The 143,837-nt window shown below is 44.9% G+C and overlaps 3 protein-coding genes and 1 long non-coding RNA gene across 8 annotated transcripts in view; 3 read left to right on the top strand and 1 right to left on the bottom strand.

The window, feature by feature from the left end:
* HEPACAM (hepatic and glial cell adhesion molecule) overlaps positions 1-23,552 on the bottom strand; it is a 38,674-nt gene extending 15,122 nt beyond the window's left edge. The window contains exon 1 of the mRNA XM_081171767.1: positions 23,347-23,552. Within this exon, the coding sequence (XP_081027893.1) occupies positions 23,347-23,434 (88 nt within the window). The 5' untranslated portion in view covers positions 23,435-23,552. The remainder of the gene's footprint in view (positions 1-23,346) is intronic.
* A 6,291-nt stretch (positions 23,553-29,843) lies between these two features.
* CCDC15 (coiled-coil domain containing 15) lies at positions 29,844-48,498 on the top strand. Of its 2 annotated transcripts, none has more exons than XM_081171708.1 (11): positions 29,844-29,964; positions 31,642-31,870; positions 32,786-32,935; positions 33,956-34,162; positions 37,775-37,891; positions 39,263-39,418; positions 41,016-41,120; positions 43,143-43,246; positions 45,101-45,367; positions 46,187-46,335; positions 47,780-48,498. In XM_081171708.1, the coding sequence occupies exons 2-11, from the start codon at positions 31,688-31,690 to the stop codon at positions 47,896-47,898; spliced, it is 1,557 nt and encodes a 518-aa protein (XP_081027834.1). In that variant the 5' UTR covers positions 29,844-29,964; positions 31,642-31,687; the 3' UTR covers positions 47,899-48,498. The 2 variants fall into 2 exon arrangements, with proteins under 2 accessions (XP_081027834.1, XP_081027833.1); XM_081171707.1 differs by lacking the exon at positions 29,844-29,964 and adding an exon at positions 29,971-30,090.
* A 29,511-nt stretch (positions 48,499-78,009) lies between these two features.
* Positions 78,010-143,401, top strand: SLC37A2 (solute carrier family 37 member 2). 4 transcript variants are annotated; one of them, XR_014002358.1, is made up of 20 exons: positions 78,010-78,233; positions 99,458-99,539; positions 102,098-102,185; positions 110,882-110,960; positions 113,008-113,143; positions 117,787-117,863; positions 119,213-119,379; positions 120,931-120,968; positions 123,214-123,381; positions 124,493-124,583; positions 125,357-125,419; positions 126,561-126,646; positions 127,466-127,514; positions 130,178-130,251; positions 131,734-131,812; positions 134,134-134,231; positions 135,412-135,476; positions 137,407-137,460; positions 140,798-140,844; positions 143,008-143,401. XR_014002358.1 is itself a non-coding variant. In XM_081171710.1 (19 exons), exons 1-18 carry the CDS (start codon positions 78,175-78,177, stop codon positions 140,817-140,819), a joined length of 1,521 nt encoding a protein of 506 aa, XP_081027836.1. In that variant the 5' UTR covers positions 78,010-78,174; the 3' UTR covers positions 140,820-140,844; positions 143,008-143,401. The 4 variants fall into 4 exon arrangements, 3 of the variants coding, with proteins under 3 accessions (XP_081027836.1, XP_081027835.1, XP_081027837.1); XM_081171710.1 differs by lacking the exon at positions 137,407-137,460; XM_081171709.1 differs by lacking the exon at positions 140,798-140,844.
* On the top strand, positions 135,483-136,595 carry LOC308574291. Its single transcript, XR_014002449.1, has 2 exons — positions 135,483-135,659; positions 135,715-136,595. It is a non-coding gene; the product is annotated as an uncharacterized lncRNA (long non-coding RNA).
* Positions 143,402-143,837: the final 436 nt, after the last annotated feature.

Genomic DNA, 143,837 nt, shown 5'->3' with positions numbered 1-143,837 from the left:
TTTCCCCTGGCTGGAATGTGTCCTTGAATGCTCTCAGTGACTCCTGCTTTGCCGGGAAGAAGGGTAGAGAAGGGTGAGTGAATCTTTACAGACACTAGCCTAATGCGCCTGTTTAAAAGGCTGTGCACCACCCCCAATCTCTGCTGAGCAGCAGTAAGTTTCCAGGGGGTTCCAGGCACTCCCTATGTTTTCTGCTGGGCATTAAGGCATAGCAGAGATTAGTGTCTTCAAAAATATATGGTTTATTGTGCATATATTTACACCCAGGTCTTGTGCAGAAAGAGTTCAGAGCATTACATCTCCAGAGGGGCTTGTACCCCAAACCAGTGCAGCATTGGAGTCTAAGACATCCTACATGCCATTTTTATGATTCTGCCCCGGCCTGCCAAGGTGGTTCTGGCCTTCATGGCTGCTCATGGAGTTCTGCCCACTTCCTTTCTGCTTCACAAAAAAGCCCTGCTCCAGGTAACTCCTTTCCATCTATCTGCTCATTCCTCTTATCCAGACCTCTGTTTTCCTAAAGGACATATTTTTCCTGTGTGATATCACGCTTCCCCATCACCTTGGCAGCCTCCTCCCAGCACCAACACAGCCTCCTGCCTGGTTGATGGTTAATGACTTGCTTCCAGCACCTTCTGTCATTCTTAGTGACTTCTATCTCAGGTGAGGCCCTGGCCTGGAGGAAGAAAAGCTTAGCTGTATCTTTCACTTGCTTGGCACCTTCCCTTCAACACTCCAAGTATTACCTGAATAGAAATCTTTATGGATTTCTAACAATCACTCCCAGATGACCCCAGAACTGTAACAGTACAAAGGTAAAATTTACACTTAGGTAGAATTTAGTTTTTCCACCCACTTCTGCCTCTAGCCCTACATGTCACTGACATGAATGTGGCCCTTGGAAACCTGCCCAGGCCCTTGGGTGCCTTCCTTCTTCTTCGTTTCAACATTGGATGGAAACCAAATTAGTTGACTCTTCCTGCCATTGCTTCTGGCTCCACCGATGGTTAGCCTCCCTGCCTTACCTGCCCTACCTGGCAAAGTGGGCACCAGCCACCACTGAGGTTCAGTGAATGCAGTCAGGGGCAAAAGAGGACACAGCAGACGCTCAGTATCAGACGAGCTGCTTCCAAAATGGCTTCAGCCTGCAGCCTGGGTGCTGAGGTCAAAACAAAACCAGTATTGATATGCAGTGGAGGGGAACATGAATCATCTGGGTGACAATTAACTGCTAGATTAGGAGCTGCAAGCAGAAGCACAAGAAAGGGCTTAAACAAGTCCCGAAGTCATGAGATCTATTAGTATGCAAACCTCTCTCTCGCTCTCTCTTTCCCTTTGCCTGATGCAAACAGAAGGGGAAACCCAGGGCTTTTCACCAGCCAGAACTTGCCAAAACTCAGTTCCGGCACCTCCTACAGTTAAAAGGATTGGGAAGCAGGAGATGGTAGCAGGTCAGCCCTACTATTAGGCAGAGGGAGGTGGTTAACTCAGGTGGCATATGCTGGTTGGCATGGCAGCCATTCCTCTTGAGTCTCCTAAGATAGCATATCCTGCACCCTCAAAGCTAGCCTGCTGTCGTTGGATGTGGTGGAAGGGCTTCCTGTTCCCAGTATTGAAGTAAGGTCCCATCCGCACTATACATTTAAACCAATATCATACCACTTTAACGCTTACGGCTTCCTCCAAAGCATCCAATATCATACCACTTTAACGCTTATGGCTTCCTCCAAAGCATCCTGAGGACTGCAGTTAATTAAGGGTGTGGTTAGAGTTGTATGGAGACCTCTGTTCCCTACACAGAGCTGCAATTTTCAAAGCAATTTAACAGTCCACCTGTCTTTCTCAGGGAACTCTGGGAATTGTAGCTCAGTGAGAGTGGGCAGTGTTAAAAACTCAGATATATAAGTTAGGCACCAAATGGCTCCTTAAACCAGGGTGACAGTCACCGAAGCAGAATGCCTAGTTGCTATTTTGGGGCCAAGCAGCTCAAAAGTCATTTTTTTCAACACGGCTTTTGGGTTCCCGGAATTCATTCTGATTGGGCAGATAAAATATAATGGACAGAACTCTACAGGATGTGTTGCTAGCTGAGGGGTTTTCAGCCAGAGGGAGGGAGGTGTTCATTGTCAGTTCTGGCACCCTTTTTTCTACAAAAATAGCACTGGTTACTAGTTTGTGAAAACATGCACCTCCAGATGATGCAGACATCAAGCGCCATCCTGGTGCCTGGGCAACTTCTTCTCTTGGTCGCAAATGGCCAATAGCCAAGTGCAAAATGTGCCTGGCACCTGGCTAATTTTGAACGCTGAGCAGGGGTGAAGGCTGCTTAAACCTTCCTGCCATTTCTTTGCTCCCCACCCCCCAGTGAGTTGGAATGCAATTGGCAGAGACATTTGTGCTATACAATTAATGCAGTATCCTATTGCTTTAAACAGTTTCTCTGCTACCAAGCTCAGCCTTCCAGGGCTGCTTTTCCTTAAAAAGATATAAATCACTGGGTTAAAGAGACACTGAACTCTCCATTCCCTGTCTAATTTGTAGCTAGGCAAACACTGACCCTGTATTCACCTCCCAGCACCATGTACAAAGAAAGTGTGAGAACAGAAGCAAAGCCAAGGGAATGCGGTATACTGGGCATCAGGATGTTCTGTAAGGAGGGCTGCCAGGGAATGTCTGCCAAGCAACCATTGTGATCTCTGATCACCTGCAGAGAGTGCATCTTTGTTTTGCTTTTGGAGGATGTAGAGATACACCATCAACATGCAGAGCCAGGCAGATTCAGCCAGCCACACACGGTGCTCACATGCCACTGAACTGTTCCACCTCCAATGACATGTAGTTGGACTAGTTATGGTTGCTTTTGCAGTATCACAGCTGGAGAAAATCACCCACATATGTCTTCTACAACATGGTGCCAGAGGGCTGATTTGCTTCTTTTTGCCATCATCATGTATTTCAGCCCATTCTTCCATAACCAATTTTTGATGCTTTATGGTAAAGCCGGGCTGGTTTGCCAGGAGAAATCCCCACCCCAGAATACAGGGAGACAGCACACTGGTAGTAGAACAAACCAGAGGTGTGCAATGGATTCAGAAGAATCTCAAGTCAAACTGGGCTGATTTGGAGAGATTCGGGAAGTGGGCTCCATGAGAATTGCTCCAAATTGAATCCAGGGCTTCTTGTGAGTGAAATGGAAATTTAGAGTCAAACAGAACTGCAGACGGCATGTCTGCAAAAACTCCAATCTCTCCCCCACCCCTCAAGTTGCATATAAGGAAAACACCAGGATGGGAAGGGAGCCCTTTGTGGCTGACAGATCCTGTTTATAATAAGAAGGAATCACTTGGGCTTTTGGGAAGAGATGTTCAAGGAATGCAGGGTTGGAGACCCTCTGGCTGGCAGGCCAATCTTGGCCTACAAGGCCATTTCCCCAAAACCACAACAACCCACCTATCAGGTGACATCACAGATGACATCGTCTGATGGGCAAGACGACTCCACCTTGAATTTTTTTTTAAAAGATATTTATTGAAGTTTTACAAATTATATCAAACAAAACAATACACACAAACACAAACAAAAAAAGAACAAGTATAATTTCATAACCTTATCTTCTTAAAACATATTTTACTGACCTCCTCATACCTCCCCTTTCTGCATTCCCATTTCAAAAATTTAGTTCAGCAAATCCTCACCCTTAATTTTATCTAATTATCATCTTTACTTTCCTTTCACTTAATCTTTACAGCTGTACTCCATTTGATTTTAAAAGCCACATTATTCTAAAATTCATAAATTTTACAATATTTCTTAAGGTAGTTCTTAAATTTCTTCCAATCTTCTTCCGCCGTCTCTTTTCCCTGGTCTCGGATTCTGCCAGTCATTTCCGCCCGACTCCACCTTGAATTTAAAAGCTTGGCGGGAGAGGTGCCCCAGCTGTTGGGACATCTTCGTAGCTTCCATTTGGCTATTAATCTTTTCCTTCACTCATGGGATTCTTGACTTCTGGAACTTGTGCTTGCTATTAACCTGAATAAATATCTTGTCCTTACTTTCAAACAAGTGCTGCTGGCGTTGTTTTTTTGGATGGAAGTACAACAGAGTCTCTGGGTGACTTTGGGCCGGTCATCACTCTCAGCCTAAATAAGCTCACAGTGTTGCTGCAAGGATTAAACAGGAAGAACAATTTCCATTGTCTCGAGCTCCTTGGCAGAAAGGTGGGATATAAATGTAATAAATAAGTTAAGGACATAAGAAGAGCCCTGCTTCATCAAAAGAAAGGTTGATCTTTTCCAGAATCACGTTTCCACATTGGCCAATCAGCTGCGGAATCAGGGTTTGAAGGCTCTCTACTCTTATTGCCTGGTAAGGCCTTTCAAAGGCAGGCCTATTGAAATCAATGGAAGAACTCTGTCCTTCTTTTATTGTCACATGAGATGTTACAGCAAATGTATCCATTTACTTCTGCAAAAGGTCAGAGGATCTATAGACTCTAATGCAATTACCTCTCAATCTTCTTTTTAGCTGTGAATTCACCCCCTTCACACTCTGCATTAATGCAGCTTGCACTCTGAGGAGTCCCTTAGTCTCAGGCACTGGGTTTGTTTTTGTTTTTTTAAAGCTCTTCCCACCCCTATTATGGAAGTGTTGGCAGTGGCTATTAAGAAACTGCATTCAGTTTCCCCAGTAGAGCAGGCACAGAGTGTCTGTGGCCAGATCTAATTTATCAGAGTGGACATGATATTTAAACAATGCCATGCATTGGTTTCAGTTGTAAATTCTAGCTTTTACTTCCTGGGAAAAAACAGTTTCCAAGTTCTACCAGCTGCATATGTGAGGTAAAAACAACAAACTTGAGGGGAGGGATGGTGTCATGAACCTTAAATTAATTACTTAAAATATATTGACTTGGGCCCCAAGGTAACTTAAAGAAGTTCATGGAAGGAATGTTTCCTGTCCTCTTTCCCTACCAGTGCCCAAAGGGCTTCTCTGAAGGGTCAGGGTCCTTCCTGAACAATGGTGGCTATTGGGAGATGGGGGAATTGCCTAAAACTGGGCCTTCCCCCAACAGCATCCCCAGAGTTAGTTCTCTGCTGAGACAATATATCTTCATTATGTGTAATAGCTGGGAGAACAAAAGTCCACAAGGTTGACTGAGAGCTTTCCATGGTCCTGATTTCTGTCCATTAGCAGAACAGGATATACAGAATATCATATTGGGATATAGAAATGCTTCAGAGAAGAGTAAAAATACTTTCCTGACCATGAACAACTCAGTGAACTGGAAGATCTAATAACAACAGGGAAGTTTATTGTTGTACCACAGTCCATGAGGATGGAAATCCAAGACTGTATCCACCAAGAACATGAAGTTCAAATGAAATCCAGCAAATAAGCCAAGCAGACACTCTTGAGTTATATCAAATTAACTTCTATTCAGAGCGAACACATTGAAATTAATGGACCTGAGCAGCATTGGAAATGACATAAGGAGCAAACTCTTATACTGTGACAACAGCAGAAGAAACAGATCAACTGAATGGGTTATCTTCAACAAAGTGATACACAGACTAAACCAATTGAAATAAATGGTATTAAGATTTTAATGGGTCTGGTCTGAGTATGACTGATATAGGGCATTGCCAATTGGAAGACCCCTCTAACCGCTACATCTTTACCCAACAGATCAGGAGTTGCGGACACTTTGGGGGCATTTGGAATTTTTAGAACATGTCATGGCTGCCAGTCACAAAATGGCTGCTATGGAGGTGTGACTGAACACTAAATGACTGCTAAGTCTTAGAGAGGGGAAAAAGGAGACAGGACCACAGATTGGTATAGCTATGCCCCCTCTGCAGTTGGGAGGGGAGAAATCACCTACATTAGCTATGACTATTGCTCACAGACAGAAGCTCTTTGCACATCTCATCTGTTCTGAATGGATGGGAGATGGGTGGCCAGTCCTGACATCCAATGAAATATGGGCATATGGAAAGGGAAGTGTTAAATGCAGGAGAGACTGAGCCAGTGTAAGCAAACGAATATACAGATATCCTTCTTGCCTGATATTGCCTATTGCATTTGCTCAACTGAAGAATAAATTTGTTTGCATTCCAGATGAACATTCACATTCCATTTCACATTTCACATTCCAGAAGAATGACAATGAACCTAATTTAGGGTCACAGAATCCTAGTCATTCCATATATCTTACAGCTGTCCCCACATGACCACATCGCTGCCCCCAAGCAATCAGGGAAGCTAAAAGAGAAGGATACCGTGCTAAGAAAATACTGAGGCAGAATAACCCATATAGCACACTTTTAAATAACATATCAACACCACTGATAGCTACTGAATATAGCCAAGAGGACAAAGCAGAACATGCATTCCAACCCTAGAAAAAAAACATTCATTTCAAAGTGGCCTGGTCTGGAAAACGTGCTGTCTCAGATTACCAAAAGGTTATGAACACTTCTGTAATCTGTATCTGAAGAAATGTGCGTGCACAATAAAGCTTATACTAAGAAATAACTTAAAAAGGTAAAGGTACCCCTGCCTGTACGGGCCAGTCGTGTCCGACTCTAGGGTTGTGCGCCCATCTCACTTAAGAGGCCGGGGGCCAGCGCTGTCCGGAGACACTTCCAGGTCACGTGGCCAGCGTGTGCTGGTCCCGGGGGTAAGGTACCGTGAGTGTAGCAGAGTCCACACGAAGCGGGGCGAGGTCCGATGCAGGAAGGCGGGCGGGGAACAGGAACGCTGGAACAGAAGGCTGAGCAGGTAACAGGAACACCGGATGGTCGGGAACAGGAGGCCGAGCAGGGAACAGGAGCACTGGATAGTCAGGAACAGGAAGCCGAGCAGGGAACAGGAGTACCGGTTAGGCAGGAACAGGAGGCCGAGCAGGGATCAGGATCACAGGAAGGTCCGAAGCCAACAACGACGTTGCTCCCGCAACCTGGGGCCGGGATGAGTGGGCTTTTATCCTCTTCTAAGGTCAGGGGCGGTCCCGACCTCCAGGAGCCCCGCCTACTCTGGCCTTAAGGCGAGCACTCCTCCTGGGGGCAACTAGTTCCCTTCGCCTCTCTGCCCTAAGCCTCTGCAGATCAGGAGAGGCCGAAGGGTTACTGGGCCCTGGAGGAGGCTCACCTGTGGCCACTGAGTCTTCCAGCACCTCTGGGGCCAGAATGGCTTCACCTGGTGCCTGCTCTTGAGTTTCCTCAGCATCTAGGCCTTGCCCCAGTTCAGCCGGCCCTGGAGGCGGGGACTCCTGTGCTGGCTGGGATTCCTCCGGATCGCTCTCAGACTCGGAATCCCAGGCCATCACACAGCGTGACGAAGCTGCTCTGGCGAGCCAGCACCAGCGCAGCACACGGAAACGCCGTTTACCTTCCCGCTATAAAGCAGTACCTATTTATCTACTTGCACTTAGGGGTGCTTTCGAAGTGCTAGGTGGGCAGGAGCTGGGACCGAACGACGGGAGCTCACCCCGCCGCGGGGATTTGAACCGCCAACCATGCGATCGGCAAGCCCTAGGCACTGAGGTTTTACCCACAGTGCCACCCGCGTCCCAAGAAATTAGAGACTTAGTTGGTCTCTAAAGGGCTACTGGACAATTTTTTATATATATTTCAACTGTGCCAGACCAACACAGCTACCTACCTGAATCTGTAATCTGTGCAGTTTGCATTCAGAACTACCCAACTAACACATTCAGAACTAACACTTGATGGAGAAAAGACACGATGGAAACCAGCTACTGTACAATGAAAACAAATGAAACACCCAGTTCATATTCGTTAGAGCAGTGTTTCCCAACCTTTTTTGGGCAAAGGCACACTTGTTTCATGAAAAAAAATCTCGAGGCACACCACCATGCCAGATGGGGAAAGGTCACTTTTTACTTATGTAAAAAAAAATAAAAAAATAGTAACAGCATAGAAGGTAATGGTTAGGCTAGCATCCCTCTTCCAAATATGCTAGGTTTTTATTTGCAGGGACTGTTCTACATGGGAAAGCATTCAGCACTGTCATTCTCCCATCTGCCATCTGAATTGGTACTATTCTGGGTCAACTTACTCTGCTGCATGTGTAGATGAAAATGGCACCAAGTGTGGGGGAGGGGCAGAACAGGTTTCAGATACAGGATATTAAGCATACACGTACTTCAGATTGAACTGGTTGCTTGCTTTGCAAGTTTTCATTTCCCAAATGACTGCCTTGGCAAGCGCAATACCTACCAGGCTCAACGCCGGTCTCGCGCTGCCGCTTCCCGCGCTCAAGGACCCGGGAGGAGGAAGGCGTGAAGGGAATCCCGAAGGCGCGAAAACCTCACGCATGCGCAGGCCTTCCGCCTGCGACAGCCCAGTAGGCCGGCCGAAGCGAGCGGCGATGGGATGTGGGAGGGAGCTCGCTCACCGCCCCGCGTGTGCCTATGTGGGGCACGTTACAGCCCCGTGACGTCAGCGCCACGCAGGCAGCCAGGCAGGCAGACGGCGAGAGCCCCGCGCTGGGCGGCCTCTCCTCGCCGCCGCCGCCCCGCCTCTCGCCGCCCGACTCGCCCGCCTCCCTCCCACGGCACACCAGGCAACGTCTCGCACCGGTTGGGAAACACTGGTTTATCTCTTTGATGTCTGATGGGAGGGCATTCCACAGGGCGGGCGCCACTACCGAGAAGGCCCTCTGCCTGGTTCCCTGTAACCTCACTTTTCACAGTGAGGGAATTGCCAGAAGGCCCTTGGCACTGGATCTCAGTGTCTGGGCTGAACGATGGTGGCGGAGACGCTACTTCAGGTATACTGGACCGAAACCGCTTAGGGCTTTAAAGGTCAGCACCAACACTTTGAATTGTGCTCGGAAAGGTACTGGGAGCCAATGTAGGTCTTTCAAGACTGTCGTTACGTGGTCTCGGCGGCAGGTAGCAGCGCCCACAGCTTACGGACTGCACCGTGTAACAGGTGTCTGGCCCAGCAGCCTAAGGCGGACAAGCCACTGAAACAGGCATTCAGAATCCATTCATTTCATAAAACCTGCAGGGCTCAATTTCTGTGTATGTGTGTGTTTCTGTTTTGCCCAAGGGTCTGGGGGTGGGAGAGAGCTCTTTAGCATGATGCTTTTAAAACAATTAAATTATCAACAAACAAACCTGATGATACGAATAGCAACGTCAGGTGCTACCGGGGGGGGGGGAGAAGGGGGCCTACTCGGAAGTAAATACTGCGTCCAGGCACAATTAGCGCTGATTTAAGGTGCACCAAGACTGCCTAAAAACCTCACCAAAGATATGCAACAAAGCGCTTCGTTGCAGAGGGGAGAGTTTGTGCACCGTGGAGGCTGGAGGGCTTCTATTCTACATGCGGGGGTTGGGGGGCGAGGAAAATGTGCTCCGTGGGGGGGCGGGGAAGGCAAGAAAAGGAGCTGAGCTCTAACTATAGGCTCCCACGCTTGAGCAGGCCCGACTCGGTGGGGCAGACCACCCTCTCTCCTGGAGGAGGAGGAGGAAGAGGAGGAGGAGATTCCCATCCACGGCGTGGCCTCCCGCGCTCCTGAACGGGAAATCTCTGCAGCCCAAGACTCTCCGCAAGGCAGCTCCTCCCTTTCTGCCTTGAGCCGCCGCCAGCCGCGCCCCCCTCCCCAGTTATCTGCTGCCTGCCAAGCCCCGCCCCTCTTCATTGTCCTCCCCTTCTGTTTATACACAAAGACCCCCATCTTCTTCCCCCTTCCCCTTCCTCCATCCCTCGCTTTTTCCCCTCTCTTTCCTTTTTTTAAAAAAAATATTTTCTCTTCCCCTTCTTTTTTTCCACCCTTTCTTTTTTCTCTTTCTCCCCCCCCCCCACCCTCCTGCCTTCCTGAGTTAAAGGATTTGAGCAATGGGTCTGGAGGTGGAGCTCGTCGGAGGATTAGCCCGACTCGCCCGCCTCCCTCCCACGGCACACCAGGCGACGTCCGGCGGCACACTACTGTGCCGCGGAACACCGGTTGGGAAACACTGCGTTAGAGACTAAACATGGAACGCTTAGCAGAACTGATATTTTCTTCCTATTCCAGAGAAGCTACCTTTGCTAAACGCAAAAATAATATCTGCACACCCAGATCCATTTACAGTCATACCTCAGGTTACAGACGCTCCAGGTTGTTACGGTAAAATCCGGGTGCGTGAGGGCACAGCCACCCAGCTCGTCGGACAAAGTCCGCGGGTCCTAGCGGAGAAGAAAGGAGCTCAGCCGGACACAGGAGCAAAGTACGAAGATCCGAGTTTATTGCGCAACAGGTTCAAAATGGCATTGAACCCCGAGTATGGGGTGACATAGACTTTTAAAAGTTCCCTCCATAACCCAGAATACAGTGCAGGAAACGTCATGAATACATTATGGGAAGGTCATGTTTCGTGGATTACATCATGAATACATTTCACACGTCATGAATAGATTATGGAAGGGGTGGGATCACATTCATTAACATTTCAGATGAGGGAGGGGGAATATGCGGAGGGAGAAATATGCATAGATAAACATTTATCAAGTACCGGTGGTGGCAAGACAATGGGTCAGAGATATGCATCGTCTGCCACTTAATATTGCCTAGAGGAAGGGTTTGGCGAAACGATCTGACAGGATTAGGAAGTTCCTGCGTACGTGACCCGCCGCTTTGGGGATTATGGAAGTAGGAACAACATCATGGAGTCCAGGGAGAGCTGAGTTGAATGACACCAAGAGTGAGGAAATCGGAGCTACGGTCGATTTTATATCAATTTTTAGAGATTTCAAAGGTTTCCAGGCTATTCCGTACTGTAGAGTGAAAGGTAGAACAGAATGGATACATTTTGGCAGGCGGAAGCAGAATGGATACATTGTAACTAGATTTTGACAGGTTTACGAGGTCCCTGGTTTCGGATCCATTGTTCTCACAGCGGGGGGCCGTCCGCAGCTTGTTAGGAGTGAAATGAGGCGTGCAGGAGCTCCTGGAGCTAGCTCTTTGCAGGACGAATGCATGGCTGTGATTGGCTAAAGCGCGGCCATAGGAATAAGTGGAGAAGAGAAACACTCGGTCTACTCGTTCTAAGTATGGGGCGCAGATAGGCATAGGAAAGATAGAGAATATATTTATAGATATTCGAGCTTATTTCGCTCGGGAAAGGGTCTGGGAAAAGTGTGGTGCTTGTGCAACGGTGAAGGGGTTTTGAGGGTGGGTGTGCGGTGGCACCCTCGAGGTCATCGCCTCGGTCAGTCAGGAAGAGGGGGAAAAAGGCACCCCCCCCCTCCTCAGTCCGTATCAAGGTTGTGCGTTTTCGGGTTGTGCACCGCACTGAACCTGGAAGTACTGGAATGGGTTACTTCCGGGTTTCGGCACTCGCGCATGCGCAGAAGCACCGAATCACTTCCCGCATGTGTGCAGACGGGTTGTGAACACTGCGAGTTGCAAATGTGCCTCCCACACGGATCACATTCGCAACTCGAGCGTCCACTGTAATGATCTTCCAGAATGCCGGTGTTTTTGCGTGGTGTCAAATCACATACCAGTAAATTCAGGTTGCACAACTAGAGCTGATTAGGCATCATGCAACAAACCCACTTCCTCAAAATATCAGACTTTTTTGAGATACGGAAAGTGAAGGGGACATGTAATAGAAAATGCATCAGTCACAGCAGCTGCCCAAAGGCGCCAGATGCTGGTGCGAATCCTGCTTCGACCCCTTATGATGGTGATGAGGTGGGTGGTCTTGCCTCACACAGCAGGTGGGTTAGACTAGATGTTCCTTTTGGGGAACTCTTCCACTGCTTGGATACTGAGAAGAGAATCCGATGTATTATTTCCTTTAAACCGAGGGAGTGAGGGAATAAGTGTTGGCAAAGTGTTTAGGATGACTGTTTTGGAAGGCTGGCTTCTTCTTTCAGTACATTTTGTATCCTGAGCCTAGTAACTCCCTGCAGGAAGAGGGGAGGTGGGGGCAGGCTGGTCTCCTAGGCACCAGCTCCAGCTTATGGGGGGCAGAAATGAGACTGCCAGGAGCCGAGGACAAAGCTTGCGGTTGTTGGGCTTTAGTTCCTTCCTGGCCCAAGTTTAAAAGCCTGCAGTGTAAGGAAGATCAGCATTTGTGATTCACTAGGCTGCCTCAAGGACCTGGCAAATGTAATAATCAGCAGCTGGACAAAGGCAGCGGAGACAGCTGAGTCTCCCAGACCCCCGATAGCGGCACTTCTTGCCTGGCACAGCCTGAGCAAACCCCAGAAGAGACCTTCATTATGGCCTTCTTCTTAGAAACGCACCTGATTTGCTCTGCTTTTTTCTTTTATCCCCCATTCTCAGCAAGGGAGGCAATTGTACGAGTTCAAAGCACTTTTGGACTCTCGGGGCCACTTAAAGCACCGTCTCGGACCCTCAAGTTGATATCACCCTTCGGATGTGGTGCCAGAGGGGAGTGAGGGGGCAAAAAGCCCTCTGGACAAGGAGGGATAGAGGATCAGTTCTGGTTTCTTTTCCTTTCTCATGTTGCCCAGCTTAAATTCAGCGCTCCACATTGCCACGTCACTCTGTGATTTTCTTTTTAAGCCCTCCTGAAAATTTGCCAGGGTTTCAACGCACATTTCTCCTAATGCACTCGTTTTTGTAGGCAGTTTTGCCTAGCCTTGCCATGCCCAGGGGTGCCAAGTTGAATAAAATATGGGGGGGAGCCCCACCCCACATAATCGATCACATGATGCGGTGCACGCACACAATTTGAATGGCAATGCCTGAATTCAATGGTGAGGATCCACCCTCCAGGTTGATACCTGATGAAGAACTCTGTGAGGAGGAAGGGGCGGACCCACCCTACCTAGGGTCCCTTGCACCCTTGGCAAGGAAGTGTAATAATAATAATAATAATAATAATAATAATAATAATAATAATAATAATAATAATAATAGTAGTAATTTATTGATACCCCGCCCATCTGGCTGGGTTTCCCCAGCCACTCTGGGCGGCTTCCAATCGAATATTAAAATACAAAAACCTATTAAACATTAAAAGCTTCCCTGAACAGGGCTGCCTTCAGATGCCTTCTTAAAGTCTGGTAGTTGTTTTTCTCTTTGACAGCTAGCCTATGAGCCTGTACAATTTGCTGGATAATAGTATAATAATAATAATAATAATAATAATAATAATAATAATAATAATAATAATAATAAATTTATACCCCACCCATCTGGCTGGGTTTCCCCAGCCACTCTGGGCGGCTTCCAACCGAATATTAAAATATAATAGTCCATGAAACATTAAAAGCTTCCCTAAACAAGGCTGCCTTCAGATGTCTTCTAAAAGTCTGGTAGTTGTTTTTCTCTTTGACATCTAGTAGGAGGGTGTTCCACAGGGCAGATGCCACTACCGAGAAGGCCCTCTGCCTGGTTCCCTGTAACTTGGCTTCTTGCAGTGAGGGAACTGCCAGAAGGCCCTCGGCACTAGACCTCAGTGTCCGGGCAGAACGATGGGGGTGGTGACGCTCCCTCAGGTATACTGGACTGAGGCTGTTTAAGGCTTTAAATGCCAGCACCAACACTCTGAATTGTGCTCGGAAATGTACTGGGAGCTAGTGTAGATCTTTCAAGATCGGTGTTATATAGTCTCGGCGGCCGCTCCCAGTCACCAGTCCAGCTGCCGTATTCTGGATTAGTTGTAGTTTCTGGATCACCTTCAAAGGTAGCCCCACATAGAGCACATTGCAGTAGTCCAAGCAGGAGATAACTAGAGCATGCACCACTCTGGCGAGACAGTCTACAGGCCAGTAGGTTCTCAGCCTGTGTACCAGATGGAGCTGGTAGACAGCTGCCCTGGACACAGAATTAACTTGCACCTCCATGGACAGCTGTGAGTCCAAAATGACTCCCAGGCTGCACACCTGGTCCTTCAGGGGCACAGTTACCCCATTCAGGACCAGGGAGTCCTCAACACCCGCCCGCCTCCTGTCCCCCCAAAACAGTACTTCTGTCTTGTCAGGATTCAGTCTCAATCTGTTAGCCACCATGTATCAGTATATTCACAGAACAGCAGCTGGATAAACTACCCAGATACAGTATTAACAACCTACAAATGCCTAGGTGAACTAATGAGTCTTTGGCAAACATAGAAAGCACATCAGTGTTGGTGCTTGCCTTATTTTGGAAAAGGCAGTTCCATATGCTGGACACCACAAGGGAAAGGCCCTCATCTTGCTTGTTGTGAGCAGGTGCCTCATCCTCTGGGGCCTCATCCAAGGATCTTGGCATCCAGAAGGAGGAGTTCCTTCAGGTATTGAAAACTAACTAACTAACAAAATCAGTAGGACTTACTCCCCAAAAACTAATGTTTATAAAATATTTTTTTACCAAAAAATATTTTTTATTTTTATTTTTACAAAAATGCATATATTAGGGGAAAGTGTGCATAACATTCAATATGTAAGTGGAAATAACACAAAATGCATTATAGCATGACAAATTGCTTGCAAAAAATCTGAACATTAGTCAACTGCACACAAAACAGTGTTTATTCAGAGAAACGTGTACTAAAATGCTGCAGAATCTTCAGGAGATTTTTTTTAAAAATTCAAAAATTGCTGAAGACATGTGGAGAACTGAATTAAGAACTGGGAAAAATAATCTGTAAAGACACCTAGGCACTCTGAAAGCAAATCAGGATGAATGCTCAGACTCATACAAGTGCCCCATAAGCAAAGACTGGGCAAAAGCTAGCCCATGGGTAGGCAAACAAAGGCCCGGGGGCCAGATACATCCCAATCGCCTTCTAAATCCGGACAGCGGAGGCTCCGGGAATCAGTGTGTTTTTACATGAGTAGAATGTGTCCTTTTATTTAAAATGCATCTCTGGGTTATTTGTGGGGCCTGCCTGGTGTTTTTACATGAGTAGAATGTGTCCTTTTATTTAAAATGTATCTCTGGGTTATTTGTGGGACATAGGAATTCGTTCATTATTATTTTTTCAAAATATAGTCCGCCCCGCCCACAAGGTCTGAGGGACACTAGACCGGCCCCCTGCTGAAAAAGTTTGCTGACCCCTCAATTCTAGCCACTGAGTAAGCTTTGTGCAAGCAAATTAGGATGAACGCTTTAAACAGTGTCCCTCCAAAGTTTGCCGTAGCGGACGACCCGTTTCTGCGGAGCTCCCCTTCACAGCGCGAAGAGGACCGCCATTGCTGTTTTGCGCCGCCTCCGGAAGTCCTATTTCTCCAGTTATGAGTGCATTTTAAAGTCCCAGATATATCAACCTCTGGGTGCCTTTGTAGGCATCAGGCAAGCTTTCCAAGAAAGAGAGTTCTGTAAGGTAGGGTTGCAACCACTAAAAAGTCTCTCTCCAGTCACCACCTAAGGTGTATTAAGATTGACTTGTTTTGCTGTATTCCTTTTCTTGCCTGGACTTAATGACTGTCAATCATCATGAAACACCCTGGAAGCCATCTGGCTGAAGGCCAGAATTTGTTTTCTAGGCTGATTAAATAATTGCACCAGAAGCACAGCCCCACAGTTCTTAAAATGCATGTGCAGTCAAATTGGAGTCTTGCCTTATCATTTCCCAGCCTTAACTCTTCCACCAAATGCCCTCCATAAATATAATCCATGAGCTGCAAATTAGATGATGGCAAATGTCTGTTTTCCAAATCTGTGTGCAACGAACTGCCACCCCAGTGGATGAATGGCTCTATTCAGCAAGGAGGCATTCCATTGCATATGTCTTTACCGCGGGTCCAAGGGTTCTTAATACTGAGTGGCAGCCATAACGCATCCAGCCGCACCTATTCATGACTTCATGGGAACGAACAAGCAAGGCTAGCACCTTGAATAGCAAATGGCCAGGCGTTACCTAGGTAACAATAAGCTCTGGAAGGCAGAACATGTCATAAACTGGTTTTGGAAAACAGCATATAGCAGAGCTTAGAAAAGGGAAATGATTGACTGATTGACAAGTCCTGAAACAAAGGCGTCCATCTGCAGTTATCAAACAAGTTTGAAAGGAATATTGAAGTGGGGACTATTGAGCGTGAGTTGAAATCTGCAATATGTTTGCGAATCAAATTAGGAAAAATAAGTTGCAATTATGAATTAATTCACACTGGGTTGAATGGCATGACTTAGCCTATTACGATTTAACATTTATATAGCACCTAAAAGTTCTAAGTGGGACACGGGTGGCGCTGTGGATTAAACCACAGAGCCTAGGACTTGCCGATCAGAAAGTTGGTGGTTCGAATCCCCGCAACGGGGTGAGCTCCCATTGCTCGGTCCCTGCTCCTACCAACCTAGCAGTTTGAAAGCACATCAAAGTGCAAGTAGATAAATAGGTACCACTCAGGCAGGAAGGTAAACGACGTTTCCGTGCGCTGCTCTGGTTCACCAGAAGCGGCTTAGTCATGCACATGACCCAGAAGCTATATGCTGGCTCCCTTGGCCAATAAAGCGAGATGAGCACCGCAACCCCACAACCCCACAACTGGACCTAATGGTCAGGGGTCCCTTTACCTTTAAAAATTCTAAGTACTGCACATATTTAAAAGCTATGACAGTCTCTGTCTGCCAGCTTGCAATATGATAGGCAAGAGAGGGAGGGATGAAATGAGGAGAGAATGGGAAAACAAATATTAGAGAAGCTGGTCCTTCAGCAGCTAATGAATGGGGTCAAGTTGGTCTCCTCTGTGTCCTGACGATCTTCCTGCAAAGTAAGGGATGCAACCTCTCAGTGTCCTGCCTGGTGGCAGAGGTCAGGTTACACCTCCCTTTGATTCTAGAAGAAAAAGGATTCCTGACAACTAGGGAACCAGCACAGTAGACAGAGTTCAACCAGATTATTTTATTATGGGAAAGAGGGTGGTTTTTTAAAGAGAGCGGATTAAAATGGTATGTACTCTATGCCAGCTGGGACTGATGGGAATTGGAGTTCAACAAGATTTGTAAGGTTGAAGGTTCGTCACTCATTTCAGATTGCCCAAGGCCAAACAATGGGTAATGGTATTATTCAGGTGTGTGTGTTTTCAGGGGGAACTCACAGGAACTCAGTTCCAGCACCTCTCTGGTGGGTGCCACTGCCATTCTAAGAGGACGAGGGAGGTGTTCATAGTGAGTTCTGGTACCTCTAGAAAAATAGGACTGGTAGGACTTGAACCCACATCTCCCAGTCTCAAGTCAAACTTGCTAGTCCCTGCATGGATAAAAGTAATAGCAGAACCAGCTCTCAGATGCTGTTTGGTATTCACAGGAAGAGCTGCGAAGGAAAGTTGTTGTTGTTGTTGTTGTTGTTGTTGTTGTTGTTGTTGTATTGCATAGGCTGCTTGACATACTACAAAATTCCTGCACAAATCGCACTTCGGTGTAAAAACGAACATGATACCAGCTTTCAGATCAGGATGTATATGATGACTGCATTTTATACTGCATACATGCTAGCAAACTGCCTCGCCCATGTCGCAACACCGCACAACATGTAAATGGACACACCACCACAATGTGATGGTTATGTTGCAATCAACCTGCAGATTTCTCAACTGTTCTGTACAGAAGCGCCATCTGCTTAGGGATTCTGAACGATGTAACACGGCCCCCTGAGTAAGTGTGCATTTAGAGCCACTTTCAGATCAAAGCAGGCATGAAAGTCTTGCGTGCTCTAGAGAAACACTTCTTCATTCAGCTTTGTCCAGCTTCAAAGCCAGGGACACAGTGTTCCAAGTATGCTTGCAGCACAACTGATGAAGGTCGGGGGGGGGGATGCATACAGTCTTAAGCAGCGAGGGGGGCAAATAGCACAAGTGTTACATAGTTCTAAGAGGAGCACCTTCAAAGGTAAATTAAATGAGTGGGTGGAAAATGGGGACATTTTCCCAGGCTCTGAGCAATATGTGGATTTCATCATACTCTCTCTGTTTCCCTGGATAATATATTCCCTTATAATATATTTATTATAAGGCCACAATTGTAGCACTCAATCTCATCTTACTGGTATAATGAGGAACTATGGTGGGAGCCGGGATGGCAGGGGTAGTGAATTAATTCCCCAACTCCCCATGGGCCACCTTTGACAGGTGGGCAGACCTACACACCTGACATTGTTCAAAAGGGCTTTCTGTAACTGCCAATATGCTGTAACTGGTACAACAAGGTGTTTTGAATTCTGTTTCCATGTGCACCTTGAATCCAAGGAAAGAATAGCTTTGAAGGTGACCAGTGCTGATTAAAAACCCCTGCAGCCGTCACTGCTGCAGGTGACCCAAGTAGGGCTTGTTGACAGGTGGTATCAGCGAGCCCCGCTAGCAAAGGAACAATTAGGAGCTCATTTGAAGCTGCCAGTGGGTCCTTTATAGCCACTTCCTTATCTGTTCCACACCTGACATCATATATGATGTCCGTCATGTGGCAGGTGGCCGTGGTATGAGGAAAATGGCCTTGTTGGGCCAAACCGGGGCTTCTGCTGGGGGGGGGGTGGTCCCCACTTATGTGGCAGGCTTCCTCAACCTTGGCCCCCCAGATGATCATCCCTGACCACCGGTCCTGCTAGCTAGGGATCATGGGAGTTGTAGGCCAAAAGCATCTGGAGGGCCAAGGTTGAGGAAGCCTGTTCTATGGTTTATATAAGAGGGAGGTGTTTTTGGCACTGAAGGCCAAAGCCCAAATTGTGGAGTGGAGGGAAAATAAATCTGATTTTGGCATGCATCATCTGCATGAGGGAATTCTCCTTCATCCAACCAATGCTGGCAAAATGCTCCCAGAGCAAGGTATGCCCTCACTGCCCAGGGCACGCCTTATTCGGGAGCAGTCCAGAGGTTTGAGCAGCAATTTCAGTGTAACCTCTAATTTAGCAGTGATTTCAATGGAATCCACTTCTGAGCAAGGCACCCCCTCTCCAGTTGATGGGTGGTGAGAGGGCACCTTGCTCCAAGCAAAGGAGCAACTGAGTGCTCACTTTAAGCTTCCATTTGTTGCTTTGAAGCCACGGCTGTACCCATCCCTATACCTGTGGGACAGGTGGGCATGGTTTGGAGAGAACTGCCTCTCCGGCACAGTTTGGCCCATGAGTCAGAGGTTCTCCACTTCTGGCTCGTAGTCTGAAAATGGTCCAACAGACTGATTTGATGCAAGTTGGACCAGGTGACCCTTGGGATCCCTTCCAACCGTACAAAATTCTATGGAACTTGGCTTTGTAAAAGAGTTAGGTTTGAGCACGCTCAATGCCGAATTTGGATAGAATGGAAAGGAAAGTATATTTGAATGAGTTAGGTGACTTCTGAAAGTTGACAGATGATGTGTGTTTTTCTTTCATAGTCTTCACTAGGGTGGTTTTTTAGGAAATATCTTTGTTTATATTGCATATTTTAGGAAACTGTTTGTTGTGTTAGCTCAAGAGGGGCATCTAATATGTGCCATTGCTCAAGTGTTGTGTAACATCTTTGTAGCCAGTGTTAGCTAGTGGGATTTCAAATGGATGTAGGTTGGAAAAATCACAGTGGGGCTATGGTAGGAATAAAAAAAAGGACCTTATCGGATGAGGAGATGAGAGGGATATGAAAATGATCACAAATCAGGCCTAAGTTTTAAAGGGTTTACAGTCCTGGTAGCCCAAGATGTTTAGAAGTAATGTGTGAAAGGAGATGGTGGAAAATAATCACAGGAGATGATTAAAAATCATTTGATTGGAATGAGGGAAGGGAAACTAATTTCTGATGGGCAGCTTTTGAATACACGAAAGACTTTGGGGAGGGGATGGGGAAAGGATATTTATGGAGCTTGAAATACATAGTAGCTTCATTTGTATAGACTCTATATATCTATTCCAGTGAACAGACAAATCTGGAACTTAGGTCCACACCTCTACCACTAAGAGACATCCACCTCCAAGCGGGTAGTGAAACTGGGACTAATCACAGGTTAACAATATTGCCTGCATAACACATCTGTTATCACCCTTAACTGTTGCAATGCCTTAACATTTTGAGTGAATATGGAAAGCCCTTAAAAGAACAAGTTAAACCACAAGGTGTTTTTTTTGTAAAATGAATACATTACCATTTATATCACTCCAATTACCACATTTTTCGCTCTATAAGATGCACCCAACCATAAGATACACCTAGTTTTAGAGGAGGAAAACAAGAAAAAAAAAATATTCTGAATCTGTGCAGCGGCTCTCCAGCAAAGCGGGAGGAGAAATGGAAGGGGCTCCGTTTCTCCTCCCGCTTCGCTGAAGGGGCGCTGCACAGCTCTCCCTCTCTGCGTAGTGCCTCTCCAGCGAAGTGAAGTCAGAACAGCAAGAGGGATCGCTGCGCAGCAAAAGCAGCGATCCCTCTTGCTGTTCTGGCTTCTGGGATAACCGTGATAGCTGTGCAGCCTGCATTCGCTCCATAAGACGCACACACATTTCCCCTTACTTTTTAGGAGTGAAAAAGTGTGTCTTATAGAGTGAAAAATACGGTATATTAAGACATAGGTTCATAACAACATTTTGTGGGGAAAGCAGATATTTGTAAAGAAGATAAGATGGGGAAAGCCATGTTGCATGGGAAGTTTCAAGCTACGTCACTGCAAACTCCGGTGCACATTCATTTGGAAGGAAGTTGCACTGTGTCCAATGAGCATTCCTGCCCAGGCTGCCTATAGCTACAAGATTAAATGCATTTACTAGGTCAGGTATGGATGGGAAACCTGTGGCCCTCCAGATATTGTGGGACTCCAACTCTCTTCAGTCCCATCCAGAATGGCCAATGATCATGTATTATGGGATTTGTAGTCCAACAACATCTGGAGGGCCATAGGTTGCTCATCCCTGTTAGAGAGTGAACCCTGCTGAATATACCACAATTTGCTGCTGAGTAGAATTGCAGTGGTGGTTTTGTAGGTGGTTGTTGTTTGTTGTTTTACGTAACTGCAAAATGAGTCATTCCCTACCTCTTAAGTGACATATGCTTCTGGTATCACAGATCTGGTTGTTGTTGTTTTTGCATTGTTTCAAGTCACTTTCTCTCTGTTTTTTGCACTCAAGCCATGCTAGCTGAAGAATTACAAAGTTCTATGTATAATAGGAACATTGATCCAGTAACAAAACAAGAAGGCTAGTGTTTCACTAGTCACAAAACATACAATTAGACAATCTGTGTGAGAATTAGGGACAAAATTCAAAACCCATCAGCACCTCATACACGCATTTAGATCTGGCTCCCATTCAAGCAGATATAATGGGAGGATACAGTCCACATGAAGTACAGTATGCATTAACCAATGGTCTAGTACAAGAGCCCATGGCACAAGCAGCAGTGAAAACAACAGGACAGCTTCCTAAATCATAATCATGGCAATGGCAACCTGAGAGGAACCTCCCTAACTCTACTGGAGGTGTGCAATAGATTTTATGTAGTCGTTTAGGGATGTGCAATCCCTATCTACATGTAAGCTTCATATACATTCAAGTTCTGAGCACATCACTTGGAAGAAACACGGCTTCATTCAGTTCCATACAGCTGAAATGTGTATTTCAACCACTGCACAACAGGAAGGCATGCAGGCACCCCATCACTTAACAGTGTGAACAGGACATATTACATTCTGGGCGTAAGCTAGCAAGAGGTCACAACTAACAATATAATACTATACATGCTGAGTCAGAAGCAGATCTAAAGGAGTTCAATAAGCCTTACACTCAAGTACAATGGTATAGGATTGCAGCTGAAGTCACAGTGGAATAAATGGAAACTAAGGTTCCATTTCTGTGTGCCCCTTAAAGGTAAAGGTAAAGGGACCCCTGACCATTAGGTCCAGTCGTGGCCGACTCTGGGGTTGCGGCGCTCATCTCGCTTTATTGGATGAGGGAGCCAGCGTACAGCTTCTGGGTCATGTGGCCAGCATGACTAAGCCGCTTCTGGCGAACCAGAGCAGCGCATGAAACTCTGTTTACCTTCCCGCTGGAGCGGTACCTATTTATCTATTTGCACTTTGACGTGCTTTCGAACTGCTAGGTTGGCAGGAGAAGGGACCGAGCAACGGGAGCTCACCCCGTCACGGGGATTCGAACCACCGACCTTCTGATTGGCAAGTCCTAACCCGCAGCGCCACCCGTGCCCCTTACTTGAATGTAAACATGCATAGGCTTGCATTGTTACGACAGTAACACAGCTAAGTCCCACTCCATGGTTTTCAATGGTAACAACAACAGAACTAACTTAATGAAATGGTCAAAAGATTCCTGCATTGCAGGGGGTTGGACTAAAGGACCCCCATGGTTCCTTCCAACTCTCCAATTCTATGATATCAGAACTAACTTATTGAAATAGGCCCCGTATGTTTAGGATCAGGCTAATGGAAATTAACACATTATCAAGGCATTTATTTACTGATTGAGAGGTTGTAAAACAATTGACACATATTTCCTTCCAATAACCTCAAAAGGCAAGTCAGTTATTTCCCCTGAATTGCAGATATGGGGGAGAGGAGTAAAACTGAGCGAATCACCTGCTGAGTTCATAGCAGTGCTGAATTTCGAACTGAGGACTTCCTAGTTTGAAGCTACAGTCTCTTTGTCACTACGGCAAGATCCACACCATACATTTAAAGTATGCACATTTAAAATACATGACTTCCTTCAAAGAATGCTGGAATTGTAGCTGGCTAAGGGTACTGGGAATTGTTGCTCGGTAGGGGGGAAAGTACAGTTCCCAAGATTATTTGGAAGTCATGTGCTTGAAATATGCATTTAAATGTATGGCATGGATCCTCCATACATCACACCAGTTCTGCTGATTTTGTTGTTGTTGTTTTTACATAAATGGAAGTTAAATAAGGTCCACAGCATATCTGGAAAAACATTTTTAAAAAACCACAAAGACACAATTTGCTTTCTGAGCCCACACAATATATTTAGCCTAAGCTAAAATTGAGGATGGAGAGTTCAAAGAATAGGCTCTCTATGACATTTTGTCTGAGCATTACAGTATTTTTCAGAGAAGAACTGTTGGAACAGGGTTCTCTCTGCCACAAACATGCCACAGCAAAGTTATTGTTGTTGTTTAAAAAAATAAAAGTCATCCAATTCAGAGGGCACATGGTTCAAAGTGCTGCCCCAATTTTAGAGATGCACAGTTCAGTAATCTCCTCTGTAAAGAATGCTTTGATGAAGTCTTTTCTCACGACACTGAAATGCAAGGGAAGAAATAGTTCCCCCAGTGCCAGAGACCCTGTTATGTGAGGCAACAAAAAGGTGTTCAGGGCTGTCACTTGACTGACTCTCACCTCTGTGCCTGGGCATTCAGCACCTCTGAACCAAACCCTCATCCCCTCACAAGAGCATCCGCCAAACCGCACAGCCCTTTCCCCCAAAGGATTTCAAGAGTGCTGCTCTCCTACCTGTGTAGTTGATTATAAGAAGGAAAGCTACGTGCACAAAACCCGACACGCTGAGAACTCTGGACAAGACTTCTCTTTCTCTCTTCATTTTGGGTTTGGTTTTAGGTCCTTCTCGCACACAATTAGCATGATTTGTCCACTCTGGGCACGTCCCTTAGTACCGCTTGGAGTTGTTCTGCCACCACTGAACTCTGCCAAGTCCTCTTTCAATAGACAGAGCCTCTGTGTGTTGTTGTGGGGTGTTGGTTCCCCCCCTCCCCCTTTTCTTCTCTTTTGGTCAGACCTGATGTTTTCCAGTTTTGTGAGCCTTACATCCTCGGTTTCAAGGGATTAGCTGACCATGCCTTAAAAAACAACAACACATGACCAATATTCCCAAATTTGCGAAGATAATATCGCAGCAAAAGCCTGATTTGTTTTCAGAGTTTCTTAGAACAAGGAGGTGGCTCAGAATTCCAGATCACTGTCTACAGCCTCACTCCCACAGTTCCTTGGGAGCCTGACACATGCCACGCTGTACCCACAACTCTCTGAAATGCACGTTCTGGCAGGCGACAGAGGGGAATGCTGGGAGCCATTTGCATGCCCTGGCCTTGAAAAGGTACTCTGTGAGATTGTGCTCCTTGTGGCAGCAGTTCTATGTAGCTTCCTGGGCTTTGGCTATTAGCTGGCAAATCTGCCCCAAGGAGTCGCATCAGTTGGCAGGCTGGAGGGAAGATTTCTGGAGAGGCTGTGACATTTGCAGGCAGGATAGCTTCCCAACAATGGATCCAGCAATTTGTGGTACGACAAGGTTAAAGCTCATAAAGCTTTCAAGAACCATATTGTCAGGAAGGCAGTGTTTAATGTCTGGACAAGATATAAGGATTTACTAGAAAGTAAGACCCCAAGGTGGCTGTCACCAATGGAAGCTAAGGCTCAGAAAAGACTCAATATGGAGGCCAACTGGCCAAAATATTGGGAAATAGTAGAAAAGGATGGAGACACATGGAGATTGCAGAGTTTTGAGAAATTAAAGGATAAAGTGCGAGACTGGTTACATTATGCTCAGATCAGGGAGGCCTTTAATATGGACAAAAAAACAGGCTTCCAGGTGGAAAAATCGAGGCTAGAAACAGAGCTGTTAGAACCAAAAACTAAGGTACTTTCAAAAATGTATAACTTGCAGTTAAAATGGAACACTCAGGATGAAACGGTTAAATCAGCTATGATAAAATGGGCACAGGACATTGGCTACAATATTATGTTTGCTGACTGGGAACGGTTATGGACCACCGGTGTGAAATTCACAGCATGCAATGCCTTGAAAGAAAATATTATGAAAATGATATACAGGTGGTACATGACCCCAGTCAAGCTTGCAAAAAAAAACCATTTGCCAGACAATAAGTTTTGGAAATGTAAAGAGACTGAAGGAACATTCTTTCACCTTTGGTGGACGTGCCCAAAAGTTAAGGCCTTCTGGGAAATGATCTATAATGAACTAAAAAAGGTATTTAAATATACCTTCCTTAAGAAACCAGAGGCTTTCCTTTTGGGCATTGTCGGCCAAATGGTGCCAAAGAAGGATAGAACTTTCTTTATGTATGCGACAACAGCAGCAAGAATACTTATCGCAAAGCACTGGAAGACAGAAGATTTGCCCACTCTGGAAGAATGGCAGACGCAACTGATAGACTACATGGAATTGGCAGAAATGACTGGCAGAATCCGAGACCTGGGAGAAGAGATAGTGGAAGAGGACTGGAAGAAATTTAAGGACTATCTGCAAAAGTATTGTAAATTGTATGAATGTTAGAATGATGCAGGATATAAAGACAATGTGGCATTAGTGACATATTTGAAAGGAATTTGCAAAATTGGTTTATAAGAACAGAGGTAAAACTTGAACAATATTATGTCAAGCTTAAAGAACTGATAAAAAAGGGGAAAAATTGGAGACATAATAGCTGAAATATATAATATATAATAAGATTTGAAAGAAGGTGAAGTATTGCTGAATAAGGATTTCTAAATGGGAACACAGAAAAGGGAGATGTGAGGGAGTCAAGAAAGAGGGTTATGGAAATAGCATCTGAGAAATTGAATCTTTTTGTATGTCTTTTTTATGCTTTATTTTTTCTTTCTTTTTGCTTGTTTGTATGTTTTGTATGCTTTTTTATTTTCTTTTTGGTTTATTGATTGGAATGGTGTTTGTTGAATTGTTGTACTGTTTAAAACCTTTAATAAATATTTATAAAAAAACAACAACAATGGATCCAGCAAAGGCTTGTTAGACCAATAGTCTTTGCCCTGTTCAAATTAGGAAGCCCCTCTTAGTTCAAAAACACTGATTTTTCTTTAATGGTAAGACATACATTCCACCTTTCAACAATGATCTTCATGGTGGCTGAGATTGTAATAAAACACACATGCCAAAAATACAAAAACATCACATACCCCAAACTGAAACCCACACAGCCTAGCAACCCTTAACCCTGGCCAATGGATGTATTTATTCTGAAGATTTCTACTCCACCTTTCAGTCAAATGATTTGCAAGAGGATGGGCCATAGTACAATGATAGAGCACAAGGCTGTCAGAAAATTATACCGGAAACAAAAATGGGAGCAGAAATTCCCACAATCTGCATGTTCATCCAACATACCAGGAACAGAAATCACACAAGTGAATACGAGTTGTGTTTGCGAGTGTTGCTGTTTTAGTCTGCAAAGTTATTTTCTGCATTTTTTTTTAAAAAAAACATTTCTCTTCTACTGAAATGCATTGCAATGAATTAGGTAACTGATTACATAAGTTTCAGCCATAGAGTATAGCGAGACAAGTAAGATAGGTTTTTAGCAGAAACCAAACTGTAGGGGAACAGAAACAATACGGAATGTGACCATGTTAAGCTTCCACAGTTACTGAGTCAAAACTCTACTTTGAGCTTCAGCATTGGCTCTGCTGTCCTCCCTACACCCTCCTAACTAGGACAGCATTCCAGGCTTGAAGTCCCAATTAGTCTCCTTTTGTCATCCCAAATCTTCTGAACAAGGCTGTGTACACATTCCCCTTTACTCAGTATCCTGTGCTAGCTTGTTAAGGGGTGCACACACAGTCTTAGCCACAATCTATACCTACACAATGTTGGTCACAATGTGTCTATCCTATCATTTATTATGAAATACTGTACTGTGCCCCCTCCCTTCCAGACAACACTCGATCCAAACTGAGAAAAATACCAACCTAGCTGTGTTTTAAGCTGGTAATGTGTACAGAGCCTCAGACACAGTCACCAGGCACAGCCAATAGCAGAAATTAACTAAACACTCTTATTCCAGCTCTGTTGTCGTTGATAAATTCATTATTTACTATCAAGTGGAACATGCCAATTGTTCCAAAAAGGCTGATTAAAGTAAGAAGCGGTGGTCCCCGAAGTGCTCATTTGATCCTGTTTATTGTCTGTGTCTTCCAAATGCTAGCAATTAAAACCCTTTGCTTTGAATCTATCCACAGGGCCAGGGACCTCGGAGGCTGGTGAGTGCATTTCAGTGTGTTTTGAGCTATTCCTGTGAAATATTTCTTTTCCAAGGAGGGGGTGGGGTTTTTCCCTCCTCCCATAAGTATTCCCGTTCTGTTTTTAAATTGAAACAGCTAATCTCTCCACACTCTTTTCTGCCACTGGAGTTCTTGGCCTCCACACAGTGCAAAGTCACAAACAAAAGCTTTGTTTTCAGCAAGGCAAGCCAATATATTGCTGAATGCTGCAGGCCTTTGTTCCAGCTGGCCTGTCTACCCTTTTGGTGAATATAGTCAGATAAAACCCTCATGACACCCAGCCTACTAGCAGAGATGAGAAGGACCTCCAGAAATACTGTACAGTAACTGTAATGCATCCTTGTAGCAAAGGTGTAGTGGTAAATATTGACATGAAGGCATCCATTCTGACAGCCCCCAAAGGAGAGCCCAAAAATTCAGGCAGCTGTGTTGATCCATTATCACACACCCACACAAAAGAATAGTAGTAAATAGCACAATACCCAGTTTATTAGGATCAGCATGACTGCAACCTTATGCATAGTTTCCTGGGACTAGCAGGCTCCATAGAACTTAATGGTGACTAGATAGCTTTTGCTTGTAAAACACATTGAGCCTTAACAAAAGAACTTTAGCCAGCTGAAATTCAGCCTTTAGCTTTTAATTAAAAATGCAGGCGATTCATAGCAAAACTCAAATCTTTCAGAGCCTGTCTACCTTTTCAACGACGTGTTGGTGATATGGCCATACGAGTTTGGATGATTATTTTGGAGCCTTTTATAGATACATCAAGACATCTTAATGCATGGAGAATAGCAGCTAATCCCAAACCTAATAAGAGCAAATGTGCCTGCTGGCCACACCTCTCTGGAAGCATTAATGTTCACCTGCACACCTGTAGGATATTTTTCCATTAAGCATAGCCACTGGACATCAGTATTGGGAAGCGTTGCCAGTAGCCACAGTCCTGGTCCCTCCCCTATAGGGAAGTCCCTGCACCTGTCATGTCTAACATCTTTTTGCTGAATTGTTGTGAGCTGTTTCGACGGCAAAGCTTGGCTGAAAAGCAAGATATACATAAAATGGAATAAGCAAATAAATGGAGGATAGAACCAATCATCCAGCCCTACCCTCCATGCATTGATTCTGTTGTTGTTGTTGTTTAGTCGTGTCCGACTCTTCATGACCCCATGAGCCAGAGCACGCCAGGCACTCCTGTCTTCCACTGCCTCCCTCACTTTGGTCAAACTCATGTTTGTAGTTTTGAGAACACTGTCCAACCATCTCGTCCTCTGTCATCCCCTTCTCCTTCTGCCCTCCATCTTTCCCAACATCAGGGTCTTTTCCAGGGAGTCTTCTCTTCTCATGAGGTGGCCAAAGTATTGGAGCCTCAGCTTCACGATCTGTCCTTCCAGTGAGCTCTCAGGGCTGATTTCCTTCAGAATGGATAGGTTTGATCTTCTTGCAGTCCATGGGACTCTCAAGAGTCTCCTCCAGCACCATAATTCAAAAGCATCAATTCTTCGGCGATCAGCCTTCTTTATGGTCCAGCTCTCACTTCCATACATCACTACTGGGAAAACCATAGATTTAACTATACGGACCTTTGTTGGCAAGGTGATGTCTCTGCTTTTTAAGATGCTGTAATTTGAACCAGAGCCAAGACCCAGAACACTCTTTTCAAGTGTTAGGAGAGCAATGTGGTGTAGTGTAGCAAGGGACTAGGAGTGGGGAAACCAAAGTTCAAACTCTCCCTCTTCCATAAAGTTCACTCTTGGGCTTTAGCAATGGCAGTCTCAACCTGATGAAGCCCACAAGGTTGTTGTGAAAACAGAATGGGTGGAGGGGAAGCCAGCATGCCACCTGGAGCCTGCTGGAGAAAGCCTGAGCTCTAGTAAGTGCAGCAGAGGTGAGTCTGGAACCTTTGTCACACAGCTTTTAGCAAACGCCGAAGACGCACCTCTTTGTCCTGGCCTTTGGCACTTGGGATGTATTTTTCTACAACCCACCTTATTTCTGTGACTGCAAGTTGCTTTAAATTCTTTTTAATATTGTGTTTTAACGGTTCTGCAAGCTGCCCTTCAACCTTTGGGTAAAGAGCAGGTAATAATAATAAATGTAACACATAAAGCTCTGCTCCAATAACAAAAGTGCCTCTGAGCACGTGCAAACTTCTTTTCTGCCAGGCTCCTAAAATTTATTATTATTATTTATTAAATTTGTATACCGCCCTATACCCATCGATCTCAGGGCAGTTCACAACATGTCCACCACTAGATAGCAGGCCCCTTCCTGGCAGAGTCCAGCAATTCAAAAGTGCCAAGGTATCTTAACATCTCTTTTATATGCATTCGACTGATAAAATTTCCAATTAGGTACCCTGTTAACCGAGGGATTCCATATTCCTTAATTTAGTATGCCAGCCCTTGGGCCGTAATAATATTCCTTCAATATTCCTTAATTTGGAATTTCCACACAAACCCTTGGGGAGTGGTTGAGATTGAAGAAAGAAGTCCTGGAGTTTACGCAAACCATGTATTGGCTATTTAATATTTTTTTCATTTCTAGGTTCCTCTTATTTCCACCCCAACCCAGTTTTATTATTCTGTGAACCGCCCTGAGACCTGTGGGAAAAGGGCGGCAAATAAATTAAATTAAAAATTTAAAATAAAATAAAATAAAAATAAGATGTGTTGGTATGGTAAGCCGTCCTGAAAACGGAACAGCCCGTGCCAACTTCCCTCCACCAAGCAACAAGCAAAGCTCCTTAAGGGGCGTGGCCAATTCTAAAGAGGCGCGTCGACATTCCAAAGTTCTAAAAGGGGGCGCGTCGCAACCATGACGTTAGAGCCGCTTCTGCTACCGGATTGGTTGCCTGTAAAAGGACAGGCGGGGCCAGAACTCTGCCGGGACGGAAGCGGCGTTTTTAAAAAAGGACGGTTTCGGAGGGGAAGGGGAAGAAGAAGGCACGGAGTTCTGGCAGCCCGCTTCCGGTTGGGGAAGAGTTTTGCTCGGGGCCGGCCGGAAGGAGAGGCGAGGCCTGAAGCGGTTGCCATGGCGACAGCCGCCGCCCGTCGCGGCGGGCGTCCCTGAGGGCAGGTACGCGGGTGAGGACGGAGGGAGTTGCTATGACAACGGCGGAAGCAGTTTTCCGGGATGCTGTGGGGAGAAGCGGAGGGGCGCAAAACGTCCCGCAAGGAGCCTCGGTCCCCGGGCGAAGTTCTGGTAACGCGATTTCCTTGGAGATGGGAAATGCTTAAAACTACTTTTCTTCTTTCTTTATTTTTTTTAAAAGAAAATTTAAAGCAGTTTTGTATATCAAGATGCTGAAAGCATAGGCTTAACCCTGGTAGACATAAGGACCCTGTTTTAAGTTCCGTTCTGTTGAAAAGCTCCTAGTGTTGAAGCCTCCGCCAAAGGAAGCAGGAGTAAGCTAACGTGCCTTTTCCCCTCCCATTTTCGTCTTTTCCCTTTTGTGATCTAGCTAGTTGGCAACCCCTAGCAGCAGGTCAGCCTTACCTCTAAAGGTTGCCCTGTCGTCATGAAAAACTCTTAGGAACTTTTTGCAGAAGAAGAAATCAACTCCTTTTTTTTTGAGTTTTGATATTTTACAGAGGGAGGAGGCCAAACATGTAAAAAGCAGGGTTCTATATAAGAGGGTTTAAGCATAAGTGTGCACGAATTGAGGTTATTAAAAAGGTTTTTTTTTTTAATTTAAGGTAGCAAAATTACCTTGTCTCTTAGGGAGAGTTGTCCACTTCTTGTGCTTGCTTGTATAAGCTCTTCCTTTAACAGCAGTTTGATCAGTTAGGATCAGGTGATCTCAACCCCACATTGCTTAGTGATTGTAGTTAACTTGTTTATAAACTTATACTTTGTTCATAAACAATTGCATATAAGTTGCTTAAATGAAAATCTGGAGAAGCTTCACCAGTTTATTTTTTGAAGATCAAAACTCTGTTAAAGAAACACAAGCTGGGCTAGGCTGGGGGTTTTTTTCTTCATGCCAGTTGGTGACCCCAGTTGAGGGATGAAGAATGCATGACCTTCTAGACCATTTTAGGTACAGTGGTGCCCTGCAAGACGGAAAACCCGCTAGACGAAAGGGTTTTCCGTTTTTGAGCTGCTTCACAAGACGATTTTTCCTATGGGCTTGCTTTGCAAGACGAAAACGTCTTGCAAGTGTTCCGATTTTTTTCCGCTTTCCCCCCTTTTTCTAAGCCGCTAAACCGCTAATAGCCTTTTAGCCGCTAAGCCGCTAAGCCTTTAATAGCCGCTAATAGCCTTTTAGCCGCTAATCCGCTAAGCCTTTAATAGCCGCTAAACCGCTAATAGCGCTAATCCGCTAAGCCGCTAATAGGGTTGCTTCGCAAGACAAAAAAACCGGTAGACGAAGAGGCTCGCGGAACGGATTAATTTCGTCTTGCGAGGCACCACTGTACGTCCAATATAGGCACGACTGCACACTCACGCATTGCTCCAAAGATGGAAGTGACCTGAAAACGTCACAAAAGGGGCAGGGCAGGGATGGAACGGGGTGTTTGCAGGCTTTTTCAATGGGTGACCCGGGACGTGACCCCCCTTCCATGCAAATGGGGAGTTGCGTATATAAAACTGCCATGGTCTCTGGGTTTGGTGGTAGTTGAAAGTCCAACAACATATGGAGGGCCACAGGTCTATCTCCCCTGCCCCATTTGAACATCTTAAGTTTGACTTGGTAGTGGCGTGTTAGTGCAACTTAAAGCTTATCTTGAGCCCAATCTTGTATTTCAACAGAGACTCCTTCCAGATGTCCCTGATTTGAAGTTACTCTGTTGCTGAGATGCTACCTTCCAAGAAGCAGCAGCAGCAGCATCCCTGGAGATCTGCTGAGGAAAAAGTGAGGCCTCAGTCAGCAGCAGTGAACTGGAACGTATTAGCAGAAAGGACGCAGTGTGTGGTAGCTGTTGGGGCTTGGGTGGAGAGTGCCCAAGATGATGCAGAGCAAGAAGAGAACACAGTTTTTGTAAGTACTAAGAAAGGAAACCCCATATGCAACAGTATTTTTGAACTTTCCAAAGCATCATTTTCTGAAAGACGATATTTTCTACTGAGCAGGATCAGTGGTCCATCTAGCCCAATGCTATCTTCTCCAGCTGGCAAACTCTCTAGAGCTGCTGCTGGTGGGGGTGTTGAATGAGGAACTACAGATTGTCAGGATTGTATTTGCTATCTGAGAATGTTAACAAAGCCTCATATTTGTAATATAATTTGTAATGTCTGTGTTTGTTTGTTTTTAAAAAAAACAACTTTTCTTGAAATCTAGGTTATATAATTATGTTACAAATCCAGCTTCTATTCTTTCATAACTTGTGTATCCTATGTTGTTGGTGATATGCCATTCCCTTTCTGAATAACTTTCATAAACAAGAGGCAGGCATATTTGAGTCTCGGGTGATCTTGGTCTCCCTTTAATACACACACGCACAAACCACAAACACACAAATCCTACTGTCTGCCAGTGGCCTGGTTTACATGCAATGCTAAGCCAAACCATTGCTTAGTATAAACAAGCAAGAGCAAAAATTGTGACTTCTTCACTCTTTCCCTGGCCATGCTACCTGCAGCTAAGCCATAGATTGCCTTAGCATTAAGATGGGATCTGGTCCAGTATATTAAAAGTTCCAAGCAAGACTGAATACTTGGGATCTAGTGACATTTAAGGAATACCTAATCTGTGCAAGGTGATGCTAAGACTCCATTTTTTGTTAAAACCGTAAGAAGTGCATTGTGGGATCAGACCAATTTCTATCTAGTTCAGCATTATTTGCAAGAATCCCACCAGCTAGGTGCTCTGTGCAAAATTGGCTAGTGGTTCACGGATGAACTTTAGTTTACCTTCCACCCACTCTTGGTTTCAACAATCTTCAATCTTCTTTAGGCAGCAGCAGCTCAAATTGAAGAAGCATACAAAGAACAAAGAAAAGAAAAAGAGAGGCTTCTGAAACGCTTTCAAGAGGAGGTGAAGCACAGGGTGAACCAGCACATTAAGATGAGGAGAAAACACCAGCTTCAGAAGTCCTATGAAGCAGTAAGACAGTGTCTCCTTATACAGTATCTGTTTCTTTTGTTAACTACACATGTAGGTTCTTTCCTTGCAAGTAACATTGTTTTATAAGTAGAAGCCCATGTCCAATGGAAAAGAGTATGAATTTGGTTTTAGGATTTGTGGTGATAACTTGCATCATGATGTTCCAAGCTGTGGCATTCCATTAATCTAGGACCCATAGCCCCTGACATCAGGGGAGTGCAACCTTTTTTACTGTCAAGGACCACGTTCCCTCAGGTGTCATCTATCGAGGGCTGTATGGCATTGCTGATGAGAGGAGTCAGAGGCAAAAGTGTTCTGGATTAAATAATCCAGAATAAAGACTACCCTGAATGGAATCATTCATAAATGAGCACAAGGAGGATTTTTATAAAAGTACAGCAAACTAATGCACCTACTGGTCAGAAAAGCGAGTAGAAGTAATTTCTTTCTGGCTTCCAGACAACTTTTTCTCCAAGCCATGTAGTCAGTACAAAGTTAAATATAAATAACTTATAGAAAATAAATAAAATAAAGTGCTGTCCTTCCAAATTGTTTCAAAACAACATAGGAAGAGGTGGAAAACATTTTTAAAGGTCGATAAATATAAGGCGCAAACAGGAAGGGACTTTTATGGCATGAAATAATGGGACAGCTTCAGGGGGTATTGGAGACCACATAAAAAGAGTTTGGGGGCACAGGTTGACCCTGTGCTGACCTGCTCAGCTTCAGCAATTTTGGCCTCATTTGCCTTCAGACCACACCTTGGAACATCTCTCAAGTATGCTCACTTCTGCTTTCCCATATTACTTTATCACCAGATAGGAAAATGACAAGTTGATATCAGTCTTAGAATCACTAGAATCCACTGTAAATAAAAAAGATAAAGATGTATGACCTCTGAGGTCAGTTTTATCACTTCAAACCCTTTAAATGACTATCATTCCCCGTAACAGCAGTAAGCTAGGATGTGTCTACCATCTTCTTATTACTCTGTTGTTTTTTTTCCTTTTTCTTCTGCAGGCTCTTAAAGAAAGCTCTGTTGTGATAGGATTTTCAGATTCTGCATTACAATTGACCCCCAAGAAAAGCACGTGTCTGTACAGACATAACACCGATTCTGCTATCTGTAGTACTGGTAATAAAATCAACTCTATTCAGAGGCCTGATTACGAGGGGGACTTGGAAGAAAAGGTCCTAAATGTTCAGTTTTCAGAGCATGCTAAAACTGTGAGTGTTTTCTCGCCATATCAACCATTCGCTCTGTTGAGTTTTGTGGGCATTTTAACCTTAAGTCTCATTGGTCTATGATGCCTCAGATCTTAAGTATCTGATAAATAGTCAGCAAATGTATTTTACTGATGCAAAACTGATATATACACAACTTTTATTTGCACCTGAATAATAATAATAATAAATAATAATAATAAAAAATTAATTTTATTATTTATACAATGCTCCTCTGGCTGGATTTCCCCAGCCACTCTGGGCGGCTTACAACATATCTAAAAACATAATAAAAACAGCAGTCCTTTAAAATATCATGTTTGTTCTGATTTTTGCCCAGAATGTGAGATATATGCAGAAATACTTTTATTGCTCAGGGAAGACAATTCATACTTGCTACAGACACATGAAGTACAGGATCTTGGCTTTTGTGGCTACAGGATACATGATTGAAAACATTCAAAATGATATGAAAGTTCTGGTAGAGATAACCCTAAGCAGAGATTCACATACGTACGTACTATGCTACTTACTCACCCACTGATGAGCACATTTACATGAGTCAATACATATTGTGTAGCACTGATAATGCACCATGAGAAGAAAGCCTTATCAGTGCTTTCATAGTATGTTATTGGGGTTCTGCAGTTCATTGCAAGACAAAGATCCATTAGGGAGTAGAACATGGGGTCCTTGGTTGCGGACTTTAATACTTGTAGCATGCTGCTCAGAGACGCCTGCTTGAGTCTGTTCCAGAATTATTTTAATGCTTTGTCGCCCAGACACCATTTTTTACACAGACCTTCCAAGCTGCACTGCAAGCTCAAATCTGCAAGTACATATTTTCTATCAAGCTCTTCTTGACTTAACAAAACAAAATACTAAATCTTCATTAGGCTGTTGAAAAAACAAAAAGCACTTCCAAAAATCAATACTTTCTATTATTAGGCCATCTGTTTTTGAATAAGATAAAAATAAAAGAGCATTCTAGTAGCAGCCTGCTTATAATTCTCAATTATGTGAGTAGTATTTTTAATAATAATAACAACTTATTTATTTATTTATTTATTCTTCCCCCCCCCCCATCTGGGCGGCTTCCAACTGAATATTTAAAACAATACAGCATCAGGCATTAAAAACATCCCTAAACAGGGCCACCTTCAGTTGTCTTTTAAAAGTCAAATACCGTATTTTTCGCACTATAGGACGCACTTTTTCCCCTCCAAAAATGAAGGGGAAATGTGTGTGCGTCCTATGGTGCGAATGCAGGCTTTTGCTGAAGCCTGGAGAGCGAGAGGGGTCCGTGCGCACCGACCCCTCTCGCTCTCCAGGCTTCAGGAAGCTATCCCAAGTCTTGCAAGCCCGGCGGGATGTCCCGCGGGCTCGCAAGGCTTGCGGGCAGCAGCCTGCACCCAAAAGCTGGGGACAGCGGGGAGGCGCAGAGCCGCCACCCCGCTATTCCCCGACCTGATCTGGAGGCTGGCGGGGGGAGAAGCAAGCCTGCTTCTCCCCCCCACCATCCCCACAACCTCCAGATCAGGTCGGGGGAAAGCGGGATGGCGGCGCTCCGCTATCCCGCTTTTCCCCGACCTGATCCGGAGGCTGGGGGAGGGAGAAGCAAGCCTGCTTCTCCCCCCCACCATCCCCACAACCTCCAGATCAGGTCGTGGAAAAGCGGGATGGCGGCGCTCCGCTATCCCGCTTTTCCCCGACCTGATCGGGAGGCTGGCGGGGGGAGAAGCAAGCCTGCTTCTCCCCCCCACCAGCCCCACAACCTCCAGATCAGGTCGTGGAAAAGCGGGATGGCGGCGCTCCGCTATCCCGCTTTTCCCCGACCTGATCGGGAGGCTGGGGGAGGGAGAAGCAAGCCTGCTTCTCCCCCCCACCAGCCCCACAACCTCCAGATCAGGTCGGGGGAAAGCGGGATGGCGGCGCTCCGCTATCCCGCTTTTCCCCGACCTGATCGGGAGGCTGGGGGAGGGAGAAGCAAGCCTGCTTCTCCCCCCCACCAGCCCCACAACCTCCAGATCAGGTCGGGGGAAAGCGGGATGGCGGCGCTCCGCTATCCCGCTTTTCCCCGACCTGATCGGGAGGCTGGGGGAGGGAGAAGCAAGCCTGCTTCTCCCCCCCACCAGCCCCACAACCTCCAGATCAGGTCGGGGGAAAGCGGGATGGCGGCGCTCCGCTATCCCGCTTTTCCCCGACCTGATCGGGAGGCTGGGGGAGGGAGAAGCAAGCCTGCTTCTCCCCCCCACCAGCCCCACAACCTCCAGATCAGGTCGGGGGAAAGCGGGATGGCGGCGCTCCGCTATCCCGCTTTTCCCCGACCTGATCGGGAGGCTGGGGGAGGGAGAAGCAAGCCTGCTTCTCCCCCCCCCCCCACATCCCCACAACCTCCAGATCAGGTCGGGGGAAAGCGGGATGGCGGCGCTCCGCTATCCCGCTTTTCCCCAACCTGATCGGGAGGCTGGGGGAGGGAGAAGCAAGCCTGCTTCTCCCCCCCACCAGCCCCACAACCTCCAGATCAGGTCGTGGAAAAGCGGGATGGCGGCGCTCCGCTATCCCGCTTTTCCCCGACCTGATCGGGAGGCTGGGGGAGGGAGAAGCAAGCCTGCTTCTCCCCCCCACCAGCCCCACAACCTCCAGATCAGGTCGTGGAAAAGCGGGATGGCGGCGCTCCGCTATCCCGCTTTTCCCCGACCTGATCGGGAGGCTGGGGGAGGGAGAAGCAAGCCTGCTTCTCCCCCCCCACCATCCCCACGACCTCCCGGCTTCAGGAGAGCCCCACCGCCAGCCCCACAAGCTCGGGGGACAGCGGGAGAGGCGCAGCGCGCCATCCCGCTGTCTCCCGACATGGTTTGGAGGTTGGCGGAAGGCTTCCTCCTCCCCCAGCCCCGCAAGTTCCCAGAGCGATGCCAAAGCATGGCTCTGGGTCCCGTTCTGGGGGAGGGGGAAGCTCGGGCTTCCCCGCCCCAGCCCCGCGCCTGGGGGGGGGGATAAATTTTTTTTGCCTTTATTTCCCCCCCCCCCCAATCTAGGTGCGTCCTATGGACCGGTGCGTCCAATAGTCCGAAAAATACGGTAGTTGCTTATTGCCTTGACATCTGATGGGAGGGCGTTCCACAGGACAGGTACCACTACCGAGAAGGCCCTCTGCCTGGTTCCCTGTAACCTCACTTCTTGCAATGAGGGAACCACCATAAGGCCTCGGCGCTGGACCTCAGTGTTTGGGCTGGACAATGGGGGTGGAGACGCTCCTTAGGTATACAGGACCGAGGCCGTTTAGGGCTTTAAAGGTCAGCACCAACACTTTGAATTGTGCTCAGAAGCGTACTGGGAGCCAATGAAGATCTTTCAGGTTATATGGTCTCGATGGCCACTCCCAGTCACCAGTCTAGCTGCTGCATTCTGAATTAATTGCAGTTTCCGAGTCACCTTCAAAGGTAGCCCCACGTAGAGCGCATTGCAGTAGTCCAAGCGGGAGATATCTAGAGCATTCACCACTCTGGCGAGACAGTCTGTGGGCAGGTAGGGTCTCAGCCTGCGTCCCAGATGGAGCTGGTAGACAGCTGCCCTGGACACAGAATTAACCTGCGCCTATTTTCTGTTTCATAGGTAAGAAAAACTGTGCAACAGGTCCGTCGCAGGCTGGCTTCCCGGAAATCTGTGTCAGAAAGTGATCCTGCTCCAGAACTTCCAGGAGGTGCTTGGGAGAGCCGTCTGAGCGTACAGGTGACAACAAGAGAAAATACTCTCTATTTTGGTACATTCTGCAATATCGTCTTTACCTGCTTGGCTAGCTGTGAAGCATGATTGAGGCTGCAATTACCTGGGAGTAATTGTAAATAGACAAGTATAGGTAATCTCTGAATTTCAACTTACCAGTTTTATTTTTCAGTTCCTGCTCTATGCTTCTGGGTTCTCTGCCATGCTAATCTTCTCCAATGCCCTCAGACATACCAACAGAGGAAGCTGATTTTGTGATAAATGAAGAATGAGTTGGATTCTACCACTTCTGAATCTTTAGCATAACTATGCATTAAGATCATAGGGCCAGTATTTCTAAAGCCTTATGTAGCTTTCCTAACACTAATAAACTTTCTGTTTAAAAACATAATTGTTCATAATCTCAAAGTAATACCAGCCCAGAGGACAAGGAGTGCAGGTTTTCATTCAGACCAAGAGATGTATTTAAAGTGTGCTATTGGGTGACTTTAGCTAGGTGAGTTCACATAGTCCACTTAATGTGATACCAAATGTGTGTTTAGCCTTATCTTCTATTAGGTAATTGCCTGAAGTGATGAGAACATGATCTTATGATAGCTTATCTAGCTGTTTACAACATCAAGCAATCAGGTGAAAGTTGTAGCTCTTATGTGGGCAACTTGCCCTGTTAAGAGTGATGTTTTGCCATTTTGTGAAAATGTGTGGCAGTGGCATGACCCAACTTAGGCAATGCCAAATCCCTATGAATCAGAAGGGAAATTCATTTGTGATTTAAGGCACAGCATGGGCGAAAAAGGTGAACTAAACCCTTCCTCCAACCATATTTTTTACCAGCAAGCAGGTTTTTTAATGGCAGATTTCTCCTGTAGCATTATTTCCCCTTCAGAGTTCAGCTGGGGTGGGGTTGGAGGTGGGGCAAATGATTTACGTGTCCCTGACAGATGGATCTGCCAATATTCCGGTCCAGTTCACATACCACATTAAACAAAACAAGCCAGTCTGGCTTGTTGGGTCATCTGAATTGGAATTAGTGGTTGATTTCCTTGGACTGTGGCTCGCTTCGTCTGTGGCACAGCAGGAGCAGGGGAGAGTACTGTAGGAACGTTTTGAGCATGCTGCTCGCTCACTACACTATGGTTTAATGTGACATGTGAACCAAGCTGTGTCTCAAGACTGGGGCAGGATTTCTGAAGAGTAAACCATCTCCCCTGTTTGGTTTGTGTATTTATTTTGAATATTACATGTACCAATTTTCAAATAAAAACTCTCTTAAGTGGCTAATGCAGTGCAAAATGACGTACACGTTTCAGTAAAGCTATTCAGTCTCGGCAGGCTCATGTAACAGGCTTTTGAAATTAGGTCTTCAACTTTGTTTAGAAGCCAGCATCTCCCAAGACAATTCCAGGCAATGCAGAAGAGGGTGACAGAGGCGAGTTTCTTCTTGTGGGGCACCACGACCTTCCAGCTGAACTTCAAGGGCAGGAACAAGGACAGCGGAACAAAGACTCATACTATACAGTGCAGTTTCAGAAAGTAAGATTTCTCCAATGCCAGTCTTGCAGCTGATGTTAGCTGTACTAGTTCTGTGCTCAGAAGAGACACTTGCTTTAGGAGAATATCGCCCTTGCTGTTCTCCTATTTCCTTGTGTGAGAGGCTGTGACATTGAAGGAGAGGAAGACAATTGAACTCGTTCTCATGGCATGCATGAGACTTCCTATGTCTTCCTAGCTGCTTGCTTTCCTATAGTTTGCTAAACTAATTTTGAACCGCTCTTTATCGCAGGGATGAGGAACCTGTGGCCATCCTGGTGTAGCATGATTCCAACTCCCATCAGCCCCAGCCAGCATGGCTCATAGACAGGGATGCTGGGGGCTGGAGTCCCAACATCTGGAGGACACAAGTTTCTCACCCCTGCTTTATAGGACAGTGTAAGAATAAAAACCCTGGAATATTGGGTTAGGTATATACTGTGGGATGTATTATTACTAGAGCAGTCAACTACAACATTTTCTTGCTGCCTAGAATGGACACACAGGGGAATGTGGCTCCAGACAGGGAGGACATCCTATCATACCTGCTCTGGAGCTTCTTCCCCCTGTGTGTGACCAGGTAGATAGACGTGACCCTAGCTGACCAGATAAAAGGGTTGGCCATGCAACCATCTCTCTCTTGGACTCTTATTCTCTTACTCTTGGACTCTCAGCCAGCGCATGGCTCAACCTTCACATAGGACGGAGCCCACAAGCCAAAAGTCTGAGATGTAGCTCAGACTTCTTTTCACTGTAACCACAAGAAAAAACCTGTCTTCAGATTACTACTGTGAACTAAATGTAAGAAAAACTTTATTCTTATTTTTAAAAAAGACTGTGTTGTATTGTTATTATTTTAAGAGGAAAATAAAGGGGAAACTTACCAGGAACAATCCAGATTGGACAAGCCAGACTGAATTGCTTAATTAAAGGATTCTAACGAATCATCAACTTGCTTCCAATAAGTTGCAAAGGGAATATGCTCTGCTGCTTACTCACTAGCATGAGTGAGGAGGGATAATATCAAAACAATATATCTTCTCCCACCTTCCTTAACATTCCCACATATACTTGATACATTGCAATGGTTCTTTAAACATTTACAGTCTACTAAACTATGTTTATTATATTAATGCCCCATTCTTTTATGGGTTGCTCATAAAATGGACCAATAAGATTCATGCCTTCTTCCTGACTACTTACTGGACTCAAAAAAACAACCTAAAATACTGCACCAGAAATTTAGAATGTTACATCAAACATGGGATATGTTTTTTCCCAAAGCTGAACAGTTTAAAGTCCCATTGACATCCATGAGAAAATTAAGCAGATGCATGAACCTTTCCAGTGAACACCAGTGAAACAAAAAATTGCTTTGCTGTGGCTGGATCGTGTCCATTGCTGGGTTTTATATCAATATCTATCTATATAAATACAAAGTCTAAAAGAGGAGAAGGGCTATATGTTAAAACTTCAGAGGAAGCCTTTTATGTATTTTAATATTTTGTTGTTATAAACAAATTATTATTATTATTATTATTATTTATTGTATGTGTGTCAAAAGGTGAGAAGTTAGCTACTTGCTCTGATTTCCTTGTAGGTTAATAGTGAGATACTGAAAAGTACCTATCCCACAGCTGGCAATGAACCTCTAGATGCCAGGATACTCTGGTCTGGAACAGAGAAAGAAGAATCAAAGAAGCAGGTATATAGTCTTGTATTACTTCACCTTGCAAATGAATTTTCATGAGGAAACAATGCAAGGCTGTGGTGACGCCAGTTGTGATCCTCTGCCTCTCTGCTTACGTTTTAAGGGATGTGGGATATTTTAATGCTGAGAGTCAATTGTGTGCATGTGCACACACACACATGCCATCATTATAAAAATATGACTGCCACTGGTTATAGCTGGGCAGAGAAATCCAGCCCCCCAATTTACTGTACTGGGAGGAGATGGAGGTATCCCTCTGCTTGCCTTCTTCGGCAGGGGAGTTCTATTGATGGCAGGGGAGAGTCCCATTGTGCCCCCGGCCCAAAGGCAAAAGCTTGTTGCTGTGGTAGCAAGCGGAAACCACTGAAATAGGGTGTTTTGGAGGAGGTGAGGGAGCAGATCTGGGCCAACACACATTCTGTTGGATTCAGAAATGTTCCAGCTGCTCTCAGGTGATGGTACACAGCCCAATCTGTGCCTCTTTGCTGCACCAGCCTAAGAGCTGGCTTAGCAAAGAGACATTCCCCCCCCTTTCCTCTCCCTCCCCCAGCCTTCCTATCGGTGGGCTTTGGGTGGTGATGTGGCTATGCTGCTTCAATAAGCCCTGCTGCCACATCCTAAATTACTGGGACTTAGGCCTAGAATGGTGCTAAAGAGGTGTAAGTAGGGGAAAAGGGAGGGGCAAGAACAGTTCACACTTCTGTTGTTTTCTAGCAGCTGGTTAGCGGACAAATGGTAAGATTTCCTAGCTGGATTCACTATAATAAATCTCTAGTGTTGCCAGAATTCAAACATGGAGTTGCTTAAGTGCTGCCTCCTGTACTTAATGTACCAAAACCTTTTAAAAGGCAGTTTTGGTACTACCTCTTTTATAAAACATCTCCAGAGCAGGCAATATAAATAAATAGAGACACATTTCTGGTTTGGGACTTCAAGTGAGATATGAGCAACTGGCAGAGTGTGAGTTCTTTAAAACCCAAGGGTAAAATTGAGAATAAGCCAGGCATTAGAATGTTACACTTTCATAAATGGGGAGTCACAGCAAAATACGGAGTTGTGATTTAAATGCTGGCCAGCAGAGGGAAACCTGGTTCAGGAGGTCTTTGTGTCTTGTAACTGAACCACTTCAATAAATTGTAATACCTTGACTGTAGTTGCAGAATGCTGCCACTTTATTGAGCTCTGTAAATACACTTGTGGGGACAAGCACCAAAAAATTCTTATTAAACAATAAGAGTACATAGTATGATAGATCTTGTACAGGAAGAGTCCTGGCAGCTGCTTCTATAGATTGGCATTTTGCACTTTTAAGATCCTGGGGTATTCGCAACATGTACTCCTAAATTCTAGATTATTTAATCCAGAAAAAGTGAATCCCTGCTTTCTGGAATCTCGGTTTTGTTTGTTAAAGTAATGATAAAGTACCCGGTGCTTCCATGTCACTGCAAAAATGAAGGAACAAACACAGTTCCCGCTAGCAGATGGGCAATCTAGTACAGTGGTACCTCGGGTTAAGTACTTAATTCCTTCCAGAGGTCCGTTCTTAACCTGAAACTGTTCTTAACCTGAAGCACCACTTTAGCTAATGGGGCCTCCTGCTGCACCACGCAGCCGGAGCACGATTTCTGTTCTCATCCTGAAGCAAAGTTCTTAACCCAAGGTACTATTTCTGGGTTAGCAGAGTCTGTAACCTGAAGCATGTGTAACCTGCAGCGTATGTAACCCGAGGTACCACTGTAGATGTGACTCGAAAGCACAAAGAGAAAGGGAGGACACTGTGAAAATAAGTGCATTAAAAAGAATGAATTCTTTACTGATGTAAACGTTCTGTAAGTAGACGGAATAGCTACTGACGGAGAGAATTCAGGCAGAGAGGGAGCTAAATAGCAGTGAGGCCAAGCCTCTCTCTTGGTTGCAGCCAGGTGGAATGGTTACTAATAGTTCTCTGTATAGCAGCTGGAGCATGGTAAGTGTGCCATGTCCACTACTGCTCTGAAATGCATCTTTTTTCTGTAGCGCCAAGGCCAGTACCTGAGATACAGGCGCCTCTTCATGGATATTGAAAGAGAACAAGTAAAGGAGCAGCAAAGGCAAAAGGAGTGGCAGAGAAAAATGGAGAAGTACGTGTTCTACACATGACCATCTTTTTGCTCTCAGTTTATTAGGGCCATATCGCGGCAGCCGTGAAGTCACTGGAAACCATAAACCTATTTTTGCTGTTAAGATAAAAAGGGTGAAAGTGCCAAAAGATAAAATAATTTTTATAATTAATTGGGGCCTCTTCAAATGCATCCAGGTGGATTCCTTCAGTCTCCTCATAGTATAGAGATCACTCAAGGAAAATGCACCTTGAGGCAGCTGTGTTTTCGATAACACGTGAAGAATCTTGTATTTCCACGACAGAGTTATGTTTATTTGTTTCAGTTTGCTAACTGGGTGGGGAGGAGTTAGTTATCTTGTTTATAATTATTTAGGATAAGGTTGGCCTGCCGTTACTCCCATGGCTTTTATAGATGAAAATTTTACTATGATGCAGTAAAGTTCATTCAAATATTGAATATTAAGGAAATTGCTGCAGTGGGGAGAGAAGTGTCAAATGAGATTATTTTCCTTCAGCAGCATGGCTTTGTTAAGTAAATGTTTTTACTTTCTTGTGCCTTTCCTCTCTTATTTGAATAGCTTTGATTTAGCGAGTTGGCAGCGGAGGGACCCTGCTCATTCAGACAAAGGTCCATATAGTTCAGTCTGCTGTTTTCAGTCACCATCCAGGTGTCTCTGGGAAGTCCACAAGCGGGGCATTAGGCCTCATCCACTTGTCCCCAGCATACTGCTTCTGAATGTGGAAGTTCCATTTAGCACTTATGGATAATAACTGCTTTGATGGAGCTTTTAAAGCTGTTTATAATTTAAAGTGAATAAAGAAGTAGCAGCTCCTATGCAGAACACCCTGCTATGGGAGATTACATTGGCTCCCTGTTTGCAAGTAATCCAGCTTGCTTGAAAATGTTTGTTTTTCAGTCACCTTTTGGGGGTTTTTGGCATAGGTTTTTTGAGGGTTATTTGTCACTGGTGATTTATTGAAGATATGCATAATATAAATGTTATTTATGAATTAAACAAATAATTAGTTCAAAAATCGACTTGTGCAGATTTATTAATATTACTTGCATATTGCTCTTTCTCAAGATTCAAAAACATCACAGTCGACCTTAAACCAGTCCTGTAAAGGTTAGACCAGAATTTCCCAAACTTGGGTCTCTAGCTGTTTTTGGACTACAACTCACATCATCCATAGCTGGCAGGACCAGTGGCCAGGGGCTGATGGGAATTGTAGTCTAAAAACAACTAGAGACCCAAGTTTGGGAAACCCTGGGTTAGACCAATAGTCTTCCTAATTTGCAGATATTAGGTGCTCTGTGTGTGTCTTTCCTTAGACCACCTAGTGAGTTCATAGCTAAGTTTTGAAGCAAGGACTTGGTCACTCCTGGATGCTACCATACATGGCCCGTGTTTTTGCTCTGGAGTACACCTGGTAGAGGTTGAATGTAGACAGGCAAAGTAAGAAGGTGGTAGTAACATGCAATGTGTCATGCAGCTCACAGTACAGAAACACATTAGGGACAGTTAATTTTGTTAGAGTTTACCAAGCCTGGACCATGCTGGAGCCAAAGGAAAGTCTGATTGAATTTTAACCAGTGTTTACCATCTTAGAATTATTCCACACAGGAATGTAACAGCAGAACTGAGAATGTTGTTCTAATTCAGGCATCCCCAAACTCAGCCCTCCAGATGTTTTGGGACTACAACTCCCATCATCCTTAGCTAACAGGACCAGTGGTCAGAGGTGATGGGAATTGTAGTCCCAAAACATCTGGAGGGCCGAGTTTGGGGGTGCCTGTTCTAATTCTTATGCCTGCACTATATAGCGTGTGATCTTGTGAAAGAATAAATAGAATTACACTTCTTGCCCATAGAATAAAGAAGGAAAAGGAGCTTCGACGCCATGCAGAGGAACAGAGGATGCAGGAGAGACAGAGAGTACAAGAGAGGCACTATGACAATGAACCGAGGATACAGGAGACATACCAGGCAGGGGAACTGAAGATACAAGAGAGGGCCTCCCAAGGAGATGTTAATGCCAAAGGGAAAGCTTATGAAAAACTGGAACATCTTAAACTAGGGGATATGCTGGAGAAGAAAAAGGTAGCGGAAAGGCAACAGCGAAATAAAGAATATTCAAGGTGAGCTGAAATATTTGAGGGGGGCTTTGTTTCTCTTCCTAAAATCCCAGCTGCAGCAACTGAGAGCACATTCTACAGACCAAATGCCCATCTAATTCAGCATCTTTTCCCCCACAATGGCAAACCAGTACACTGTGCTGACAAGAACCCTTCCCTCCCTTGTTTGTCCCCAGCAGCTATATTCAGAGGGAGGCTGTACTGACAAGGACCACTACCAGCAAAGATAGTTGAACTCCAGTAGACTCCAGGTGTTCCTGAGAGCTAGGGACTATGTGGTCAGTCACACTGCAACATCAGCCAACATCCCTGCAAGTCATCAGAGCAATTGCAGCAGCTCTTGGCAGCCTGCAAAGCCACTGCAATGACTGCAGCCAATCGCAGCCAACCACCAAAGTTAGTGGTGGTTACAGGGTCATGTGGCCATGTGAGTCATTGCAGTGCTCAAGGACTGCAATGAACCCAGGTGCCTGCTCCCCATATTCATTTGGGCAACCTAATTGCAATGCCTAGTAATTGGCCAGTCCATAAGGGATTCACATGCCATCAGTTACCAACACACATACAAAACACCCATTAGGGAGGTTAGGCTGCCCTCATCCCTGAATACCCTTAGGCAGGCAGTGAAAGAATTTTTATTACAGTTCTTCATTAAAGATTGAGTGTTTTGACTCGGCTCTTTTTCTTTAATGCATCAATCCTGTTACTGTTTAAACTGGCTTTGCTTTGTGTTGGTAAACCACTTTGGGGGCCATTTTCAGGGCCAAAAGTCTGTTTTTAATAGACGAAAGTAAGGGTGTTTTTGTGTGCGTTTTGTTTCAGATATGTAGAAGCATTACGAGCCCAGATGCGAGAGAAGATCAAAATGTATAATATCAGCTTGCCTCTGCTGTGCTTCTGTGGGACAGATTTCTGGGACTCTCATCCTGATAGCTGCGCCAACAATTGTGTGTTCTACAAAAATCACAAAGGTACAAGGTTTTCTGACATTCTTTATCACTGGCATCTGTTGCTCCTCCCGGCAGCTGTTTAGCATTGCTCATGTGGAAGAGGATACCAGCGTATTTTGAAACACCTAGTGCCTAGCAGAATAGGTTGCAGTCTCATGAAAGACAGAAATGGGGGTGGATTTTTAATCAGATACCAGCTGGAATTTATTCTGAAGGACTCTGCTTAAGCATCCATCCCATGGCATTTTCTTTTCAACTATCCTTTTCTCTTTGTAGTTTCCATATAGGGAATACTTTGGGGTGTTCCATTAGCCCTGCTCAAGCTGCAGAACATCTTAGTTCTGTGAGTAGAAGGGCTTTGAGACTAGGCTGCAGCAGCTGGTAAGCAACTAATGTTGCCATTCACATTGTTTTTACTAGTAAGCCTGTGGTTGGACATATACAGTGGTACCTCGGTTTTCAAACATCTCCATTTACAAACATTTTGGTTTTTGAACGCCGTAAACCCGGAAGTAAATGCTTCGGTTTTCAAACAATTTTTGGAAGTCGAATATGCCACATGGCATCCATATTGAGTTTTTTTGTAAATAAATGCTTCAGTTTTCGAACGTTTTGGAGCTCAAACGGTCTTCTGGAACGGATTACGTTCAAAAATCGAGATACCACTGTACCAGATCCACAAATATGCATTCTAAGCCAAGACTCTTCTACCAAGGTTGCAATGTAGCAGTGCTTGCGTATGCCTATTAGCTTGTTCTGAAACTTTAAACTATTTCCCCAAGCTGTTGTCTTCCTAGCAACTGCATCTCTGAGCAGTCATGCTAAAAACTTGCCTGCTGCTCAGTGGCGCTGTGGCAGTTCCTATGGATCCTGTGAATGTTCTTCACGTTGGGAGAGACATCTTGGTCAAAAGCAAAGGGTTGTCTTCTTTGCTCAATTCCTGATTCAGCAAGTAGCTGTAGAACAATACCAATGCTGAGTTAACTGTATCCAAGTTAACAACATTTACATAAGAGCAGCCCTGGAGAATTAGAGCAAAGGTCCCTTTAGCATCCTGTAATTTGCAGTGCCTGACAGCTGCATCTGTTTAACCACAAGCAGGATATGAAGGCCACAACACTTCTCCACAGTTGCCTGCTAGCGACTAGTATCTTATCTAGTGGCATTTAGTATAGCCATTTTTTCCAGACCTACCCTCCATGAACCTACCTAAAGCCCTTGATAAACCAGTGTTCACATCTTGTGGCAATGAACTCCTCAAATCATGGATTGCATGAAAAAATATTTCTGTAGGTACTGAATCCATGTCCTATATTGTGGGAGAGGGTATAGAAGTTATCTATCATCACACTACGTATAATTTTAGAAACCTCTTCTCGTGCTTTCTCCATCACCTCCTCCCCACCTCTTCTTTCTTTTTCCCAAGCTTATACCAAAAGCTAATTTTCTTCCATTATTTTTTCAGCTTATGCTCAGGCTCTGCAATCTGTCATCTCATCTTGCAATGTTATTGATGGGGGTTCAAACACAAGACTTACTGCTCATACATTTGCTACCGTACATGCTCGTGCTAAGAATCCCTGAAAGAGGACTTCGGAATTGGTTCTACCCAACACCCTGACAGTTCAGTCAAGTTGCCTGCAAGTAGGTGATTGGCATGCAAGTCTCGCCACCTCCTGGAGTGTGCCCAGGTCCTAATAAAAATAAATTGGAATGGAGTTCTGCCCCAAGGTACTTCCTTTCCATTCTCGTGCCAATACTGTGTGTTTATCTCGTCCTATAAGTTACTAATATGTCAAACACTAAAACCTCATGCATGGAACCTATGATGCGTGGAAAGAGGACTTGGCTCAGCCAAACCCAGACCTGCGTACTTCTGCATACAGGCATATGCAAGAGTAACTTATTGTACTCCATGGTTCAAGCTTTGCTTTTGATGCTGAGTGAGAGGCTCTGAGGAGAAGCTGTATCTATTTTCTGTCCATTTTACAAGGCTTGCCTCTTCTTTCTTGCTTTTTTCTTAAAAAAGAAAAACTCCAGGCTTTCAGAATGCATATTGTGAAACTGCAATATGCAGAAAGTTTCTAAGAGAGGGTGATCATTCCAAAAGGATAGTTGGTGCTGATAACGATGATGCTTAGCAATGTTTAGATCTGATGAATAAAGAATTTCTGCAAATGTGAATTTTGTGAAAGTATGTGATTCAACATGTTTCTGAAGGTGCTGTTATACCAGAATTTCTATTTGAGTCCATGATTTAGAAACTAAGAGGACAGGCAAGAGTCTTGAAATAGTACAACTTCCTTTCCCTTTTTGATAGGTTGAATCCCTGTTTCGGACAGGAACAATTCTGGACACATTCTGCTTCTCAAACTGTTCTACAAAGTGAAACTTTAAAGTCAAGCCTATAATTGTTGTTTGCAAAAAAAAAAAAATGTTATGAGATGCCAGGTTGTTTTAATTCATTACCTTCCCAACTGTAAATATTAGTATTTGTAACAAGGAGCATTCTTTACCTTTCAGGATGATAGTACTCTGGTGCTGACCCATTCCAATAAAAATATTTCCATTTTTTCCCCTTGATGTCTACTCTCAGCTTGTCCCTTTTGGTCCCTTCTCTGCTGTGACACAACAACCACATATGCAGTGATATGTGAGGAGTACAGTGTGATTGACCTCTGCATGCAGAGTTGTTTTTTTTGGGGGGGGGGTGTCATTTTTCCACAATATGTGAATGACTAATAATAGGGTTTTTTTTCAGGTGCCATATCACTTGCTATTCTACTCCCAGAATTATAGTGTTTGTGTTTGGTGCCCCCTTACAGTATGTCCAGTTTGGATTCCAGACTTGTTCTATTCAGTGTGGTAGTTCAATGGTTCCCATAACTACTCTGGACACATCTACAACAGGTGTGTGATGGTTGTCTTCTGGGGGGGGGGGACCTCTTTGTTGTCAGCTGGTTGCAGAAAGACAGCCATTAGATTTGGCAATGGATTATGCTTTACAGAAGTAATGTATTTAGAAAGATGGGTTTTTTTGTTTGTTTGTTTATATTGTCACCTGTATTTTCCTTTATATTGTTGTACTTTATATTGCCATCTTGATCACAAAATCAAACTGCAATGCCACTTTTCTAAACTTAAACTGTGCCCTCGATGTGAGTGAAGCCTAGACATGCAAGTAATAGAAGTAAATCTGTTTGGTTCAAACAATAGCAGTAACATGAATGTTATATCAGCATTCTCTTGCATCGTTACTTAGCCCTTTCCTTTTGCTTACTATGATCTGAATTATCTTGGATTTTTTTTAAAAAAAGAAAGAAAATGGGTGAGAGATGGAGCCTTCCATTTACTACATCTTTTTAATATTCTCATCAGTACAGACATACCTCGGGTTACAGACGCTTCAGGTTGCTTTTTTTCAGGTTACGGACCGCTGAAACCCAGAAGTACTGGAATGGGTTACATCTGGGTTTCAGTGGTTGCGCATGCACAGAAGCGCTATATCGCGCTTTGCGCATGCACAGAAGCGCCAAATTGCAACCCGCACGTGCGCAGACGCACTGCTACGGGTTACGAACGTGCATTCCGCACAGATGACGTTCTCGCTGAGAGTTGCCGTGGCTGATGTGTTGGGGTCAGAAATGAATATGAGTGTACAATCCTATGATTAAATGGTTGGAGTCTGGTCTTCTGTGCCCACTGTCAACAGAGTGGGGGAAAGGAGATTTTGTAGTCCTCTAGATATTGGGACGCATCAGCCCCAGCCAGCATCACCAAACTGCCGGGGATCTGGACAATATACTTCAACAGCATTTGGAACACCACAGGTTCCCTGTTCCTGTTTTACCTACAGCACTTCAGGATCTAGCTGAATCCAAAGTCTGGATTCAAATGTGGCCATCCTTAACCTTGGCCCATGGTAAAATGCTTAGATTCTGGTTGAGTATTTCTTGATAGCTACGCTAAAGTGATAAGTGTAGGAAAATCAAAGTTACCTTGAGGACATGGGGACCATGTCAGTTAAACCAGGTGAAGACTATCGGATAGATGTACTAAAAAGACTACATGGCAACAGACGGCACATAGGATGTGCCTGCATAGTGTAATGAGCCATCTAATAACCTGCACTGCCAGCAAATATGGCTTCATAAATGTTTAGGATTGAGGTATATGGAAAGTTCATGCTACAGGGTGTGGGATTTATTGCCCGAGCGTGGTTTTTCCAAGAAATTAGCCTCTCCCCTGTCTCAACTTACCTGAGATAACCTTGCTGGGTGGGGCCTGTGTTCTTCTCCATCTGTGTAGATGGTCGCTTGATTTGCACGTAGTTGACACTAGTAAAAGTTAGACCTTAAACTGCTGGTGAGAATTCGCCAACTATGCAGCAAATCCAACAAGAAGGCCCATTTCTTCTGCAGTTGTTTTCTTTCTGGTGGAGAGGCGATTGTTTTGAACCCTACAGCTCTCATTGGATCGTCCTCTGTATCTGTTGCAACCAGCCACAATAAAAGTGGTTCAGAGAAATGGCAAAAAGTGCTGGTGGGACCAATTTAGATTTACCTTTTTGGAGTGTTTGAATGGTGGCAGCTGCGACTAGTAGGGCGTTTGCACAGCTTATCCTACTGATTTGACTTGCGGTGATTCTTGAAGGACACAAATTTGACTATAATTGTACATAGCTCTAGTTACATCTAGATTGGAGTTCTGTTGCTTACTTTACATGGGGCCACTGCCTGAAAAGTGTTCAGAAACTTCTACACTGTGAGCTCTGACCAGAGGGCAGGGATTTGGCACATCTTGTTTATTTCTGTTTCTGTAGCTTGCAGTCCATTTCCAGACCCAACTTAACCCCATTTTAAAGCTTTTCATCCAGTAGGAAAAGCTTGTCAAAACAATTCAATGTAGGTCTAACTCAATTTCCCCTTCCAGTAGTGTCAACTGGAATAAAATATTGTGGGGGCCCAGGTAAGTCTCGCCCTGGGTAATCAATCACATGATGCAGTGCACACACACCATTTGAATGGGAATGCCCATCAACTTTGTGGGGGGCGGCCCCCTCAAATATTTTTTGTGGGGGCTGGAGCCCCCATGGCCCCAAGGAGTTGGCTTCTATGTCCCCTTCCCCTCTGTTACATCAAAATGTGTTTTCAAGTTAGCAAGCTGGTATATATTTTTAAATATATATATATTTGCAAGAAGCAGACAAAAGTATATGTAGTAAACAGCTGCAGGAGGACATGAGCTGAGAACAAATAGACTAGACTATTAAAACATTGGGGAGTGAATCATTCCAAGCCACAACTGGGGGACAGAAACTACAGTCGTACCTTGGATCCCGAATGCTCTGGAATTCGGACATTTTGGTTCCCGAACACCACAAACCCCATAAGTGATTGTTCCAGTTTGCGAGCGTTCTTTTGGAACCTGAGCGTCTGACGGGGCTTCCGCGGCTTCTTATTGGCTGCAGGAGCTTCCTGCAGCCAATCAGAAGCTGTGATTTGGTTTTTGAACGTTTTGGAAGTCGAACAGTTTGACTTCCAAGGTACGACTGTATTGCTGTGAAACTCACATCACATTGGAAGCTGTTAAATATGTCACAAACACCCAAAAAAGTGTTCAGCTACTATAGAGCTTGGGGAAACAGAGCATCTGGTTTGCATGGTGAAGATCCCAGATTCAGTCCTTGCCATCTCCAGGTCGGACTGGTAATACGTCTGAATGAAATCCAGGAAAGCCACTACCAATCATTGCAGACAATACTGAGCTGTCTGAACCCAGGCAGCTTCCTCTGCTCTTAAAACTTCAGGGACCATCTCTCAGACACATAAGTTTTGACATTCAAGCTTGTAGTACCACTGTTGTTTTATTTCCTCCTGCTACATCTGTAATTCTGTGTTCTTATTTTGGAATAGTGAAGTAAAAAGGTAAAGGATTGGGCTGAGACCTGAGGCCAAAAAAATAAAATTTAAAAAGTGCCTGTAATTCTGGGAATGTGAAATCCAAACTCGAGGGATAACTCTGCTAAAGCAAACACGAGTTTTGCGGTGGCTTTATGACTAACAGATTTAATGCGACAAACATTTACAAACTAGCGCCTGCTTTCTCTGATTAAACGATGGTTTTGGGGAGAAATGGGGTGAAGCAATAAATATTTTTTAATCTTATTTTACACACAAGGCAAAAAGATGGAGGCCTTGTGTGGAGAAGCTTAGATCACCAAGGATAAGTGGTCATCTGGCAGGTTGTGGGGGAAAGCAGTCTTTCCAGTATCCTCTTTCAAATGCTACTTCTAATAGTTACAGCAAGCACCAAGAGGCAGACGGAAAGCTGTGTCAGCAGGATCTAACAAGTTTTTTTAATGCTTTCCTGTAACTGGGTTGAACTTGGTGCATGTGGTCACCCTAAGTTTCCACTGTGGGGAAGAAAGGTGAGGTGGAAATTGGATTACAAGATAAATATGATAGCTCCCACAGATCATTGGCCTCGTCATGATTCTTGTGGAACACTCTTCTTTTTGTTGAACACTCTTCTTTTAATCTCCCTGTCATCAGTACTAAACAGTAACCGCTTTTCCCCAAATATGCCCACTAGACCTCAGTCTGCAGAATTACAGGTGCCGACACAATACTCATTCCACACTTGTACGAAATCGTTCTTTCTTTTTGGCAGCAACACTTCGGAACTCCCTGCTTATTGACTCCAGGCAGGCAAGTTTGCTGTACTGTATTCCTTTTGTTGCCTGCTTAAACCATTTTTGTTTAAGTTACATATGTTTCATTTCTTTTTAGCTACTGTTGATTTTAACCATCTTTTGAACATATTTAAATGCCTGTTTTTAACTGTTTGTATCCATTATGTTAATCTTTTCATATGTATGAAAACGGCTGATGGGTTTTTGCACAACCAAGCAGTATATAAATGTTGTTCAATAAAAGGAATCCCACTTTTCTCAATGGTGGTTTTCTCATTGCTTAAAAATGGGAGAAGGGGGGGAAAACTTGCTCTTTCCATGACTAGCTATGCTCATAGGGACTTTCCAAGGCACCATTATTAAGAGTCCAGAGGGGTGGTATAGATCCTTTGACACTAATCAAGATGCAATATTTTCTCGTAGCACTTTCTTAAGTTTGATTTTCTGTCACTCTGCTCCCGTGTGTTCTGCCCGACGCTAACCAACAAATCATTTATCTCTTTAATAGGGCTGTGGGTGCCATTTATTAGCCGATAACTCTTGAGCGATTTGCGTCAGCAAGAGCAACAAATTGCTAATAAAGTGTGTAAGATAGGATTCTTTTTAAAAAAAAATGTGGGGGCTATGCTACCTGGGCAAGTCACTCTCCCCCACAATCACAAGATAACAAAGAAATGAACTTTAGTTCCCAGCTGCAACACTGGATCAGGTTTTAAAGAGAGGTACTGAGAAGGTCAGGGACGCGGGTGGCACTGTGGGTTAAACCACAGAGCCTAGCACTTGCCGTACAGAAGGTCGGTGGTTCGAATCCGCACGATGGGGTGAGCTCCCATTGCTCAGTCCCTGCTCCTGCCAACCTAGCAGTTTGGAAGCACATCAAATGGGTACCGCTTCGGCGGGAAGGTAAACAACGTTTCCGTGCGCTGCTCTGGTACACCAGAAGCGGCTTAGTCATGCTGGCCACATGACCCGGAAGCTGTACGCCGGCTCCCTTGGCCAATAAAGCGAGATGAGTGCCGCAACCCCAGAGTCGGCCACGACTGGACCTAATGGTCAGGGGTCCCTTTACCTTTACCATTTACTGACAAGGTCACCCGTGTTACAATTCCCAGAGTTTTCCTGCATAGAACTAGGGGTGTTTGAGAGTGGCTCAGCGTTTATTAACAGTTCCTCTCGTCCCCTAGGAAAAGCCACTCTCTAGAGCTCAGTCGGAGCAAACGTCCATTGAGTTTTCTGCAGACTGTCGTTTGTTCTTATTCAGCAATGAGCAGCGGGTTTTCCCCGGGGAAGTGGCGGGATGAAAGAAAACTTCTCAGACCCATGCCTAGAAATAATGGGGCAAACGGAAGAAATTGCATGTTAAACCCAAGTGTGGATGAGTGTATTGTCTGCACTGACTGGTCCTCTAGGATTTCAGACACAGATCTCTCCCATCCCTGCCTGGAGATGCTGGGGCTTGAACCTGGGGCCTTCTCCATGCAAAGCAGATGCTCTGCCACTGAGCCATGGTCCTTCCCTACCTTTCTGAGCCCCAGGTCTTTTCTGCTGGACCCCAGATCTCCTGCATTCTCCCTCCGCTTTTAATTTTATTTTAAACCAATTATTATCACTATAAAAGGGACGCGGGTGGCGCTGTGGTCTAAACCACAGAGCCTAGGGCTTGCCGATCAGAAGGTCGACGGTTTGAATCCCCGCGATGGGGTGAGCTCCCGTTGCTTGGTCCCTGCTCCTGCCAACCTAGCAGTTCGAAAGCACGTCAAAGTGCAAGTAGATAAATAGGTACCGCTCCGGTGGGACGGTAAACGGCGTTTCCGTGCGCTGCTCTGGTTCGCCAGAAGCGGAAGTCATGCTGGCCACATGACCCGGAAGCTGTACGCCGGCTCCCTCGGCCAATAAAGCGAGATGAGTGCCACAACCCCAGAGTCGTCCGCGACTAGACCTAACAGTCAGGGGTCCCTTTGCCTTTATTATCACTATGCCATTCTGGAAAGCTCAGGGCTGGATGGATCCCAGCCACCAACCATCTTTAATTAGTTCAGGGAGCTAACATTATAATAAAGGTAAAGGTACCCCTGCCCGTACGGGCCAGTCTTGCCAGACTCTAGGGTTGTGCGCTCATCTCACTCTAGAGGCCGGGAGCCAGCGCTGTCCACAGACACTTCTGGGTCACGTGGCAAGCGTGACAAGCTGCATCTGGCGAGCCAGCGCAGCACACGGAACGCCGTTTACCTTCCCGCTGGTAAGCGGTCCCTATTTATCTACTTGCACCTGGGGCTGCTTTCGAACTGCTAGGTTGGCAGGCGCTGGGACCGAACGACGGGAGCGCACCCCGCCGCGAGCGCACCCCGTGCGATCGGCAAGTCCTAGGCGCTGAGGTTTTACCCATAGCGCCACCCGCGTCCCCAACATTGTAATATCTACATATAAATTAGCGTATGCAATTTATATGCAAGTCTTTTTAAGTACATAGAAGCACCTTTGCTGAGAAGGAATTTCAAACATAAAAGTATCGCTGCTAAGCAGAGGTTGGGTGGCCATCTGTCATGGATGATTTAGCTGAGATTCCTGCATTGCAGGGGGTTGGACTAGATGACCCTTGGCCCCTTCCAACTCTAATTCTATGTTTCATCTTAACGGGCCCTTGTGGGGAAGATCTTGCTCAGATTAAGCCACTCAGTCAAAACTCATTGCGATAATTGTTGATGGTTTTTACGGTGGGTTGCTTTTCTTGTGGTTCTTGCCACTTAGAACAGCTTCTGCTCTGGGCGGGGGGTGGGGGACGGGACAGGATATGAGGTTTTTTTAATAAAAAATAAACAACTTTTTAAAATATCTCCCCAAGTGGCATTTGTGTTTGTTTTATACCAGTCACCAAGCAGCCACCAGGAGGCATCGCTTAGCAAGAGCAAAATGGCAAAGAGAAGGTTTGCTTCTCCTTGCAACAGGTACATAGCTTCTCTTTAAGCTGCCTCTGTTCTTTGAATCTCACCAGAAGAAAACTAAATGCTTTTCTGTTTCTTTTAATCTCACAACTTCAATGGTTATTTTTAATAAGGATGAGGAGGATATTAATGAATCGCCTTTCACTGAAATGTCAAGGTGATTGTCAATCATACAATAGAAGCAATTAAATATAGGTTTCTGAGCAATTGAAACAAACACCCATGAAACATTTATTGGAACAAGAGTATCTTCAATTGTTTCTGGAAAGTACAAATAGTGGGTGTTACCACTATATGATGTCGTGAGGGTAATAATAATAATAATAATAATTTATTATTTATATCCCGCCCATCTGGCTGGGTTTCCCCGAGCCACTCTGGGCGGCTTCCAACAAAGTAATAAAATACAGTGGTCTGTTAAACATTAAAAGCTTGCCTAAACAGGACTGCCTTCAGATGTCTTCTAAAAGTCGTGGTGGTTGTTCTCTTTGACATCTGGTGGGAGGGCGTTCCGCAGGGTGGGTGCCACCACCGAGAAGGCCCTCTGCCAGGTTCCCTGTAACTTGGCTTCTCGTAGTGAGGGAACCGCCAGAAGGCCCTCGGCGCTGGACCTCAGTGTCTGGGCAGAATGATGGGGGTGGAGACGCTCCTTCAGGTATACTGGGCCGAGGCCGTTTAGGGCTTTAAAGGTCAGCACCAACACTTTGAATTGTGCTTGGAAACGTACTGGGAGCCAGTGTAGGTCTTTCAAGACCAGTGTTATGTGGTCTTGGTGGCTGCTTGCCCTGCACATATTGTTGGACTTCAGCTTCCATCATCCCAGGCCATTGGCCATGCTGTTTCAGGCTGGTGGGTGGTGCAGCTGCCACAGAAAAAAATAAAAATAAGAATGCCTTAATCCAGGACCAGAGGTGCCTGTGATGATCCACCCTACAAATGCAATTCACAATCCATGGAACTCACCAAACTTGATGTTCCAGCATCCCACTCAAGAGCATACAGTCTCTGCCTCTCAGCATCTGCCCACCTGACTTCCAAATAGGCGTCATACCAAACCTTCCTTTCCAGATCTGGCTAGTGACCCCATTATTTGAGTCAGTCTAAAACATGGGAAGAAACGAGACCGAAGTGCAAGTCACTGGGAAAGCATGAAGGATGGACAGACAGTTGCCAGGTAATGGCTGAAGAGAACCGACTAGGGATTGCCTGCCAAACAGCAGACAAAGGAGACCCAGATGGAACAGGCTGAAAAATTAATGTTTGGCTCTAGTGTCCCAAAGAAGCTGTACTTGTATTGACTACCAGAATCAATACATACAAGGGGGAGATGTGCAGCAAAATATTGTATCCCCCATGACCCACTCTCAACTCAGTCACGTTTTACAACTTTTTGCTCCTGTGAGAGCTAGTAAATTCTGAGTTACAGAAAGTATGGGGCAAAGAGTGACTGTTAAGATGATAAACTTTACAGAGTAAACATTGTTGCAATGGGATGTTTAAATCAGCTCTTTAAATTTTCAAGGCCTTTGCCTCTGAGGAGATTTTCCACCATTGACAACATCACAAAGGCACCAAATGTTTTTTTCTCAACACTCCATTTTCAAAAACCAATTTATTATCCTCTATCCTATTTGTTTAGAGAAAAGGTGAAATGTTTTCTGCCCTTCTCCTCCTTCTTCTGCTGGATGCTTCCCAGGTTGGGTTAGAGCCCTGAATTTTGGGTTTGTTTGTTTTTTTAAAAAAATTATTAACAATTTCATCACAACATATTATCAAAACAAATCATCTTCACTATTTCCCCCCTTTCCCCCCCCTCCCCAAAGAACCCTCCCTCCCCCCAAGACTTCCCTCAGCTCCTCTCTCTGATTTCTCAACTCATGTTATTCTCTGCATACTGTAAAATTGTATACTGTATACCCTTTTATTATCTGTCTACTATATTAACCCTCAATAAATTTGTGTATGTGTATTCAAAACCTGCCAAGGAGTCCAGTTCATTTTGTTGTCTTTTTAAATAATTTGTAAAAAGTTCCCATTCTTCTTTAAAGTCACAGTTGTCCTTATCTCACAATTTGCATGTCAGTTTCGCCAGTTCTGCATAGTTGATCAATTTCTCTTGCCACTGTTCTTTTGTCAGGGTTTCCTCATTTTTCCATCCTTGTGCTATCAAGACTCTTGCCGCTGTTGTCGCATACATAAATAAGTTCTTTATTTTCCTTGGCAGGTTTTGTCCCACAATCCCTAACAGAAATGCTTCTGGGTTTTTTAATAAATTTTTTTATACATTTTAAACATTTTAAACATTTTCTTCAATTCATTATATATCATTCCCCAGAATTTTTTAATTTCTCTACATTCCCACCACATATGGTAAAAGGTCTCTTCCTTTTCTTTACATTCCCAACGTATATTTGACTCGGGTTAGAGCCCTGAGTTGGTCTTTCCATGTGTGCATGTGCACACACACAAATTACACTATCCATTTAAAAACCACAATTTTTGGAGTTCCTTCAAATTGCCAGCCAATGCCAGGCACCATAGGAGCCAACTCCTAGGGGCCAAGCTCCCTTTGACACCCCCCTCCAAGGTTGATGGGCATTGCCATTCAAATGGCGTGTGTGTGCCATGTCATGTGATTGATTATGTAGGTGAAATATACTCAGAGTCGCAAAGTGATTTCATGCTCTTTATTCAGTTCATAGTGGTGAGGAGGAATGAACGGAAGTCCCCTCAAAGTATCTGCTTTATATACATTATTTACACAATGGGCTGCACATGATTGGCTAATTCTGGAATTCTACTGTAAGCCAATCAGGTTGTGGATTCACTTATATCTGGAGCATGATTGGGTGGTTCCTGCCAACCAATCATACTGCTGCATTGTTCTAGGACCAATCAGACTGCTGCATTCTGAATCCTATTGTTCTAGGACCAATCAGACTGCTGCAATTTGGATCCTATTGTTCTAGGACCAATCAGACTGCTACAGTTTGGATCCTATTCAACTCAGTACATAACAGTAGGGATGGACTTTCCTGCCCCCCCATCTTTTCTTCCATTTGGCACCCCTGCCAGGCACTTCTTGCTAGTCAGTCCAGTACAGTTCTAGTGGACCACATGGGTGAAAGAAGGAGCTATTCCCTATTTGCATATGCATGTGCATCTTTCCTTAGTTTTCGATGGCTCAGCTGTTTCTTGCATGTTTTGCCAGCAGAGGTACACTCTTAAAATACAAGGAGTGGACATATGCAACCATATACAGTACTGCTGTTTACCTCCACTTTTTATCTGGAGCAGGTACAGAAGCAGGGAATGACAACAACCAACTATCCATAGGATGAAGACCATGTGATGCCTCACAAGTGTCGAACTTCTGCAGAATATATGAGAGAGTAGGAGGGAAAGCACATCGCCAAGCTACCGAAACACACTTGCAGACATTTTACGAGTTCGGTCTCCTTTGGCCTTCGCTGGACAGAAACACAGTCACGTTTCACCACTTTTTGCTACCATGAGAGCTAGTAAATTCTGAGTTATGGAAGGCGTGGGGCAGAATAGCTGTTATGATAATACACAAGTACTCTTACTTTACTTGTTACAATAGGATGTTTAGATAATCCACCAGCTATTTAAATTTTCAAGACCTTTGCCCCTGAGGAGACATTGACAATATCACAAATGATTCCCCCCACTCCATTTTCAGAAACCAATGTATTGTCCTTTGTCCTACTTATTTAGAGATATATGGAGTGTGTGTGTGTGTGTGTGTGTGTGTGTGTGTGTGTGTGTGTGTCCGTGTCCAGGGTAATTCACCTGGCACCTTCATTATACACATTTAGGTGCCAGGCAAAAACATTTTAACCAGGACTTTGGTTGATTTAACTGACACCCTATGCACTTTTAAAATGTTTTTTTGGGGGGTGGGGTATTGGGTCGTTGTTCTTTTTAATTTGATTAAGTATTTTGTGGTTTTATATTTTGATTTTATTCTGTGAAACAGCCTGAGAACTGCAAGTATAGGGCAGTATAGAAATTCAATACATAATAAAATAATAATGTATACGTTGAATTTTTCTGTGGTGCTATTTTTGAAATTCATGTTATTAAGGAACACAGTTGTTCTGCTATCTGTCTGGCAGCACCTGCACTTTGGAACTCCCTGCCTATTGAAAATCAAGCAGGAACCTTCACTGTACTATTTTCAAGGCCTCCTAAAAACACTCTTGTTTAGACAAGCCTACCAGGATGCTTAGAAAGCTGAGGTAATGTTTTAATATTTTAAAGCACGGCCATGATTTTATTGTGTGTGTTTTTTGTAAACTGCTTCCTTTAATATGGAACAGTGTATAAATCTTACGAAATAAATAAAACAAAATTGTGGCAACAATGTTTGTTTCAGTATTCACCAATTAAGATTCCGATTGATTCTTCCTCATATTGGACTGCAGTTGGGCTTTCTCATACCCTCCAATGTTCCTCAGACGAAAATAGGGAAATTTCTCACTCCCCTACCCCACTGACCCACCTTGACCCCCCCATTTTTATGTCACACACACACACCCTGCAGAACAATTCCTATCAGCTCACATGCCCTCCACTGTCCCGAGAGAACCCATTAATCCCAATTTTATTTTATTTTATTTTATTCTTTGGCAGATTTACAAAAAGCAAAACACACACCAATAAATACGTTTTTGAAAGGGGTAAGATTAGACGCAGACGCACAAAGCATTTTATTTTATTTTTAATTGAGACTCCTTGCGCTTCGCTTCTTCCCGCCCAGGGTGGGCCTGCCCTCTGCCTGCCCCTCAGAGCTGTTGCGCCACGAGGGACTGGGCACCAGCAGTGGGAGCCCCTCCTCTTCTTTGCCCGCTCTCCAGCAGCCACGATGAGCTGCCCAAGGGAGGAGGCTGGCAGCAGCAGCCATGGAGAGACAACAGGAGGCTCCCTTACATCAGCACCAGCAGCTGCTCCCATCATCATTGCTCCTGTTCATCCCATCCCTGGGCTCAGTGGCAGTAGCAGGAGAAACAGAGATATTCCAGGATCAAATCAGAAACCGGGGTGTCTTTTGTAATTCTGGGACTGTCCTTGGAAAATCAGGAGACTCAGAGGGTATCCTTTCTTCTGCTTGTAAAAAGGTAAAGGACCCCTAACAGTTAAGTCCAGTCGCAGACGACTTGCGGGTTGTGGCACTCATCTCACTTTACAGGCCGAGGGAGGCGGCGTTTGAGCCAGTCTAAAACATGGGAAGAAACGAGACCGAAGCACAAGTCACCAGGAAAGAATGAAGGATGGACAGACAGTTGCCAGGTAATAGCTGAAGAGAACTGACTAGGGATTGCCTGCCTAACAGCAGACAAAGGAGACCCAGATGGAATAGGCTGAAAAATTAATGTTTGGCTCTAGTGTCCCAAAGAAGCTGTACTTCTATTGACTACCAAAATCAAGACATACAAGGGAGGAGGGATGTGCAGCAAAATATTGCATTCCCCATGACCCACTCTCAACAAGGTCACGTTTCACAACTTTTTGCTCCTGTGAGAGCTAGTAAATTCTGAGTTACAAAAAGCATGGGGTTGTTAAGATAATACACAAGTACTCTTACTTTACAGAGTAAACACTGTTGCAATGGGATGTTTCTATGATCCAACAGCTCTTTAAATTTTCAAGGCCTTTGTCCCTGAGGAGCCCCTGAGGGAAGCTATTTACCCATCTATTGCCTCTGTTTTCCTTCTTATATATTTCTTCCTTTTTGGTGAAAATGTCATTGCTGCAAATTCTGCTGAAATCCCGCTACATGCTTCTGTGCATCAGTGCACAGCCTGGAGAGTTAAAACTTCAAATACTGCAGCCTAAAAAATAAGGCACTTTACATTCATAGATAAATATATAAAAGCCATTTCAACTGCACACCAATGACAGGAATATTGTGCTTGGTTTTGGAACAGTCCTCCTCAATGCTCTCCAGACATTGTTGGACCACAGCACCTATGACTGGGACTGATGGGAAGGTAAACGGCATTTCCGTGCGCTGCTCTGGCTTCGCCAGAAGCGGCTTAGTCATGCTGGCCAGAAGACCCAGCAGCTGTACACCAGCTTCCTCGGCCAGTAAAGCGAGATGAGCACCGCAACTGGACCTAATGGTCAGGGGTCCCTTTACCTTTACCTTTAATCCAGACACACATGTAGTGGTCTTTTGGTCTGGTCAGCAGAAGCTAGAATCAAACATAGTGGCAGGAGTCTTGCTGCAACCCACATGGCGTGGCCTTGCAACCCACCCACTGGTTGAAGACCTGGAATGAGTAGCTATGCTGGGCCAGAGTTGCAGTATAGGACCTTTCTGTTGGGGTGCTTTGGCAGCAGTGCACATAGGTGTGCTATTGGGACAGGAAAATTGGCATGCCACTGCCTCACTGAAGTCCAAGCGCCACCCTGGCAAATGCTCCTGCAGTCCAGTAAGGACAACTTTATGTTCTATGTTTACTTTCTTGTTTAAAGAAACAACATGGCCATAAAATTTTATTGTTGCTTAACGATTTGTCTGAATGTTCTCGGTGGCTTGAGATATGAGAATTAAATTGTTTTCTGTATAAACCTAACTCTGCACTGACAGAAGCTGGCACTCCTCTCCGGAACACTGTGAAATTATATACATATATTTATATTGCTGATTTCACTTGTATTTTGATAAATTTTAGGTCAATTTGGTTTATTTTGTTTTATTGATTTGTAAAAAAATACTTCATGTTGTTTCCTGTAAATGGCTTGGGGGTGTTTTATTATTTAGTGGTATAGTGGTACCTCGGGTTACAGATGCTTCAGGTTACAGACACTTCAGGTTACAGGCTCCGCTAACCCAGAAATAGTACCTCGGGTTAAGAACTTTGCTTCAGGATGAGAACAGGCATGATGGCAGCAGGAGGCCCCATTAGCTAAAGTGGTCCCTCAGGTTAAGAACAGTTTCAGGTTAAGAATGGACCTCCAGAATGAATTAAGTTCTTAACCCAAGGTATATAAATCCTATAGGTAAAAAGTAAAGGACCCCTGGGTGGTTAAGTCCAGTCAAAGGCGACTATGGGGTTGCGGCGCTCATATGGCTTTCAGGCCGAGGGAAATGGCGTTTGTCCACAGACAGCTTTCTGGGTCATGTGGCCAGCATGACTAAACTGCTACTGGCGCAACGGAAACCAGAGCGCATGGAAATGCCATTTACCTTCCCACCACAGAGGTACCGTATTTTTCGCTCTATAACACGCACCCCACCATAACATGCACGTAGTTCTTAGAGGAGGAAAATCTGTAGGCATGCCACCCGTAGGCATTCCCTCCATAACACGAACAGACATTTCCCCTTACTTTTTAGGAGGAAAAAAGTGAGTGTTATGGTGCAAAAAATACGGTACCTATTTATCTACTTGCACTGGCGTGCTTTTGAACTGCTAGGTTGGCAGGAGCAGGGACAGAGCAACGGGAGCAGGGATTCGAACTGTCAACCTTCTGATCAGCAAGCTGTAGAAGCTCAGTGGTTTAGACCATAGCACCACCCGTGTCCCTATAAAGTATTTCATTGTTACAATAATTCCAGGTTGGGGTAGTGGAGAAGAAAACCCATATCCTTAAGCAAGTTTCAGAAAGCATAGCCCCTGTATGATCCAATCACGCATGGGCATCCAGGGATAATTGCTAAGACAGTAAGGACCATTGGCTATGCTGGGATAACTCTCATCATCCCTGACCATTGCCTGGTGGGAGTTGGGCCCTACAGATGTCACCGGACTCCCAAGTTCCTCATCTCTCTTCTATTGAGGGTACGTTTGGGGTCCTGTAGTGTACATCTACTTCCAGAGCCAGGGTTCCCTGCCTTTCTACAATAAATGTCATTTCACTCCAAGTCTTTGAGGGTTTCAATCCACCCTGATGCCATTTTTCATCCTCCATTAATTTCCCTGAAAAAAGATCCCGGTTTCACAAAGCCCATGTCATTCCCATGCAAGCGCATTAGGGGAAATGTAAACACGTTGGTTGGCATCCAGCTAAGTCATGCTCGGAGTAAATCCATTGAAATCAAGTTACTTAAATTCACTGACTGGAATAAACAGATATTGCCGGTCTTATTTTGTGTGCTTATCGTTCATTCCTATTGCAATGAAGCTGTCCTGGCTCCCTTGTTGTTTAACATGGAATGTTGGAAGTCTGTTCCTCTATCAATGAAATTATAGCTCCTATCTTATCAAACAGATTTCTTTTCTATTGGTGCCTTAAAGTGCAGTTGTAAGCATGATACTGAACTCTACAGCTATGCAACCAACCTTTAGCGTACCGAGTCACACCCTGCTTGCTGTTCTATTTGATTATTATTATTCTTAAGGTTTTGCTCTGTAATCACCACTTCCGGAATTCCAGCGTAACTTGAAGAATTTCGAAAGGTCATTCAGGAATTGGGAACATGAGCTGTCTCCTACAGCTTTTACTTACATCATTTTTATCCCCCCCCCCCATTCCCAATACATGTCCGAAGGGGCATTTGTGTTCATCAGTAAAACGATGTCCAAAAAGCAATTTTGATGGCAAAAGTGATTGCAAAAGAATATTTTTGTCTTACTATTTTGAGCAGATAGGTGGGTTTAATCAGGTGGCAGTGGTTTTGTTTTATGTTGTTTTGCAGGCTATCTGCTTTGGAAAAGTGGAGGTGTGGGTAGAAAATTTTAAATAAATGAGTAAATTTTAAATAAATGAGTTTTCAGGCAGCATTGGAATGATATGCATTTGTGTTCATTGAGTTTAAAAAAATCACATAGAAAGAATCTTGATGCAGTCAAAAGGTTTATTTTTTGTGCAATATTATCAACTAACACAAATGCAAATTAATGTACCACAACAAATAATTAAAAAATAATAATTATGATTTTCAGTTATGTACATTTCAATAGTTTTACAATCATTCTGACATTTCACAACTCGACTTCCTTCCTCCTCTTTCTGTGGTTCCTTAAATTTATTTTTACATTTCCTGCATATTCTAAATTAACTTAACTTATTCTTTTATTCATCTTCTTTAAATAAATACACAGTGGTACCCCTGATTAAGCACTTAATTTGTTCCGGAGGTCCGTTTTTAACCTGAAACTGTTCTTAACCTGAGGTACCACTTTAGCTAATGGGGCCTCCCACTGCCGCCGCCGCGCGATTTCTGTTCTCATCCTGAAGCAAAATTCTTAACCCGAGATACTATTTCTGGGTTAGCGGAGTCTGTAACCCAAAGCATTTGTAACACGAGGTACCACTGCACTTATGAAACTGCAGGTTATTACAATAATCCTGCCAATGTCCTTATCTGTTTACAGGTTGTTTTTTTTATATTCAGTAAACCACTTCCATTCTTTTAGACACAACAAATAATTCTGATTCCATAAAATTGTTATATGAGATCAATGTTTTTGTTTTTGAAGTGTGTAATCTATGTGCACAGCAGTAACAGAGAAAAGGTATGAGTAAATGGAAGGAACTAAATGGATTGCAAACTCTACTGTGTTCTGTACAGAAACTGAACAATAGGGGATTTCTAAGAAAAGAGAGAAACAATCTCAGTAACAAATCCAAGAAACAGGGAGTAAATACCAATAATAATAATAATAATAATAATAATAATAATAATAATAATAATAATAATAATATATTTATACCCCACCATCTGGCTGGGCTTCCCCAGCCACTCTGGGTGGCTTCCAACAAAATATTAAAATACAGTAATGCATCAAACATTAAAAGCTTCCCTATATGAATGGGAGTTTTCCTTCCAATGATCCATCCCACCCTACTGTACTTACTTACTTAAAAAATAAATAAATCACTATTCACCCAATTTCTAATTGCCAATGCAATCTCTTTGCAGCCCGAGTGTGTTTTCTACAAGAGGCTCTCAAAAAGGCTATCCAAGAGGAAGGTCAGTAGCGAGGAAGCCTCTTACGAGTATGCCAGGGTAGGAAGAATTGGTGCAGAATGAGTAAAATGAAGGCAGCCTTATATGTTTATAATGTTCTTTTATGCCATTCCATTACTGAGACAACAAAACTATTTTTTTCTTTGTGCTTGTCCACTCTCTAGTGCTTTTAAATGCATCAACCGATACTCTGGAAGGTAGGAACACTTTTCCTTCTTACTGAACCTTCGGGCATAATATGTTCTGCACAGATTTCCTTACATCTTCACAAATATAAGGGCTGGTGATTCTCGTTCTCTTTCCTGGAAACTCGGGAAAGGGACCCGAAACAAATTTGAGGGGCCTCCCTCTGCTAAGAAAGTGGCCTTTCATCAGGGCCACCCTAGAAAACTAGCTTAAATTAAGTGAGGCCATTATTAGCAAGCCAGCATGGTGTGTAGTGATTTATGTTAGGATTTGGTAGACCTTAATTCAAATCCTAGGCTATGAAGTTCAGTGTCAAATATTCGGCCAGTTGCCACCGCTTTCAGCCTTACAGAATTGTAAGGGGTTGGGGAGAGAACCGTGTTATGTACTGAAGTTCTCACCCTGAGCCAGCAGGGTGATATTGTAGATAGTTTTCACTCAGGTCCGCATATGCAAATAAGGAATTGGAAGTGACGTTCGGTGATTGGACAGTTACAGAAAGTTGTTACTGTTGCTTTGTAGTTGAACGCTATATAAGCAGGTTGGCTGAACCCTTCAGCCCAGTTCTGTTCTGCCCTGTGAATAAACAAGAGCTGTCTGAAGAATCACTGTGTCGTTTGATATGTTCACCCACAACTTAACAAACCGGGTTCATCACTCTGATCTACCTGCAGGGAGAATTTAGATGAAAATAGTTACTCGACATGCAAATGGTTCTGGCACCTAAATTTTGTTAAATTAGATTTGCAAGCACTACTTTAAGGGCTGGGACTAACTTTACGTCCTTGTAAAAGCAGGAGTGCAAAAGCACGTGAGGCACAGCTGAAGACAGGAGGAGACTTCAAGCCACGCCTGGGAGGGGCCTCTGTTGGTGGAGGTGATACAGCAATGTTCCTATTGCTTAACAACCCTTTGCTCCGTAATTGAACTCTGCTCTTTGCCCCATAGTTACTTAATAGGGTTCTTTTTTATGAGTAGCTTATCAAAAGCTTTTGGGAGGAAACTAGGGGCATGTTAAAGAAGAGCCCTGCAAGGCAAAGGCCTATCAGGTCCAGTTTCCTGTTCCCACAGGGGCCAACCAAAGCCACAAGCAGGACATGCATGTAATAGCAACTAGTATTCAGAGGAAGATGGTCTTGGTTGCTGGAAAAATATATATAGCTATCACACATGATAGCCATCGATAGCCCTGTCCTCTACGGATATCTCTAATCCATTTTTAAGCCATCCCTGGCTTAAAAGGAAGTTATAAAGGTGACCAGTTTACCTTCAAAGCTATGATATTAGTGAGAAAGCTTTAGGTTGAAAAGACAGAGAAAAATGGACAGTAGAGGCATGGAATATTTATTTGTTTGAACTTATTCAGTCGGACATTGTTGCAGTCATGTCACAGGAAACAACGTGGAAGGTCAAGTCCACCACGATAAGGAACAGATGGAACCCCTATCTTCAATGGATAAAAACTACTGGAGGAAAAGACATTCGGTGGAAACTAAAGATGCTAGGCCCATGGCTGAGGATAATAGTTTGAACCCTTCCAATGGATATGGGGGGGAGGGAGGGAGGGAGGAAAAGGAAAAAATTGTACGGGAAATTTAAAATTGGAAGGAGATAATATAATGTAAGTAGAAAACCCAAACTCAAAAATAAAAAATAAAAATTAAAAGGGGAAAAAAGGAAGTCAAAAATAGGCTGTGACAACAGGGCCGGGCTCTGGGGGTTAGTAGTGGACCCCCTACTTGGGTGGTGACCTCATTAGATGCCCAGCAAATACCCATCCTGATGCTGGCTTTTCTACCAGCTCTCAACTTGTTTCAGTCCCCATTTGGTTCTCACCTGTCTTCAAGTTCCTGTCTCTCCCATCTCACCCAGAAGATGCCACAGTTAGAGGCAGGGCTTTTTTTTTCAGCCGGAACTCTCTGGAACTCAGTTCCGGCACATCTGAGGTAGGCTCCATTGCCATTCTAAGAGAATGAGGGAGGTGTTCGTGGTGAGTTCCATCACCTCTTTCTCTAGAAAAAAATACCTCTGGTTAGAGGTAGGAGAGCATCATGTCCTTAGATGCTCTCAAATGACATCTTGGTAATCTATATGCTGACTTAAATGTTTATGTACATTTAATGAACTCTTAATTGTTATTTATTGATTTTAGTGTTCTGCCACAGTGATGTTATATATCTTATTTTGCATTGTTATCGTATGAACTGTATTTGGCCTTTGATTTTTGTGTGAACAGCTCTGAGCGCAGATTATCTTGTGGAAAACATGGCACATAAATAAAAGGACAGAGGCAATGTCCTAGCCTCCTTCCATGCTCCCAAGGGACTCTGCCTGTAAAATTCATTTGCTAGGTTATAATAAGAATAATATAATTTATTATTTATAACCCACCCATCTGGCTGGGTTTCCCCAGCCACTCTGGGCGGCTTCCAACAAAATATTAAAATACAATAGTCCTTCAGATATTAAAAGCTTTCCTAAATGGGGCTGCCTTCAGATGTCTCCTAAAAGTCTGGTAGTTGTTTTTTCTGTTGACATCTGATGGGAGGGCATTCCACAGGGTGGGCGAGGGAACCACCAGAAGGCCGTCAGTGTCTGGACTGAATGATGGGGGTAGAGACGCTCCTTCAGGTATACTGGGTCGAGGCCATTTAGGGCTTTAAAGGTCAGCACCAACACTTTGAATTGTGCTTGGAAACATACTGGGAGCCAATGAAGATATTTCAGGACCAGTGTTATATGGTCTTGACGGCCACTCCCAGTCACCAGTCTAGCTGCCGCATTCTGAATTAAGGGCAGTTTTCCGAGTCACCTTCAAAGGTAGCCCCATGTAGAGCGCATTGCAGTAGTCCAAGCGGGAAATAACTAGAGCATGCACCCCTGGCAAGACAGTCTGCAGGCAGATAGGGTCTCAGCCTGCGCACCAGATGGAGCTGGTAGACAGCTGCCCAGGACACAGAATTGACCTGTGCCTCCATGGACAGCTGCAAGTCCAAAATGACTCCCAGGCTGCGCACCTTGTCCTTCAGGGGCACAGTTACCCCATTCAGGACCAGGGAGTCCTCCATACCTGCCCGCCCCCTGTCCCCCAGAAACAGTACTTCTGTCTTGTCAGGATTCAACCTCAATCTGTTACCTGCCATCCATCCTCCAACCGCCTCCAGGCACTCACACAGGACATTCACTGCCTTCACTGGTTCTGATTTAAAAGAGAGGTAGAACTGGGTGTCATCTGCATACTGGTGAACACCCAGCCCAAACCCCCTGATGATCTATCCCAGCGGCTTCATGTAGGTTCATCTTGCCAGATTTTTATACAGCTACCTATATTTTCTAATTGTCTTTTTCTGTTTTAACCATAACAGGAGACAGGGTCTGCCCCAGGCCCACGCCCATGGGTGGGTTGGGACACAGGACACACAAGCGAATGCAATGCTACCACACCTGTGGGGCATGACCTGTTCTTGTTTTTTTTTTGTGGAGACATGCACACTTTCTCTTCTCCCGCAGTTTTTTTGTTCCACCTGTAGTTTGGAGCGATACCAGAATCAGCAGAGAAGCTTGAGTCAAAAATACATCCTGTGGTTCTGCTAAACAGCTTTTAATGGCAGTTACATAACTTTAACTCTGTGTGAGAAGTTTTCTTCCAACCCAGCCCATTTGATTGAGCAACACTGGCACTTTAAAAAATAATCATCATCCTACTGTGTTATGGCAGTACTTGAGGCAGTGCTGATAAAAGGCAGCTACCAGCTCTGCTGGACATGAGCCAGTTCCTATCCCAAAGGCACTCGAGTCGCTCTCAAATGCATGTTGTGAAGCCAGCCTATGATGAAAGAGGAGGACTTGCATTAGCTAGTGTGCCAGTTCAGTATCTCCTTTACATACATGGTGTCAGGGGCGGGGCAGAGGAGGAATGGTGGAGACCACTTTCCCAGCCTGACCCTTCTAGAGAAGAAGGCAGTTCAGAATTACAACAGGGGTTTGAGGGAGATCACAGCTGAGAGGAAGATGAGGGGGAAAGTTGGGAAGTCATGGGAGAGGAGGAGGAGGCAGAGTTGGAGCAGCTGGCTGACACGTTAGCACTTGAAAGCATTCCAGACCCACCATCTCCCAGAACCCGGTGAGCCTTAAAAGTAGGAGAGCAAAAGGCTCAGAAGCAAAGGGCCCTCAGTGCCAGCTCTAGAAGGGATGACAAATGAGGAAGTGGAAGAGAAGGGGAGGAGAGGGGAGATTTACTTGGGGCAATGCCATTATTCTAAGAGGCTGCATTCCCAAGCCTGTCTCTGTAAATATTGAATAAAAGCAGTTGGTAAGGACTTTTCCCTGTCTTATCCATTCCTGGCAACGTGCCGTGGGGGTTGGTTCCTTGACCGCCTGACAATTGCCATGGCTTGGAGGGTGTCAGAGAGTTGGAGAGGTCCTTGTATGTCTCTCTCTCTCTCTCTCTCTCTCTCTCTCTCTCTCTCTCTCTCACACACACACACACACACACACACACACACACACACACACACAAACACCGCTTGATGCAGGCATCCTGAAGCAAGAGGACTCCCAAGAGTTTGTTGTTCTGCGTGTGCTTTAAAACTTCCAGTGAGGAACTGTCTACCACCTCTCCAGCTCATCGCTTCCATTGCAGAACTGCTTGCAGATTTCTGTATATGCCTTTGCTTTCTCACGGTTTTATGAGTATTATTGTATCAACCTCTGACAAGCAATTTAAAGATGGCTAAAACTGCAACAGACACGCACACATCAAAATGTATGGGTATTTTAAATCCACAGGAAGTGTTTGTATGTCATAGTATCTACCTCCAAAGAGGACACAGGCATAATCATAGGAATGGGTGAATCTGTTCGTTTTGGTCCTCTTGGTTTCTCGTTTTTCCTATCAAATTGAGATCCCCACATTTCTGCAGCAGTTTCCAGGTTGTTGTTGCTTTGAAGAAATCCACCAACATTCCAGAATGATTCTCTCCTAAGAAACACATTTGTAATGCAATTTTGACAAATATATGTATTGTTGCAAGCAATTTCCCCCAACTGAATGCATTCTCGTACGTTAGCTTTGCTGGTATATGCACGGCCCAAAACAGGATTTGCACCCCTACAAAGAGAAAAGCGTACCTCCAATTTCCATTAAAAGTTCCATAAAATCAGCATATGTGTGCAAATTTATAAATAATCACCATAATTCAAATATAAATTCAATACACCTCCCCATAGCAGGGAAGACAGCATGTGAGAGGTTTGCCTGCTCAGTCTGCTGAGCAGGTACTGCTAACAACTAGTGAGCCACTTGCAAGGTTCCTGCTTTCCCTTTTGGTGGTTCCTTATTATTAAACCAGACTTGGTCTAGACAGCCCACAAACACAGGACACCTCCCAGCCTGGGACAGACTTCTGCAAAGCAGGACATGTGTGTGTAAGGATCAGCTGTGTTTAAGGTAAGATAGTGACCATTCACAGCCACAGTACTTGAGTTCCTAACTCTGCTGTGCTGCATTACCTTGCATAGCAATCCCAGTCGCAACCAGTTTTCTCTCCCACAGTGCAAAGGTGGGGAACCGCTGTAATTCCATACACCTGAAACCAGCCGAGGCAAAGCTGATTTCAGCATCTGATAGAGCAGGGATGTGTCAAGGAAAAAGAAAAAGAAAGCACCATTTTGCATACAACCTGCACATGCTAATTTACATGTGTGGTGGCAAACTGAGAAATGCTATAATTTAAATTGGCATTCATATCAACATGGGGTGAAGACCATGAGCAGGTTGCCTCTGTGCCTCCCCTATCTACTATCTGCTGGTGAGCAACTTCAGGGCCTCTGCTGGTCCTTTCAATGGTTCTGTACAGTGGTACCTCGGGTTAAGTACTAAATTAGTTCTGGAGGTCCGTTCTTAACCTGAAACTGTTCTTAACCTGAAGCACCACTTTAGCTAATGGGGCCTCCTGCTGCTGCCGCGCCACAGGAGCACGATTTCTGTTCTCATCCTGAAGCAATGTTCTTAACCCGAGGTACTATTTCTGGGTTAGCGGAGTCTGTAACCTGAAGCATATGTAACCTGAAGCCTATGTAATCCGAGGTACCACTGTATCTTTAAACGAGACTTAGATCAGGCAGCTGTTCAACAACAACAACAATTTATTATTTATACCCTACCCATCTGGCTGGGTTTCCCCAGCCACTCTGGGCAGCTCTCAAGACAATATTAAAAACACAACAAAACATCAAACATTAAAAACTTCCCTAAACAGGGCTGCCTCCAGATGTCTTCTAAAAGTCAGATAGTTGTTTATTTCCTTGACATCTGATGGGAGGGCGTTCCAGAGGGTGGGAGCCATGACTGAGAAGGTCCTCTGCCTGGCTCCCTTGTTCCCTGGGAGCTGGACCTCAATGTCCGGGCTGAACGAAGGGGGTGGAGACGCTCCTTCAGGTATACTGGGTCAAGGCCATTTAGGGCTTTAAAGGTTAGCACCAACACTTTGAATTGTGTTCAGAAACATACTGGAAGCCAATGTAGGTCTTTCAGGACCAGTGTTCTATGGTTTCGGCAGCCACTCCCAGTCACCAGTCTAGCTGCTGCATTCTGGATTTGTTGTAGTTTCCAGATCACATTCAAAGGTAGCCCCACATAGAGTGCATTGCAGTAGTCCAAACGGGACCGTTCTCCAACACTCTTCAGACAATGCTATCTATAAAGTTGGGTGCATGGTCACCCTATCCAGTGCTAGCAAATATAAGACATGCCAAATCTCCTCAATTGTCTTCACCATCCGTACTGATGATCAAAATGGGGTACCACCATTCAGAACACGGATATGGTGTTTGGTGATCTCTGTGCAGCAGCATAGACTTCTTTCAGCTCCAGGTGCAGGTCCTCCAAGGTGGCCACAGAGCAATACTGTCCTTTATTCCCACCTTCCTACAGAACAGGACAAATATTTGCAGAGAGCTTATCAAGAACAGAATGGAGAGCACCCGTTTTATCTTTGGATAATGTTATCAAGATTCAAATGGAGTGTCTATTGGTATAACAGAGATGATGTCAGGACACTGGAAGAAGCATGTGAATTAAGGATATAAATACTGGAAAAAGAAATAGAATACCAAAGCATTTCTTTCCAAAAAAGGGTTAAAGATGGGTGACAGCAGCATGGCTGTCTCCCGAAGCTGCACGTAAATTACAGCAGCTCCAGTGACATTCATTTACGGGGATATAAAGTTGGATGAACTATTATGGATCTCTGAATCCATAATAGAATTCAGAATCAGAATTCTGAACAAAGAATTCTTAAATTCATGTCTATCATTATGGGGGTGGGGAGGTAAGGCCAGCAAATAATTACAATATTCTGATATGACAGCATTGTGAATCAGGGATTATTTGCTTGAGTGTTATGCATTGCTTATTATAATAATAAATCAGTAAAATAAGTTCTCACTTGGCATATGCACAATGCATTATATTTGCAAATATATTTTACTGCTGATTTTATAGTGGTCTTCATATATACATGCATGCATATATACACTATTTCTGTGACTATAATTTTATATTTCTGAAATCCTGGGTTTGGGGGCTGCCTAGTCCATGAAATCAGGAGGCATTTCTATGCAAGGCTGAAAAGTAGGGAAGGGTCAGAGCTCAATAGTAGAACCTCTATCTGCCTTGCATGCAGAAGGGTCCCAGCTTGAAATCCTGGCATCTTCTTCTTTGGCAATCTCATAGCCAAGTAAGATTGTCCACCATGAACACGGTTTTAACAGTGAGCCAAGGCTAATTCTGGATCCACACGTCCTTCCACAGTGGGGACATAGGTTTCCGGGCGGTAGTTGATCACGGCGAGGGTTTACCAAGCATGCTTTCCTCTTAGCATGTTTCTCCCTTTCGTCCTGAGTTCAAGCCTCTTCAAAGCCCATAACACCTTTTTGGTAGAGGCTGTTCTCCAACTGGAGCACTCGCAGGCCAGTGTTTCCCAGTTGTCTGTGTTTATACTATATTTTTTTAAGATTTGCCTTGGGAGTCTTTAAACCTCTTTTTTTGACCACCAGCATTACACTTTCCATTTTTAAGCGTGGAATAGAGTAGTTGCTTTGGATGATAATCAGGCATCCGAACAACATGACCAGTCTAATGAAGTTGATGTTGAAGAATCATTGCTTCGACACTGGTGATCTTTGCTTCTTTCAGTACACTGGCATTAGTTCGCCTGTCTTCCCAAGTGATGTGTAAAACTTTTCGAAGACACCGTTGATGGAATCTTTCGAGGAGTTGGAGATGGCATTTATAAGTGACCCGTGTTTCACAAGCATACAGTAAGGTTGGTAGTACAATAACTTTGTAAACAAGCATTTTGGTTTCCCTGCAAGTGTCCCGGACCTCAAACACTCCACTCTTCAATCGGGAGAAAGCTGAACTCGCAGAGCTCAGGCGATGCTGGATTTTGGCATCGGATGCCAAATTCCTGGCATATCCAGGTAGGGATGGGAAACTAAATTGGCCAGTGGGTCTGACTTGGCATAAGGCTGTTTCCTATGTTCTTAGGAATACAAAATACGTATATCCCAGAGGGTTGGATGTACGGTATTTAGTCATTTGCAGAAGAAACAAGAAAGAGTCTTGTGTTACCTTAAAATGCATTACAGCCTAAGTTTTTATAGACTAATGCTCAGTTCATCTTGCAGGGAGTATGATCCTCATTTGTCAAGTGAATAGTGCAAAGAGGCAAAGAGGAGGAGATTAGAGTTAAATGGGAATGGAATGCAATTCTGTTGTTGTTGCTGCTGCTGCTGCTGCTTCATAGCTAATGTTTATTGGATGGTTCCCCCCCCCCCAAAATTGATTTTTGAATTCTGAATTTATTGTTATTCATGTTTTATGCTGTATTTTATGCTGTTTTTTTGTTGCATCAATTAAGTGCTGAGCCCGGTTTTCTGAACCAGGAAGGGCGGGGTATAAATATATATTATTATTATTAATTATTATTATCTTATACCTGAAGGTCCCAAGGTGACATACTTAACAGACAAGTCAGTATTAACCCCACACATCAACAGTTAACTAAAACGATCACACATTCAAACCTCAAATGTAAACCTCAACCCAAGCTCACATGAAAGAAGTAATTGCTATATAAAATAGCAGACTGAACCAAAAGCAGCCACAACAGGAGAGAGAAGAGGAGTAGCATTCAGATGCAGAGAAAAATCTTGGTCTGGTGTGGAAAAGACATCAGCATTGGCACCAGGCCCTTGGGGGTAGCCATGGGGAGACATGACATTGCTCTGTACTTGTGGGAATTTTTACCTGCTAGCCTTCTGTTTGTGTTTCTGGGTGAAATAATAAGGATGTGCTCACACTAGAACACAGTAAGGTTGCCCCCCCCCCCAATGTGTTTCACAGCTTTTTCCTAGCTGCTTTCATAAACATGTCTTCAAGGACTGCCTCTCTCCATAGGAACCTACCTGGATCCTATGCCTCCTCCATGAGATGTCCAGAGGGTGGCAACACGAGAACGGGCCTTTTCTGTGGTGGCTCCATTTGTGGGATGCTCTCCGCAGGGAGGTTCATTATACACGTTGAGGCGCCAGGCAAAAACATTCCTCTTTAACCAGGCCTTTGGCCGATTGACATCCGATGCTCTCTTAAATGTGTTGCGGAAGGGGAGAGGGGTTATTGGTTTGGTTTTTTGTTCGTATTTTTTATTATGTATTTGGTGGTTTTTAATATTGTAATCATATGTTGTGAACTGCCCTGAGATCTACGGGTATAGGGCGGTATAAAAATTTAATAAATAAATAAATAAATAAAAATAAAATAAACATTTCAGAATCGTTTCTGTTTGTGTGCACACCAGGGGGTGCTGACAGGCAAGAATGCTTTTAGCATGTGCAAAGCTCTTCACCTATTGGCTAGAGATGGGTTGCCATGTGTCCTCTTTCTCGGGGGTATGTAAAATGAGAGTTGTCATAGTGATCCATGGTTAAAAGTATAAGTCGCAAAACAACAGCAAACCTCTGGTTACGTGAAACATATTCAATAAACACACAAGACGTAACCAGCTGTGCGTTTGAAAAAATAATATATACTATTCATTGTATTGAATTGTAGATTTCAACAGAAGCAGTTCATAAAGTTCAACAAAGAAAGTAGAAGACCCAGTGGATCAGTTCATTCTCTAATCAGTTTGTGCATAAGGTCCACATATGTGAAAGTGTCTATTCCACCTGTCTGTTCAGAGAGTCCAACAATCCACACAAAAGGTTGTTGCAGTTCCACAGAATCCTTTCACAGAATCTAAGACAAGGATTTCAGGAATATTAGCCTTGTTTCGCCGTCCTAGGCTTCATCAGTAGTACAGACTCATATATGATATCACAGGGCAGTGGATCTTATAGCATAGTAGTCTCACATAGTAGTTTCACATATATGGACCTTATACATAAACTGATAAACTGATTCAATATAATGAATAGTATATATTATTTTTTCAAGCATACAGCTGGTTATGTCTTGTGTGTTTACTAAAAGTAAAAGTCGCAAATGTGTCCTCTTTTCTGCTCTTCAAAAATGGCAACCTTCCTATGGGTGCGGAGATGGTTTGAAAAACAATGCATCAAACAGTAGCGCTACACTGCTTGACACCTCAAATCACCCAGACCCTGTGCTTGTCACCTGAGGCTCTTCTCTAAGTCCCCATTCCTCAGAGGTTCCAAGTTTGACAACATAAGAACAGGCCTTTTCTGTGGTGGCTTCCCATCTGTGGAATGCTCTCCCCAGAGAGGCTCAGAAAGAGACATTCCCCAGTGGAATGGGCTCCTTCGGGAAGTGGTGGGTTCTCCTTCATTGGCGGTTGGGTGGCTATCTGCAAAGGTGGATCTAGGGGAGCATAACCAATTCAGTCACCCTGGGTGGAGATCTTCTGTGGTGCTGCAGCAAGCACCACAACTATGAAGTCCAATGGAACGTGAGAAGGAGGCAGGGAGGCATCGGACATTTGCATCGCCCAGGGCGCCACTGAAATTCGAGATGCTAAGCTTTTGAATTATGGTACTGGAAGAGACCCTTGAGAGTCCCATGGACTGCAAGAAGATCAAACCTCTCCATTCTGAAGGAAATCAGTCCTGAGTGCTCACTGGAAGTACAGATCCTGAAGCTCCAATACTTTGGCCACCTCATGAGAAGACCCTGGAAAGACCCTGATGCTGGGAAAGATGGAGAGCACAAGGAGAAGGGGACGACAGAGGACGAGATGGTTGGACAGTGTTCTCAAAGCTATGAACATGAATTTGACCAAACTGCGGGAGGCAGTGGAAGACAGGAGTGCCTGGCGTGCTCTGGTCCATGGGGTCACGAAGAGTCAGACACGACTAAATGACTAAACAACAACAAGGTCTGACACTACCATCTGTCAGGGCTTATTTAGCTGCGTTGCCTGCATTGAAGGGGGTTCGACTTCCTTGGGGGGCCCCTTCCAACTCTACAATTCTAAGATCCTATGAACAAATTCCTAAGCAAACAAAACGAGAACAAGCGTGTTGCGCTGTAGGCAAAATTAGATTGCTTAGCAAATGAAGCAAGAAATAAAAGTTGCCAGCGTCGATTTCTGACGCTGAGGACAACACCAAAAAAGGCTCTCGCTTTTCCGAGGCAAGGCGGCTGGTGGTGCTCAAAAGCATCCCAGCAGCGTGAAAACCTGACAGCCATTCCCGGGGGCGCAGTTGCCGCCTCCCCGCCTTGGCTCTGCGCTCGGGCGCGCAGCATGTGATTCCGGGCCGGCCGGAGCCAGGGGAGGGGCTGCCGGGGCGGCCTCTTCCTTCTCCCGCTTAGCCCTGCCCGCGCCGGGGCGGGGAGGCTGCCTGAATCACGGGCATCATGTGCCCGATGCCCGGGCTCCAGCGGGGCATTTAAATGCCAGCGGGCGCCGGGCCCGGAGCAGCGCCAGCTTCCGCCACCATCTCCGCCGCCGGCCCGAAGCAGACGCACGGCCTGATCCATCTCGCCCGGAGAGAGACGATTGCGCGCTCCTCGCCCGGGTCCTGCTTCGCGTCCGTCGCCGAGCTGTGCGCCCTAGCCGAGACCGCTCGCCATGAGAGCCATCCCCGCGCCCGGGATCCGCTTCCTGCGCTCCTTCTCCAGGGACAGCTGGTAAGAAAGGGCGATCCGGGCCCCGCGTCGCCGGGCCGGGCCGGCTGCTGCTTGGGGCGCCCTCGGGACCGGCGCCGCGGCGCGCCGCGCCTAGGCTCGGTTTGGAGAGGTCCCCTGTCTGCTCCGGCGAGGGCGCTTTCCCTGATCCTCTTTCGCCTCTCTCGATTGGCTCAGCGACGGAGGGTGGAGAGAGAGGGGGCTTTATATTGTAGTTGGGGTGACAACCCCCCCCATGGGTTAGGGGATCTGGGTTTAGGCTTGGAATCGAGCCGGCCTGGAGAGGGGGGGAAGAGTGTTTGCTGCATCCTCCTCCAGATTCGAGGGTTTGGTTTTTGCTCTCTTTCTTTTTCCTTTTTTTTGTGTGTGGCGGTGGTAGTTTATCTCTAACTGGTGGGAAAAAGAGCACGCTGACTCAGAGAAACAAAGCCCAGCTGTGTGTAGAGAAATGCCGCAGAGAGGTTTCTGGCTGGCTGCAGCTCAGCGGCGCGCAGCACGTGCCCTGCATGCAAAAAGGCTTCAGGGTTCAGCGCCAGCATCTCCAGGTAGCGTTGGAAAGGACAGGCGGTGCAGACAATAGCGAGCGAGATGGGGCCTGGCTGGGTTCATTTGCAGAAACACAAGGCCCTTTGAAGCCTCTCTTTTCCCTCAAAAGAATTCTGGGTGCTGCTGTTTACCCCTCACAGAGTGGCAGTGCACGGGCAGATGCTGGCGATATGGTTTACCTATCTGTTTTTATTGTATTTTGTTCGTTTCAGAATTTGAACAGCTCTGCATTAAGTGTGTGTAGAGAGAGAGAGAGAGAGAACGCAGTGTAAGAAAATAGAATATAATGTTAAGAACATGAAACTGCAGGAATAAAATGGACTAATAACTTGGAGCGGCTTGAGGGGAAAGAAGCGTTTTCAACCAACAGCAAAAACATAATGTTGGGGCTTGCATTCTTTCTAGAAAGAGAATTTTGGAGAACTGGTGCCACAGTGCTGAAAGCAAGGTTGCAGTGCACTTGGTGGCACATTTATTTGTTCTGTAAAGTGGGCTGCTAAAGTGGATGAGTTACAGCCTCTAATGCTCACCTGCCTGGCAAGGTTGTTGAGAGAAGGAACACCCTGTATGCTGCCTTGAGCTCTCTGGGGTATAAATATAAATGATTTGTGGGCAGAGAGATAAGAAACCTGTGGCCCCCCAGATGTTGCTGGACTATAACTCCCATCACCCCTGACCACTGGCTATGCAGGGATGGGAGTTGTAGTCTAGCAAATCCCAGGTACCCCAGCATGTTAGACTGGCTTTTGTAGGAAAGATCTGCTATCAAGATACTAAAGTCTGGAAGACTTCTGCTTGAGGGTTTTCCATTTGCAATTCAAATGGGATTTCCATTCTTCTGCAACATTTTTCCAGATATATTTCTCCACAGGAATTTTTCTAAAGTAGATGCAAAACGTAGCATTGGAACCAGCCCAGAGTTGTGACAGAGTTAATTTTGGAAGCATTTAGATCCACAATCCTAAATTATTCTTAAAACTGAGCCTTAAAACTGAGCAGTATGCTGCTGTTACTCCATCCATTTACACTTCAAAGTTATCGTTTTGCAGATTGGTCCGCATTGTATCAGTTTCTTGCTGGTTTCAGAAGTACTTTGTCAAAGTCTCTCATTGCTAGTTTATACGGAGTACCCAGGGCTTGCAACAAACACAGCAACAAACCTAACAATCCTCAAAGCAATATTATAAAAAAACAATTATCAGTAGGCTCAAATAATACAAGTGTAAAAGCAAACAGAAAAAATTGGGAACAGAAAAATACCAACATAAAAATGAATTTAAAGCAGTTTGGGTTTTTTTGTTTTTTAAAAAAATCCTAAGCAGGGAGTTCCATGGGCATGGGGCAATCACGAAAAAGACCCTGTCTTCTGTAGCAGCCATTATAATGCTTCTTGATGTCAAACCAACAAACAGGGCCTCAGAGGCTAAGCCTAAGACTCGGGCAGGTTTATACAAATAGTCCTTCAAGTATTTTAAGGCAGGGATGGGGAACCTGTGGTTGTCCTGATCAGTGGCGTAGCATGGGTTGTCAGCACCCGGGCAAGGCAAGTAATTTGCGCCCCCTAACCCGTGGAGCCAGGTAGGGGCAGAGAGCTGCGAGTGCGAGTGCGCCCCCCCAGATGTTGCTGCCGGTGCGGCCGGCCTGCCCTGCACCCCCCACGCTACACCACTGGTCCTGATGTTGTTGGACTACAACTCACTTTCATCACCAACCATTGGTAATGCTGACTGGGGCTAATGGAAGTTAAGAGTCCAGCCACATCTGGAGAGCCACAGGTTCTCTGTTCCTGGTTTAGAGCTTTGAACCCTCACCACTTTATAAGTTGGGCCCAGAACTGAAGGAGCTGATGCAAAGTAAACTTTGCCTGCTGTGCTTGAGTCAGCTACATTTTATCTCGCTCACGCAGGTGTTGAAAGGAAAATAAGTTCAGGCTGATTGTATGGGACTGGAAGAGGCTCTTGTGTTTACCTGGCTTCACTTAATCTTAAGAGGATATCACATCACCTGCAAGAGACTATCTAAATCTCAGTTTAATTACTCCAAGCCGCAGGAGTTATACTGCCTTTCTTGGGAAGCAGTTGCAGACATTTCCTAACAGAAATTACACTTCGATCTTTTGAGGTCCAATTGCTACACTGTGTGACCCACATGATTCAATTTTCAGTCGTGTGTTTGCAACACTGAATAGTTCCACCCCCACATGTTTCTGTATGCCATTGTTCAGTAATCAGGTCATCTCACTGCAGCGCCGTTTTACAAAATGAATAGAATAAGCTTCCAATGAATATACACAAGCAGAACACTTTGGGACTAGCCAAGGCATTTTGCATCCTTTTGGGGTTGTTGTTTTTGTTAAGTACGTAACTTTCTTCTAATTTCTATGTGGATATTCATTTCTTGATGCTTGCAGGGTCAAAGCAGTAACTTGCATTTGTGAACGAATCTCTGCAGGTTAAACACACCCGACTCCATCCATGCCATACCAGACACTGTTTTTCTGTGGGGGTTTTTTGCACGCTAATCTGCAAGAGAGCAAGTTGTACCGGTGTTGCTTTCAAATGCTAGCACCCCAGTTGGGGTGGCCCTGTGCCTTACCTTACAGAGGATAGTCCTTTACCTTTATCTGAAGGGCTGTTAGAGGGAAGTCCTCTATTTGAATTTTTCATCAGGTCCTCATCTGGTTTAAAGATAACGCATCGCAAGGAGGACGGGCCCTTTAAATTGCCCATCCACAATCAGCAGCTGGACACCAGACCGAGCAGACAAATGGATCACCTAATTCCAGCCATCCCTGCTTTTCGATTCAGATTATTCCCCTCTAAATTTGCATCTAAAAGGGACGTGGGTGGCACTGTGGTCTAAACCACAGAGCCTAGGGCTTGCCAATGAGAAGGTCGGTGGTTCAAATCCCTGCGATGGGGTGAGTTCCCGTTGTTCAGTCCCAGCGCCTGCCAACCTAGCAGTTCAAAAGCATACCAGTGCAAGTAGATAAATAGGAACCATTTTGGCGGGAAGGTAAACAGTGTTTCCGTGCGCTGCTCTGGTTCGCCAGAAGTGGCTTAGTCATGCTGGCCGCATGACCCGGAAGCTGTACGCCGGCTCCCTCGGCCAATAAAGCGAGATGAGCGCCGCAACCCCAGAGTCGGCCACGACTAGACCTAATGGTCAGGGGTCCCTTTACCTTTAAATTTGCATCTATATGTATACATTAGCATGTGCAGATTTTATGGAAATCAGCACCCTCTTTCCCCTCTTGTTCAGCAATGTAAAAGCAGCTGCCCATGCCCTGAACTATACTTGTGGTTGATTCCAGCAGTCATCATGTTAGTTAAGAATATAAGAGCTTGTTGGGTCTGGCCAGTGACCCATCTAATCTGTCATTCTTCATCACAGTGGCCAACAAGATGCCTGCAGGTTTCAAGCAGAAGAGCCCACTCCCATCTTGTGACTGCCAACAGCTGGCATTCGGAAGCATTCCTGCCTCTCTCTGGCTGTGGAGACAGAGCAGATTCATCCTGGCTAGTGAGGGGATGCAGGTGGCACTGTGGTCTAAAGCACTGAGCCTCTTGGGCTTGTTGATCGGAAGGTCAGTGGTTCAAATCACCCCCCGATGGAATTAGCTCCCGTTGCTTTTCCCACACCAACACTAAATGATTCTTTAATAATAATAATAATAATAATAATAATAATAATAATAATAATAATTTATTATTTATACCCCGCCCATCTGGCTGGGCTTCCCCAGCCACTCTGGGCAGCTTCCAAAAGAATATTAAAATACTATAATACATCAAACATTAAAAGCTTCCCGAAACAGGGCTGCCTTAAGATGTCTTCTGAATGTCAGGTAGTTGTTTATCACCTTGACATCTGGTGGGAGGGCGTTCCACAGGGCAGGCGCCACTACCGAGAAGGCCCTCTGCCTGGTTCCCTGTAACTTGGCTTCTCGCAGTGAGGGAACCGCCAGAAGGCCCTTGGCGCTGGACCTCAGTGTCCAGGTAGAACGATGGGGGTGGAGACGCTCCTTCAGATATACTGGACCGAGGCCGTTTAGGGCTTTAAAGGTCAGCACCAACACTTTGAATTGTGCTCGGAAACGTACTGGGAGCCAATGTAGGTCTTTCAAGACCGGTGTTATGTGGTCTCTGCGGCTGCTCCCAGTCACCAGTCTAGCTGCCGCATTCTGGATTAGAACACTCATCCCCCACCACCACTTTCTGAACACGGCCCAGGAGGAAGGAGCGGAACCACTGTATGACAGTGCCCCCAGCTCCCAGCCCCTCAAGACGGTCCAGAAGGATGTTATGGTCGATGGTATCCAACGCCGCTGAGAGATCCAGCAGAACTAGGAAACAGCTCTCACCTTTGTCCCTAGCCCGCCGGAGATCATCAACCAGTGCGACCAAGGCAGTTTCAGTGCGACCAAGGCAGTTTTAAAAAAAGGCATTGGTAGAAACAATCAAGTTAAGAGGGAGTATCAGTCAAAGACTCCCTTAAGTAAATTATTCTTTGCTGCTTTTGCAAAAGTAAAGCTATTCCAAATCTTTGGTGCTTCCCCCGCCATGGTTCTGGCAGCAGAGAAATCTTTCGCAGGGCCTCCGATGGCGAGTGAAATTGCCAGTCAAGCTTATGTGAAGGAAGGCAACTCTTGAGAAGAAAAGGGGAAAAAATGCAATTCAAGCAAAAATTCTAGGGGGAAGTGAGAAAAACAAAAACAAAATCCTGAAGAAGACAACTAAAACAAAACTTTACAAGCTAGGCCAAAGGCATATTAAAGTAAAAAATGTGAGAAGAGGCCTCTTTCATCAGACCAAAAGCCCATTTAGCTCATGATTCTGTTTTCTATAGTGACCAACCAGAGATTTATGCAAAGCCTAGGGGCAGGACATGAGAGCAATATCTCTGCCCTGCTAGTGCTCCCCAGCAGCTGAGGGCAGTAGCCAAGAAAAGGAGTTTGGCTGGTGCAAGGACTTTTGTCTCTGCAGCAAGACTTCCCTTCCCCATCCCCTGCACCCCTTAAATCTGTTCTGGGGTTACCCCCTACCCCTCTGGAGCAGAGCAGATTTGGAGATGGTGTGCAGAGAGGAAGGAGAGAGAGAGAGGAAGTTCCATTCTCCATCATGCCAGTGGGAATCCTTCTGCTAAGGGAAGTACTTGGAAGTATGCGGGTGGCGCTGTGGCCTAAACCTCTGAGCCTCTTGGGCTTGCTGATCGGAACATCAGCAGTTCGAATCCCCATGACGGGGCGAGCTCCCGTTGCTCTGTCCCAGTCCTGCCAACCTAGCAGTTCGAAAGCATGCCAGTGCAAGTAGATAAATAGGTACCACTGCAGCGGGAAGGTAAATGGTGCTTCTGTGTGCTCTGGTTTCTGTCACGGTGTTCTGTTGTGCCAGAAGCGGTTTAGTCATGCTGGCCACATAACTCAGAAAACTGTCTGTAGACAAACGCCAGCTGCCTCAGCATGAAAGCGAGATGAGCGCCACAACCCCATAGTCACCTTTGACTGGATCTAACCACCCAGGGGTCCTTTACCTTGACCTTTTGGTTGGATTCTACTGTGGTTATTCAGAAGCATGGTTCACCCCCCCCCCCCAGTCCTGGAAAGAGCACATTGCTGCCATGCCCAGTAGCCACTTTTTGCTTTATTCTGGTGTCTAAAGGCAGACGGGCAGAGAACTGACAAACACAGAATTCCACAAAGTCCAAATGCATTATTAACACATGCACACAAACACACACATTCCTCCCCCCAGGTAATGAAGATCATCTTGCAGATGTTTTCTGCCATGACCTCTTCCTTGCCAAGCAGCGCTTTCCAAGACTTTGTTTCCTTCCGGCATTCTTTGCCTGTACACATGGGGGCCGGCCGCTCTCTTCCTTGTCTGCCGCTCCTTCGTTTCGGAATCCTTTAAAGTGATTTGTTAGGACATCCTCCGGATGACCAGTTGGTTCATTTTAAAGCGGTGGTGATGGGATTCAGATCCAGGGACCGAGGGCAGCCTTCAGGGCAAAGCCTTCATTGCATCCCCAATGCGTTGGCCTGGCTGGAATGTGTCCTTAACCCCCCATATTGCCTCTTGCTCTGCACGGAGGACAGGGAGGTGTGTGTGTGTGTGTGTGTAAACTACACTACTGCACAAAGGTAAAAAAATACATGCATTGGTCTGCCCACATTTGCCTCCATCTCCTCCTGCCATTGACCTTTGGCCCTTGGACCGAAATAACGTTTCCCATCTCTGTTTTGAAGCAGCTGGACAAAGGCTCAGATAGGCAATGGTTGCTCAGAGTTGGGTTCACCACCAGAGGATTTCTCCAATTGTACATGAGAAATAAAGAACTTACTTTAATGCGGAGGAATGAAATGGACCAGTAGCTTTGGTGACCTAAAGGGACCCCTGACCGTAAGGTCCAGTCGCAGATGATTCTGGGGTTGCGGTGCTCATCTCGCTTATTGGCTGAGGGAGCCGGCGTACAGCTTCTGGGTCATGTGGCCAGCATGACTAAGCCGCTTCTGGCGAACCAGAGCAGTGCACGGAAACGCTGTTTACCTTCCCGCCGGAGTGGTACCTATTTATCTACTTGCACTGTGTGCTTTTGAACTGCTAGGTTGGCAGGAGCAGGGACTGAGCAACGGGAGGTCACCCCGTCGCGGGGATTTGAACCACCGACCTTCTGATCGGCAAGTCCTAGGCTCTGTGGTTTAACCCATAGTGCCACCTGCGTCCCTTGGTGACCGACTAGCCTGGCTCTATTTCTCTTCTGTTTATCATGCATGGCCACCTTTGCTTTCCCCAGTCCAGATGGTCTCAATTATCCTGGGCTTTGGCTCCTTGGAGACCTGACCTGCTTTGCATCTTCCCATTAACCTACTGCCCTAATTAGAGGGAGGGAAGCCTTGAGTGTGACGCAGTTAGCTTGGTTGCCTAATTATGAGTCTAATTATGCCACTACCTATAAGGAAGCAGGCACAATAGAGGACAGGCCTCCTTCCTTTTAGCAGCTGGGTACACAAGAGGTTTCGTTTTGTACAGGAGAGGGTTGGTGGCTTGGTAGATGCAACCTGTCATCCGGGGATGACTTTAAAAGGCACCTGCTGATAACAGACCTCTTCACTCAACGTCCTAAGAACATTGTACCTAAACTAGACACGATGTTGGGGTCAGTCCATCATTAGATCTGCAGTGGCTTCTCTTTTCTTTAAAAGCAACTTCCAGGACTTGGAAGAGGGGGCATTGGATTTGGGGATTTGCTGCTAGAGGAGGGGAGATTAACTCTCCCTGTGATAGTCCTCACTTTGATTTCCTCCTCCTCTGAAGGTCATATTAGCTGTGGAGGACAAAAAGGCAGCTATCCAGATTGTACCTGGGTTGTTGGTTTACAAACAAGCAAACAAACCCCATACTGTGGCTGACAGCAGCTTGGGGAAAGTGTTTCTGTTAGGAAAACTTATTTATTTTGTTTGTTTAAACCAGGGGTGGTGTAGTGGTTAAGAGCGGTGGACTCGTAATCTGGTGAACCGGGTTCGCGTCCCCGCTCCTCCACATGCAGCTGCTGGGTGACCTTGGGCTAGTCACACTTCTCTGAAGTCTCTCAGCCTCACTCACCTCACAGAGTGTTTGTTGTGAAGGAGGAAGGAAAAGGAGAATGTTAGCCGCTTTGAGACTCCTTAAAGGTAAAGGGTAAAGGGACCCCTGACCGTTAGGTCCAGTCTCGGATGACTCTGGGGTTGCGGCGCTCCTCTTGTTTTACTGGCCGAGGGAGCCGGTGTACAGCTTCCAGGTCATGTGGCCAGCATGACTAAGCCACTTCTGGTGAACCAGAGCAGCACACAGAAACATGCTTATCTTCCCGCCGGAGCGGTACCTATTTATCTACTTGCACTTTGGTGTGCTTTCGAACTGCTAGGTTGGCAGGAGCAGGGACCGAGCAACGGGAGCTCACCCTATCGCGGGGATTTGAACTGCTGACCTTCTGATTGGCAAGCCCTAGGCTGTGTGCTTTAACCCACAGCACCACCCACGTCCCTTTTTTGAGACTCCTCAGGGTAGTGATAAAGCGGGATATCAAATCCAAATTCTCCTCCTCCTCCTCCTCCTCCTCCTCCTCGTCCTCCTCGTCCTCCTCCTCCTTCTTCTCCTGCCCTCCAGGCTGCAGCTCCCATCATCCCTGACTACTGACCACCTTGTTGGCTGGGGCTGATGCAAGTTCCCTGACATCTGGAGGTCTGCAGGCCATTTAGATAGGTTACCATTAAAATGTGAACTAAATCAGATTTCCTCCCCCACCCCTGCCTGTAACTCAGTGTCTGACGAAGCTGTTTCCATAGATGGCGCCTCACTGAATCACAGGCTTCCAAAGAAATAATCATAGCTGGATAAGTTTCCATGTTCTTACTGAAGCTGGGCTCTTGATGAGTCGCAATCAAGAAGCATTGGGGGCGGGGTGGAATTATGTTATGCATCATGACTTTTGCAAATGATGCTGGAGGAGAAGAGGAATATTTTGTGAGTGCAGAAGTGAGCTGACGGCAGGGTGGATAAAAATCAAGGATTTTTTTAAAAAATAAAAAAATCATATTTTTATTTAAATCAGATTTTTTTATTTAAATTGATTTTTTAAAATTTAAATCAATTTTTAAAATTTAAATCACTTTTTTAATTTAAATTGAATTTTTAAAATAAAATGCTTTTGGAGGAAAATATGTTTCTAAATATAGTTTTCTATTTAAGTTACATTATAGTCCAAAGGCCATCAGGAAATAAGGATTTGTTTTAAGTTTTACTTGTGTGCTGAAAATCAGTCTAAGGGGTTTTTTTTTTATAAAAAATGTTTAACCGCATCAGTTAACAAACATGGATACATATGCTATAATGTTATTGTTTTAGTTAAATAAATTGTTAAAATTGTTATTAAGGAAATGATTATTTTTCTCCTTCCAATAAAGTACAGCAGAAAAGTTGTCCAAATATAAACAGTTAGCTTATTAAACCTCACACTAATTTCATAATTATCTGTCTATGTATTTCTAATAATATAACCAAATCTGTAATTTTTGTTATAACTGTAAAAACTACTCTGAAAATTTATTATTTCAAAAATGAAACCTTTATCTGGTCATAAATATTAAGATTATACCAGTAGGAATGCCTTTCTGTAAAAAAAAGAGCTTTCCCCACGTCACTCCCCTTTGACTATCAGCATCTGTGACGCTTCTTGGTTAAACATCCACAGACTTATTGCTCTGCCTTAATCCCCAGCGATTTGTTGGCCGCTGAATGTGTGCGGGGAGTCCCTTTCCAAGGAAGGCTCAGACACAGGAACAGGGAACCTGTGTTTCTCCAGATGTTGTGCATCTCCCACTCTCATCAGCCCCAGCCATCATTGGCCAAGGAACTGGAGCCCAGCAACATCTGGAGGACCACATCACTGCTCCAAACTCTCTCTCTCTCTCTCTCTCTCTCTCTCTCTCTGTGTGTGTGTGTGTGTGTGTCTGTCTCCTCCTACTTATTGCTCACATCTGGTTCCCTGTAAGGTCAGCAGTCCAACATGCAGTTAGAGAAAAACAAATACGATGGATAAGTCTTTATAGTTGGGTGGTGATGGGGGAAAGCAGGTAGGGTGACTGACAAGGATGTGCAGGAATGTTCCTTAGAGCGGATCACACTGTACCTTTTTTCTCCCACGCTTTCAACCATTGGATTAAGCATGCTTTCTTCTTATCTTCCTTGTTCTGATGCTCCCTGTCTATCTCTATGTAGATGCTTGATAAGCATAGGGAAATGTCAAGTCCTGGTCGGCCTCTAGCATGGAAGGAAGGAAGGAGCACATTGCTCAGTGGCAGAGGGCATGGTTTGCAATAACAGGGTCCTTTGTTTAGCCATCGCATTTCCAAGGAGGGAAGAGGAAGACCTAAACACCACGAGAACCGCTGCTGGGCAGGGTAATGTGCTGAGCTACACGAACCAGTGAGCAGAAGCATCTTCCTAGGAAAGCAAGGGGTGTGTGAAGCCACAGTGATCCATGCGACAGTCACCTCCAGGCTTGACTACTGTAATTCGCTCTACGCGGGGCTGCCCTTGAAGCTGTCCCAGAAACTCCAGCAGGTGCAGAATGCTGCAGCGAGGCTCCTCACGGGGTCTCTGCCATGGGAGCATATTCACCCAGTGCTTTTCAAGCTGCACGGGCGCCCGGTGGAGTACAGGGCCAGATTTAAGGTGCTGCTTTTGACCTTCACGGCCTAGGACCCTCGTACCTACGGGACCGCCTCTTCTGGTATGCCCCATGGAGAGCCTCAAGGTCCATAAATAGCAACACCCTAGAGGTCCCAGGCCCTAAGCAAGTTAGATTAGCTTCAGCCAGAGCCAGGGCCTTTTCAGCTCTGGCTCCGGCCTGGTGGAACGCTCTGCCTCATGAGACCAGGGCCCTGAAGGATCTGATTTCTTTCCACAGGGCCTGTAAGACAGAGTTGTTCCGCCTGGCCTTTGGCTTAGAGCCAATTTGATTCCCTCCCTCCCTCCCTCTCTTTCTTTTTTCTTTTCCTTCTCCTCCTGCGATGAGGCTACATTTTAATATTTTTATGTTTCATTATTTTAATGTTGTATTTTAATTTTGTTTTTAAGTTGTAATCATTCAACTTGTTTTTATTATTGCTTGTAAGCCGCCCTGAGCCCGGCTTTGGCTGGGGAGGGCGGGGTATAAATAATAATAATAATAATAATAATAATAATAATAATAATAATAATAATAAATTCTAAGTAGACCAATCCAGTGCAGCCCTGCATGGGCTGTTCCAATGCTGTGTTATCATTGGGGGTGTGTGTGCTGCTGAGCCCCAGCTGTATTTCCTGTCCAGCTGTCGCTGTAACAGCTTAGAAGGGTGCTATGAACCTAACTGTAGCTGAGCATGATGCTGTAGCATCACATTGATCATGAAACATCCCTCCTGACCTTGCCAATGTGCAGTCCTGTTGGGGGTGATGCCAAACAGAGGAGGTTGCTCCCTTGAGGTTTATACTTGCTTCGTTGTTTTGCATATTTCTTTCTTTTTTTAAAAAAAACACATCTTTATTGGTTTTTCAGTTACATACTCCACATACACATATTGTATTACAGTTTACATTTCTACTTGCTCTTGAGAGCTGACTTCCCTCCTTCCTTCTTCTGGCTTTTTTGTATCGCATCTGACGTTTTCGCATTGTTTTTATCCATTTTGCATATTATTGTTCTTCTTCCATATTTGTCCATAGAGTATTTGTACACAAATAAATCCTTCTATTTACACAATTCTTGTTGTCTATCTATATTCATTTGCAACTACTATTAGTTACATTAGTCATTTTGCTTCTTTTTTATTTTTATTATCCGGTAAATTTCTTTGTATTTCACATTATGAGGTTTATTTCAGTTCTACTGGTTTCATTATTTCACCTTATCTTTCCTATATACAACATAAATTTTTCCCATTCTTTTTGAAACGTTTCATCGCCCTGTTGTCTAATTTTCACTGTTAATTTAGCTAATTAGAAGAAGCAGTATTTTGCATATTTCTTGTATGATTGCTGTCCAGAAGAGTTGGATTTTGGGACATTGCCACCACATGTGGAGGTATGTGTCTGTGGAGGTGCATCCTCTCCAGCATTTTGGTGAGGTTCTTGGGCATATTAGCACTGGTGATACCCAGATGCCCTGGCTAACACACCACCAACTACCGGTACATGCCCTCCGTTGGGGTTTTTGAGGGCAGTTATCTTTGGATGGGCTAGCTGGCTCCTAGGTGAGAGATTGGGGGTGTTTGTGGGGGGGGGGTACTGATGTGAGTAAATGCGGCTTCCCAACGAGAGACCGAATGCTACAAAGCGGCCTCTGTGTTGTGAGAGCAAGAATGTTATCGTGGGTGTTGGCTGATTGCGCTGCTTTATGTAATTTTGGCTGGTCACATTTATTGTACAGTACTTTTTTACCATCCTTTGATGGTGGGGAGGAGGTACTTACCTGACCTTCTGGCAGGTGAGTTGCAGCTACTTACTGGGAGCAGTGTAAATGTACTAGCAGGAAGCCCAGATGGGCTCCTCTAATGTTTCTAGAGACCAGGCAGGTCTCGCAGCCAAATCACCTATCCCCCTCCTGGTTAGCAGCTAGAAGGTCAAGTAAGCAGCTCCAACTCCACCTTGACACCTGCTGCTGCTGCTGTGTACTCTGATTTGGGGGGAGGCTTTATATAAACAAACCATATTACAAATTTTTAATTTAATTAATTTAATTAATTTAATTAATTTAATTAATTTAATTAATTTAATTAATTTAATTAATTTAATTAATTTAATTAATTTATATACCGCCCTATACCTGCAGGTTTCATGAAAGTTAACAGGATAAGATCAGAAGATAAAAGCAGAGCATAACAATATTCTCCTGTTCTTCGCTGCTTCTCTTTTCCTGTCTCTTTTTTGCCTGTTCAGTTTTGGCTAATTTTAAAGCAGAAGTAAAACTGGCTGTGAAAACAAAGAAGAAGAAAAAAAAGAAGTAGTTTCATTACTTCCTGAGGAGAATGAAATAGCAGCAGCGTGGCACTCTGTGCATGCAGGGAGTCTAGCTTTGTCAACAATTGCCACACAGTCTGTTGTGTCTAGGATAGACAGGACAGGAACAAGGATACAGTGGGAGATCCTCCCGCCTCAGCAGTGACTAAATGGATGTACAGTCATACCTCGGGTTACAGCCGCTTCAGGTTGTGCTTTTTCAGGAACGGGTTACTTCCAGTTTCAGCGGTCGCGCATGCGCAGAAGCACTGAATCGCACTTTGCGCATGCGCAGAAGCGCCGAATCGCAACCCGCGTCTGTGCACGCACGGGTTGCGAACACTGCGGGTTGCGAACGTGCCTCCCGCATGGATCATGTTCACAACCCGAGCATCCGCTGTAGTTGACACGTGATCTCTATGATCCGCTGATTCTAAAACAAAACATATAGATGGGAAAAGAAAAGAAAAATTCTTGGAGGGGGCTTGAGATGTCTATTACTAAGTGAAAATGCTGAGTAGTGAATGGAAACCACCAAATGTGTTTCTTCGAACTTCTTTGGCAATGTGCTGTTACACCAGAGGTGGGGAAGCTGTAGCCCTTCCGAGTTAGACTCCAATTCCCATCAGTCGCAGCCAGCATGAACAATGGTTAGGGATGAGGGGAGTTGGAGTCCAACAAGGTCTGGAAGGCCTCAATTCCCCATCCCTGTGCTATTTATTCATTTATTTCTTTTATATACCACCTTTATCTTCCAAGGTTCTCCTCTAGAGGGCCGTCTTACCCATAGGCATGAGGGGTGTGGGGCACCTGGGTGCCGGGTTCTCAGGGGTGCCAGGCCAAGAGTTGAGTCTGGCGGGCTCTTCTGTTGCGGGCAGCTCTGCGCCGCAAGTTTGGGGGTGACCGAGCCAGCTGGCGCCCTCCTGCGCGCCTGGGACTGGGCAACCAGGGGGGAGGTGCTGGGCAGATCTTTGCACCTCAGCGCCACATATGCTTAAGACAGCCCTGTTCTCCTCCTCCCCATTTCATCCCCACAAACAACCCTGCGAGGTGGGTAAGGATAAGAGATGGCGACTGACTCCAAGTGAGCTTCATGGCTGAGTGGGGATTCAAACCTTGCTCTCCCAGGCCCTAGTCCAGGCTTCCTCAGACTCGGCCCTCCAGATGTTTTTGGCCTACAACTCCTAGCAGGACCAGTGGTCAGGGATGATGGGAATTGTAGTCTCAAACATCTAGAGGGCCAAGTCTGAGGAAGCCAGCCCTAGTCCAACACCCTAACCACTTACGCCACACTGGCTCCCAGAATGTTTCCAAGCACAATTCAAAGTTGGTGCTGACCTTTAAAGCCCTAAACGGCCTCGGCCCAGTATACCTGAAGGAGCGTCTCCACTCCCATCGTTCTGTCCGGACACTGAGGTCCAGCGGCGAGGGCCTTCTGGCCGTTCCATCACTGCGAGAAGCCAAGTTACAGGGAACCAGGCAGAGGGCCTTCTTGTTAGTGGCGCCCTCCCTGTGGAACACCCTCCCAGCAGATGTCAAGGCAATAAACAACAACTTTTAAAAGACAACTGAAGGGACAACAGGGACAACTTCCCTGTTTAGGGAAGTTTTTAATGTCTGATGCTGTATTGTTTTTAATATTCAGTTGGAAGCCACCCAGAGTGGCTGGGTTAACTCAGCCAGATGGGCTGGGTATAAATAATAAATTATTATTATTATTAATATTATTATTATTATTACCGAGCAGATTATGAAGTTGCTGCCTTATTTTGACTTCATGAGAACCTAAGAAGGACTCCCACTGGATCATAGCAAGGACTTGTCTGGTCTGGCCTTCTGCTCTCACAATGGCTGGCCAGATATCTATGGGAAGGAAGACCACAAGAAGACTGGTATTCAGAGTCACACCGCTTTTGATGCCGGAGCTGTTATATAGACCTGGAGGCGCTGGGAACCTTGCAGTCCATGAATGTAGCCAACCCACTGTCCAAATTCATAGTCACCACTATGTGAAGAAGCCCTTCCTTTTGTCTGACCTGGATCTCATTCATCATTGAATGAATGAAAGCTCCTGTCCTCCTTTCCACTTTGAAGGCATTTGTTACAGAATGTGGCGAAGGACATACCACCTTTGTGCTAACCGTTCCTCCCGATCCTGTGTACAGTGGTACCTCGGGTTACATATGCTTCAGGTTACATATGCTTCAGGTTACAGACTCTGCTAACCCAGAAATAGTGCTTCAAGTTAAGAACTTTGTTTCAGGATGAGAACAGAAATTGTGCTCCGGCGGCACGGCAGCAGCAAGAGGCCCCATTAGCTAAAGTGGTGCTTCAGGTTAAGAACAGTTTCAGGTTAAGTACGGACCTCCGGAACGAATTAAGTACTTAACCCGAGGTACCACTGTAGTTCTTTGCTTCCCCTTGTAGTTCTTTGCTTAGCTTCCCTGATCAGGCTGCCTCTCTTGAGCTGAGTTGCTGAGATCCCTCTTTCCTTGAAAGGCAAAATGAGTGAGTCTGTGGCTTCTGCTCCTCACCGCAAGCTGAGTAGAGCTGTCCTCACATGGTTGAGTTTCCACCGCTGATCCCATGTGATTAAGAAAACATGCTTTTCCCCATCGCTACTCACTCACTTTGGAGAATGGAAATATGCCGATGTTATTTCCATTAACAAAAAAGGAACCAGCAGTAAGCAGCAGGCTGGCCACCTGCTTACTTCCCACCTCATTCCTTTAGCTTACTCTTCACTTCCCACCTCATTCCTTTAGCAGCATAACTAGGAACAAATCCAATTGAACTCGGCTACATAGGGAGCTGCCATACGGAGTCAGACCATGAGCCCACCAGTATTGCCTACACTGACTGGCAACATCTCTCCAGGATTCCAGGCAGTGGCCTCTCCCATTCCTACTTGGAAATGCTGGGGATTAAAAAACAGGACTTTGTGCATGCACAGCGTATACTTTATCACTGAGTTTTGATTCCTTTCCCGAAAGGAAGATTCTAGTCCTCAAAGTTTTATATAATGATCTGTTTAAATGGGAACATAGGGAGCTTCCTGATAGTGATTTGGATCATTGGTCCATCTAGGTCAGTATTTTCTACACTGATTGGTAGCTGGTCTCCAGAGTTTTAGGCAGCTAAATCACGTGGGTGGCGCTGTGGGTTAAACCACAGAGCCTAGGGCTTGCCGATCAGAAGGTTGGCGGTTCGAATCCCCACGACGGGGTGAGCTCCCGTTGCTCGGTCCCTGCTCCTGCCAACCTAGCAGTTCGAAAGCACATCAAAGTGCAAGTAGATAAATAGGTACTGCTCTGGCAGGAAGGTAAACGGCGTTTCCGTGCGCTGCTCTGGTTCGCCAGAAGCGGCTTAGTCATGCTGGCCACATGACCTGGAAGCTGTACGCCGGCTCCCTTGGCCAAGAAAGCAAGATGAGCGCCGCAACCCCAGAGTCGGCCACAGCTGGACCTAATGATCAGGGGTCCCTTTACCTTTACTATATATGTATATATAGTTAGATTGGAGGGCATGGCCTGCCACACTCCTTTGCCATGCAAATATAGGTGATGTGTTGCTATGGGAACTAAATAGTAAGATCTATAAATAGTGAGATCTATAAATCTCACTATAAATCTCATCTATAAATCTCTCTATAAATATAGTGAAATCTATAAATGGTGAGATCTATAAATAGTGAGGTCTAAATAGTGAGAACAGGCAGCCCTGCTTAGGGAAGCTTTTAATGTTTAATAGGTTATTGTATTTTAGTGTTCTGTTGGAAGCCACCCAGAGTGGCTGGGGAAACCCAGCCAGGTGGGCGGGGTATAAATAATAAATTATCATCATCATCATCATCATCATCATCATCATCATCATCATCTTTGCTTCTCTGAGTAGGACCATTTGGGGGAATATTCTGTATAGGAAGAACCATCAGCAAAGGAGGCAAACACTTTGTCTAAGGAAGATATAATCCAAACAGAGAAAAGGCAGAGAGCGGCAAGGTTTTGGATTAATAGCATATTGGGGCCTCTTTCTAGAGATCTGCTTTGAAAGCAGTGGCTTTTGGTTGTTGTTGGGAGTGTCTCAGTTGTGCCTCCACCTACATCTGGCCAATATTCTGTAGGCAACCATTACAAAACACCAGTAAGCCTCTGCTTCCCTTGGTATTTTCCAACCTCAGGGGTGACCTCGATTACTGGGACAGTTCCTGAGCAGTTTTCTTAAGTGCTGCATAAAATGCTTGGAAGCAGCAGTCAAGGAAGTGTTTTGATGCAAAACATTGTCCTGCTCTCTCTCAGGAAACCACAAGACAAAGCAGGGAGGTTCTGCTGGCGTGGCTGATACTGGACAGCCCCCGATTCCTACATCCTAAAAGCAGAGGGGAATTTCCCCATGCAGACGGGGGCCCCAAAGGAAAACACATTTGACCCTTTCAGAACGATGTTAGCAAATCTGCAATGGAACTTCCTGGATCTCAGAAGTCTACCTGTAAGGATGACAATGTCTTGATCACTGAAAAAAAAGGCTGCAGATAAGGGGGAAACGCCAAGGAAGGTGGAGGAAGCTGCCGTCTGAAAATATGAATGAGACCTTTGGAATATTTGCTGGGGTCGTTTTCAAGCAGGAATGTTTTGAGTAAAAGTATTTTTATTTTTTGTAAAAGGCTGGAATAGGTTCTAATGTCCAGGTGTGGTGGCTACATCACTGGAGTGATGGCCAGAACCAATTGCATGGATTAACAACAACAACAACAACAACAACAACAACAACAACAACAACAATTTATTATTTATACCCCGCCCATCTGGCTGGGTTTCCCCAGCCACCCTGGGCCGCTTTAACAAAGTATTAAAATACAGTGGTCTGTTAAACATTAAAAGCTTCCCTAAACAGGGCTGCTTTCAGATGTCTTCTAAAAGTCTGGTAGTTGTTCTTCTCTTTGACATCTGGTGGGAGGGAGTTCCACAGGGCGGGCGCCACTACCGAAAAGGCTCTCTGCTTGGTTCCCTGTAACTTGGCTTCTCTCAGTGAGGGAACCGCCAGAAGGCCCTCGGCGCTGGACCTCAGTGTCCAGGCTGAACGATGGGGGTGGAGACGTTCATTCAGGTATACTGGGCTGAGACCGTTTAGGGCTTTAAAGGTCAGCACCAACACTTTGAATTGTGCTCGGAAACGTACTGGGAGCCAATGTAGGTCTTTCAAGACCAGTGTTATGTGGCCTTGGTGGCCACTCCCAGTCACCAGTCTAGCTGCCGCATTCTGGATTAGTTGTAGTTTGTGGGTCACCTTCAAAGCTAGACCCACATAGAGTGCATTGTAGTAGTCCAAGCGAGAGATAACTAGAGCATGCACCACTCTGGCAAGACAGTCTGCAGGTAGGTAGGGTCTCAGCCTGCGTACCAGATGGAGCTGGTAAACAGCTGCCCTGGACACAGAATTTTCCTGCACCTCCATGGACAGCTGTGAGTCCAGAATGACTCCCAGGCTGCACACCTGGTCCTTCAGGGGCACAGTTACCCCATTCAGGACCAGGGAGTCCTCCATAGCTGCCTGCCCCTGTCCCCCAAGAGCAGTACTTCTGTCTTGTCAGGATTCAACCTCAATCTGTTAGCCGCCATCCATCCTCCAACCGCCTCCAGGCACTCACACAGGACCTTCACCACCTTCACTGGTTCTGATTTGAAAGAGAGGTAGAGCTAGGAATCATCCGCATATTGCAGATTCAATACAGTTTACTTGGAAATGTCTTAGGAAACTGCTTTGTCCCAAGCCAGCTCCTTTATCCATTTAGCCCTAGTGCTGGGAAAGAATCACAGAATTGTGGAGTCGGAAGGGACGCCGAGGGCCATCTAGTCTAACCCCCTGCAATGCAGGAATCTTTTGCCCAGTGCAGAGCTCCAACCTACAACCTACAGATTAAGAGTCTCATGTTCTACTGACTGAGCCATTATAAACATATCTAATACAGGGCCGGTACTCTGCCACTGAGCTACAGCGCCATCCCTTAAACCAGGGATCAGCAAACTTTTTCAGCAGGCCAGACTATATGAATGAATTCCTATGCCCCACAAATAACCCAGAGATGCATTTTAAATAAAAGCACACATTCTACTCATGTACAAACACCAGGCAGGCCCCACAAATAACCCAGAGATGCATTTTACATAAAAGAACACATTCTGCTCATGTAAAATCATGCAGATTCCCGGACCATCCACGGGCTGGATTTAGAAGGCAATAGGGCTGGATCCGGCCCCCAGGCCTTAGTTTGCCTATCCACGCCTTACCAGTGGTGTCCAAACTTTTTTCACAGAGGGCCAGATTTGATGAAGTGAAGAGCCATGAGGGCCAACCAAAGATTAACCTTTTTTTTAGGATTGAAGTTTTTGAGCTTTTTTTATGATTTTACCCCAAAGTTGTCAAGCTTTTTTAAAGGATTTTTAGGATTGATGTTGTTGAGGTATTTTGGGGATTTTACCCCAGGAAATAAACTGCCACAGGGGCTGGATTAAACCAACCAGCGGGCCAGATTAGGCCCCCAAAACGGATTTTGGACATGTCTTCCTTATACTGAATCAGAACCATTGGTCTGCCGACTTCAGCATTGTCTCTGGGGATGGGGAACAAACTCCTGTCCTGATGTCAGCCAGAGGTGAAGGTGCAGGTATGAACTGGCCTTGGCTTTACACAACAGGAGAGCGAACTGCAACCAGCAATGATAAAAAGGATGCAATGATTTATGCAGCCAGCTCTCCGAGGATGACATAAAAAGGATGAGTCAGGTGACCTTGCTGGCTCTTGCTCAATTTATTCCAGCCTCTGTTTCACCTCTTGAAGGTCTTCTAAAAGTCTGGTAGTTGTTCTTCTCTTTGACATCTGGTGGGAGGGCATGGGAGGGGTGAAGGTGAAGAAGATCAGAGGCTGGAGGGACTTTGCGGCATGCAGTTCCGTGGTAACGGATGATGTAAATTCTCTGCCCACTTGCTGGCTGGCTTTCACAAACTATGCCTTCCTCTGCATTTACTCAGAAGTAAATTTTGCTGAGTTTGACAGGGCCTATTCTTATGCAAGTGTGTAGGGTTGCAACCCAAGTGGAAGACAAACATGCATATAGTGTATATATCAAAAGAAAAAACATCCCCCTGGTCTTTATAAAATGCATTTAGTACTGCTGGTTTAATTTTTAATTTTAAAGGATTAATACTAGTTGCCTGTTTTTGGAAATCTGATTGAACTGTTTGGGAAGAAGGAAACTTACATTTTAACCTGGAAACCCTTCATATTTTAAAGTTGTCTTCTGGGTAGAAATTGAGCTATGTCCCCCCTCTGTAGTGCTGGAATTCTATTTCTAATGATATAATAAAATTGTAAGGATGTTGTCACGCTGCAGTTTGGCAAGTTCTAAAGGGGTGGGGAAGGGGATTTGCTGAGGTGTAAAGAGAAGGTGGTAGCTGGGGTTGGCGAGCAAAGCGAGCAGGAAAGGTGGCCCTTACTTTTGCAGTAGTAGTAGATCATGTGATCTTTTCCGTGTGGTCATGTGATCTTTTTCACGTAGCCTTTGGCTTATATGCCATTAAGCTCTTTGGGTCAAGAGCCTTCCCTATCGTACTTAGTAGTGCACCATACATTGATGGTTGTAACAGCAGAACAACAGGCTTTTTAGGGTTGTAGCACCTGTCCTTTCGAATGCCTTCCCCAGCGTTAGGCACCGACTCTGCTGTATTTTCAGTACCTGCTTGAAGAACTTTTTCACACAGCCTTTCATTAAGTTGAAATTGTTCTCAGTCTGCATCTGCACTGGAATTGTTTTAAATATGTTCGTATTATTACCACATGCCATCTGCTGCCCCGGGCTCCTTTGGGAAGAAGGGCAGGATATAAATTTAATGATAATGAAATAAGCAGTAGGGTTTTCCTTTGATACACGGTGCCCTTGGATGTAGAGTTAAAGCATACCAGTTTCTGTAGCTTAAACGGGGAGTAAAATGACCTCCCAGCTTTGGTTCTCTTCCCCCCAGAGGATGTGGTAGACATTTATTTTTCTGCAGACTGCTCAAGCAAGCTGGTGAGACTTCAGCCTTCAGAGATAACAGTTAAAGCTTATCACTGTTTTCCATCTTTCTCGCTGTTTGCTCTATCTTTCATGTGTGTCTTCTTTTCTAGGTACCGGGGATTAATTCTTGTGTTGACGTTCCTGTGTTATACCACTTTCCATCTCTCGCGGAAGCCCATTAGTATAGTAAAGGTACGTAGCATCGGTCCCCAGGGGTGAGGGGCTATCTTTCATAGCTGTCAACTTACAGATTTGAAAATAGGGACCAGCAGCCTCAAAAATAAGGGATCAGCAGCCAAAATAAGGGATCAACAATTACCTTGGTAACATACATATTTTGTTGCGTGCAAATGGCTTTACATACCTAATAGGTCCATAAATTACCATATAGCATATATTCAACACAAAAAACAGCAACAATTTGTTGTTGACAAAGCACAGCTGGACACAGAAAGGGCTCCATTACCTTCAGTAGCTTATTTAAGGGACATCATCAATAAGGGACAGCAGCGGGACATGGCACCGGGATAAGGGACTGTCCCGCCAAATAAGGGACGCTTGACAGCTATGTATCTTTGGACACAAGGTGGGGCATGCAATCCTATACAGGTGTCCCTGGGAAGAAGCCCCATTGAATTTTAGTGAGATCCACTTCCAAGTAAACATTCACTGGCTTCAGCTGTAAGAAGGCATATTTGAACTCTTCCCCTTCCTCCACTTCCCTCCTGTTCCTCTGGTGTATCCCCGTAATGTTTTCTAGATTGTAAGCCCCTGGGGGCAGGGACCTGTTGTCTTGTGCCCTTTAAAATTGCATCCATGCTGATGGTGCTATATGAAACCAGCATGCCTGAGAACCTGGCGTATGGCCTGTCCCTTTTTATATACTTGTTTTTATTAGTTTCCCAGATTTTAACAAGTCAATCCAAATTATTTAAATGTAATACAATTTTTTAAAAAATAATAATTTGGTTTCCCGCTCCTGCTACAAGCATATGCCCATTGCTTCCTGATGTTGCCACTTCATTCTTCTTCTTTAATTGCCTTCTCATCCTTCTATTAATTTTAATCCGTTTTCATAGCTGGCCTTTCTTGTTTCCTTGCAACCAGCACCTTTGTTGTTTGCCAGATGTATAAAAATACATTTTCACATGTGTATCCCTTCCGGCACTCTGTGTGTAAAGATAATTTATTGGGTGTGTGGCCTGTCCCAAGGGTGCCAAGTTGAATAAAATATTGAGGGGAGGGGAAGCTAAGCCCACCCCACATAATCACAAGATGCGTACATGCTGTTTGAATGGCACTGCCCCCTCAAATATTTTATTGGGGGTCCAAAGGAACCACAGCCCCTAGGAGTTGGCTCCCATTTCCTGTCATGAGTGGGGTTTCATTCCCTTTGAAGGAACAGGTTCAGAGTACATTTCCGAGCACAATTCAAAGTCTTGGTGCTGACCTTTAAAGCCCTAAATGGCCTCGATCCTGAAGGAGCGTCTCCACCCTCATTGTTCAGCCCAGACACTGAGGTCCTGCTCCGAGGGCCTTCTGGCGGTTCCCTCATTGCGAGAAGTGAGGTTACAGGGAACCAGGCAGAGGGCCTTCTCGGTAGTGGCGCCTGCCCTGTGGAACGCCCTCCCTTCACATGTGAAGGAAATAAGCAGCTATCCTATCTTTAAAAGACATCTGAAGGCAGCCCTGTTTAGGGAAGTTTTTAATATTTAATGCTGTATTGTTTTTAATACTTGATTGGGAGCTGTCCAGAGTGGCTGGGGAAATTCAGCCAGATGGGTGGAGTATAAATAATAAATAAATTTAAAAGAGAGTCTCTGCGACCTCCTGGATTCCAACTTGCCACTAGAATCTCGAGTAGGTAGGCTTTTGTGGGTAGGAGTACTTAAGCCCAGTTTAGGCTGCTTAGCTAGGGCCATTCCTGGCCTCAATTGTCCGGTGACCTCCCATCTGACTACTGCAATGGGCAGGGCTGCCCTTGAAGACTTTCTGGAGGCTATAGCTAGTGCAGCATGGCTTTATGGCGATTTTCAATTGTTCCATTTCCTGCCGATTGTTTCTATGTACGCCTCTTAGAAATGTGAACCGTTAGGCGGTATAGAAATGTCTTAAGTAAGTATGTGACTGCTGGGCTGGTTAGCGGGGCAGCCCGATGGGGCCATGTGTTGCTCTGCCCTGGCTGTCAGTGAGCTACCAGACCAAATTCAAGGCATTGGTGCTAGTCTTTAAAGCCCTTAATGGCCTGGGACCAAGGACCTAAAAGTGTGCCATCCCCACTATTCGCAACCCCTATGTTTGGCAAGTGAAACCTTGTTGGCAGTGCCACCACCGGAGGCTGCCCAGTTGGCATTGACCCACGACAGGGCCTTTTCAGTGGTGGCTCCCTATTTCTGGAATGTTCCCCTCAGTGAGGTGCATCTGTCTCCCTCATTATTGACTTCCAGGAGATATTTTAAAACATCCCTATATACCCAGGCATTTGGTGGCTGAAGCATGCTGCTCCTGGCAGCCCCAAAATCACCTGTGGAGAGAATGCTTTGAAACTGTGTTTGTGGTTGTTTTAAATTCATAGAATTGTAGAGTTGGAAGGGACCACAAGTATTGCCAGGTCCAACCCCCCTGCAATGCAGAAATATTTTGCCCAATGTTTTTCTCACCCTGGGCTCTTTGGGGAGGGTGTAAATTTAATGAATGAATAAAGAATCTTTGACTCATTTGCCTGTTCTCTGTGTGTGTTTCTCCCCCAGAGTGAACTGCATTATAACTGTTCTTCGCGGGGACCCAATCCGCACAATGAATCAAACAGCACTACGTGGTGTGACTGGAAGCCTTTTGGTAAGGCTGCATTGGTTTTCTGCTGTATCTTTCCCCAGAAGAGCAAACGTACACCCTCTCTTGGCCTTCATAAAGTGATGGAGGACAGGACAAAATTGTGTAGCATACAGCGCTGTAAGGTAGGGAAGGACCATAGGTCCATGGCAGAGCAATTGCTTTGCAGGTAAAGGGTCGCGGGGTCAGTTCCTGACACCTCCAGGTAGGACTGGCAAAGCTTCGAGAGTCAGTGTAGTACAGACAGTAATCAGCTCAGTGGACCGAAGGTCTGAGCTTGGTAGAAAACAACTTTCTGTGTTGGTGGATATGGAAAAGCTATTTGTGACTTCCGCAACTTGGACATGTGGCTTTCAGAGTTGTCGCCTGGAAAACAGCAGGAGTGTTGTTCCTTCTTTAACCCTCCTGCTTTCCACAGACGCTTGAGTTGTGGGCTGTATCCAGAGTCCTTTTCCTGGAAACCTCAGGTGACTAGGCAGCCTTTATGGCCAATTTAGGCTCTCTGATCTCAACTGATTCGTATTCAATAACCGGAACGGGATGCCTCGAGGGCCAACAGTTTATTCTGATGTGATTAGCAACCTTGGCGTATCTTATCTGCGTTTGTTTGCAATGTCGTTGTGGAGCCTCATTAGCAGATTGGTTGCAGTTTGGTTTCCACTGTGCAGTCAGGCTTTCCACAGATATATTTCTACAGTGCAATTTCAGGGTAAACTGTACCTTTACAGAGCTGCTTAGGCAAAAAGACACAGGTCCCCGTCTGCAAGGAGCTTACAGCTTGGAATAGGCAATGGGTGAAAGAGCGGTGGGAGGGAGGGAGGGTTAAGGAAACTGCCTTAAGCTGTCTTTCACGATGTGCCCATTTGACCCAGTGCTGTCCATTATTATTATTTCTTAAATTTATATACTGCCTGACTGACAGTGGCTCTCAGGCCGATTTGAAGTTTAACATTAAAGACTATCAAAAAGACCGGCAGAGAGGAACTGAGAGAGAATTGAGAGCCTTGGACGTGAGATCGCCAGGCTAAACAGAATATCGGGACTGAGATTTTGTTGTTGGGGACTGAAACCGGGAAAAGGGTGGGTGGAGTTTGGGAATCCAAAGGGTATATAAATATAGTTTGTTTTATTTTTATTTTTATTTTGTTTTGCTATTGGTATGGAAAGGGGGAAAGACGTGGAAGGGAAACTCTTGGTCGACCTTAGGAAAATGATGGGTAAAATTGAATAAGTTGAAATTGTTTTATTTTTAAAATGGCCTAAATTAAATGAAAATAAAGTGAGTAAATATAAATCAAGGAAATGGAAGAAAGAAGAAAAGTTAATTAATAAAATGATAGAATAAATTAAATTAAGTTAAATGGGAGAAGTAGATCAAGGATTTGTTGAACCAACAATTTAAACTGGAATACAGGAAGGGGAGGTGTGAGGAGGTCTGAGAAATAGGGTAAAAGAGAAAAAGTATATGAACAATCAGGTGTTTTTAATTGTTCTTTTTTATGTTTTCGATTTTTGTATTTTTCTTGTTTTTTCTTTGTTTATCTCTGTGCTTGTTGTTATATGTTTTGTTCTTTATGAAAATGCTAATAAATATTCATTTTAAAAAAAAGACAGTGGCTCTCAGGCCAAGGTCTTTCGCAGCACCGGGAGATTTTCTGGATGCAAAGCATGTGCTCGTAAGTGCAGGCAAATGCAGTCAAGTGTGCGTCCAGGTTATACTGAGAATGCGGAATTAAAAAGGCATACAAACAGCCACGTGGACAAGGCGCATTTTGAAGGAGGGGAGAAAGGTGGAAGAGAAGTTCCATTTATAGGATGCAGCAAGGAGAATGGGCTGCAAGGGAGGCTCGACTATACAACAGCCCTGCGAGGGAGGCTCCCCGTGTTCCCATTATGCAGCCACAACCTTGATGCATGCATGGCTGCATTTGCCTGCACTTAAGAGCACACACGGTTTGCATCCAGAAAAGAAATGGAGAGGTGGAACACACTCGTGTTGACGTTTTAAAGAAGCCTGAGCTATAGCCCTGCTGGGGACACGGGTGGTGCTGTGGGTTAAACCATAGAGCCTAGGACTTGCCGATCAGAAGGTCGGCGGTTCGAATCCCCGCGACGGGGTGAGCTCCCATTGCTCAGTCCCTGCTCCTGCCAACCTAGCAGTTTGAAAGCACGTCAAAGTGCAAGTAGATAAATAGGTACCATTCTGGCGGGAAGGTAAACGGTGTTTCCGTGCACTGCTCTGGTTCGCCAGAAGCGGCTTAGTCATGCTAGCCACATGACCCAGAAGCTGTAAGCCGGCTCCCTCGGCCAGTAAAGCGAGATGAGTGCTGCAACCCCAGAGTCGGCCATGACTGGACCTAATGGTCGGGCGTCCCTTTACCTTTACCTTTACCTTATAGCCCTGCTGGGACTGTACCACTTCAGAGTGCAACTAAGAGAACAGTACACAGGAGTTGACCTGGAAACCTTGAAAGTAGGAAATTCGGAGACTTCCGGTCGGTGCCAGCGCTTAATGGCGGTCCTAGCTCCGAGCTCCGGAGAAGGACTGCTTCGCAAGTTCGGGTCTTACCCGCTACGGCAAGCGGGGGACCCCTAAAATCCCAGGCGCAGAAGCCTGAGAACAAGGAGACTCGGTGGGCACCTTTGCGCCCCCCGGTACCGTGAAAGAGCCTTTTTAAAGGCTACGGATCGACATCGGGAGTGAGCGCGGTGCTGAGAGTCGCTACCCAGCCTGCGAAGTGAAGCCGCGTCGCCATAAGCGGAGAGCGCCGATTCCTTCCTGAAAAGAAATTCGGACTGATTCCCCGTGAGTAAGAACTGAAAAATAACTGGGACTCTTTTACTTTTAAAAATTGGGCTAAAAACGGGGGAGATTTAAACAAAGGAAGTCTGCCTCCCCCCGACTGCATGAAAGCGAAAGCAACGGAACTTTAAACCTGCATCCGTTTAAATCTGTCCTTTGATCAGCTAAACCGGACATTTAAACCTTTGATCTCCCCTCTAGCAAGCAGGGCAGAGGGGAGGCGAATCTGACCATTAACTGCATGACTTATTTGGAGGAAAAAAACATCTGCTGTCTCATCTGTTGGATTGTACGAAACGGTCTGCCTTCTTAGTACACTGAACTGACTTTTCCCTGTGAAGTGATACTTTGATACAAAGTTTTTACACTGCCTGACTATTGTATATCACAAGAAGAAACAGTATAAATTGGGCAACTGTGGCAATTTGATTTAGTAACATTGGCTTGGACTGTGTTAATTTCCCCTTTTTCTCACTTTTTGGACTGTCTCCTTTGTTTTGGTACTTGGAAATTTTGTTCTATGGCCATTTTGATTTGCTCCCTCTAGAGGATAAAGTAAAGTTCGGCACGGCTTAAGATAGTGGAATTTTCCAAGGGAGAACAAATCCCGTGGGAATTGACCTTGACATGAGTGGCCCACAAGAAGAGATAGTGACAAGAGCCAAGATCAAGCAACAACAGCAACAACAACAGCTGCAGCTGCAACAGGCAAAGAAAAGAGGTTCAATTTCAGGCGCAACAGCCGGATCAGCAGGAACAACAGGTCAAGACAAAGGAGCAGCCGTCTCTATGGAAGCTGTGACAGAGGCCTTGCTCAAGATAAACCAAACCCTGGAGTCTTTGACAAAACAGACTTCAGAGAACACACAAAAATTAACAGAAATATCAGCAAGATTGAATCAGAATACAGAATCTATAAATAGATTGGTAGAGGAGAACGCCACCACGCGCCAAATTGCCGAGGAGGCCAAAGCCACTGCCGGAGAGACACAGGAGAAGCTAGAGCCCCTTGCCAAGAAGGTCTATGAGCATGATGCAACATTGGCCTTGTGGGACTTACAGAGGAAAGAGAGAAACTTAAAATTAAGACTGATTCCGGAGAACGAAAGAGACAGCCTTGTGGAATACTTGACACGGGAGTTTGTGGATTGTTGGGACCTTGAGGAAGACGAATTTAAAATTACGACTGCCTTCAGATTGGGTAAAAAGCAAGATAGAAAGACACCGAGAGACTGTTTGATTACACTCAGATCCAAGGAGGAAAGAGACAAAATATTAGGATTACACTTCGAAAAGGCCCTGCAAATTGGAAACTCAGCTGTACAGATCTTTAAAGACATCCCAAAATACATTCTGGATTTAAGAAACTTTTACAAGGACCTGGTTCTCTTGCTAAAGAAGAATACTATTCGCTTTAGGTGGGAGTTCCCACAAGGACTGTCATTTGACTACAAGGCAAAGAAAGTGAAAATAAAGACAATTCAAGACAAAGACAAATTTTTGGCAAGATACCAGGAGGATTTACAGAAGGGGACTGTGGACGTACTTGCAGAACAGAGGAGAGCATTGGACATCTTGAATCTCTTGCCTGGACAAAAATCATTACCATCAGAAGAAGAGCAACAACTTGGAGCTGTCGGAGGAGTCTTAAGAAAATAACAAGATGGCTCTGCAATTCCTTAGTTGGAATTGTAATGGGCTCAATGGGCCTTTGAAGAGAAGACAAGTATTTCATATATTGAATAAAGAACAATTGGACTTGATATGCTTACAAGAAACCCACATAACCAGAGCCCATAGGAGATTACTTTCAAATAAAAGGCTAGGACAAGAATTTATTTCATCAGATAAAGTTAAGAAGAGAGGAGTTGTAATATATGTGAAGGAGAAATGGGCTCCAAAAATGATATTCAAAGATGAACAAGGGAGATATCTGGCTGTGGAGATACAAGTACATGGAGAAAAATTCTTAGTTGTTGGAATTTATGCACCAAATGAAGGCAAATCTGACTTCTTTAAGAGACTTCATGAAACCTTGACGGACTATTTGGATTATAATATGATAATCATGGGAGACATGAATGGCGTGGTCTCCACTAATATGGACAGGGCACAAAGACTAACAGTCACTAAAGAAGGGAGACTCCCTAAGACTTTTTTCGAAATGACAGAAAATATGGACTTGATAGACATTTGGAGAACAAGGAACCCTCTGGAGAGAGAGGGAACCTTTTTCTCCCAAGCAATGATGACCTGGACCAGAATTGACCAAATTTGGGTTACTAGTGGACTGGCTCCAAAGATTAAGAAAGTGGAAATCTGTCCAAAAACTTGCTCCGACCATAACGCCGTGAAGATGGAGATGAAACCCACAATATCTGGTCAATTTAGATGGAGAATGAATGACACCCTCTTTCGAGATAAGGAGATTCTCACGAAGGCCCAAAAGACCCTAAAAGACTATTTTGAAATAAATTTGAGGACCGACGTCGAGAAAAGAGTGATCTGGGATGCAAGTAAAGCGGTTATGAGAGGACTTTTGATTCAACAAAACTCAATAAAGAGGAAAAAACAAAATGAGAAAAAAGAGAAGATCTTGGAAATGATAAAAGAAGGAGAGAGGAAATTAAGAACAAAACCAAAGTCTCAGGACATTTTAAGAGAGATCAAGTTATATCAAACCCAATATATGGAATTGATGAACCAAGAGATTGAATGGAAGATAAAGCAAATGAAGCAAAAAACTTTTGAATCAGCAAATAAATGTGGTAAACTTTTGGCTTGGCAATTGAAGAAAAGGCAGAAACTAAATACAGTTACAAGCCTAGAGGTGGATGGAAAGAACATATCTAAACCCAATGAAATTAGAAATTGCTTTTTAAGTTATTTCAAAAAACTTTATACTCAAGGCCCGCAAAATGAAGAAGATATAGACAAATTCCTTGGAAGATATGGATTACAAAACATCTCTCAGCAAAGTAAGATGGACTTGAACCAGAGAATCTCAGAACAAGAGATAGAGGCTGCCATTCAGAATATGCAACTGGGCAAATCTCCGGGACCAGATGGATTGACTTCTAGATACTACAAATCGCTGAAGGAATGGTTGATTCAACCATTAAGAGAAGTTTGTAATGAGATCCTTGAAGGAAAAAGGGCACCTGAATCGTGGAAAGAGGCTTACATTTCACTTATACCAAAGTCAGAGACTGAAAAGACCCAACTCAAGAACTACCGCCCAATATCATTGCTCAATGTGGATTACAAAATTTTTGCAGACATTTTGGCAAAAAGACTTAAAAGAGTTTTGATGGAGATGATTCATAAGGACCAAGCAGGCTTTCTCCCTAAAAGACACCTGGCGGACAATGTAAGGAATGTTATAGACATTCTGGAAAAGCTAGAGGTGAATATAAACACTAAAGCAGTATTGATATTTGTAGACGCGGAGAAAGCCTTTGACAATATTTCTTGGAGTTTTATGAAGAAGAATCTGCATAGGATGGGGGTAGGTCCGGGTTTTGAGAATGGTATGGCTGCAATATACTCTGAACAAAAGGCCAAACTGATTGTAAATAATGTGGTGACTGAGGAGCTTAAGATAGAAAAAGGAACACGACAGGGGTGCCCGATCTCCCCATTACTTTTTATTACAGTTCTGGAGGTCTTGCTGAATATGATAAGAAATGACCAGCAGGTTAAAGGTGTGCAGGTCGGAGCTAAACATTACAAATTAAGAGCGTTCGCAGATGACTTAGTATTGACTTTGCAAGAGCCAAACACTAGTACGAAAAAGGTATTAGAAATAATACAACAGTTTGGCCAGGTAGCTGGATTTAAGTTGAACAAGCTAAAAACCAAAGTTTTAGGGAAAAACCTAACAGATATGGAAAAGGAGAAATTTCAAGAGGAAACAGGTTTGACTGTGGTCAAAAAGGTCAAATATCTAGGGGTTTATCTAACATCCAAGAATCAGAATTTGTATAAGGACAACTATGAGAAATGTTGGTCAGAAATCAAAAAAGACTTAGAAATATGGTCAAATTTGAAACTGTCAATGTTAGGCCGAATTGCAGTAATTAAAATGAATGTATTGCCTAGAATGCTATTTTTGTTTCAGACCTTGCAGATTATTGACAAGATGGAATGTTTTAAGAGGTGGCATAAAGATATTTCGAAATTTGTCTGGCAGGGCAAAAAGCCCCGAATTAAATTTAAAATACTGACAGATGCTAAAGAAAGAGGGGGTTTTGCCCTGCCGGACCTAAAATTGTACTATGAGGCAGCAGCTTTTTGCTGGCTCAAAGAATGGATGCTCCTCGAGAATACAGACATTTTGGATCTGGAAGGTTTCAACAATGCTTTTGGTTGGCATGCATATCTTTGGTATGATAAAGTTAACAGTGCCTTCAAAAATCACATTGTTAGAAAAGCATTGTTTAATGTTTGGATAAGATATAAAGATCTATTGGAAAATAAAACCCCTAGATGGGTGTCACCAGTGGAGGCTAATGCTGTGAAAAAACTCAATATGGAGGTCGGATGGCCGAAGTATTGGGAAATCTTAGAACAGGATGGAGATAAGTTTAAATTACAAAGCCAGGAAAAATTGAAACATAAAGTGGAAAATTGGTTTCAATACCGTCAAATAATGGAATTTTTTAAACAGGACAGGAAAGTCGGCTTCCAGGTGGAAAAATCAAAATTAGAAACCGAATTGCTAGAACCTACCACTAAGAATTTATCTAGAATGTATAACTTGTTGCTGAAGTGGAATACAGAGGAGGAAACAGTCAAATCAGCCATGATTAAGTGGGCACAGGATGTTGGTCATAACATTATGTCAGATGACTGGGAATGGTTATGGAACACCGGTATCAAATTTACGGCATGTAATGCCTTAAAGGAAAACATTATGAAAATGGTATACAGGTGGTACATGACCCCAGTCAAGCTGGCAAAAATTTATCATTTGCCCGATAACAAATGTTGGAAATGCAAAGAGACTGAAGGTACCTTCTACCACCTTTGGTGGACATGCCCGAAGATTAAGGCTTTCTGGGAAATGATTTATAATGAAATGAAAAAGGTACTTAAATGTACTTTTCCTAAAAAACCAGAGGCCTTTCTCTTGGGCATTGTCGGCCAATTGGTGCCAAAGAAGGACAGAGCTTTTTTCATGTACGCTACAACAGCAGCAAGAATACTCATCGCAAAGTATTGGAAGACACAAGATCTACCCACTCTGGAAGAATGGCAGATGAAAGTGATGGACTATATGACATTGGCAGAGATGACAGGCAGAATCCGTGATCAAGGAAAAGAGACAGCGGAAGAAGAATGGAGAAAATTCAAAAGATATCTTAAGGACTATTATAAACTTAATGAATGTTAGAGTGTTTTGGTTCTTAGGAACAAAGGGATACAGTGACATAAGGTTAGAATATAGAGATGACTAAGATGATTAAGGTTGGAAAGTAACAATTGGGAGTTGCTATAAAATTATGGACATTGGGATGCAGAAAGGGGGGGTATGGGGAAGTCTTAGAAAAGAGGTTTATGAAAATATGTTATGAAATTATACGTGTATGTTTGTTTTCTTAAGTGTTTGTTTGTTTTTTTAAAAATTTCGTAAAACCAATAAAAATTTTATAAAAAAAAAAAATGAAAGTAGGAAATTCGTAAAACCAAAACAGACAAAATGTGTGATATTCTGCTCCAAAATTTTGTGTGGCTGATCAGCAGCCAGAAACTGCTCTTCCCTGCTCACTGCAAAAATGAAAAGAAAAGTGGGGGGAGCCAGCTGCCTCAATACAGGAACCTGCGTGAGCTTGATATTTCTTTTGCCCAGTGGGGTACGGCTGCCCCTGAACGTAACCCATACTGTTGCTTCTTCCAGATCAGGACAACTACAAAGAACTCTTTGGAGCCCTGGATAATGCGTTCCTTGTTGCCTACGCTATAGGAATGTACATCAGGTATATATTCAGAATGCAGGAAGGAAAGAAATGACACATTTACTTGTTTATTTCATTTATATACCACCTTGATCTTCCAAGGAGCTCAAGGGGGTGTACATGGGTCTCCTTCTCCCTATTTCACCCTCACAACAACTCTTTGAGGTAGGTTAGGCCAAGAAATGGTGACAGGCCCAAGGTTGCCCAGTGAGATTCATGGCTGAGTGGGGAATCGAACCCTGATCTCCCAACACTCTAACAACCATTACTCCACCCTGGATCTCTAGTGTGCACTGAGTTTGTATAGGTCTACAGTTGAAGTCAGAGGGACGCGGGTGGCGCTGTGGGTTAAACCACAGAGCCTAGGACTTGCCAATCAGAAGGTCGGCGGTTCGAATCCCCGCAACAGGGTGAGCTCCCATTGCTCAGTCCCTGCTCCTGCCCACCTAGCAGTTCGAAAGCACGTCAAAGTGCAAGTAGATAAATAGGTACCGCTCCAGCAGGAAGGTAAACGGTGTTTCCGTGCGCTGCTCTGGTTCACCAGAAGCGGCTTAGTCATGCTGGCCACATGACTCGGAAGCTGTACGCCGGCTCCCTCAGCCAATAAAGCGAGATGAGCGCCACAACCCCAGAGTCGGCCACAACTGGACCTAATGGTCAGGGGTCCCTTTACCTTACAGTTAAAGTCATAAGCATGCCTGCTTAAAAGGCTCTGTTGGTTCCATAGGACGCATTCCTTAATGCTGCAATCTTGTGAACATTTAATAGGGAGTGATTCCCACGGAACACAGTGGGATTCAGGCCCCATCTACACTGTGCATTTAATGCAGTATCATGCCGCTATAAAGAACCATGGATTCCCCCAAAGAATCTTGGGAACTGTAGTTTGTTAAGGGCAATGGGAATTGTTAGGAGACATGTGTCCTACCCCCAGGGGGGGAATAAGAATCAGATCTAGCAAGGCAATCCTTGTGATCTTAATTTCACCACCTCCTTCAGTGGCATTTGCAATTTAGATTTGGTCTTGGTTTACCTACACCACAGGACAGGTGGGGGACCTTTTTCCTTAGCCCAAGGGGCCACATTCTAGTGGCGGGCAGTGCCAAAGACAAAAGCGTGCTGAGCAATGAACGTTGACCTTTGCTACAGTAGGTTAGTTTTTACAAACATCCAGAGTTCTCTCTCCTCTCTCCTGGCAAGCTGGAAGTATGGTCAGAGTTCAAGGACATAGTCCAGCCAGGCAAAAAAATAACCACTCAAGGAGAATGCAAAGCAGGGCTAGTGGTTTGGGAGGGGGCGTAATCTGATGAGATCCCCAAGGGCCAGGCAGATAAGCCCAAGGGCCGGATATGGCCCCAGCCTGTTTCTCATCCACAGGCCCTGCCTGTGATCAACCACTGGCTTATGGACTTCAGTATCTCGGTTGTTGTTAAAAGGTCTCAAACAACCCAAGAGGTGCTCTTAGGACAAATCCATAAGATTTGATTACTTTGGCATGGCATGGCAGTTGCCAGCCGCACCGACAGCAATCAGCTCACCTCTTAAACCACGCAGGAAACCGATCAGAGATATAGAATTCCCATAAACATGGTCATAACTGCAGGCAGATAAGAAATCTGCTAATGGAGGGCTTGAGACGTCAACAGGACTCTTGTCCACATGATGGATCCTGTTTGCTCTCTTGTCTCCTAAGTAGTTATTAAACAGTTCCATGGGTTATTTCCAGGGCTGTGTATACGCCATTTTTATCACCACAGGCCAGCTTAATTGACCAGGCCAGGGCATTACAAAATTTGTGTCCTTCCTCAAAGACAAAGGGTGTCACAACCACAATGCAGCCACGATGGCTTCTGTCGGTGTGGAAAATGCGACATGGGAAATAGCTGTGTTGTTGACGATGGTTTTCCAGAAGATTGTGGGAAGAAGCAACACCAGCTTCCGTTACTACCGCAGTTACTCCTTTAATTTAAGCAGCCCTAAGCTGTTTCCACATTCATTTCTGGTTGGGCACTGATCCTTGAGAAGTGGCTGTTGTGTTTCATGCGCTCTTCCTTCCTGTCTCCCACAGTGGGGTCTTCGGCGAGCGCCTCCCATTGCGCTACTATCTGTCTGGAGGAATGTTGCTGAGCGGGTTGTTCACTGCCTTATTTGGACTGGGCTACTACTGGAACATCCATGAACTCTGGTATTTTGTTCTCGTACAGGTACAGACATTCATCACGCTTGCCAACTAAGTTCTCTAGATCTGTTTTCTTTTCCTACTATGGGGTCTCTGAGCAGGTCTTGTATCATCTGTTATGCCCCAGAGGTGGGTCTCTCAAGGAGCTAGGGTCCAAGGCCCAGGAGGCCTGCTCTTATTTGCTTCTATCAGGGGTTCTTCTAGACCAGCTGTTTTTGAACTACAACTCCCATCAGCCCTAGCTAGCAGGACCAGTGGTCAGGGATGATGGGAACTGTAGTCCCAAAACAGCTGCAGACCCAAGTTTGGGAAACCCTAGGCTAGATGGCTGACTGTGATTCTGTGGGTCTTTCCAGTTCACACAGATAGTGAGGAGGGTTTTTGGGGAAATCATCTTTCAGATAATGAGAGGAACATATCCGTAGGGCCAACATAGCTTTCTCTTGAAGCAGGTGGTAGGCAGATGGACCTGGCTGTCAGGCTGATGGATAGCCCATCTCCCAAGGTGGAACAACTCACAACATGAGGATCCATCTTGGTTCTGGGTTCCACATGAGTGGGAAGAGTGTCAGGAGTTCAGCCTACACTCGAGTAGGACCCTGACAGAGTCACATGCCCAACTGGCATGTTCCCTCCCTCTTGGTCGATAGTTCGGGAGCTTCATAAGCTTTCTTTAGCCCGCACATCATAGCAACCGATGCCAACCGACACCTGCACACTTAGGGATCCGCAGAGTTTGCACAGTCACGTAACAGACCTCAGCAACTCAGCATTTTGGCTAATCTAAGTTTATTTACATACATACACACACGGAGCACTGCAACATGGCTCCCTCTCTCTCAAGCATCAGACAGCAAAGAGAAAAAGAACAAAGGACAATAGTCCCACTTCACTGAACACAGTAACACAAACATCCTGTCTCCGTCACTTCCCACTCTGTGGGGTCAAAACATATACCGTCATGTGAAAGACAACAATCCCATGACTGCAATCACGGATCAGGAATTCCAACAAAGAGAAGCCAACCACTGCCCCCCTGACAGCTGTCCCAAGTTCCCTGATACACTGGAATGTGTGCACCTTTGTGTATGGGTCCTAGTCTCCAGTTAAAGGACAGTAGGACAGGGACTTGATTCTTCCTGGGCCACTTCAGAACTGGCTTTGAAACCAATTGCAAAAAAAGAAGAAAGGATTTATTCTATGGATTTGAAAGCGTTGCTAGCCTGATTTAATATAAAGTGGCTTATTGCACACCCTCATCTGGGAAAGGGCCGTAGCTCAAGGACAGAGAATCGGCTTTGCATCAGAAGGTCACAGGTTCAATCCGCTGGAAAAGACCCCTGCCTGCAACCCTGGAGAGCAGCTGCCAGTCAGTGCAGGTGATACTAAATACACCAGAGGTTTGATTTCATGTAAGGTGGCTTCTAGGGCCCCTCTCATTAACTTTCTAAGTTAGATTGTGATTATCTTTTGCCTAGGTCAGCTTCCTCCTTTCCTCCTCCTCTTGTCAGCCCCACTGGCAAAAATAAATGGCAGTCTCCTTGGGGCAGGCACCTCTCTCCATCATAACCATGTGCACTGATGGAGCTGTATAAAGAATCAAGTACCTGTAGCCTTTATGCAGGACCTGGGTGCCAAGTTTCCCCCCTCTGACCTTCCTTGCTCAATGAACTTTTGAGTGAGTGGTTTGCCCCTCCTCTACTCCATTTGCTTCCTCATGGGAAAACGGTTTCTGATGCTCAGTTCTGTGGATCTCATAGTCACATGCACTGCAGTCTGGGCAAACAGAAACCTGATATATTTAGCCGTCGGAATAACTTAGAGAAAGATGCAGTATATTTTCCCATCCCAGCTGAGCCTGTCTGTCTGAGTGACACACACGGCAGTCAAATGAGAGGTTATTGTGTTTGATGACGCAGGAACTCCTGGATGTGGTGCTTCTGTTTCTGTCTGAACTTCTCAGCCCCACTCTTATGCATATTTCAAAATCGATGATTCAGTAAGTTTCCACCCAACCAGTATTACTTTTGTGACGGTCCTCACCGTTTCCAATATCTGAGTACTGTACTGGCACTTTATTACCTTAAAAGCGCTGCACCTAAGTACCCTGGCATTTTTGAGAGATACATTCATACCTTGGGTTACAGACGCTTCAGGCTGCGTTTTTTCAGGTTACGGACCGCCGAAACCCAGAAGTACCAGAACAGGTTACGTCCGGGTTTCGGCGGATACGCCGAAGCGCTGAATCGCAACTTGTGTGTGCACAGACATACCGCTGCAGGTTGCGGATGCTTCAGGTTGTGAACGTGCATCCCGCATGGATCACGTTCTCAACCTGAGTGTCCACTGTACTTTGCTTTCTGTTGTTGTTGTTGTTAACAACAACAACAACAGTAATAAAAATTTATACCCTGCCCATCTGCCTGAGTTTCCCCAGCCACTCTGGGCGGCTCCCAACAGAATATTAAAAACACAATAAAACATCAGACATTAAAAAACTTCCCTGTCGATGTATATTTCCCAGAGCAGTGTACTTACAATTAAAAACAACCCACATGCAATATGGAAAACACCAGTAGCACACTTGGAAATTAAAAATAAGAAAGAAACAGGCTGGGATATGACAAACAGCTGAGCTGAAACAGTTTGTAGTGAAGGCACAACAGCAAAGAAAGAAATACCTTAACTTGCTTCAAAAAGGAAACAGGAAGAGAGCCTTTAATTTTCATTGTTTCTGCTCATTGATCAGACGGTTGTTTGGAAATTATGTGGCAAACTTTCTTGTGAGAAAATACATATAGTGAATTGTCATGGGATGACTATGCCAAAGAAAGCAGATCAGGTAATAATAATAATAATAATAATAATAATAATAATAATAATAATAATAATAATAATATCCTATGAGCCTCTGATGGGAGAGAATTTCAGAGCTTTGGGGTATAACAGAGCATTTTCCTTGTGGATGTCACTCCAATTGCCATGTGAGATAGAATTTTAAGACCAGTCATCCCTGGAATATCTTAAATGTCAGGGGATTTACATCTGAAGAGCGTGAGTGCTTTTCAACTGATTGATTGCATACCAAGCATTTTCTTTAAGTTGTTGATCAAAGCATGATATAACATAGAATTTAATAAACGGATCCACACTGTGGTAATCATTTGTATATAAGACCCCCAAACTTCTTCAAACAGTAGCTTCAAAAATTAAGCTTGCGACTGTCCCCTTCAGTTTTGATCTCTGTCACTAAACTTTGTCCCCACAGCTCAATTAACTAAAGCTGTTGGTTTGACTCGAGCGATTCATTGATTAATTAACTTATGGAAAAATCCAATACAAGCATTAGTAAGCAATTTCTCGGAGTGATACCTGCGTCCTTATATAACTCCAGTGAATCATTCCATAATGAGCTCGTTTACACTGTTTTCTGGGCGTGGTCCTTTCTTTGCTGGCTATTAGCATAAAAAGCACAGCTGAAACCTGATCGGGAAATCAGGCCCACAGCCTGATGTTATTCCTTAAGCATTCCAAAGATTGCTTATGTTTTCAAGGACATCACATGTTTACCTGCTCTCAAATATTTGATTGCCACTTAAAAAACAACAACTTAATTTCTACTTTAAAAGCTTGCCTTGAGCAGGCTGTGCCATTGATACCAGGGCCAACCAATCATTGCTGAGCAGCCTTGAGAAGATTTTGCCATGAAGACTCAGGCCAACCAATCATCTCTGAGCTCGGGTGGTTTTGTGACAGGTCACAGGGGCTGGCCAATCAACATCTTGCACCTGAAAACCAGGATGGGTATCCCCTAAGCTTGAGCCAAGGGAAGAAAGTAGTTTCTTTGAGGGAAGAAAGCTTAACTCCTTAGCATCTCCACGTAGTGCTCAGAGAGAACTGTTCCTGAAACCCTAGAGAGCCGGTTGCGCAAGACGTCCCATTGTTCTTCCTTCCCAATTGAAACTGGCTCTGGGACAAGTCATGATAATCTCCTCCCACTCCTTCATGGATTGAACTTCACAACTGGTTTGGGTGGTAGCCCAGCCAGGTTTTGCTCACCGGGAAGTCTAGAATGAAGAGAAGCGAGATGCATCCCGGAAACACCCCCAAATTCGAGTTGACTCAGAAAACCAGGATCCCTGGCCTGCTTGCTTGGGAATGAGCAGTGAGGAAGACTTTGTCCCTGCAGCTCTTTTGGGGATGTGTACAATCAGTTGCCAGGGGACTGAGTTTAGCTGTCCTGATGGTCTTGGTGTAGGGCTAAACTAGATGAGGCACTGTAACACAATAATTGTGTGCATGGCTTTTTAAAACACATCACAGGTGGAAGAGGGGGGCAGGTTGGAATTGGACCATGGCTTAAGGGTACAGTGGTACCTTGGTTCTCAAACTTAATCCGTTCCAGAAGTCCAAGCCAAAGCAGCTCTGTGAGGGGAACAGGAGAACTCTCCTCACATTTCCCAGAATTTTTTGGGAGGAAGCCATTATTATTTAAAGCGGTATGATGCTGCTTTATATGCATAGTGCAGATGGGGCCCAGCATTAGATACAACCCATTAGTTACAACCCATTGTTTTTCTTATAATGATAAGGCATTGTGCATAATGCTAACTTTGACTTAACTAGCTGTGTTTTTTTCCTCTCCTGCTCCTTCCACCCACCCACTAGGTCCTCAATGGCTTGGCACAAACAACGGGATGGCCGTCTGTGGTGACGTGTGTTGGCAACTGGTTTGGAAAGGGGAAGTGAGTCTTGTTTCCTAATGCTGTATCTGTCAAACTGTGTCTTGTGGGTGGTTGTTTTGCTTTCAAGTGCCAATTGCTTAATCCTCATCCCAGGAGGAAGTACCAGATTTATTCCCTTGCCAAAATGGAAAATATCACCCTGCGCTGGAAAATGAGGGAGTGACCTGATTATGGCACCATTATGGGGCTTTTAAAAAAATCGCATATGCATGCCTGCCTTTTTGTTAGATGGTGTGTGTGTGTGTGTGTGTTTCAAAATAGCTTTTTGATGTACAGTGCGAACTTGGGTTGCGAATGTGATCCGTGCGGGATGCACATTCGCAACCCACATATTCCGCAACCTGCAGCAGCGCATCTGTGCACGCACGGGTTGTGATTCAGCACTTCAGCGCATGTGCAAAGCACGATTTGGCGCTTCTGTACATGTGCGACCACCACAACCTGGAAGTAACCCGTTCCGGTACTTCTGGGTTTCGGCGGTCTGTAACCCAAAAAAACGCAACCTGAAGCGTCTGTAACCAGAGGTATGACTGTACTCCATCCAGAGTAATGGGCCAGCATGAAAGTACAGTTAATAAACCAGTAATATAAAATCAGTGGCTCGGAGTATCTTCACAACAACCTTGTGAGTTGGCTAGGCTGAGCAATCACAACTTGCATGAAGCCAACCAGTGAGCTTCATGGCTGGGCAGAGATTTGAACCAGGATTGCCTGAATTCCAAATTTGGCAATCCTCTGCTCATTAAACAATTCTGGTATCAGGCCTGAGCTGTGGACAGCAGACAGAAGTGAGCCCAGGACCTGAGAAGTGGGAGCCATGGCTCACCCCAGTAGTCAGGACCAAAGGGCAAACAAGTAGGGTTGAGGGAGGAGCGACCATGAATCATGGTTTGCAATCAGTGGTCAAACCAGAATGAGAAACCATGGTTGAAGGTGGGTTTGCAGACCATGATTTGTGAATTCAGACATCATGCCAAACCATAGTTTATGTTATGGTAAACATGGTTTGGACACCATTTCTGAATTGAGCCTGAGGGTTTACAATTGGCGATAACAGTCTGAACGAGAAAGCATGGTTTAATATGGGTTTGCAAGCCATGCTTTGTGCTAGCTACGGTTGGGAATGTCGTCTTAGTGGACAAACCATAGCTAAAGGCACTGTTTCTCAAAAGGTTGCTGTGCCATGGAAGCAGGAGTGAACTTCTGAAGCTAAAAGCTGATAGGAGGGAAACTGTGGTTTGCCAGCTGCATGTTCAGAAGCTCAATCCATGGTTTTGGTTCTAAACTATGATCGGTGCAGACTTTGGACTTGTTGTCTGAACTGAACCGTGTCTTTTATATCTTACCAGACGAGGCTTTATCATGGGTATCTGGAATTCGCACACATCTGTCGGAAACATTTTAGGATCCCTGATTGCTGGCGCCTGGGTTTCAAATGCCTGGGGCCTGTCGTTCATCGTGCCTGGGATCATCATAGCCAGCATGGGCGTCATCTGCTTCTTGTTCCTCATTGAATGTGAGTGTACGCTGAGCCAAAATGTCTCCCTGCACACAAACACACTGGGCAAAATTGGAGGCACGTGGGTACAGGGACACAAACAAGAATGAAGTCTGATGCAGAATTGGCAGCAGCAGCAAAGACGCTCCCTTAAATCCAAGAGAGTTCAGGAAGTGTTGCCCTCTCTCTGATTTGACTTCATGATGACGACATTATATGATTATATCTCGTTGTTGTTAAGCCAACTCAGAGTGAGGGAAAAATGTTTTCTGCCCTCACTCTGGAGCCTGGTAGGTAAAACAACTAGTGCCTAGCAAGAGCCAGGACTCCCAGGAGTGTGACCTCCTGTCACCAGTCTCATAGAAGAGGAAGTGGAGACAGTAGCAGAAAAACATAAGGAGGGGCCAGCTTTGTGAAATATTTTTGTCTCCTCAGCCTCCATCCCGAGCACTGCATTTTGATGCAAAAAAAGTTCTGAAAATAATTTTTTGCTCGGCCCTATATGCACACCTACCTACTCTTGCTTTGAGAGTGTTTGGGTGCAAACACAAGGAAGTAATTTCTGCTTTTATAAAATCCACGATATTTACTTCTGACTAAAGTGGTGGCACTGTGGGTTAAACCACAGAGCCTAGGAGTTGCCAATCAGAAGGTCAGCAGTTTGAATCCCCGCGACAGGGTGAGCTCCTGTTGCTCGTTCCCTGCTCCTGCCAAGCTAGCAGTTTGAAAGCACGTCAAAGTGCAAGTAGATAAATAGGTACCGCTCTGGCGGGAAGGTAAACGGCATTTCCATGCGCTGCTCTGGTTCGCCAGAAGCGGCTTAGTCATGCTGGCCACATGACCCGGAAGCTGTACGCCGGCTCCCTCGGCCTATAAAGTGAGATGAGCGCAGCAACCCCAAGAGTCGGCCCCGACTGGACCTAATGGGGATGCAGTTTAAAAGCAATGCATGCTTAATATGAGCATATCTAGATAACATAGTTGTGGTAGGAAATAGCAATTCACCAAAGTACGGGGGTGGGGTGGGGGGAAGAGAAGCAAAGAGAAGGACCTGAATGCAAATGTCAGAATTGTCTCAAATAGCCTCATAAAAGCCAGAACAATCAAACGGAATATGCATGTGGTTTATTGGACCATGCAGTATTTAAAAGGCGCAATAGAAACCCAGAGCAGACTCACTGAGGCGGCAGTGAACTAGTCTGTGTCAAATAGGGGGGCATTGCTTTTGACCCATATAGGACTTGAGAAGGGGCACCCCTGAATTTCATTTCATCAGCGGTAGATGAGCAGATGTTGCCACCTAGTGTTAGAAAGCACTTTCAGCTGCTTTTTTTCTCTGCCCTGGCAGGGATGTGCTTTTCTTAGGGTGACCTCCTGCAAGAGAGGCTTTCTGTGCCTTCACAGAATAGGATGCTAGATTAGATGGACCACAGGTCTCATCCAGCCAGGCACTAATTACCTGATTTCCAAACTGGAATACATTTGATAAAACACGCACCCCGGTTGCTGCTGTCATCTCGCTCCGAATGAAAGGTGTGCTTTTGTAATACAGTCTCCTCTCCACTTCAGATCCCGAAGACGTTGACTGCAGCCCTCCTCTCCATCACGTAAGTTTTGCACATCCCCCCACCCACTCATGTTTCAATCCTATGCACATTTACCGGGGAGCAAGCACCATTCAATTTAATGAGACTTAGACTTTCCTCCACTAAGAGCAAACTGCTGTTTCTTCTTCCTTTCAGTATGGAGCATGATGTACTACTAGAGAAGGGAGGGAGGGAGAAGGAGGGCGAGAGAGTCGATCTCCTTTCTTCACGGCTTACTCACAGTGGACTAGCATCATGCACAGCTTTTATAATTTCAGATTTCAGCTTCTTGTTCATTGCTTCGGGAGCCCTTTGCTGAAAACTGTAGTAATCTGTGTAATGTTACGGTCCCCTTCTCTGCTTTCGGGTCAAACTCTGTGTTCTTTTTTGCCAAGAAAAAGTTTTTCCTCCCGTCTCTCCCTTTCCCCCCACTTTCGCTTATGGGGGTTGTTAATTACGTTGATTTTTTCAAGTTTTTAATTTTTTAAGGAGCAGACGTCTTGCTTCTAACAGTCTCCTTTTATAGAAGAGTTCAGCGCTGCCTCATCGGGGTTTGGGGGCATTTGCACCGGAGAATGGATTAGCCCTTTTGCGCAGAGGTCCTCCCTGCGTCTTTTTTTAAAAAAACGCTTTATCTTTGGTTTTTAGTTTTTGGGAGGCCTCTTTTTTGCTCTGCCTTAGGCTCAGCCCTTAGGATCCCCCCCCCTGAGGTTGGGGTGACTTACGCCTCGTCCCCCATTTCTCTCTCCATCATCGGGTCTGTCTTGGGTCTGTCTAGCAGGAGCGCAGATTCCCACCCAATCCTTTGGCTCGCTGCTCCAGAAGCCCCTCACTTGGTTTCCAACCCTCAGTATCTTGCACAGCCCTGCAGTCTCCCCTCTTTACCTCTCTGAACGTTGCTGACGGAGTCTGATGGAGCTGAGGCTCTCCCATCTTCCTTAATGAGCAACCAAAGTAAGCCAAGTCATTGGGCAGAACATTCCTGCATTGCAAGGTTGTTGGATTAGAATGACCCTCACGGTCCCTTCCAACTCTACAATGATTCTGTTCATTCATTCATTCCTTTATACCCCTCCCTTCCTCCCAAAGGGCTCAACTGGACATACCTTCCTCACATAGTTGGCAACTCTCTCCATGTTATAGTTGGGTCATTGAAGCATTCTCCCATCCACATGGGAGCTGCTCCTGCACATCTGAGACAAGACCTAACCGGCTCTCTTCTCCCCAGCTAACGGCTGCACATCGAGCTGCTGTTAAAGGGCTGGGGACTGAGCATGCTCAGTAGCCACTGAATGCTGACTGAGAAGGAATGGCACACCCTTCAAAAGGGCATGGCTGGCTAGAATGCTGGACAGGAGCAGCCAAGACAGCAACACTTTCCCCCACCCCATAAATTTATTTATTTGGTTTTTCAGATTAAAGTTTTACAATCACATATCCAACATACAACATGAAAACAAGATTCCAAAGGATCTTCTGGACTTTCCTCCTCCCCTTTGTGGGTCCTATTGTTAGTCATTTCCTCCCACATCTTTTAGGATGATCCAAATCTTTTACATCTACATTGTGTCCAAAATTCACCATAGACTACAAGTGATATTCCAATCCTACTAACGATTTTAACTGCTTAAAATGGTCTTTAAGATAAGTTATACATTTCCCCCATTCCTTGTTAAACTTTTGGTCTTCCTGATTTCTGATACTTCTGGTCAGTTTAGCCATTTCAGCATAGTCCATTAACTTCATCTGCCATTCTTCTCTGGCAGGGACATCATCTTCTTCCCATCTCTGGGCCAATAACATCTACGCAGTTGTGGTTGCATACGTAAACAGGATTTTCTGCTCCCTTGGATTTTGGCACCTAGAATTCCTAAAAGGAAGACTTCGGGGGTTTGTTTAAAGAAAAAGTTATTTTAAACATTTTGACGCAGCTCCCACTTGCCTCAGCCCAACCCCTGGTCATAACTGGGAAAGGAGAGGCCTGGCTTGGAAGGAAGTACCATATCTCAGGGGCAGAACATCTGCTATGTACACAGAAGACCACAGGTTCAATCCTTGGCATCTCTGGGGCTGTAGGGGCTGAGAGAGACCCCCATCGGAAGCCCCAGAGGGCTGCTGCCAGCCACTCTAGAGGAAGTAGAGCTGCATAGACCAGTGGTCCGACTCAATAAAAAGCAGCTGCTTCTGAGGGAAAGTTTGACAAATAGAAAGGTCATATCTCGATCCAAACTCCTGAGGTGTTTTTATTTGTTTGTGTCTCTCTCAGACTGCCGGTTTGGATGAGAAAGGTCTTGAGGCGGGCCACTCCATCAGCGACGGGAGCCTAAATATCTCCAGCAACAGCCGAGAAAACATTGTGGACATGTCGGAAGGTAGCAAAGAATCGACGGAAAACCGGGAAGCCATTAGTTTCATTGATGCTCTCCGGATACCTGTGAGTACGACCTCACAGGGGAGGGAGGGTGGGGTGAGTTGTAAGAGGCTAGTTGCAGTGGTAGAACTCCCTTTGTTCAGTTTACAGTGGTACCTCGGGTTAAGAACTTAAGTTAAGTCCGTTCTTAACCTGAAACTGTTCTTAACCTGAGGTGCCACTTTAGCTAATGGGGCCTCGCGCTGCCGCTGCGCCCCACTGCATGATTTCTGTTCTCATCCTGAAGCAAAGTTCTTAACCTGAGGTACTATTTCTGGGTTAGCGGAGTCTGTAACCTGAAACGTATGTAACCTGAGGTACCACTGTACTATATTTATATCCCAGGGTGGGGAGAGAAGACTGGAAATTGAAATTGACAGGTGTGCTGTTGTGTGGATCAGATTGGCAACTACGCACCTGTCAGCTACTGTTTAGTAAGAAGATATTCATTCATTCATTCATTCATTCATTCATACCCCACCCATCTGGCTGGGTTTCCCCACCACTCTGGGCAGCTCCCAACAGAATATTGAAAACACAATAGAACACCAAACATTAAAAACTTCCCTAAACAACATTCAGATGTCTTTTAAAAGTCAGGTAGTTGTTTATTTCCTTGACATCTGATGGGAGGGCGTTCCACATGGCGGGCGCCACTACCGAGAAGGCCCTCTGCCTGGTTCCCTGTAACTTCACTTCTCGCAGTGAGGGAACCACCAGAAGGCCTTGGTGCTGGACCTCAGTGTCTGGGCTGGACGATAGGGTGGAGATGCTCCTTCAGGTATACTGGGCCGAGGCTGACAAAAGGAGAACAGGAGATCGGATCATGAATTGACCTGTGCGTGGGGGTCCATAGGTATTTATCTAGGGGAGGGTAAAGTCAAGCCCTGAATGGAGCCTGGTTTCTCACAAAAATATATTTAAAACAAAATAGGAAGATGAATGCCTGCACATTCCCCCTTGTATTTCAAGTTCTGTGGGAATTGGTGGCTTGTGATTCAGGGGGGCAACATCCCCCTTCCCTCCCCCATGGACACCCATACCCCTGTGTCCTGTCTGTTTGGGGCCTTTGTCTTTGCAAAAACTGCCTTTTGTTATCTGCTAATGGTTTTTTCTTCCCCTCTCTCCTCTGCAGGGAGTGGTGGAGTTCTCCTTTTGCCTGCTGTTTGCAAAACTAGTCAGTTACACGTTCCTTTACTGGCTTCCCCTCTACATTGTGAATGTGGGTGAGTTGCAAGGAGCTTGTTATGGAGACTCCCAATTTGTGATCTGAGAACCTGCTTCAGGACATTTTGCTTGGTGGGATTTTCCAACGACTCTGAGCCTCCAAAAGGCTGGCTTAGGATCATGTCCTACATCACACCTAAAGATGGGTCTGTTTTTAAGAAGAAGAAAAACTTATTTATTTATTTATAAAGAATTCAGTGGGACCTCGTTTTATTTTATTCTACTTTATTGATTGAGTGAGAAAAAAATCATTTTATGCTCCCGTTTCAGCCCTAACAAGCGCTTCTGAGAAAAGAAAATAGGACGGAATTAAAACAAAAGAATTAAATAGCAGAGTTAAAACAAAAGACTAGAAGAGCAGAGCTAAAGGCTTCGTTCTCAAAGTACTGGCCCTATTTGGCACAATAATGGCTACACTGACTGGAAGTGTCTCTCTAGGATTTCAGATGTAGGAGATGCCAGGGACTTTTTGCATGCAAAACTTATCCTCTTCCATTGAGCTACATCTCCTGCCAACAAGCAGAGAACTGCTTCCAGCCAAGTCAGACCATTGATCTTATCTAACCCAGTTCTGTTGACTCTGACTGGCAGAAGCTGTGCAGGGTCAAATGCGGAGGGTCTTCCGCAACTGAGATCTCTTCAACTGGAGGTGTTGGTGATGGTGGAATGGAATGTGGATCCCTTTGCATGCGAACCCTGCACACCCCCATTTAATTCCATCACATTTTGATCCTCTCTGCTCACCCAGCCATTTCTCCTGTTCTTTTTGCAGCTCATTTCACCGCGAAAAAGGCAGGGGATATGTCCACCCTCTTTGACGTCGGCGGCATAGTTGGTTTGTTGCATCGATTTTCTTTTTAAAAAATTAATTTTAGTAGTGCAATTATATTTGTGTACCTAGATACCAAAACAAAACAAAATAAAACAAGATGAAGTCCGATTATCCAAAGCCAAAGGAAAATGAATATCCAGAACTAATAACAGACAAAGCAAATTTAACAAACTTCGCCAAAGTCAGATACGGCAACTGAAAATCATTGGGTTTCAAGGCATGGCAAATGGGTTTACATTATCCTGGAGCTCATTACTGCAGTAAATTATAAAAAGACTCATTTTTGTCTGCAAATTTATTTGGCTGAACGCTGGAAAAGTGCTTTGATGTTCACAGCGTGTTATTCTTTGGAGGAGAACTACCTGAAAATGGTTGACAGGTGGTATTTAACTCTGAGTAGGCTCGCTAAGATGTGTAAGACTGAATAAGATAAGTGCTGGAGATGCAAAGAGGTTGAAGGAACATTCTTTCATATGCGGTGGACTTCTAAAAGGGTAAAAGAGTATTGGGAAATGATACATAATGAATTGGGGGAAATGTTCAAAAGTACTCCCCCCCCCCAAAAAAAAAACAGAGTCCTTTCTGTTGGGGATAATTCAGACACAAATTCCCATGTGTCAAAAAAGGTTATTTATGTATGCCACTACTGTGGCACGTGTTGTTAGCTGAAAAATAGAAAATGAGTGAAGTCCCGACCAAAGAAGAGTAGCAACTTAAGCTGATGGAATATGTGCAGCTTGCAGACAACATATAGAATAAGAGAACAAGAAGAATATACATTTAGAGAAGATGGGAAAACGTTTATTGAATATATGAGAAATAACTCTGTACCGTTGAAAACGCTGGCAGTATTAAGATAAATTCAACAGTGTAAATAAATTTTGATGGATTTAATAATGGAATACTGAATGGTATAGTTTTTGTAAAATATGCAGGGATTTGTGATATGCAAAATGAATCATGGAAGGAGAAGAAGGGAAGTCATTGATATTTTAAGGATGTAAAAATGAGTACTTTAAATTGTAAAACAGAAAATCTGATATTTATTTGGCTTGCCTTTGAGTGAGTTCATGGTTCTCAGACCTGACATTCTCCACCCTTTGCCAACTTCCGAAAGTGAACTGTGACTTTTTTCCCCCTGCAGGAGGCATCCTGGCAGGTCTCATCTCTGACTACACAGGTGGCAGGGGCACGACATGCTGTACGATGCTCATTTTGGCTGTTCCCATGGTGAGTTTCCCTATTGCGCGCTTCAGCTTCAGAGGCAGCAAGGTGATAAACACCAGTTGTGTGTCCAGGCACTTTTAGGCAGTCACTATTTTTGGGTCACATACCCACAGCTTAGGGACGCGGGTGGCGCTGTGGGTTAAACCACAGAGCCTAGGACTTGTCGATCAGAAGGTCGGTGGTTCGAATCCCCGCAACAGGGTGAGCTCCCATTGCTCGGTCCCTGCTCCTGCCAACCTAGCAGTTCGAAAGCACATCAAAGTGCAAGTAGATAAATAGGTACCGCTCTGGCAGGAAGGTAAACGGCGTTTCTGTGCTCTGCTCTGGTTCGCCAGAAGCGGCTTAGTCATGCTGGCCACATGACCCGGAAGCTGTACGCCGGCTCCCTCGTCCACTAAAGCGAGATGAGCGCCGCAACCCCAGAGTCGGTCATGACTGGACCTAATGGTCAGGGGTCCCTTTACCTTTACCTTTACCCACAGCTTCAGGTTGTGCAATCACAGGTGGCTGGGAGGTCTTGCGCAACAAACCCACTTCCCCAAATGATTGGACCTTTTTTCAAGAGGCGACCGAGAAATGCACTTTCAAAGGTCACCTTCAAAGGTAGCCCCACATAGAGCGCATTGCAGTACACCATACATTTAAAGCACCCCTTAAACACTCATGGCTTCCCCAAAAGATTCTGGGAGCTTTTGTTGAGTTTGCTCAGAGCTGTTAGAAGACCCCTACTCCCCTCACAGAGCTGCAATTCCTAGAGTTCCCTGGGACTGCTTGTTGAACCTCTCTGGAAATGCTCATTCACTGCCTTGCTTTCTCTTCTAGCTCTTCGCCTACAACCATGTTGGCCAGAATGGACTAGCAACATCAATAGGTAAAGTTGCACTACTTTCTGGAGATTTTCACCACTGGCATACACTGGCTTCCACCAAGAAACCTCTGAGCTAGTTCTCACATTGCCACTGGACCCTGATGGTCTCTTTGTTGCTGTTCTTGATTCAGTTTTGTGCAGGGAAATAAATGTTCTCCGAATATATCACCAGGCTATCTGGAGCTGGCAATATGGTAGGGATTTGAGTGTCAACTTCTACTTTACAAGTGAAGGTATTCCAGCTAGCAAATTGCTTCACAGACTTGGAGAATATATTTAATCCCACTCAAGCACCCATCTGCTGCATGAGGGGGCCTAATCCTGCTAGCCCTGCCCAGCTGCACTTGCTACCCATGCCCACCGCCAACACAAGAACCTGCCTTCTGTGGGAATGTTGAGGAAAGTAGGAGAGGATATATTGATTAGATATTATCCCTCCTCACTCACGCTAGTGAGCTAGTAGCAGAGCACATTCCCTTGCACATTGCTAGAAGCAAGTTGGTGGATTTGTTAGAATCGTTTAAGTTGAGCAAGCCAGTCTGGCTTGTCTGGATTGGATTGTTCCTGGTAAATTTCCCTTTATTTCCCTCTTAAAAATAATAATAACATGGCAGTCTTCTTTAAAAGTAATGGTAAAGTTTACTTGCTTTTGGTTTACAGTAGTATTCTGAAGGCAGGCTTTAATCCTGTGGTTACAGTTACATTTGTAGAGAAAAGAAGTCTTTTTTTATAAAAAAAATAATTATTAACAGTTTCAACATAACAAATTAACAAACCATATAATCGCTTACATTAATTTTTCCCCTTTCCCCCCTCCCTTCCATCCTCCCCTCCCCCCCCCCCCCGGACTTCCCTCAGCTCCTCTCTCTGATTTCTCAGCACATATTATTCTCTGCATGTTGTAAAATTTTACATAGCCTTACATTATCTATATATCATGTTATCAACCAATAAATTTGTGTATGCTTATTCGAGACCTGCCAAGGAGTCCAGTTCATTTTGTTGTCTTTCTAGATCATTTGTAAAAAGCTCCCATTCTTCCTTAAAGTCACAGTTGTCCTCGTCCCACAATTTATATGTCAATTTAGCCAACTCTGCATAGTTCATCAGTTTTTCTTGCCACTGTTCTTTCATTGGGATTTCCTCATTCTTCCATCCTTGTGCTATCAAGACTCTTGCCATTCTTGGTTTTACTTGGCAGGTCTTGTCCTACAATCCCTAACACATTTGTAGAGAAGAGAAGTCTGAGATAGGCCCCAGACTTTTTACCTTGTGGCTTCCATCCTCTGTAAGGATGGATGGCTAAGAGCCAGCAAAAGATGGTAAAAGAGCAGCCAAAGAGCCAAATAGCTAAAGAAGAGTCCAAGAAGAAGATGGCTGCATGACTAGCCCTTTTATAGGGTCTGCTAGGGTCATGCCCAGGGATGTGGGTGGCGCTGTGGGTTAAACCACAGAGCCTAGAACTTGCTGATCAGAAGGTTGGGGGTTCGAATCCCCTTGATGGGGTGAGCTCCTGTTGCTTGGTCCCTGCTCCTGCCAACCTAGCAGTTTGAAAGCACGAAGTGCAAGTAGATAAATAGGTGGGAAGGTAAACGGCGTTTCCGTGCGCTGCTCTGGTTCGCCAGAAGCGGCTTAGTCATGCTGGCCACATGACCCGGAAGCTGTACGCAGGCTCCCTCGGCCAGTAAAGTGAGATGAGCACCGCAACCCCAGAGTCGGCCACGACTGGACCTAGTGGTCAGGGGTCCCTTTACCTTAGGGTCATGCCCATCTACCTGGTCACATATGGGGAGGATGCTCCAGACCAGGTGTGACAGGAAGTCCTCCTGGCTGGAGCAACATTCCCCTGTGTGTCCACTCTAGGCAACAGGAAATGTTGTATTTGACTGCTTCAGGGATTACACATCCCACACCTTCTACTTACTGAGTCCAAACATTTGCCCATCTAGCTCAGTACTGTCTACACTGGCTGGCAACAGCTCTCCCCCTAGAGATGCTGGGGCTTGAACCTGGGACCTAGTGCCTGCAGAGCAGGTGCTCCCCCAGGGAGCTACAGCCATTGTTTCCAGTGCACTTTTTTCTTTGACTTAAAATGGCTTTGGGATTGTTGTTGTTGTTTAGTCGTGTCCGACTCTTCGTGACCCCCTGGACCAGAGCATGCCAAGCACTCCTGTCTTCCACTGCCTCCCGCAGTTTGGTCAGACTCATGCTGGTAGCTTCGAGAACACTATCCAACCATCTCGTCCTCTGTCGTCCCCTTCTCCTTGTGCCCTCAATCTTTCCCAACAAGGGTCTTTTCCAGGGAGTCTTCTCTTCTCATGAGGTGGCCAAAGTATTGGAGCCTCAGCTTCACGATCTGTCCTTCCAGGGCTGATTTCCTTCAGAATGGATAGGTTTGATCTTCTTGCAGTCCATGGGACTCTCAAGAGTCTCCCCCAGCACCATAATTCAAAAGCATCAATTCTTTGGCGATCAGCCTTCTTTATGGTCCAGCTTTCACTTCCATACATCACTACTGGGAAAACCATAGCTTTTACTATACGGACCTTTGTTGGCAAGGTGATGTCTTTGGAATAGTTTGTAGCAAAGTGATTCGTAAATGGAAGCAAATAAATCGAGACTGCCAGGTTACGTGGCTGATGTTTGTTCTTTCTCTCTCTCTGCAGTGATGTTAATTATCTGCGGCGCCCTCGTCAATGGGCCGTACGCTCTCATCACAACTGCGGTGTCGGCGGACTTGGTAAGAATTGCCCCCAGAAGTTATTGTTATTCGCTGGGAAACATAAACTTTCATAAACATAAACAACCCGGGTTGGCTCCCAGACAATTCAGCGGCCCCACATTTGGACATTAGTCAGGATCCGTGCTTAAACCAAGAAGCCTCTAATTTCCTGTTTTGTCCAAACTGGGAAACTATGGTTACCAGCTTCTGAATCAGCCAGGATATTAAATTATAGCTGACGAGCAACTTGCTGAGCCAGGTACAATCCAGATCCGATTGTCTGCTGTTCATTATCTTCTCTGACACTTGTCCCTTGCAACCATTTCTTATTCATCAATTAAGGGCATTCAATGTGACTTGAGCCTTTCTGGCCTTGAAATCATTCCTAGAACAGGATTCAACACGCAGACGCACAGCACAGCAGTTTTCTTCTTTGGGCAATAGAATAGGAAATTCTTTCCACGGAGTGTAAACATGACACCTTGGCTGAGAGAGAGGAGGAGAGCTCTTGGCTTCCAGCACACAGCCTTCAAAACTTGGAAGAGATCTGAATTAATCTGGCACAGATCAGTTACACATTCTCCAGGTACTCTGGAAAAAAAATTTTTTTTTTAATTGGCTGTAAAATTGTCCCTTTGGCAAATCCCTCCTCTCATGGCAGCTGTTAATGTACAAGAAAGAAAGAAAAGATGTAGCCAGGATGGTTTTAGAACAAAGTGGAAAATAATACAGGCTCAGAACACTGAGTGTTGGCTTGTCTAGGGGAAGCGTTTTCAATGCAATCCCTCCCCCCTAAAAAAAAAGTTCATTGCAATTATATATATTCAACATGTTTCCTTCAATGTTTACAATCTTAAAATGATTTGAATTGGTTTTTAAAATACTTTTAAAAGCCTTGCAATTTAACAAAACTAACTCATTTTGGAATAATCAATTAAAACCTAGATCTCTGGCCTGGCTCACGCACATCTTGCTAAAGCAAACCATGACTTAGCACAAGTGTGCACTAAGTTTAGGGAGGTTTTTAATGTTTGGTTGCTTTATTATTATTATTATTATTATTATTATTATTATTATTATTATTCTGTTGGGAGCTGCCCAGGGTGGCTGGGGAAACCCAGCCAGATGGGCAGGGGGTATGAATAATAATAATAATAATAATAATAATAATAATAATAATAATAATAATAATAATAATTAATAATAAATTATTATTATTATTATTATTATTATTATTATTATTATTATTATTATTATTATTATTATTATTTATTATTCTCCAGTCATTTTGCTGCTTTGCTGAACTAAGCAATGGTTTCACTTACCACATCATCTAAACCTCCTAATAGCCAACTAAAATCCACTTTCTTGAATTTTCCGCCCACTAACTGGTTCCAGTCCTGCCCTCCAGAGCAACAGGAACCTTGCAATGTTCATGTGTGACATTTTCCTTTAACCTTGTAATCTTTCTTTGCCCCCCCCCCTTCTTCTCCACCCCAGGGCACTCACGAATGTCTCCAAGGAAACGCAAAGGCCCTTGCCACCGTTACAGCCATCATTGATGGAACGGGATCTGTCGGTCAGTAGCTGAGAAGCTTAGGCCAAGTGTGGAAGCTTTGGCCCTCCAGGTGTTGTTGAACTACAACTCCCATCAGCCCCAGCCAGCACGGCCAATGGCCAGGGATGATGGGAGTTGCAGTCCAGCAACACCTGGAGGGCCAGAGTTTCTCAACACCTGGCCTAGGAGTTAATTTGAGCCTCATCCAGTGTTTTGTAGTACGAAGCCTCAGAGGGGCAGAGGTTTTTCCTCTTCCCCAAAGGTTACTATTATCCAGGGAGATGTGGTGATAACTGACTACTAGTCTCACACCTGGGGCCCACTTCTGTCTCAAACCCTGTCAATATCAGCTCTGAATCTGCCCTGAGAAGGGATGGGGCTACTTGCCGCATTGCTCACCCATATGATGCAAATCTGCATGCAAGTGTGTCTGCCCTAAAGAGGTTTTTGTGGTTCCTCAAGGCTTCCCAAAATACATATATTTAAATTATCATTATTATTTATTTATTTATTTATTTATTTATTTATTTATTTATTTATTTATTTATTTATTTATTTATTTATTTCATTGCTCCTCTGATGGCAAAATATTTTATTTTCACTTCGTTAAAAAAGTAAATACTGATAGCTTCCTTTTCTTTTCTATTTGAAAATATTTTTTATTAGTTTTCAATTACAATCCAATAATAGCCTCATTATAACAATGTCAAATAATAACACAATTATTAATACCAATCATTCAGATACCAAATGACATAATTTAGGTGGCCCCCTACATGCTAGAGTTGTTGGTTTGAAGTTTTACTTTATTTATGCGTTCCAAAATCTTAATAACTTCAATTACACTCTGGTCAAAATAACAATGACTTATACAACAACTGCAGTATTAACAACTTCCATTTGTATTGACACATGAAATGATTTATAAAATTGCAAGTGAGGCAATCAAACTATATCCTTGTTCTTCCTGTGTGTGACAATAATTCCGTCCATGATGTTTCTTCCTGTCCTTGTAAAATGTTATGTCTATCTTTTCCCGGTTCTTGCTGTTCTCCATCATGCCTTGGGCGGAGCTATACTGATTGTTTCCTTAGGTCACCCATTGTAATACTGTAATGCCAAAATACTTTTTGTGGCTCCCCAAATCTGCGATTTTTAAAGTAGTATCATCATCATCATCAAAATACCTTCTTAAGCTGACTGCTCCCATAGTTACCCCACTGTGATTCTGCAATGCCAAAGGGTTTGGGTTACCCCCCCCAAGTAAACTTTTTCTTTTTTAAAAGATGTCCACGCCAACTTTGACATGTGCCCCCACCCTGAGAGTTGGGGAAGGGTAGCCCCCCGCTCTTGTGGACCCCACTGAGCTGGATGACCCAATGGCTGGTTCAGTAGAAGTCTGTTTCCTGTGCTCCTATATGTCTTAGACAAATCTGTAGGGCTCTCCAACATCCCTGGTCACACCCCTGCTTCTGTACCCCCTGTAAATCAGGGGTCAGCAAACTTTTTCAACAGGGGGCTGGTCCACTGTCCCTCAGACCTTGTGTGGGGCCGGACTATATTTTGAAGGGGGGGGGGAAATGAACAAATTCCTATGCCCCACAAATAACCCAGAGATGCATTTTAAATAAAAGCACACATTCTACTCATGTAAAAACACCAGGCAGGCCCCACAAATAACCCAGAGATGCATTTTAAATAAAAGGACACATTCTACTCATGTAAAAACACGCTGATTCCCGGACCGTACGCGGGCTGGATTTAGAAGGCAGTTGGGTCAGATCCAGCCCCCGGGCCTTAGTTTGCCTACCCATGCTGTAAATCAGCTTTTCTCAACCTGTGGGTCCCCAGATGTTGTTGAACTACAACTCCCATCACCCCTAGCTAGCAAGGCCAGAGCTCAGGGATGATGGGAGTTGTAGTCCAACAACATCTGGGGACCCACAGGTTGAGAACCACTGCTGTAAATGGTCAATCTGTCAACAGCAGTCAGCCATGTTAGCTACAAACAGAACCCCCACATTCAGAGATCACCAAATGCTTTTGCCACCATACGCTTCTTGTGAGCTCAGGGTATATGGCTGCCGCCCTGTTAGATGCATAGTCCTGGCTAGAAGAACCTTTGCTGTGTTCCAGCACAGCAGGTCTTTTGTTCTTAACTGTGAATACATGCTGGTAATCTCCAACTTCCTGAGTCTTCTTCCACCACCACCATGTAGGATTTGCTACATAGGTTTTCTGTGCCATCTGTGCTAGAAGGAACCCGCCTTATTGCCATGAGCTGGGCTTCACTCTTGGCTGCTTGCTGATCCTTTGCATCACTCTTTTTTTTCATTTTGCAGGTGCTGCCCTTGGACCCCTGCTGGCAGGTGTGATCTCTCGCACCGGCTGGGACAATGTCTTCTACATGTTGATGGCCGCCGATCTCCTGGCTTGCCTAGTGAGTTTCCTTTTGCAGAGCATTCAACATCAATTCCTCTTTTAACCCAACCATTCTGTGAGACATCCATGTCGCCTTATTGCCCCTGTCTGCACAGACTTTTGATATGGTGAGCTAAGGGATCAGGAATTGGTGGCCCTCCAGATGATGATTGACTATGGGTTATATCCAGTGCGAATCCTACTCAAGAGCTGTCCTGTGCCACAACTAACTTAGGTCCATTAATTTCAAGGGGTCTCATCTGAGTAGGACTTTTTGGGGACCTACTCATCCCTGATGGTTGGCCATTCAAGCTGCTGTTGATGAGAATGGAGATGAACAATGTCCAGAGGTCTCCACCCCTGCCGTTAGCTAATGGGTGAATCCTACCAAATTAAACCTCAGTTGGGTAAACCCTTGAGAACAGCTGATATTGCTACACCAATCCTGACCTAAGTTGGGAACCACCTGCAGCTCAGTGGTGGAGCAGCCGATTTGCTTGCACGGAGGTCCCAGCTTGCATTCCCCATCATCTCCAGTCAAAAGGATCTCAGTACAGCGACTTGAGAAAGAACCACAAATGAGATTCTGGAAAGCTGTTGTCTGTCAAGAGCTGACAGTACTGGCCTAGGTAGACCAATAGAGAAATAGCAGCTCTATATGAAAATCATGGGGTCTTTCCTTTCCAACTGCATTTGTCTGTGTATAATTTTGAAGAAGGATCATAGTTCAGTGGTAGAGCTTTGCAGAAGGTACCAGGCTCAATCCTTGTCATCTCCAGTTGGGGCTTGGAAAGACACCCATCTGAAACTCTAGAGAGCTGCTGCCGGTCTGTGTAGACCAGGCATCCCCAAACTCAGCCCTCCAGATGTTTTGGGACTACAACTCCCATCATCCCTAGCTAACAGGACCAGTGGTCAGGGATGATGGGAATTGTAGTCCCAAAACATCTGACTCAGTATAAGACAATGGGTATGGACAGCAACTGTGGCTTGGTGGGGCAAGTGGGAGCAGTCCCCTCATGCAGGAGATGAAAGCTTGAGTGGGATTGACCAATGGGTCTGAATAGGTGTAAGGCAGCTTCTGGTGCCTTTAGCACAGCAACATCATTGCAGCGTCTTGGACAAACGCTGGGTGGGCTGTCTGCATGCACCAAACAACCACTGCCATCATTAATTCTGAGTATATCTTCCCCTTCCAGTTCCTTTCACGTGTGGTGTTCAAAGAAATTCGAGGGTGGTGCGGCTCCTGCGGAAGAAAACGAGGGTAGGTGTTTGCAGAGGCTGAATATTTTGGAAAGTATGACTCCAGGGACCAGGGACCTGTGGTTCACTGGTGCTTTAAAAATTTCCACCCCCAGATTCCCTTGAATTTTAAGTTTTACCAGCCTGTCAGTGAAGCCCTGTTAAATTCCCCTGCCAATACATGCTGCCATCTTGGGCCAGTTGAGTGTGCACAAACCAAAACAAGATTGCGGCGTTCTGTTCTGAAATGTTCTACTGAGACCTGCTACGCTGGAATTGGATGATGTGCGGTCAGATTTACCTGTATATGTAGAGTAAACGTTATGGAGCATGCTTGGAAAATCCAGGATAGCGATGCTCCATTCTTGGTGGGGCTTTTATCAGACATGTTTGACAGGGCGTTTTTGACATGCGCCAGCAGCTCATGGGGCAGTCATGCACAGACTGAAAGCATTCTCAGAATTCTCCTTCTCAAAATAGCGCTTAACCATCTTGCACATGTTTTACTTCAGGAATGGCTAACCCCTAGTTTGCAGCCCTGATCTGGCCTCACACACAAAAAAAATTCTGGTGGCAGCAAAAAGAAAATAAATTTAAGGTAGACACAGAGCTGCGGTTGCAGATCCAGCACTGTAACAGATCTGTAACAGCACTGCAGATCACCCTGTTATCAGATTGATTACTTCCCATCTTCGGTTGATCTGTATGTATCCGGTACATGGGAAAGTCCTGCTATGCTCAATGGGGTTTATTCCCAGGTAAGCATGCAAAGGATTATAGCTTGAAACACACTGATTTCTCAGAACTTTTCCCAGTTAGCCACCCCCAACAAATGTTCCACAACCCAAGTGCTTTTGGTACTGAGCATTGGAATTAAACAGTAGAATTTCTGCTAGGGAAGACCACATGTGAAGCCCTGAGGATGCATGCAGGAGCCAGGTATCCTGGGGACTGCAGATGTTCTGACCATGCTCAGACCATGGTATCTCCTCTTAAAAAGCCAAGAAAGGAAAAGGGCTTTCGCCTGCACACGCAAACAACCCAATTGCTCTTCCCTTTGAAAGAGCAAACGAAAGAGAAAGCCACCCATTTCACTGTAGTTTTCTGGATTGTCCAAACCAAGCTGTGGTTAGCTGCTTTGGGGGGGGGGGCCCAGAACAGCGGGGTCCAAACTTTTTTCAAAGAGGGCCAGATTTGATGAAGTGAAGGGCCATAAGGGCCTACCAAAGTTGAGCTTTTTTTAGGGTTGGATTTTACCCAAGGAAATAAACTGCCACAGGGGCCGGATTAAGCCAACCCGTGGGCTGGATTAGGCCCCTGAAACGGACTTTGGACATGCCTGCCCCAGGATGTTAAACCATGATTTGAGGTTAGCTTAATATTCTGGCTTGTCTGGAATGCGTTCGCCATAGTTCCCCAGTTCAGACGAGATGGGAAACTTTAGGTAACGAAAGACTTTGTGGTTTGTTTTCTGCTATCCCTTTGCCTGGCCGAAAGGCTGGTTTAATATCTTGACTTATCGTGCCAAGATACAAGCATCAAACTCCACTATGAAAGTCATACCTAAAGTCATCAACCTCCGGTCATACCTAAAGGGACACTTGTGAACCAGGGTCCCAAAGAACCAGGAGCGGTGCTGCCACACACTTGACCTCCCTGCAGTGATGTTACTGGAGCAGCAGGAAAGTTGGCACTGTTTGGGCACATGGGCAGAGCCCATCCAGCACTCACACTGATGCCCCTTTCCTTCCTGGGAAGCACCAGCGATGTCACTGCCCGGCGACCTTAGTGCTTGGCATTGTCCCTTCTCACAGACTGCTCCTGCAAAGAGTCAAGTGGAGCTCCGGTCATGATAGAATGAACCCCAATTTCTCTACCACCACCACTCCTAACATGCCCACCAATCCTTAACCAATACTAACAGCAACCTTCTCCCCCATGTGCCTTCCCAGCTCTTGTGTGGCATTAACAGAACCAGTAGTGTTGGATATGAAATAGTTTGCAGTGTGAGTATGCCTATTGGTTCTCTCTTCCCATCTAGTGGAGCAGGGTGTGTGTGCAAATTTCAGGGTATGATTTTTCTCTTGATTTCCCTCTCCACCCCCCCTGGGGCATCTGTGAGGCAAAAACGCAGTAGCAAAACACACAGTTTCTGTGACCTATCTTTGAGATTTAAGTTCACCTAAATAGAGCAAAGGTGTGATGCGTCTAGGACGGCGAATTCACCTGCATTGTCCTAGCTTTCTGGATCAGAAACCCAGTTATAACTTGGGTTGAACACAATAATCTCAACTGGATCAGGGTGGGAAATGTAGATCAGGGTGGGAAATGAAGAAGATGAACAAGTTGCATGACCTAGAACCATCCCAACGAGGCTGTGGTAGAGATCCCAGCCCGATCAAAGAAAGTACTTTTTCACACAGCACATAGTTAAACTGGAAAGTTCACTACCACAATGATGGTGGCCATCAACATGGATGGCGTTAAAGGGAGATTAGATGAATTCATGGATCTGAAGGCTGTCTTAGTTGTGGCGGCCATAGGCTGCCTTCATCATTGGAGACTGCATGCATCTGAATACAGTCAAACCTCAAATCCTGAACGCCTCTGTTTTGGAATGTTTCGGCTCCCAAATAGCAAAAACCCAGAAGTAAATGCTCCGGTTTTTGAACGTTTTTTGGAACCTGAATGCCCAATGCGGCTTCCACTTGAGGGCAGGAAGCTCCTGCAACCAATTGGAAGCTGCGCCTCAGTTGTCAAACATTTTGGAAGCCAAATGGGCTTCCAGAACGGATGACGTTTGACAACCGAGGTTTGACTGTACCAGTTGCTGCGGAACCTAACAGTAGTGGAATGCCACCGCCCTCATGCCCTGCTTGTAGGTTTCCCCAGAAGTATCTGGTTGGAAGCAGGATGCTAAGCTAGATAGAATTTTGCTGTGATCCAACATGGATCATCTTAGTTTGCTTATGGCCAAGAAAGGGACAGTGTTCTAACAGAGTCCCAAACAGCACTGAAATAACATAGAGATATCAGCCATGATGGCTACGCTTTCCCTTCATGGTCAGAGGCAGTGTGCTTCTGAAGACCATTTTCTGGAAAACTTCCAGATGGGAGAGTGTTGTTGCACTCAGGTCCTACTTACAGGTTTCCCATAGGCACCTTGTCAGCCACTGTGAGAAGATCCAACAGGGTTCAACTTATGTTCTTATGTTTTATTGTTGGTGAGATGAGCATTTCCCTCCAATAATTCGGCCATTTCCATATGTGCTATTTTTAAAACGAATATTCAGATTTAAGACTGCAGAGCCCTAGCCAATGTCGAACTGAAACATTTGGTTCCTGTTTCTGCAAGACATTGTCGTGCCGTGGGACCCACAGATGCCCCCTCTTGACTCCTTGACTAATGCCCCTGAATGCTATAATCAAAATGATTATGATCAAGTTGGGGAAAAAAATCATATCTTGGCTATCATGTCCAGGAAATCATCGGCGCAGCCACATAATTGCCTTGGTCTTCACAATTTGTCAATACTCCCGTAACCGGTTGTACCTTGTTAACAAATCACTGAGAATTTTGATTTGGGGGTGTGCGTGATTGAGAAAGCAGAACGGCCGTATTTTAAAGCAGTGGTTCTCAAAGATGAGCTCCCCAGAATGAGGCACAGACAGCCATTGTGGGAGACATAGGCCACATTCACAGCATACATTTAAAACACTGAGAAACCACTTTAAATGAATTATGTGAGTTTGTCAGCGGTGTTGAGTGGGGTTAGGAGACCCCGGGCACAATTCAAAGTGTTGGTGCTGACCTTTAAAGCCCTAAACGGCCTCGGCCCAGTATACCTGAAGGAGTGTCTCCACCCCCCATCGTCCAGCCCAAACACTGAGGTCCAGCGCCAAGGGGCTTCTGGCAGTTCCCTCATTGCGAGAAGTGAGGTTACAGGGAGCCAGGCAGAGGGCCTTCTTGTTAGTGGCACCCTCCCTGTGGAACACCCTCCCGTCAGATGTCAAGGAAATAAAGAACTATCTGACTTTTAGAAGACATCTGAAGGCAGCCGTGTTTAGGGAAGTTTTCAATGTTTGATGAATTATTGTATTTTAATAGTTTGCTGGAAGCCGCCCAGAGTGGCTGGGGAAACCCAGCCCGATGGGCGGGGGTATAAATAATAAATTATTAGTAGTATTAGTATTAGTATCATTCTCCTCATGGAGCCACAATTCCCAAAGTTCCTTGTGAAGAGGGATGGATTATTAAAGAGCTCTGGGAATTATCGTTCTGGCAGGGAAAGAAGGCTCTCCATCAGCCCCCTTAAGAAGCATCAGTTCCCAGGGTTCTCTGGAGAAAGCCAGCTCTGTTAAAAAGTGGCATGATACTGCTTTAAATATATGGTGTGAACGTGGCCATAAGTCTCCTGAGCCACGTCTCTTCGTTTTGGTAAGTTTACTCTGAGTAGGACTAACATTGGACTCGCCCTCTAAGGAGCGACCGGCCTGATGCCAAAACATTTCCAAACAATTCCTACCCTTCAGTTCCAACATTTGAAGGGGACTTGTGTTTGAATGTTAAATCCAAACCAGGATAAAATATAAAAAATAGATTTTGAAACAAACAAAAACAAACAAAAAGCATATCTTATGAGCAAAAGAAAACAAAAGGAGCACAATTAGGCAACCATTAAAAAGAAAGCAATTCCCATATTATAGGAAAATGCTTGGTAAAGATAGAGCAATACAGTGGTACCTTGGGTTACAAACACCTCGGGTTACAAACACTGTGGGTTACAGACTCCGCTAACCTGGAAGTAGTACCTCAGGTTAAGAACTTTACCTCAGGATGAGAACAGAAATTGTGCGCCGGTGGCGTGGCGGCAGTGGGACGCCCCATTAGCTAAAGTGGTACCTCAGGTTAAGAACAGTTTCAGGTTAAGAACAGACCTCTAACGAATTAAGTTCGTAACCAGAGGTACCACTCTAAGCACCAGGTGAAAGCATCTGGGGAGAGTGCTCCGTAATTAGGGGTGCCACCACAGCAAAGGCCCACTTTCTGGCTTAAAGGTATTCCATAACCAGGAGCCACTACAACAAAGGCCCTATTTCTGGTGGCCATGCGACTAACAGAGGCAGGGGCACCCAGATCAGGACTTCAGTTGGTAAGCTCATGTGCCACATGGCTGGGGAGATCCCCAGGGGAGATGCTAAATGTCCCTTGGAACATCTAGCTAGGCCCTGAGGACCACTGTTTTAAAGTATGAAGCCATGTTGCGCAATGAAACATGCTCTTCCTCTCCCACCTACTCTCCCAAGAACCCTGGTACCACTATATATCGATTGTGTTCACAGGTCAGACATCACTCTTGAGTAGGCATGTTCTGGGGCCATAAGTCATGGTAAGTCTACATCTCAAGCCCCTGGTGTTACTTAGTAGGTCATCTCCTGCTTTCTGCTGTCGATGGGACCTCATGGTCAAAGGTTTCATCACTCCTTCCTTGGCCTTCTGCCACCTCTGTTGGCATAAGCAAGGCTGTTGTACTCTGGTGGTGGAACTGGTGTTCATGGGAACTTAGAAGGAGCCAAGAGAGCCCTAAGCAATCCACTGAGTTTCCACGGGTTTTCACACTTCTTTCTTGTGAGTCTGCATTTCTGTGGTCACCTCTGAAGATCCTCTGTTCCCAACTTCTTGACTGATTTTTTTTCCTGCTTCCTCTTGAATTCTAAACCTGAAACGAAGGAATGGGCTTAGAGCGAAGGGCGCAGTTGGGGACATCAGGAATGGGCAACCTGGCGGGGCAACACTCCTTCTTTGACCTCCAGTCGGTTGCAGCACTTATGTTTACCAGCAGCAAAGTCATTGCAGTGCAAATGCGCCACTGAAGATTATCTGCTGATGCATTTGCACCTAGCTGCCCCTCCAGCAGCAATACGACTGTGAGCAGCCATCTGCTGCTGGGTGACATCCAGCTTTGGTCAGAAAGAACGGAAATAGGTTCATATTGCAAGATGAACTTGGTGGATGGGCATTTAAATCCAGTTTTCATCCAGAGGGTGCTTCCAGAATGCAAATTCAGATCTCGCACACAGGACACTGGCAACAGGTGTTTCTTATTTTTTTTTATTTAAAAAAACTTAGCATGGAAAATGTAAATCCTGATTAAATACAGACTGGTATATGGGAAATACAGACTGGTATATGGCATCAAATGGCATAAATGCACAATAGATGCCTGTCCTTCAGGGTAACTTTCTGTCTAGGTCAGTGGCTCCCAATTAGGGGTCCAGGAACCCCTGGACGTCCATGGAACGCACCCAGGGGGTCTGCAATCCCGTCCCTTGCCTCCCCCCAACTAAATTTTTGTCATTTTTTTGCAGGCTAATATCACAAATTTAATGGTCTGTTTTTAGTATACCTAAAATCATTTGCTTATTAGGGGCTACCCCACATTTTGTTCGGAAAAATTACTTTGTAGAGGTAACTGCCGCAGAGTAATCAAAATTGTCAAAAGTAGGGGGTCTGTGCTTTGGCTTTTGAAAAATAGGGGGTCCTCAGTAATTAGCTAATTGGGAACCACTGGTCTAGGTCATCATAGTATTATTATTATTATTATTATTATTATTATTATTATTATTATTGCTACTACTATTATTATGAGCTGCAACAAATTGTTGCAGTGTGCGGAGCACCTGTTCTTCTGCCAGCCATGCCCTTTCCCATTTCACCGCTAGCCCCCAGATCTGTATTACACAAATGCACACCAAATATTTAGCATCCTGTACCCAATGAGGATGCTCAATTCCTATTGGGCCAATTTTTAGTGCCCCAACCTACCCCCTGCTTCAAGTGGGGTTGGTTACATTTTTTTTTAAACTACTTGAAATGCTCCCCCCAAGTCTTCCAATACTTCCTTTTTAATGCGTTCTGTGACTTTTGGGCTATGTAAGGATCACAACTTGCAGAAACTTGATGTATGTGATCTATAATGATAATTTTATAAATTATTTATCAAAAAGCATTTCTCATCCACCCAAAGGCACCAGGGTTGAAATATATGCAGCCTACAACCAAAATGAAACAATAAGATTAAAACAAAATACAGTGGTACCTCGGAAGTCCGTTCGACTTCCAAAGCGTTCGGAAACCAAGGCACGGCTTCCGATTGGCTGCAGGAAACCACGTCAGACATTTGGGTTTCTAAGAACGTTCGCAAACCGGAACACTCACTTCCAGGTTTGCGGCGTTTGGGAGCCAAAACGTTTGACTCGCAAGGCGTTCAGGATCCAAGGTACAACTGTGAAGCAAAAACCGCAGACTCCAATTGCCAAATAAATCCAGCAGCTGCAAAAGAAATCCAAATGTCCAATATATCTCACCCAAGGACTGTGCCCAAGCCACAGAGGATGCAACAGGAACTGCTTTAGCTTGGAAGCCTTCTGAAAAATCTGTCTCTATCGCTCTCCCTTTGAATCTGTCTGCCCTTGAAAAGGCATCCCCCCCCCCGCCTGCATTGGGGTGTCTACCAGGATGACATTTCTAATGCCTCTCTTTGCCTTTGCAGCTTTAAAGAATTTTGACGGAGACCCACGTGACCGGAAGAAACCATCGAGGCAACAGGGGGAGCCTTGCCGGAGGCAGTTGGTTTTGTTGCCCGCTCCCCTTGTTCACAGCAGGAGGAATAAATGAAGCTGCAACGGGATGTGCTCCAGAAACAAAAGAGAACTCTCTTGCCGAACGGCAGTCAAGCTGATCACCAAGCTTCACACTTTTTTAAAAAAAGAAAAGAAAAGAAGAATAATAACTGACGGAAGGGAACAGGGGAACATGATGCCGTGGAACCAAAGGAGAAAAAGAAAAGCTGGCATATTTGAGATCCGTGCCATATCCAAAGCCTCTCTTTTGTATCAATTGCCCTTTTGTTACTGCGATTTTTTATTATTAAAAATGGCACGGGACCCGTCGGTGGTCTTTTTCTGTCTCCTGGAACGAAGGGAACATAAGAAGGACCTGTTGGGTCAGGCCAAGGGCCCATCTAATCCATCGCCCTCTTCTCTCAGTGGCCAACCAGAGGCCTCCGAGAAGCTTGCAATCAGGACCTGAACTCAACAGCTCTCTTCCAACAGTGGGGATGTGGCTAGTAGACTCTGGTAGCTTCATCCTCCATGAATTTGTCTCCTTTAAAGCCATCATGCTTGGTGGCCATCACTACCTCTTACAGAAAGTTTTGGTCCTGGGTCTTCCAATGTTCAGCTTCATTGGACGTCCCCAAGTTCTAGTATCATGAGAGAAGCAGAAAACCCTTTCTGTCTGCTTCCTCTACATCTTAACACACCTCTTACCATGTCGACTAGGTAAAGGTAAAGGTAAAGGGACCCCTGACCATTAGGTCCA

This window comes from Podarcis bocagei (assembly GCF_964188305.1).
Source record: "Podarcis bocagei genome assembly, chromosome: 15".
Classification (NCBI taxonomy): Eukaryota; Metazoa; Chordata; class Lepidosauria; order Squamata; family Lacertidae; genus Podarcis; species Podarcis bocagei.
The sequence above is the reverse complement of the archived record's forward strand: the minus strand, read 5'-3'. Positions and strand labels throughout refer to the sequence as shown.

Bases quoted from the DNA above. Each gene is read 5' to 3' on its own strand.
- SLC37A2 (XM_081171709.1), top strand. From the start codon at position 78,175: ATGAGAGCCATCCCCGCGCCCGGGATCCGCTTCCTGCGCTCCTTCTCC. The intron at 117,864-119,212 runs GTGAGTCTTGTT...ATATCTTACCAG, and splicing joins AACTGGTTTGGAAAGGGGAA to ACGAGGCTTTATCATGGGTA. The intron at 134,232-135,411 runs GTGAGTTTCCTT...TTCCCCTTCCAG, and splicing joins CCGATCTCCTGGCTTGCCTA to TTCCTTTCACGTGTGGTGTT.
- CCDC15 (XM_081171708.1), top strand. From the start codon at position 31,688: ATGCTACCTTCCAAGAAGCAGCAGCAGCAGCATCCCTGGAGATCTGCT. The intron at 34,163-37,774 runs GTGAGTGTTTTC...TCTGTTTCATAG, and splicing joins TTTCAGAGCATGCTAAAACT to GTAAGAAAAACTGTGCAACA. The intron at 37,892-39,262 runs GTGACAACAAGA...AACTTTGTTTAG, and splicing joins AGAGCCGTCTGAGCGTACAG to AAGCCAGCATCTCCCAAGAC.